Source organism: Sorex araneus, chromosome 7, assembly GCF_027595985.1.
Source record: "Sorex araneus isolate mSorAra2 chromosome 7, mSorAra2.pri, whole genome shotgun sequence".
NCBI lineage: Eukaryota > Metazoa > Chordata > Mammalia > Eulipotyphla > Soricidae > Sorex > Sorex araneus.
The window spans coordinates 42,892,916-43,017,658 of record NC_073308.1 but is presented as its reverse complement, the minus strand read 5'-3'; the positions used below and the strand labels follow the sequence as shown (position 1 = coordinate 43,017,658).

Sequence of the window (124,743 nt, the reverse complement as noted above, 5' to 3'; positions counted from 1 at the left end):
TTTGGTTTTTGGGTCATACCCAGCGATGCGCAGGGGTTACTCCTGGCTCATGCACTCAGGAATTACTCCTGGCGGGGCTCGGGGAACCATATGGGATGCTGGGAATCGAACCCGGGTCGGCTGCGTGCAAGGCAAATGCCCTACCCGCTGTGCTATTGCTCTAGCCCCCCTTGAGTGGTTTTATTCAGGGGGAGGCACACCTCACAGTGTGATGGGTGGCAAGGGTCTGTCCTGGCACTGTCTGTACTCAGGGGTCCATGTGGTGCTGGGGACGCCAGGGCTTCCACGTGGGAAGCCTACCCTTGAGTCATCTCCCCAGCCTTGAAGAGGTGCTTTATTTGGGGTCTCAGGGCGCCTCTTCTTCCTCCCAGCGGGACTGAGCATGGAGGGGCAGATCGGGTGCCCCCATGGCGAGCAGCGGACCCAAAGCCCATCCACTGTGGCAGCAGAGTCCCCACCACGCTGGCCCCTGGGTTCCCTTCTCCTTAGTGGAGCTCACGAGGACACCGAGGCTGCTTTGGGGAGAACTGGACTGGAGGAACCTTCTAGTTCTCAGGAAAGCAGAGGGCCTCCTACGCAGTGAGCCCGGCTGGCGCCCTTGTGTCAATATTTGGCCCACGGGGCGGGCGGTTCAATGCAGGGGGTGCCCAGGGATGCATTGCTGCTCAAGCCCTGCTGTGCCAGGGACCACCAGAGTCATCTTGGCAGGGTCCCCTCCCCACCCCCAGGGCCTCCAGGGCCACTCCAGTGATGTTTGAAGCCCTCTGGGGGCTGCACCTAATGAGGCCTGGGAGGCCACGTGGTGCCTGTCCGGCGTATGCCTGCCCTAGCCCAGTGGTGATCTGCTTTGTAGGAAGCAACAGATATGGGCAGGGGAAGGAATGACCTCAGCGGGAACCCAACCCAGTCACCTCAGCCCAGGCAGGAGCTGGGAAACTAGGTCTGCAGTCGCCTCCTGCCCCGGCTCAGATAAGGGGCTGTTAGAAGGCAGATAAGGGGTCCGGCCTCAAGGCCAGTGGACACTGGGATCGCTCTGGCCTTCTAACAAAGAGCCCCTTTGTGTTCCCACCTCCTTGATGTCTATGCCGTGGCCCAACTTTGACTACTGTGGCCTAGAGAGATGGCTTCACTTCCCAGCGAGTTACTGGCCCATTGGATCCAAGTCACATCTGTCTAATCCCCCCACGGATCCATGACAGGAACCAAAAAGGATTTCGGTCACATATGTAAAGACAGGGAACTGTCGGGGCCAGAGTGACAGCATGCAGTGGAGGGAGAGATCTCCAGCACCCCACAGGGTCCCCTGAGCACTGTCAGGAGTGATTCCCGAGTGCAGAGCTGGGAGTAATCCTTGAGTATTGCTGCTGTTCGACCACCCCCGCCCCCCCAAGGTAACTGTACACCAAGACTATAAATGGCAATACTATTGTAAACACATTACCTTAACTATAATACTTTTTTTTATTGAGGAAAAAAATAATTCGCTTTGAGATCTTTTTAGGTTTTAAAACTTTTTTTCACAATTTTAGAAATAAAGACATCAAATGCCTCATCTTATGGAAGTTATCAGAAGATCTTAACTGAGTTAGAAGGATATTGCTAAGTCAGAACATCACTTGGGTTAATAGTAATGGCAAAAAGCACATGCAGGGGCTGGAGCGATAGCACAGCGGGGAGGGCGATTGTCTTGCACGCAGCCAACCTGGGTTTGATTTCCAGCATCCCATATGCTCCCCTGAGCATCACCAGGAGCGATTCCTGAGTGCAGAGCCAGGAGTAACCCTGTGCATCGCCGGGTGTGACCCAAAAAGAAAAAAAGAAAAAAAAGCAAACTCAGCTTGTTGGAAATGAGAACTTTGGCTCCTTTCGAATCTGTGCTATGGCCAACAAGCGGCTTTAGGCAGGCCTGCCAGGGCTGGCTTTAAACTCTCCACAGCCGCAACCAAAGGCATCCCCGCTTGGATGCAGTTTCCTCTCCAAGGGTCCTGAGAATGGCCTATTCCCAACTCCCCCTCTGCCCACAGGAGGCTGTTTCCTTGGCATATCCACAGCACCTCGGATTCCTCTTATCAGAGGACTCTAAGGCTGGGTTGGAACTTCCTTTTCCTGGGAGTTCAGCTCTATGTTCCACTCCCTCTCCTCTCTGGCCTCACTCAAGTTGCAGTTCCTCCAGGGCTATGGCTAGGGTCACAAGCAGCGTTATTAATTACTATCATAAAAATTATCTCGTCTTTGTAAAGACTTTGCTGAGATTCTGTCTTCCTTTTCTTTAAGTAGATGCCTCTGCCAGAGAAGCCCCAGGCCTGCTCATGAGTTAGAGGTAGGCAAAGTGCCAGGCAGGCAATGAATTCTGAGCGGGAGAAATCGAAACACATGTGGCAGTCGCCAAAACCAGTTCAAACTGAAATGCTGAAAATGACAGAAAGAACAAGTTTTCTCTTTTCTCTCTTTCTCTCTCTCTCTCATTCTTTTTTTTTTTTTTGGTTTTTGGTTTTTGGGTCACACCCGGCGATGCACAGGGGTTACTCCTGGCTCTTCACTCAGGAATTACCCCTGGCGGTTCTCAGGGGACCATATGGGATGCTGGGATTAGAACCCGGGTCGGCCGCGTGCAAGGCAAACGCCCTACCCGCTGTGCTATCGCTCCAGCCCCCCTCTCTCTCATTCTTTTTGAGTAATGATGGAGCTGTCCCCTTGATGTTATCAGAAACAAGAGCAGATATCAAACAGCAGCTTTCCCTTGACTTCTGGGATTAAAAATGGGCATGCACCAAAATGACAGTGCCTCCACCAGAAAATAAAGGAAATAAAGACACAGGGAGACAATAAAGGACAATAAAGTTTCAAAAGCATGTCCCTTTAAAAAAAATCTTAAGAGATGACTTCCAATCTACAGTTAGAAAGTTTCAAATTAATTTCTCGTGCATAAAAAGTCCCATTGGACCCAGGCTGTCCCTCCCTGGGTGCCTGCCCGCCCAGCAAACTGGCTGTCACACCCATAATTTGCCTCCTGGCACCGTCTTGGTGCACCAACAGCCCTGGCCCAGAGACACAGCAGCAAGTCCCGGAAGACACCACAGTGCCGGAGATCTCTCGGGGCCCCATACCAAGCCAATATCACTGGGGCACCCCAGATGGAGCAGGTACAGTCTCCCCGTCAACTTCAGATGGAATCCTGGCGACCAAGAGCTTCCACAAGCAAGGCCCAGGTATTCGGCTTATAGGATTAAATCTCCAGGCCTAATGGCGGCAGAGGACCCAGGCTATCCCTCCCCAGGTCCCCGCCCGCCCAGTAGATTGGCTGTCACACCCACAATTTGCCTCCAACACCATCTTAGCGCACCAACAGCCCTGGCCCAGAGACTCCCAATTGAATCCCAAAATGGGTTAGTGCCATATAGAGATGTCTCTGGAACGCAACCACTTACAATCTAGAAATTTACATTTATAATCATGGCTATGTGAGCTCTAATGATATTCAAAATGAGCAATGGAAGATAAAGTATCTAGCATCTGTCCCTGGCAGGTAGGCTTGAATGGTGGTGGGAAATTTCGAGCAAAACATAATGCCTGGGCTGGAGCAATAGCACAGCAGGTAGGGCATTTGCCTTGCAGGCGGCTGACCCGGGTTCGACTCTCAGCATCCTATATGGTCCCCTGAGCACCACCAGGGGTGATTCCTGAGTGCAGAGCCAGGAGTAACCCCTATGCATTGCCAGGTGTGACCCAACCCCCTCCCCCAAAATAAAACATAATGCCCAAAATTAGAGAGAGTCTTGGGGAAATTGTCTGCCATAGAGGCACGGTGTGGACTGGGATGTGGGTGGTGGATGGTGTGCACTGGTGGAGGGGTGGGTGTTCCATCATTGTATGGCTGAATCTCAAACATGGAAGCTTTGTAACTCTATCTCACGGTGATACAATTAAAAAAAATTAAAAGTAATGTGGAGCTCATGCCCAATTCAATCAGCTTAATCAATGGCTGAACAAATAGCAGTACTCCTACATTATTTAAAAAAAATAACAAAATAAAGTTAAAAGGCCCGTTAAATGATTTCTGTCAATTAATAATATTCCCATCATTTTCTTTAACATAACTGCAGGCCATAAAGAGCATATAATCACATACAAGGAAATAACATATGGTTTTTTTTTTTTTTTGCTTTTTTTTGGGTCACACCCAGCGATGCTCAGGGGTTACTCCTGGCTTTGCACTCAGGAATTGCTCCTGGCAGTGCTTGGGGGACCGTATGGGATGCCGGGGATCGAACCCAGGTCGGCCGCGTGCAAGGCAAACGCCCTGCCCGCTGTGCTATCACTCCGGCCCCCAGGAAATAACATATGGATCAGAAAAAAAGCTTGAAAACATTATATCTGGTTTAGTGTTTTAAATGAGATGGTCAAATATAATCTCATAGATTTGACCACCTCATTCAGGAAGCAAACCAGGATCCTTCCTCAGAGAATATCTGCTGCCATTTCCACATGGACAAACAGCTGCTGGGCTCAGTATGCCAATAAAGGGTAGACCAGACATCTTCAGAAAGGCTCCTGATGGACAAAAATCCACCTTTATTGTCCCAGATAGAACCTAGGGTAGTGCCCTTCCTTACTAATTTAATGTGCAAAAGAGTAAGTGATTTGGGCCGGGCACGTCCGGGGGTCACTTACAGGGAGGCAGAGTTCATGGCCTTACTCGCACTGCTCGGAGGGCTGGTCTGTGTCCATATCCACGCTTCTCGATTTTGAGCCTTGACTCGTCATGAGGGTCTGGTCGGGGAGAAGATGTCCCGGGGAAAGGTGTTATTTAACAAGTCTTGCCAAGGTTGCTGGGGCTTGAGGCCAAGGCCTTCTGGAGGGAATATCCCAGGATCATCTTTTCCTTTGTGACTGCATAGATGAAGCTTACCCTGACCCCATTGGGCTGGCTGGCCACGGGCAGGTCAGGTCCCGGTCTCAGGTAATATAGGCTCCCTCCGTCACCCCGTCAGGGGCACAAAGCCACATTGTTCGTACAGTTTTCCGCTTGACTCAAGACTAACAACCCAGCGTGTTTGCTTTTAGCTTGGTTTCTTTCCACACAACTTTCTTCCTTCCTCTGTGAACCTTTGCTTTCTCTTCAAGCTCTTCCACAAGCATTTGGTCCCAAGCAGTGCTGAGGAGGGCCTGTGGGCAAGAAGACACTTCCCAACCGTCCTCCAGGTAAGCCAGAGCCGCTCCTGGCTAATGCCGCGGCTGTTGACTCATCTTAGAGGAGTTTCCCTGGAGATGTGCGAGAGGTGCCAGGCCAGGTGGAATGCAGGGTTATAACTGCAGGTGATTTAGACGCTGGATCCTCAGCCCCACGGTTGGGGTTACAGGCTCACTCTTCCTCTGAAATCTTTTCTGCCTCGGTTTGGGAAAGTTAATATGTTTTGGGGGTGAAAACACTTGGGTTCCACTGTTACTAAAACAACTATAATTAATATTAGGGATTCTAGAATAACAGCTCAACAAAGTTTCTATGACTTCAGAAATAATTTTCAGGGCTGGAGCGATAGCACAGCGGGTAGGGCGTTTGCCTTGTACGTGGCCTACCTGGGTTCAATTTCCAGTATCCCATATGATCCCCTGAGCACCGCCAGGAGTGAGTCCTGAGTGCAGAGCCAGGAGTAACCTCTGAGCATCACCGGGTGTGACCAAAAAAAAAAAAACCCAAAACAACAAAACAAAAGAAGAAAGAATTTTCAAAACAAAAGCCAGGGAGAAAAGCCTGAGAATGAATCCAATGAAAAATTAAGGATCAGTCACTCTGAATAAGTTCTTCCTAAACCATTTGAACCAGTCACCCAGAATGAACTTAAGTCTCAAGAACTTGAGTTTCATATTTAAATATATGATACTGTCAAAAATTCTAGAGCTTAGCAACTATTTATGTAAAAAAGGGCAGGAAGAGGAACCAATGTCAGCCTTACTCATACCAAGAGGCTGGAGAAAGTTTGGTTTTTGGGGCCACACCCAGCGTTACTCAGGGGTCTCTCCTGGCTTTGGCTCTGATCACTCCTGGTAGGGCTCAGGGACCTTATGGGATGCCAGGGATCAACCCTGGGCCGGCTGCTTGCAAGGCTACCTGTGTACTACCACTCCAGCCTCCTAGAAACTGGATTTCAAAACTCTTGAGTCATAACCATTAGCAACAAGCCCAATCACAACCCAGAGGCCCACTTCACCCACTCATAAGAGTAGGTGCCTCAAACTTGGTGTTTAAAATGGACTCAGAGGAGGGGCTTTGAGACAGTGCCAACCATAGAAGAGCCCAACACTGTCTAGTTTGAAGAAATCCCACACATGTCGTTCATGATATTCAAGAATTCTTGTCTTTTTAAAATTTTTTTCAAATTGAATCACCATGAGAGACCATTCCAAAACTGCTCTTGATTGGCTTTCAGTCATATTCCCACCCCTCTACTAGTGTTCATTTCCCACCACCAATATCCTACATTTCCCTCCCACCATCCCCAACACCCCTCCCCTGTCCCCTGCAGCTGCCTCTATGGCAGACACTTTTCTTCTTTCTCTCTCTCTCCTTTGTGCATTATGGTTTGCAATACGGGTACTAAGAGGTCATCATGTTTGTTCAGGGTATCCAGTACTTTTATTGCGAAGGTAAGGCTATCAGGAAGGTAGCTTTTCTTAACTGGGTGGCAGATTTGGGGTATGGACATGACTGCCAAGGCTTCTGGAAGTACAGAGAGGTGGGGGGAGGTGGCCCATCCCAACCCCAAGAAAGTCTGAAGATTTCAGTCACCAAACCCACACACCCAAACCATCAGCAGATTATATCTCAGTGAGGTTCATCTCAAGACAGTGGAGTCCGGTCCAGAGCATGGTATCAATTTTGGATTGTAGAAGCAAGAGGCTGCAGGAGGCACTCTTTGGGTGAGCACCAGGCTGATCCACGCCCCTCCAATTTACTCTGGTCTGTTCAACCTTGCGTGGGTCTTAACTGTGGCTTTTGATCTCTTTCAAAATTTATTTATGGGTCTCTGAAGCAAGGGTGGTAGGAAAGCTTACATGGTGGTGCTAGAGTTGGTTTGCGGTGGGGGGGTGACTGCCATTGCTTCCAGGAGTATAGGGAAGTGGGGGGAGGTAGCCCACCCCAACTCCGAGAAAGCTTGGAGATTTCAGTCAGAAAACTCACATATATCCAAATTTTCAACAGGTTAACATATTGGTGAGGTCCATTCTGAGATGGTGGAGTCCGCCCAGGGGCATGGTGGCGATTTTGGATCGTGGGAGCAAGCAGCTGCTGGGGGTTCTGCTTGGGCAGGCACCAGGTTAACTCACCCCCCTCAGATTTACCCTAGTCTGTTCAGCGGGTCTGAGATTAACTACGACTTCTGATGTCTTTCAAGATTTATTTATGGGTCTCTGAAGCAAGACCAATAAATGAGCTTGCATAGCTGAGCCAGAGGTGGTTTGTAGGCATGGCTCCCACATACCTAACTTTTGGGCGTTTAGCTTCTCGGGAAACTTTGTCCCAAGTTGTTAGGGTCTGGCCAAAGGCACGGCAGCAATTTTGGGGTATCAAGAAGACTGAAGGCACCATCAGGCTGCTGATGCACTTGCCCCACGGGTACAGGTTGATCTGCTGGTGGCACTGCACCCCCTTAATTATTTTCTTGACAAGACTTTTACTTTTCCTATTTTGGAAGTGTCAGAAAATAGAACCTAAGATAATCAGGATAAGAAAGTAAATCTGCTATAGAGAAAAAACATCACTAAATAACAACTATTTATAGAGAAACAAAATATAAATGGGTATAAAAATATAAATGGGCATAAAAATACTTTTCCCAGACAATCTCATTCTTCCATAATTTAGGCAAGAAATCAGAGTAAGCCCAACTAGAAGGTTTCACAACCTTCACTTGTGGGTCAATATTTAGACCCGTCCCCCCAAATCAAAGATTCAGTAATGACTGCACATATAACAGCACATATAAGGTGCTGTCACCTCGAGCTTTTTTGAAAAGTTGTGGGATTTTGTTGTTTTTTCATTTTTCCTGACTCTGTGCTCAGGGATCACTCCTGGTGGTGCTTGAGGGACCAGATGTGGTATCAGGGATCCAAGCTAAGTGGGCTTCACGCAAGGCGAGTACCTTACCCATTATGCTGTCTCCAGCCCCAAGAAAAGGTTTAAGGAAACCTGAGGCTGCTTTTATTAAACATACATACATGCACAAACTCTTGGCTTATTGTTTTAATTTTGTTGTAAAAGTTTAAAATGCAGAATTTAAAAGGCTGTCTATCTTGAGATTATATTATATGACGTTTTTAGTATTTAAAAAAAGTCATCTTGGGGCTGGAGTGATAGCTCAGCAGGTAGGGCGTTTGCCTTGCACACGGCCGACCCGGGCTCGAATCCCAGCATCCTGTATGTTCCCCTGAGCAGCGCCAGGGGTAATTCCTGAGTGCAGAGCCAGGAGTGACCCCTGTGCATCACCAGGTGTGACCCAAAAAGCAACAAAACAAAACAAAACAAAAAAGTCATCTAGGGGCTGGAGTGATCATACAGCAGGTAGCGTGCTCGCCTGGCATGTGGCTGATATATGGCCATCCCTGCATCCCACATGTTCCCCTAAGCATTGACAGAAGTAACTCCCAAGTAGAGAGCCGCAGTAATCCTCAGCATCACTGTATGTGTGACCCCCAAAACAAAAAAAGACAAAGTCATCTAATCAACCCGAAATGTTACATGAGGTGGATGTAAACCAAAGTGGCAAAAATGACCCAGTTATTTTCAAAAGTTTACAAAAAGGCTCTCCAACACATCTAAGATCTGCTGAAGTCAGTGGTTTTCTTTCCCCTCAGATGAGAGATGCTGAAAGTGCATGTGGACATTAATGTAAGAGAGAACAAGAGAAAATTATTTCTGTAGTTTGCAGAAATGCTGGGGGTTAGTTGAATAAAATGAAGAAGTGCCTCTGCGAATGTGTCCTGGCAAAGTTCTGTCAGGAACTAAGATGTCTGGAAGGGCAACCGGGCGAGACAGTCCAACAGCAAACCCAGAGACATAGACAGCATCTTGGCAGCAGCTACTGGATTACTCTTGGCAGTGCTCAGGGTTCACTCCTGGCAGGGCTTGGGGAACCATATGAGGTGCCAGGATTGAACCCAGGTCGGCATGCAAGGCAAATACCCTGTCCACTGTGCTAGCTATCCAACCCCGATTAAAATATTTTTTTTAAAAAACTGCAAACTAGGGGCCAGAGAGATAGTGCAGTGGGTAGGGTGCTTACCTTGAATGGTGATGTCCCAGATTCAATCCCCGGAACCCCATTTTGTCCCCTAAGCCACACCAGGAGTAGTCCCTGAGTGCAGAGTAATCCCTAGGCACCACCATGTGTGGCCCCAAAACAAAACACTTGAAAACTTGCAGTGACGTCTCAAGTGAAGAACAAGAACAGAACAAGTTATCTGCAGTACAACATGGCCCTTAGGTCATGCCTTCCACGTGGTGTCCCAGTTCAGACACACGTTCAGGGGGACAGAGTGCCATCTGACACTCACCACATGACTTTCGACACTGTTGGCGTACACATCCCAGCAGCCTACAGAACATGACAACCACCTTTACCTCAGGCTTCCAGGGTTTTCAGAGCTAACCTTTTCCAATTTGTGGCTGTTCTGTAAAGTCACTGGTTTTATGGACTCATGCCATCTTGCCCTTCTCTCCGGACTAAACCTTCCATAGCTCAGAGACTTCCTGTTTTGTTATTGCTTCCGTCAAGGAAACTTGCTTTATCATATGTTTAGAGAATTTAAGACAATTAGGATAGTCCTAAAAATATATATCCCTTTTCTATCAAAATACTATCTTGTTTATAAGGACTTATAATATATCTATTCTACTGGCCTGCTGACTGGAGCCTTTAAGAGTGGATTCTATCTGTAGATCTTTTATGCAATGGCCTCAATAATAAGGGGATAAGGAACCATCATCTCCCAAATTAGTCTGATTTGTGGACTGATTTAGATAAAACTCCCAAGGACAGCATTCTTCACTAAGACTGCGCCTGAGAAGGGGAGGCAATGAAGGTGTCCTGGGGGGTCCATTTAGTTCTTTTCTTTTGGTCACATCTGGCAGTGCTCAGGGGTTACTCCTGGCTCTGTACTCAGGGATCACTCTTGGTGGGGCTTGGGGGACCGTATGGGATGCTGGGAATCAAACCTAGGTGGGCTGTGTGCAAGGCAAGTGCCCTACCCACTGGACTTCTGCTCCAGCTCTGATTCATTTGCTCTTGAGCCATGATGATTAGTAAATGCAATTCAAGACTTTTTCTCTCTTCTTTTACAAGGTTTTACTCATGTCTTGGTAAGAGGTAATTTATCTTCTTTTCAAATATTCCTTAATGTTTTTAAGTAACAGCAAACCCATGCCACCCATATCAGTCCCTAAAATGCTTCAATCTGTTATAAATTGCTAGCAAAAGGTGCAGGGAAGCAGAGATATGCTAAATCCTCATTCTTCTAATGAAATTATTGTTTTGGAAAAGGTTTCTGGTGTCCTTTATACTCCCAAAATAAAAGTCCTATTTCATGAGGTACACGCTTCACTACTGGGATTCCCACATCCCAAAAGACGGTCAAGAATGTCACACATGCCTTTCCATACTTTGATAGTGTTACCCAGACATGTACATTTGCCGCCAAGATAACCATTGAATATTATAACACGCTACCTATCATAATACTCATTCATTCTGGTGAAACCATAAATGGGAGCTAAAGATTCCCAAAATTTCATGAATGACTTGAAAACTTAAGGGAAGATGATTCAAACATTTTATCTGACCATTTATTTTTGGATTCCAAAACATGCGTATAGGGTAATTTGTAATTCAACCTCATAGAGTGTTGAAGGACAGAGAAACATCCTAGTAATGGATACAAAGGAAGAATTCCTCACCCTTCCAGTGCCCCTTAGCATGAGGTTCAGTTCCACCTACGAAAAAAGACCCTGGGCAATTTCCATTACCCCAGTGGTTGGGGAAAAAATAGCAATGGAAGATGGTATGTGTGTGTGTGTGTGTGTGTGTGTGTGTGTGTGTGTGTGTGTGTGTGTGTGTGTGTATTGGGGGGTGGGGGGAAGGAAGGAGGTGTTAGATGATATTGTTGTAATAGCTTACAAGGCATACACTTCTTACTGTTGAACATTAACAGAGACATTTATTGATTAGAAATGTAGCTTCCTCTGCACATGGGGTAGATCACGTGCCGCTCCAAAATGAAAGCAAAAGGAACTTGCAAGAGTGAAAGCTTTTTGAAAATCTTTTTTATCCTTTTTCCTCAAAGTAAAAAGGAAACTGTAACCAATCATGTTATGGTCAGAAATCATTTGTTTTTGTTTGTTTTTGGACCACAGCCATCTGTGCTCAGGGCTTACTCCTGGCTCTGTGCTCAGTGGCCACTCCTGGTGGGTTCGGGGACTATAGAAGGTGCCGAGGGATTGAACCCAGTCTGGATGTGTGCAAGGAAAATGCCCTATCTGCTACACTACCTTTCAAACCCCCAGAGAAGTGCAGTTTGAGTCACTCTAATAAATATCCCCTATTACTTGGCATTTTGCTTTACCAAAACACAGTAAAAGCAATTCTGAGTCTAGAAGAAAGCAGGTTATTATGGAAAACATTCCTCTGGATCCCAAAAAACATTACTGGGTCTAGGTTTTTAGTACAACTTCTAAGTGCTTAGGGTATTCACTTCGAGGTTGTACTATAATCAGCTTTTCCTCGAGAATAGTTTTAATCACGGAAATCTCAGAGATAATAATACTTCAATGGCACCCTAAAGAAAAAAATAAAAGATGAAAGTGTCTTGTAATTAGCCTGAAATGAGAGCTTTTTTTTTTGTTTGTTTGTTTTTAGGCCACACCTGGCAGTGCTCTGGGGACCATACGGAGGTGCCAGCGATTGAACAAGCACCTACTCACTCTGGCCCCCAAAATGAAAGCGTTTATCTTCTGCAAATAAGAGAACAGTTGGCTAGTTCAAGTCAGAAACCCAAGGTGAATGCTTGCAAGGCCCTTTTATTAGGGGAAGCCCCCTTCATAGCACAACACTTCACAAATGTATTGACAATTAAATCAGTTCCTAAAAATTAGGGAGGGGGAAGGAAAAGCAAAACGGATGCACTTTTCATTTCTATTGAACATAAATTAAAAGAATTTATAAAATGGTTCTGAATAAATGCAGAGTGTATTATGAATGCACCTCCAGGTTTAAGTTGTTTTGTTTCCCCGATAATAAATAAATAGATTTGTTCATCAGTTTTAGCTCCACTTCTTCGGCAACGGGGCTCTTGGGACATCACTGGCTTTTCTTGCCCGGTTCGCTGTTGTACGCAGTGTTTGGATGTCCCGGTTTCCCCGGCCTATCGGGGTACTGGCCATCTTTTCGGGGTGGCATCCGCTCATTGATTCGATCTAGACCTCGAGCTTCTTCAAAACTTCGGATCCTGTGTAGACGTGAAAACCCTCTGATGGCTACATGAAAACAGGAAAGGGAGAAATCAGTTAGACAGCAAAGCAACCAGCGCACGGCAACAGGAGGAAAAAGCACAGAGCTCGGCCATGGAGCACATGTCTGGCGAGAGTTACGGGCAAGACCTGATTGGAATTGGTCTGGTCTGGACCAATTCTTTAAGGCTCAAAGGGCAACAAAACTGTGAAAGTAATTTTCCTAACAGCTCAGCAATTAATCACAGCAAACTGTACCTGACAAAAAGCAAACAAGTTCTTACTGAGTCTGAATATACGAAAAAGTGCCTCATTTGAATTATTGTGAACAACTTTATAAAAATAAAATTAAATTAAAAAAAAAGAAAAAGCTTCTCATGAACCAGAAACGTGCTCAATGTAAGGAAAATAAAGGCAACAATAAAAGAGAACAAGTTTAAGAGAGTAGTAAGTTTAGCACAAATATTACATTGAACACACACACACACACACAATGAGAGAGTCAATCCTTTGTTTGGAAGAACATTTTAATAAAATGTTCTTATACAACCAAGGGCTGAAGTTAAAGTCAGAAATCATTAGAATTGCTTTTAGATATTTTCTTTTCTGATAGAACTTTTGTATTGTTGAGAAAACATAGTCTCATTTTGAACCACTATTTAAAACAAATTCATAACACATCAATCCCAATGATTTTCTTCTAGATTCACTGATAATTTGTGGGCAGGGGTAAGGAACCTCTTTTTCTGCCAAAGGTCATTTGGACATTTAAAACATCATTCCTTCTTGTACAATACAGGCAGACACAAGACTTTTCTCCATGGCATGATTTGTAGGCCCTTATGCTGGTGGGCTTAAAGTTCCCCACGCTTGTTTTAGGGCAACCTCAGGAAGGAGGTAAACTACACTCCTGTCTACTTAGGCCTCTGCTTGATATCCTTTATAATCATCGCAAAGAGGCAGGTATTTTGTATCTTCGTAATCACACGGATGTCTCTTGCATATGGAAGGGACATGGGATTAAATTGCTCGACCCACTCCTCACCAACTGCAGAAACCTCAGCCGTTCCATCCAAAACTGACAGAACCCAGAAAGGCCTTGAGCTGTGGACAGGATCATTTCAGTGAACACACATACCCATAACAAAGGAGACATTTGTGAACATGCCTAGAAACATCTATTTTTTTTTCTCACTATGACATTTCTGGTGATGCAACAACAATGCTTCAAATGCTGGCAAAGCGTTTTCACACTAGTCGACAGACAAATGATCACATCTATCATAGGAACAGGCCATACCTTCCTGGGCCTCTACGGCTTCTACTGTGGCTGTAAGGGGCAGGAGCAGTAGCATGCAAAAATGAAGACAGAGAAAGAGTGAGTAACAACAGCACTGCCGACCAGAACCCCCGAGGTCCCACCTTACAGCCTAGTAACATCCGTTACACAGTCCACTAGTCAGAGAAGCAAGAGGATTATTGCGAAAACTAAACTGGGAGAAATATGAGTTGGGGAGGGTTCTACTATTTTCTTTTCCCTGCTATTTTCAATATTTCAGGTGGCCTGGGAATCTTTTTGTATTTGGTTTCTGGGCCACACCTAGCAGTGCTCAGGGCTTACTCCTTACTCCTGGCTCTGCACTTAGGGATCACTCTTGGCGGGCTAAGGGGGTCACATGGGGTGCTTAGGAATTGAATCCAGGTCAGCAGTATGCAAGCAAGCACCCTACCCACTGGCCTCAAGATTTATCAAAATTTCCATTCCCCCTTTTTTCTTCTTTTTTTTTGTTTGTTTTTGTTTTGTTTTAGGGGATATACCTGGCAGAGCTCAGGGCTTACTCTGTGCTCAGTGATCACTCCTGGAGAGCTCAGGGGACCATATGGGGTTCCAGGGATCAAACCCAGGTCACCATAATATCTCCTGACCCAGACCTGGCAATGTTTTTAAACAATGGCATCTATCTAAGACAAATGGTGATCAGCTAAGCTGATTATAGAGACCAAGAGTCATGTTATTTTTCTCATTTGAAATAACAAGCTGCAAATTTACATCTTGAATTCAGATATAAAAATAATTGAGTGAAATAATACAGCATTCAAGTATGTGTGTATGTGTGTGTGTGTGTGTGTGTGTGTGTGTGTGTGTGTGTGTGTGTGTGTGTGTGAGTGAGTGAGAGAGAGAGAATGAGAGAGAGACAGCTGTGCTCAGGGCTTACTCCTGGCTCTATGATCAGGGATCATTCATGGAGGGTTCAGAAGACCTTATAAGGGTGTTGGCGATTGAACCTGGGTCCAATAGGTGCAAGGCCTTACCTGCTGCACTATCTCTCTGGCCCCTTCAACCATTCTTAATCTTGCTAACAGCTCATGACATTAAGTGAGCTGCCCCTGGGGCTTACTCTAAAAACTTACCTAAAAAACAACCAGTTACTGCTCTGAGCAACTTGTATTGTATCCCACTGTCCTTTTATAAATATTTAATAACACAAGTGACTCGAGTAGAAGCCTGGCATTGAGGAGAAGAGAAAAATGGGCTCAAAGTGAGGGGCTATTTCTTTGCTGGAGGTGAAGTAACCAAAGCAGGCAAAGGCATAAAACAATTGAATCCTGAATACAAATGCTTGTGCCATCTGGGACGGAGGTACAGCAGACAGAGGCTGACATTTCCAGCCCAGATGGCTTCCATTCTCCATGTGACACAGCCGGCCAGTTGCTACGGTAGCTCTCTTCTCCTTCAGATATGGGAAAGAAAGAATTTAAGAACTGCCTTCCATCTTTATAAGACAGTGAAAGCCCTAAAAACCGAAAAGGTTGCAGGTTGTAACAAAAAACGATCCTAGCAGAACCCTGTCATTTCTTCCAATACCCCTTTTTAAGAGAAGATGAGAACAAAATGGGATGAAAGTGTCAATTTATGGTTCCTGAGACTTTGTGTATTGATAAGGGAAACTGGAAGAACTGGAAATTATCATTTCCCAATGGAATGAAGAAAAGGAAAACCTGGAATCAACTTAGACCCTTACATCTGTTGACACACATTTGTCAACCACGTAGGAAAATGTTAAAGCAATACCCCACACCTACTCTCAAGTTCAACAAGTAACAGATAAGAAAACTTTAAAGAGTTTTCACAAGGAAACTCTGGTTTCTTCTGAGCCTACTGGACAGACAATGTTAGGAACTGGAAGAACTGAGCTTGTCTGAAATTTGATACTAAGTGTTGGTCACGGTGTTTAAAGGCACCCATGGTCCCCCAGTGACAGGCCCCAGCACAGAGCTGGGAGGGGCCTCTGAGCATCACCAGGTGTGGCCCAAACACCTTGCCCCTCAAAATTCCCTCAACCCCCATATAAAATATACATATAAGTCTTTGTTCCTTATCCCAGATTTGCAGGTATGCTCTTTCAAGTTCTATTTGAATTAATGCTTCAGATCAAAGCAACAACTTTGCAATTTTGCACATTTTTAAAACTTCTGAAGTCAGGATGCTTTGGGACAATCCTTTTTTCCCCCAACCCATGTTAGTGTACAGTGTAGTGTCTTGCATGCAGCTGACCCAGCTTTGATCCTCAACACCATATAGTGTTCCCCAAGCAATGCCCAAGCACCCCCCAAAATATTTTACTTGCAAGGAACTGCATATTTATTTTAGAGGGGAAAAATTTAATCTGATCTGTTTGATTATCTTTTCTTGAAACCACAGAAATTGACATATACTTTAGGGTTAAAATGTTCACTCTCCCGGGGCTGGAGCGATAGCACAGCGGGTAGGGCGTTTGCCTTGCACGCAGCCAACCCGGGTTCGATTCCCAGCATCCCATATGGTCCCCTGAGCACAGCCAGGAGTAATTCTTGAGTGCAGAGCCAGGAGTATCCCCTGTGCATTGCCAGGTGTGACCCCCCCCAAAAAAAGTTCACTTTCCCAAGCTGGAAAGATAGTACATGGGGGAAGATGCTTGCCCTTGGTTAACAGGGTTTGACCCCCAGGAGTGATCTCTGGGTAAAGAGCGAGGAGCAGGCCCTAAGCACTGCTGGGTATGACCCCCCCAAAAAAAATGTTCACTCTCTTTCCTACATAGTGACACTCCAATATTCCAATATTCGATTTGAAAAAATGAATTGTTCCACTTGCCATTCCCTTAAGGTTTTGTTGTTGTTTAATTGGATCACCATAAATTACAAGGTTATGAAGATGTTTATGATTGAGTTTCAGGTGTACATTGTTCCAACACCAATCCCTTCACCAGTGCCCACTACCCACTCCTGGAGGGGCGCAGGGGGACCAGAAATGGTGCTGGGAAGTGAACCAGGGTCTGCTTTGTGCAAGATGAGCATTGTAACCCCTATCCTAGCTCTCTGGCCCCAGGTGAGCATACTTACGCAATCTTTGGCTGAACATAAACGTTCACTTTGATGAAAGAAACTGATGGAAGTATGAAACTGATGAACTACAGGAGACACATGTTTTGCTTTACTGAACAATAGTTTTCCACAGAGGTTAGACCAATTGATGAATCTAAAAGTAATAATTCTCATTGCCTGCCCACAAACTCAACAACACGTAGTATTAAGTAGTATTCTCAGACACCTTTAAGTCTAACTTAATGCAGGAGGCTGGGGGCTGGGCCACAGACAACAAGTACTGTGCTCAAGTCAGTTCTGGCTCTGTGCCAGCAGTGACTCTTGGCTGTACTCAGGGAGCCATCTGTGGTTCTAGAGATTGAACCTGAGTTGGCAAGATGCCAAGGTCCTTAAGCCCTTTACTATCTCTGGTCCTTTGAAATTTGTTTTTGGTTTGAGGGCCACACCCAACAGTGCTCAGGGACACTCATGCCTGGTGCTCAAGGCACCAAATGTAAACTGGGGACACTGGTGGAGGGAAGTGGACACTGGTGGAGGGACTGGTGTTAGAACACTGTACTCTTGAAACTTTGTGATTCATGGTGATTCAATTTAAAAAAAACTTTAAAAGGGATCCTAGGTGGTAACCAGGATTCAGATCAGTGTCACAGTCACATTTAGGCAAACACCTTAACTTTTGTATTATTTCTCTGGCCCAAGACCTTTCCATTTTAATCATGAATATGTCATGGTGTGATTTCAATATCCTCTTCCAGATGATTAAGCATCTTTTCTTACACATATCGACCATTTTTAATAATTTCTTTTATTTTTTTCTGCTTTGAGGCCACTCCTCAAGTTGTCAGGACTTACTTCTGGCTCTGCACTCAGGGATCACTCCTGACATGCAATTGTTTTCCTCTTACTATGATCTCTCAGCATTCATGAAGATGTTTTTAAAAGTTACTTTTGGGGACTGGAGTGATAGTACAGTGGGTAGGGCATTTGCCTTCCTTGTGGCCAACCCAGGTTCAATCCCCGGCATCCCATATGGTCCCCCAAGCGCCGCCAGGAGTAATTCCTGAGTGCAGGGCCAAGAGTAATCCCTGAGCATCACTGGGTGTGACCCAAAAAGAAAAATAAATAACTTTTGTTTTTCTTTTTGAGCTGAATTATCATGTATTCTGAATATAAATCCTGTATCAAACATATTTTGCAAAAATCTTCTGCTTCTATCACCTACTTTCTTAATCACACAGTTATGCGAATGTAAGTTCTTTGTTTTAGTGAAAAAATGTTATTTTTTAATGTCCATTATTGTTTATGTCCTACTTGAGAATTCATGTCTACCCAACGTTTTACTCTTCACACCTACTTCTGGGATTTTTGCATTTACGGGACAACTCATTTAAAATTAGTTTGTGTATGCAAGAGAAGTTAAGGGTCAACATTTCCCCCCCTCAAAGGAATCTCCAATCGCTGCTCCAGTTCTTTTACTGAAAGAAGCTCTGATATTTAAATTCCCCACTGACTGTGGGGGAACAGGGGCGTGTTCCCCTACTCACCTGTCTCAATGGTCTGCTTGCCTCCGGAGAGGACGCCCAGAGGGAGTGTCCCAGAGGGAGTGAGGCCCTTGAGAGTCAGCACGCTTTCGCTCTCTTCCCTGCGAAGGAAGATCAAGGCACTGGGTTACTTCGAGGGTGTCTACCAGTCAGCAAGCGATCCGGACACATGGGGGAGGTAGGGAGTGATGTGGAGACAGTGGACAGCTTCTCCTACTCCCTACCCTTCCCTGACCCCCAAAGTATAATCTTCTATAATATTCCGATTTTAAACAATCAGCCACGTCTTACTTTTCAATTCCGGGCACTTATTAGTTCCAGTGCTCTTTAAGTCTCTTTAAATGTCTCTCATATGTCATCCCATTTAATCCTCCTAATAAGTACATAGGGTAGGTCTTGTTATTATTACTCCTTTACAGGCAAGAAAAATGGGCACATTTTTTCCTAGTTAAGAAGAACAGATGTGAATGCTGGGAGGTGAATGCGGGGAACCCAGGGTCCATACAGTCTCTGCCAGTGCAAAGTCAATGTTTGCTGGGACAGTTCTAAACATTTACACATGCACATCTTTTTAATCTGCACTCAGCCCACAGCCTTTCCGTTCTAATCCCAAATTCCAACTGTTGTTTTTTTTTTTTAACAAACAAACAAACCCAAAACTATCCTGAGGTCAGCATTCCATTTACTCTCCCACATCGTCAACAACAGACTGTCCTTACCGAAGAACTGAAAACACCCGGGCCATCTTCCCAATGGCTCTGATTTTATTCTTGATGACCTCCTTTCGAACCGAAGTGCCTCCTTAGAGAATACAGAGAATAAGCGAGTTAGAGGAGTCTGTTAACAGGTTGGCTTAAAAACACATTAGGATTACCTTTCTAAATTAGAAACCAAGGCCTAAGTGTGCTGAAACAAAGAAAAATTCCAGAAAGTTTTAAAAAGAGGAAAAAAATGACCTAGAAGAATAAAAGATGGAGTATATATATATATATACATACATACATATATATATAAAGATGGAGTATATATATACATATATATATAAAGACATACTGGACAGATGTACAAGAAGTAGACACTTAGGTGGGGTTCTGAGGATAGGAAACAGTGAAGGAGGAGACACACACACACACACACACACACACAGAGGCAGTTGTGTCAACAAAGATCTCCGGAGAGAATGCTGTGATGAGGCTTGGCAGGCAAGTGGCAAGTGATGAGCTGAATGGAGGGAGGGCTGCTTCTACCCACAGCCCTCACTCACAAACCAGTGACTTTCTTCCTACCACACACAACTGTGCAGGGCGAGTCAAGACCACGGGGAAGGTACTTTGTAAAGCAACACCAACAGAGTTAATTGATACTTTTGGGAGTATCATCTGGGAGTCAGGAAAGAGTTCGCACTGGAGAAGCCAGCCCCAGGCAGGCGTGCACCCGGTGACTGCGTCCCAAACTCGGGAAGGGACGAGGCTTCTCCTGCAGGCTCGAGAGCAGGATGCAGGAACACAGACATTTAAAATGGGAAGGGAGGGCTGATAGCCTGAAATAACTCTGCCACGGAGAGAGCAGAGCTAACAGTGATGGGCCAGAGGGCAGACTAAGCTCTCAGGATACACTGCTACTGGATACCTTTCTGATAGCTGGAAACGGAGAAAGAAGACACCACAAAACAAATGGGTGAAGATAAAAACATAAGAAGAGAATTTAAGTTTACATCAAAGAGGGGGGGGGAAAATCAAAGTTAGATGTAATGTGGAGAGGCAGGCTCTCAATCAATTCAGAAGAGTTGCTCCTGATGCCAAGACAATGTTCAATCACACATTTCTTATCAGTGATTTCTCCATGACTTAGTATTATATTTGTTGCTACTATTTTTGTCTTGGTTTGCTTTTGGGCCATACCCAGAGATGCTCTGGGGTTCTCCTGGTTCTGCACTCAAGAATTACTTCTGATGGGGCTCAGGGGAACCAGATGGGGTGCCGGGATCAAATCCAGGTTGGCTGTGGGCAAGGCAAGTGCCTATATGTCATGTTATTGCTCTAGCCCCTTACTGCTTACTATCAAAACATGTGCTATGACCACAGAGCATAAAAGTAAAACCAGACCAATAAGAGACATTATTTGTGGCACAAATAATGCTACAATTAGGGAACAAACCCAAAGCAGAATCTCATAAACCTCCTGGAAAGATCATCGGTATCTTCCCATATCCTCTGGAAATATTATAGTTTTTCCCTTCTTTTTTGTGCTCGTGGAACCATATAGGATGCTGGGAATCGAACCTGGGTTGGTTGTGTGTAAGGCAAATGCCCTACCTGCTGTGCTATTGCTCCAACCCTTATAGTTTTTCCTTTTTTAAGTTTTTTATTTCTGTCAGAATCGCAGGTCTGATTTGTACTGTTTTTGTTGCTGTTTCTCACTTTGAAACTTTCCTTAGTTGTCTGCCTTTATGGTTAAAGAGTAAGAGGTGAAAGGCTTTTAGAGCATCTGTGTGTGTGTGTGTGTGTGTGTGTGTGTGTGTGTGTGTCAGGAGGGGTGGGGATAGCTTTACAGGATGATCCACCCGGGTGGGCCTTTTTTGGGGATGTCTATGTCAACTGTCAGTTCTCGGTGTCCAGATGGTAAATCAGTTCACCCTGGTGCTCTGGTTGTGGGGTTTGCACACTCCTTTAGCTGTGGTCCTGCACCCTCTTTTAGTCGACTAGGCGGCAGCTTGTCTGAAAGGCAGGTCAAGTCCCTCTCGCTGGACGGGGTCACTGCAAGTGTTCACACACATACTTCCCAGGGGTCACACATCTTGGTTGTTGCTCTTTATTTTGTCATTTTTGTTTGTTTGGGGGCCACACCCCTCGGTGCCCAGGGCTCACTGCTGACTCTGTGCTCAGGGATTAATCCCGGAGGGGCTACGGAGATCATACACAGTACCAGGGATGAAACCCAGCTCAGCTGCAAGCAAGGCAAGCTCCCCACCCACTGTGCTATCTCTCAGGCCCCGACCATGAAGTTTCCCATATCCTCCGGGTGCTCACCCGGAGTTGGGCCCCATTTTGTGGTGCACACCCACACCTGGTTGTGCCATGGCCAGAAATTGTCCATCTCCCTGGGAGGGCAGCAGGCTCCAGCCACAGAGCCCCTGGGGTCACCCCCGGTGTATATGGAACAGCAGGGACTCGGGCTCCTGCCCGTTTCACCATAAGGCAGGACTCTCGGTCACTCAGAAGTCCTTGGTTTGCGCATCCTTGAGATTAGTCTCAGACCTGAAGGGGCAGTTGCCCAAGGGCTGGAGCTGCCTTTCACAAAAGCCACCACCCAGGTCCCTTGTCTGGGCTCAGTGCCTGCTCCCTCCCCACCCCGCCCACAGCTCCCAATTCTAATGTGCTCCCACTTTCTTTGTTTGCGATGGTGGAATTCAGACTTCCTCCTGCTAGCCCTGCTAGCCCACTGTCCATTGTTGAGAGGGTTTTAGCCTTCTTGAATCAGCTAAATCCCTAATAGTGATCCAATTGTTCTCCAGCTTCAAAAAGGACCCGCAGAAACCATCCTTTTTTTTTTTTTTAATAGGTCTACAACTTTTAAAACTTTTTCTTTTTGTTTTGGAGCCATATGTTGCCCCTGGCAACACTCAGGGGTTCCTTTTAACTCTGCACTCAGGAATTACTCCTGGCGGTGCTCGGGGGAGTCATCTGGGGTGCAGGGGACCAAACCCAGGTCAGTCGTGTGCAAGGCAAGTGCCTTACCTATATCTCCAGCCCCCTGAAAATTTTAAAACATTTAAATTATGAAATACGATAAAGAAAAGTACACAAAATATGTGGCTCAGTAATAAATTTAAAAGCAAATAACTGGGCCAGAGGGAAAGCTCAAAGGGCTGAAGTGTACACTCTGATTGCTGGGGGTGCAGATTTGCTTCCAGGCACTGTATGGTCCCCCAGCACCACCAAGAGTGACCCCCACCATAGTGAAGTCTGGAGAGCCCCTCCCCCATCCGGGAGTGGTCCCAAATATAAAAAGTAAATAACCACCTCACAAGCCAATAAGCAGAATCTTTCATTGGGGGGGGGCGGGCTCCACACTTGGTGGTGCTCAGGGGTTACTCCTGGCTCTTTGTTCAGAAATTACTCCTGGCAATGCTTGGGGAACATATGGGATGCCGAGGATCGAACCCAGGTCAGCTGCTTGCAAGGCAAATGCACTACCCACTGTACTACCACTCCAACCCCCAATAAACAGAATCTTGCCAGTACCCCAGATACCCTATCTTGAACCCATCCTAAGACTAATCTTTCTTTATTAAAGGAAAGTTTTCTCTTGACTTTTATTGTAACCACTTTCTTGCTGTTTTCTGAAGTTTTACCAGGTCAGGTGTGCATGCACAAGCACTACCGGTATTTTAATTTATTTTTGAACTTTACATAACTGGACCAATCATACTTGTATATTTTGGCCCCTTTTTTGCTCAGTTATAATTTAGATCTTCCCTGTTGCTGTAGTTTGCAGTTACTGCCATATAAACTCCACTATAGGGGTATGGCACAACTGATTGATCCTTTTTACCATCAGTGGTCAATCAGGGTGATTCCAGAGTTTTCCATGAGGCCACCAGGAATATACCTGTGTGCTTCTCTTTGCTGCACATCTACTCTGGATAAACCGTGTGGCAGGTGGGCTACCATGCTATATGGGCCAATACATGCTGGCATCTTTCATTTGAGTCAAATATGGCAGGTGTGCAGCAGCCTCCACGGTAGTTTTAATGTGCATTTTCACGATTATCAATGTAACTGCACCTTTCTTCACAGTTTTCTGGCCATCTGGGTATCTTGTGACATGCTTCTTCAGTTATCCTCTTGGTCTGGAGTTCTTTCTATATTCTGAGTGTGTCTTTGTGCTTGGATTGCAAACCTTCCCTCACACTTTGTGGCTCCCATTTTCACACTATTAGTAGGGTCTTTTGATAAACACAAACTCCTATCTTTGATGTAGCCTAACTTATTAATAATTTCCTGTGTGACTAGCATGTTTGTGTGTTTTGCTTAAAGCATGTTTATGTGTTTTGCTTAAAGGAAACTTTCTCTACCCCGAGTTTGTGCAGGTATATCTTGTTACCATAAATACTAGAAACTTTATCATGGTTTGGCCTTTAAATTTTACTTATTCATTCATTCATGTCGGGCTTTGGAGCTACTTCTGGCTTTGTGCTCAGATGATGCCACACCTTGAGGTGTCGTGGGGACACTGTGGTACCAGGGATCAAACCCAGGTCCTCCACATGCTTCACACATGCACTCTAGCCCTCTGAGCTAACTCTGCGTCCCTGTCCAGGGCCTGGGGGATCAATGCTGGGAGCAGAACCTGGTCACGGATCTGCCTTCTATTTTTAGTTGCATACTTCCCTCTGGGAATTATTTTTGTGTTTGGAGTAATGATAGAGGTGACGTTAATTTTTTTTTTTTGTCTACCAGAAAACCCCAAACCACTTCTTAAAATTAACTTTTCTCCTACTCTATGGTGCCAGCTCTGGTGTTCACACGTTTGCAGATCTATTTTTGAATTTTCTATTCTGTTCCGTCACTTGCCTGCTTGCACTGATAATCCTGATTAACAGCAGCTTTGCAGTAAATCCTGACATCCAACCAGACAAGTCCTTCCACCTTTCCTTTAGAAGTAAGCTATTTCCACAGGAATTTAACAAGCTATCCTTAGCATTTACATGTAAATTTTACCATCAAATTGGCCATAAAGGTAACTTTATTTCAATCCACAGTTTGGAATAACTTGTATCTATATTGTATTAACTGTTGTGGCGCCAGGGATTGAACACAGGTTTTACACAAGCAAAGCATGTCCCTGGCCTCTGCAAAATGCTCCCAGGATTCTCCTTTTATTGTGCTACTGGGGATCAAACCCAGGACCTCACACAGGGAAAGAGTTTTCTCTACCACTGCTCTTTATTATTACACATTGTTAGATTTCTTTTCAGGAATGATATTACAAATGGCATCTTCAAAACTTTTTTTCATTTTGTTTGTTCTGAACACATAGGAAATATAAATAATTTTTGTGTTATTGTCTTTGTATTTTGCTACACGCACTTACTGATTCTAATCTATAGACTCAAGCTCTCTCTCTCTCTAACCATGCTGTCTATATAATGGTGTGTTCTGACTTCCTTTCTGATGTTCGTATCTCACTCTTTTTCTTGCCTTTTGATGTTGGATATGACTCCTATTTTTATTTACTGTTGGGGCAGGGGCTCCCGAGTGGATCCTCCCAAGCAGTGCTCTGTCCCTCCTGGCAATTCTTGGCCAATCGTGCCAGCAGTTTAAACTAGGGTAGGCATGTGTCTGAAGCCTTGTGCAAGATCTTCAGCCCCTATTATTTCTAATACTTATCGCTTACCTGTTGAGTGCCAGCATACTGTGCTTACTGAACTGTAAGATACAGATGAGCAAAATCTTGTTTGTTTGTTTCGGGGCCACACCTGGCAGTGCTCAGAGCTTACTCCTGGCTCTGCACCCAGGGATCACTCCTGGCAGTGCTCAAGAGACCACATGGGGTGCCGGGGATTGAACCCAGTTTGGCTGCATCCAAGGCAAGCGCCCTACCTGCTGTACTCTCTCTCCAGCTCCTGAGCAAAAACATTTTGTCCTAGCACTCAGGCGATTTTCAGTTAAGTGGAGGTCAAATGTCAGAGCAATACAAATGGATGCAAACCGCGAACTACTGCATGCTGATGGGGAGGAAGGACAGAAGTGAGAGAGAAAGACCAGGCTCTCTCTCGAGTCTCAGAAAAATAGTCGGTGAAGAAGTTACCAAAAGCTGAACAGGCCAGAAAGGAGGCCTGCAAGAAGGAAGGAATGTTCCATGCAGAGACTCCCACTGAGGAATACTCAGGTTGTTTTGAATCTACGACAGACAACAATTAAATAAGCATTTCTACATAGAATAATTGAAGATAATTTTGTAAGTATTGATTATCCTTTTAATAACCAAGAATCTTTCTCTGGACCAGGAATGTGGCACAGGCCTAGGTGAAAAATCCAAGTAAAAAATCCAAAAACCACAACCAAAGAATCCTCTCCTAATGCAATCTACAGAGTTCACAATAATTCCCACTACTACTGAGACTGAAACATACATTTTTTCACTCGGTTTACGTTTCTATCTTCCTCTAACTTAATTTCCACATCTTAGCTTTCGCCTGGCTGCACGATTCCTGAGATATGGCTCCCTTTCAGTGCTCCAGGCCCACAGAAGGTGCTCTCCACCTTCTTGGCACTTTCAACATAAAATTGGGAACAGACATATGTAGGACATTCCTCAAAGGTAGTTTACTTTTTTCACCATGGGAACTATCAATACTAACAGTTGCGTCAAACATCTTACCACTGTGCTTAGAAATAATGAGACAGGTACCACCATCTTGCCAGAATCATTTACCTTTAAAATCATACTTCAGAGATAGAAACGGCCCTGGACTCTTTGCAATAGGACATTTCCACCGGGCTGCTCCAGACGGGGGTAGGTGCCGTCACCCCACCTACCCCCTAGGAACTCTGGCGGGCGCCACTGTCTAGAAGCCAGCGATAAGCTCCAGGTACGAGTGACGGTGGCGCTGAACACCAGGCCTCATGGGACGGGGAAGGAATGGGCACTCCTCCATCCTCCCGCCCCGGGACTCTGAGAAGATGCCACACCCGGCCACCGTCTACTTAAGCTTCCACACGGCCAGGATCCAGAGACACACAAATGAACCTCGGTCCCAAACAACTTGCTGCAGCGACCTCTTCAGACCCTAATTATTAAAATCTTAGAATTCCTAAAGCGCTTGGCTGCTCTTGCGATGGTACAACATTATACTGCATCCATAAGAAATAATAGTACTGTACCACTGTCGTCCCGTTGTTCATCGATTTGCTTGAGCGGGCACCAGTAATATCTCCGTTGTGAGACTTGTTACTGTTTTTGGCATATCGAATATGCCCCGGGTAGCTTGCCAGGCTCTGCCATGCAGGTGGGATACTATCGGACTGGAGCTATTTTGTCACAAATAACATAGTATACTCTTAAATTCTATAAGACTAGTACATAATTGGACTGGAGCGATAGCACAGCGGGTAGGGCGTTTGCCTTGCATGTAGCCGACCCACATTTGATTCCTCCGTCCCTCTCAGAGAGCCCAGCAAGCTACCGAGAGTATCTCACCTGCACGGCAGAGCCTGGCAAGCTACCCATGGCCTATTCGATATGCCAAAAACAGTAACAACAAGTTTCACAATGGAGATGTTACTGGTGCCCACTCGAGCAAATCAGTGAGCAACGGGATGACAGTGCTACAGTGCTATTTATATCTGCTTTAGAATTGTAAATACTTGATACAGCTATTTAATTTCTTAAATTTTATCCTGAGGATAAAACTGGAGAAAATGTTATCCTTTATTTCCTCCCATTGCTTTCCATTCTGTCATACTATGTATCACTATTGACATACTATTTCTTGTCTTCCACTGTTAGAATACAAGCTTTCTGGGAGCAAGGAACCTAAACGTGCTTGACATATATTAGGAGATGAAATAGGCACCGGCTGTTAACAGAGTGCATAAAGATTTATCGGTAGGAATCCAAGTCTTTAAAGTCTTAAAAGGAAAACTGGGGTGTGGGGCACAGAGAAATCCAATATCCAACAGCAGGGTAGACAGTGAAATGTAACAATATCTTTATATGACATCAATAGTGCTGAAAGAAAAAAAAAAGACATTCGAAGACAGAAGAGAACTAAAAGAATACATCAAGATATTAACAGTAGGCATTTATACAATGACACTCAAGGGGGACTTCTCTTCCATGATCCAATTTTTCAACTGTATTCCAATTTCCCCCCCACAATGAACCCAATCATCTTTTAATGACAACTGAGAAAATGATTCAAATGAAACTCAAACCAAATTTCATTTTTAGTTCTAGTGAGGAAAAAGTCAGATTTACCTTCATTTTCTTCATCAGAAATCAATTCGTCATCAGAGCATATGTTGAGAATGTTAACCAGCATCTCTGTGACTAGATACAAAGACAAAATTACCAAAAAATTACCCACACACACACAAAACCATGTGATGAATAAAGTACTATTTCTCCAATAATATAGCTACCTAAATAAACATACCTATCAAACAGACAAAAAATAATTTGTTGTTAACGCTCTTAAAATTTTGTTTTGGTGGGGTGGGAGACTGAATCGGGGCCTCCCCTGTGCAAGGCCTGTGCTCTCCTGCCCCACCCCAATCCCGGCCCCGGCATTTCATGAGTGAGAGTAACTATAAAGAGTCCCATAAGTGCTTGTACAGAATTTGGAGAGATGAATTGCTGCAGTCAAAATCAGCAGCGTTTGGAGACTCCATTGCATAACGGCTCGATTTCCTTAGATGGCTGCCCAGAGCCTTTTCTTCACTGATAAATGTAGGAAGACATTTCTTCCCACTCCCCCAACACATTAAACCACCAGGCTTATATTCACCTGAATTCACCTATACTTGCACCGCTTATCTGGATGGGGACACAAACAAAGTCCCAACGTTGATATTTCCTACTTAAATATCTTAATCACTGAAGAAGCCAATGAAGAAATAGTGTAGTGATGCTATTTTCACATAATTAAAGCTTTTAGCATACTTAGGACAGAAAAGGACCATCAGCTAAAACTATAATTTTTTTAAAAAACAAGTATATTAAACATCCTCAGTCATCCTCAGTAGAGAACCAATATGAGAAAGCATAACTTGGAGAAAAATAAATACAAAGGTCGCTTGTGAAGACCACAGATGGGCCAGCTGCCCCATTTACACTCTTACCTTTTTCCCCGACAAAAGGCAAAGACCACGTGAAAACATCCATAAAGTTGGGAAGCCAGTAGGGGTGCGGAGAACAGTTAAACTGCCTGATGTTCATGACGTTGTTTTCGTACTTTAACACAGCAGCTAAAAAGGAAAGAGAGAGCAGGACAGTCTGGCATGAAGGCACATGAACGGGCACCAAGGTTGCTCTGTGATCACTGTGTCGAGCTATGCAGCATTCAAGAAATCTACTTGCTGTTTGCGGTGCAGAATGCAGTGCTTAAGACGAAAAATCTTAAAGTGTTCTAAGCAGTCCTCTCCTTTAAGAATTCTCCCAAGGAGCTGGTGAGATAGTGCAGAGATTAAGGTGCCTGCCTTGAATCCTGCTAGCCCAAATGGGTTTTTTTATTTTCTGAGGTGGGGGCTGCATCTGGCTGTGCTCCGCTTACTACTGCTCTGCACTCAGGGATCACTCTTGAGTGCTCAGGGGACCATATGGGATGCCAAGACCAAACCCGGGTCGGCTTGAGTGCAAGGCGAGTGCCCTGCCCGCTGTACTATGGCTCCAGCCTCCAGCCAACCCAGATTCTATCCCTATCACCAGATAATGACCCCTCGGCCATGGCCAGGAACACTCCCTGTGATCCCCCCCAACACCAAATAAACTGAATTAAATAACATAAAACAGGATAAAATTTTTAGTAATCACTTAAAAAAAATTATTATCCTAAAGAACAGTCAACGGAAGTGCTCCTCTAACAGTACCAGAAAAAAACTAGGCCATCAGCCTTCACGGGGGTCACTGCACAGGCAGTGACCCACAGAAATTCAGGTCCCCCGTGAGAAAATTTCTGTTATGTATCTTCCTTTCCAGGACAAATGGTGACAATCTTCTTTGAAGCAAACATTAAATAGACACCACCTGTCTTGTTCGTCCTTAGGCAGAGCCGAATATTTCATAAACTTTTATGCAGTCTGTCACATAGCTGGCACAATTCATTTAGGGGAGACGCAAATGTCAAACCTGGAGCAATTTATAACCAGGTTCAAAAGTAGATGAAATCATTTGCAGGGAATATAGTGGATTTTAAAATGCCCTTTTCTCCTCTACACAGTGTATTGCTAATACTCTACAAATGTCTACTGTTAATCAGTGCATGTATTTGTGCACATGCTTCAGTAGCAAATGATTTTTCCGTGTATTTTTAAAGCCTTAATATCAATTCCTAGGCCAGGGATGTGGCTCCATGCTAGATCACCTGCCTAAGATTTCCCAGCCCTGAGGCAGATCCCTGGTACCGCAAGGACCCCACGCACCATCATGTGTGCCCTGCAGGGTCCTCAACACCACCATGAAGCCCACGTTCCTCCGAGCCTGCACTGGGCCTGAGCACAGCCAGCAGTGCCTAGGGCCCCTGAGTACTGCCAATGTGGCCCCCACTCATAAAACTTCAGTCTGGGTCTGGGTCTGCCACACAGTGCCTTCCCCTGGCCTTGTGTATGTGACACCCTGGGTTCAATCCCCGGCATCACCACCAAAAGGGAAAAAAAGTAAAAAAAAAAAAAAAAAGGACAATTCCTTAGTCGTCATTAGCAGCAAGACAACATTGTTTGCATTATTGTCTTATTTATTTTTACCGTGATCATAAATAGAATTGGGTATAGCAGCTGCGATCTTAGAAATGACGGATACAGATCATCACTTAGTTCTCGTGTTTTTGCTTTTTATAGGGCAGCCTTCTGTTCTCAAATTCTAAGCTATTAATTGAAAAAAAAAACCCTATAGATTAAATATACAAAAATAGGATCTTCAGTCCTTAAACCAACACTGGCTACTATATACGTATTGCATTATTTCATGTGTATTTTATTCATCTAACCAGCTGAATATGGAATTATTCAACAACTTCTTCAATATACACAGGAAAAGGAGGAGGAAGGTCTAACTAGTGGATAGTTAGAAACAAGAACTTTAAAAACTGTTTTTAGGGAGCTGGAGTGATAATACAGTGGGTACGGCATTTGTCTTGCATGCAGCTGGGCAGGGTTTGATCCTGGGTTCCTATATGGACCTCTGAGCGCAATCAGGAGTGATCTCTGAGCACAGAGCCAGGAGTAACCCCTGAGTACTGCAGGTGTGGCCCAAAACAAAACCGGCTTTTGGGCAAGTTCCCAGTGAAGAGAATAGGACAGAAATCTCAGGGGCTAGGAAATGGCGCTCAGCCTGAGTGGCTGCCTAGCAAACATGGGTCTGGGGGTTCTCTCCCTGGTGCACCAAGCATGACCCGGCTGCTCTGCCCCCCGAGGCCCCCTATGCCACAGGTGATGTCCAGCAGCTCCCCCACACCAGTGGAAGCAGCACGTGACACTGAGGTGCAAGTGAGCATCGCAGCCCAGAGCGAGGACCGTACTGAGCACGTGTGTGAGCGACCACGGTCACCCCAGCAGGAACCACGAGCAGAATGTGTGTGAGCCCCACTCACAGCGTGGATGCTAGCACGGCCGCCTGAGGGGCAGCCCGGTGAGCACTGCAACTCAATGTGTGGACACCATGACCAAGCCTAGGTCACACAACATCGATGCAGGGTGGGGGAGGGAGGGAGGGAGAAGGTGGGGAGAGGAGGGAGAGGAGATCAGTAAGGATCACGGATTTCAGTTGCTTTATATAACCTGTGGGACACCTGCCAGAACCAATAGGATTAAGTAGTATGCAAGGAAGAGAAACAGGAGTAGAAGACAGAGAAGGGAAAAGGACAGAAATGTCTTTTCCAAGAAAAAGATATGTGTATAGGGAGAAATTGAATATTACCAGAGATTGTTTGGGTATGTCTTATCTTCTGCCTTTTTTCTTTGAAAAAAAAAAAAAAGGTCTAAGAAACCACCAACAAGAAACACATATATTTTTTTCTTTTGGAGAGGAGTGGTTGGGGCCATCCACAGCAATGTTCAGGGGACCATGTGGTACCAGGGATGGAACCAGGGTCAGCTGCATGCAAGGCAAGTGCCTCAATACATCTGACTCCAGAGAAGATTCTCTTCAAGAAGTTATCAGAGCCTACAGGAAACTCAGATGAACAGTGACTTCAAAGCCTGCTAAGGGGATAATTCAGCACAAAACAAGAGCAGAGGGGCAGGAGCGAGAGTATAGCAGTTAGGGCCTTGCACACTGCTAACCAGGGTTCAATCCCTAGATCCTGACATGCCATCCCAGAGCACGGCCAGGAGTGACCTCTGAGTGCAGAGCCAGGAGTCAGCCCTGAGCACAGCGGGGTGTGGACCCCAAACAAACAAAATCAGAGTAGAACAGGGCCAAAAAGAAAAGAGCTGGCAGGGGCTGGAGCAATAGCATAGTGGGTAGGGCGTTTGCTTTGCACGCGGTTGACCTGGGTTCGATTCCCAGCATCCCATATGGTCCCCCGAGCACTGCCAGGAGTAATTCCAGAGTGCAGAGCCAGAAATAAGCCCTGTGCACTGCTGGGTGTGACCCAAAAAGCCAAAAAAAAAAAAAAAGAGCTAAGAGCTGGCCCTAAGTCAGTGAAGTGACTGATGCGGTGAGACATGACAGATTAGCTCACTGAAAACCCACCGGGCAAGTGCCTGGGTGGGGTTGAAAAGAGCGAGAAGGTGAAGTCCTCAGGACAAACCTGAGAACTAGGGTCCCTAAATGTCCTCCAAGAAGGTTAATGGTGCGTGCAGCACAGACCTCTCCTGCGTGTTGGAAATGTTAGGAAAAACGAAAGAACGGGATCAAGGAGACGTGGAGCAGGACAGGAGAGCTGTGACTCAGGAAAGAGGGATGGGAAGGGAGAAGGGAAGCCTGGGGAGAACTTCCGGCAGAGAAGCGCTGTTGGAAAGGAGCAGCAGGTCAGAGAGCATGAGGAGGAGACTGGGGGTCCCAACGGGCCACGTCCTGTCACAGTTTACTCTGGTTTGTGCCACATCCCTCGGAGCTCAGGGCTTCCCCCTGCCTCTGCTCAGTGATCATTTCCGGCAGTGCCCAGGGGATCAAACATGATGCTGGGGATTCAAACCCGGACCAGCGACAGGCAGGGCAGGTACCTACCCCGCTGGGCTATCTCTCTCTGGCCTTATTTCTACTACTTCCCCCCCCTTTTCTTCTTTTAAAAAAATCTACCATTTTATTTTTAGGGGCACCTTGGTCACACCCAGTGGTTCTCAGGGGCTATTCCCAATCTGTGCTGAGCATTGAACCCGGGCGCAGCTGCACTGCAAGGAAAGAGCCTTACCTCCTGCACTCTGCCTCTGTCTCTGACCCCAGCCCTGTCCCCCAAGGTTTACTTTTATTTATTTATTTATTTAATTTTCCTTTTTGGGTCACACCCGGTGATGCACAGGGGTTACTCCTGGCTCTGCACTCAGGAATTACCCCTGGCGGTGCTCAGGGGACCACATGGGATGCTGGGAATTGAACCCGGGTCAGCTGCGTGCAAGGCAAATGCCCTACCCGCTGTGCTATTGCTCTAGCCCCCCCCCCCCCATGGTTTACTTTTAAATAGAATAAAAAGCGCATTGAGAGAAAACTTCCTTCGTTTTGCTGTTACAGGGGCCACACCCGGCGGTGCTCAGGGAACAGGGGCGCCTCCACCAACACAGCCTCTGTGGGGCTTCGTAGTCCGGTGCCCGACCTGGGCAGAGGATTTGGCAGTGCTCAAGGGCCTCCAGGCCGGCATCAGGCAGTGCTGGGGAGGGCCTGGGGCAAGGGGTAGCTCTGAGTAACCAGTGCTGAGCTCACGGCTGCATACAGGTAGGCGCGTCCTTGAGCACCCGAGCTAGCTCCCTGGGTGCCGTGGAGCTCTTCCAAAGTGCTCTCCCCGATGGCGCAGACGAGGTATGACTATAAAGTAATGAGACTGGAGAAACCACCAACTACCAACACACCAGACCTCGCATTTCAAATGAGTGTGGTCCCACACATAACCACAGCATGCGCAACAACAGTAAAATAGTACAGTATTATTAGAGCAGTTAACCAATGCTTTCCGTGTTGATTTTTATTATCCCAACTCATCTTCCGCAACCCTACGTAACATGTATTTTGAAGATAAAATGAGGCATAGAAAGTTACGGATCTTATTAAATGGGGAATTAACTGAAGCTGTCAGCCATGCAATTGTCCTGTGAACTGTAAATTTAAAGGGGAAGGAGGGTGAGGCCAGGATTTCTCTTTTTTTTTTTTTTTTTTTTTGTTTTTGGGTCACACCCGGCAATGCACAGGGGTTACTCCTGGCTCTACACTTAGGAATCACCCCTGGCGGTGCTCAGGGGACCATATGGGATGCTGGGAATCGAATCCGGGTCGGCCACGTGCAAGGCAAACGCCCTACCCGCTGTGCTATCACTCTAACCCCGAGGCCAGGATTTCTGACTTGTAGCTAGGTGCTCTTTTCAACACACCTTACTGTTTTACTGTGGATTTAATTTCAAGGTGTTGCCATGATTCCACATGTGTTCGGAACTCCTCCTCCAGAAGTGCCTCAGAGCCGTTTGGATAAGCAACACGAGGCGTGTCCAGTGTCATTACCTTATTCCCACACCTTGTGTCTGGTTCCAAAGGGCATCACCTAGCTTGACCACTCACCTTAGTCATCAGTCTTGATGCCAAATGATTTTTGGCTGTTCCAAAAATCAAATCCACCCTCAAAGGACGAAGATTTCCCATCAATGAGGATAATCAAAAGAATGTGCCGAAGACGGAGGGCAATGCCAAAAGAGGAGTTCCAAAAAAGTTTTGAACAATGGCATCAAGCGCATAGCCTCCAAGGTAATGACTTTGATGGGGTAATATTCACGAGTACATTCTGGCATGTGTGCTAAAAGTCTGATTATTTTATAGTCATATTTTATAAATTACAAAATGTTACAGAGACATTAATTTTTTTAGGTAGATTACTTCTCTGATAGAAAACCTATGAATTAAGAATTATAAAAGCTATAAAATAATAGACTAGTCCTAAAAATCCTGGCTAAAAAGAAATGTGCATATCTAAACTTCTTTTTTAAGTATGGAATTCAATTTAAAAAGATTATGTGATTTACCTAAAGCCACATTCATTATTTCCCTGGTAGTGTTTGGACTAAAATGAAGATTTTTTTCTGGCCTTTACACAATATTTATTCTACATGTACCATTCCTCAAGAAGACTGAAATAGTTTAATACACAAACCTTCAAACACTAGTATTTCACTCAGATACTGTTAAACAAATTAGTAAAATTCACCAAAACAGTCATAACCTGAACTTAAGTAACTGATTCTTCTTATATTTTGATTCAGTTGCACGACTCACCCTAACTACGGTCATTATGTATACTTACAATGAACCCAATCAATAGTCCCTTAGGAGATAAAAGCCAAATAGTTGTACAAATTCTAAATGTCCTGACCTTTCTTTCAATTAAGACTTCCTTTATTCTTTTTTTTTTTTGCTTTTTGGGTCACAGCTGTGGATGCACAGGGATCACTCCTGGCTCTGCACTCAGGAATTACCCCTGGTGGTGCTCAGGGGACCATATGGGATGTTGGGAATCGAACCTGGGTCAGCCGAGTGCAAGGCAAACGCTCTACCTGCTGTGCTATCTCTCCAGCCCCCAAGACTTTCTTTATTATTACTTAAATATATATATTAAATATTTATCATTAAATTAGATCTTATTATTCACAAATTCAAAGTAAATGCTGCTGGACTCTTTCACCTTTATTGTTGTAGACATCTAGGTAATTGGGAGCAGAGAAAATCGTGATGAGTGACGGGAAGCCTGTTGTCTGGCTCTTCCTGTACATTCGATACCTGGAAGAGAGAGAGAAGACGGCCGGTCAGCCTGGCCCTCGGGACAGATGCCCCAGAGTAACACCCCGTACAGTTTTACTAGCACTTACCCGGCATCTTGGGCCTCGTGGGCTCTGATTATTGATAACAAACTATTGTTCTGCAAAAATTCACAAACTGCAGGGTAACTGAAAAAGAAAATTGGGAAAAAAACCTTGTAACTTAAATAATAGGGTTTTTTTTTTTTGGGGGGGGGGAGGTAGGTACACGGGCAGTGCTTGCACCATTCCTGGCTCTGTGCTTAGAAGGAAATAATTGGTTTTTAACAAAAAGAAGTGGCAAAGTCAAGATGACATGAGTGAGTTTTGTTTTAAGAGCACAGGTTTTGGGATCACTAAGAAAATGATGGTTGGAAGGATCGGTCAGGATGGGAAATGTGTGCTGAAAGTAGATAAAGGACCAAGAGTGATGGTCTTTCAGTATCTGTTGCAAACCATAATGCCCAAAAGTAGAGAAAGAGTATGTGAGAAATGGTCTGCTAGGGAGGCGGGGGTGGGGGGTGGGGTGGAAAGGGGGGGGTATACTGGGGAGATTGGTGGTGGGGAACATGCACTGTTGGAGGGATGGGTGTTTGAACATTGTATGACTGTAACTCAAACATGAAAGCCTTTAACTGTGTCTCACGGTGATTCAATAAAATAAAATTAAAAACAAAAAGCATAGGTTTTACATACTACAAGATTGACTCTCGGTAGTAATCACTTTTTCCACTGCTGACCTCATTCCAGCTCAAATAAGTGAATAATAAGCAACACAAAGAACACAGAGTTCCCCCATAAAAACTCTTATTCATCTTCACCATAACAACACTTAATACTTTTGTGGTTATCTTGGATATTAAAAAGGGTTTTTGATGTTGCCATTATTGTTTGGGGGCCACACCTCTCTGTGCTCAGGGCTTACTCCTGACTCCAAATTCAGAGATCAGCCCTGGAAAGACTGAGGGACCATATGTGGCACCAGACGGAATATGAGATCGAGTATGCGGTATGCAAGGCAAGCACCCTACCCCTCTATCCACTGTACTATTGCTCCAACCCTTGACATTAAAAAAGTACCACAGAAGCATGCATATGTGTGTTGTGTGTGTATTAAATAATATATACACACATACACACACATAGTGGGTGCAAAAACTTTAATTTTTTTTTCTTTTTGAGTCACAGCCAGTGATGCACAGGGGTTACTCCTGGCTTAACACTCAGGAATCACTCCTGGTGGTGCTCGGGGGACCATATGGGATGCTGGGAATCGAACCCTGGTCAGCCACATGCAAGGTAAATGCCCTACCTGCTATACTATCACTCCAACTCCTTTAAAACAATTTTTAATTTCCAACTGTTTCAAAAAAAAAAAAAGAAGGCAGGGAAAGAGCATCAAAGGCTATTTCTTTGCAATCAGGAGGCCTGGGTTGGAGCCCAGCACCACATGGTCCCCCAAATCAGCATCGCTAGGATTAATTCCTAGGCACAGAGCTGGAAAGAATCCCCAAGCACCACTGAGTATGGTCCCAAAAACAATAAAAAGAAATGTTATGAAAAATAATTTAAAAAGCTGGGCCAGAGAGATTGTAGAGTGGGAAAGGTGCCTGCCAGATTCAATCCCCAGCATAGTATGTGGTCTCCTGAGCACTGTCAGGAGTGACACCTAAGTGCAGAGCCAGGAGGAAGCCCTGCGCACTGCTGTAAGAGCACCCCCATCAAAAAAAGCTAAAGAACCCACCTAATCTTTATTGGTAATATCAACACCATGTTGATATTATTTATGCAGGGGTGTTTTAGAAATAAATGTAAACATATTCCACCTTATTCTAAATATAAATATGACATTTGTGTCTGTTCTTAAAATAGTCTTTTATTACTATTATCTTGTTTGAATAACAAATGACTGAAAGGAAGTAGAGAATCCAAAATTAACCTGGGGTTATTCAAGAGTTAATAATTTAGTTTAGGGGCTGGAGTGAAAGTACAGCAGGTAGGGCACTTGCCTTGCATACCGTCAACCTGGGTTCAATCCCTGACACCCCCATATGATCATTCCCCCGAGCCCACCGGGAGTAATACCTGCCCACCAAACCAAGAGTAACCCCTGGGTGTGGCCCCCAAACAAAAGAAACCAAAATTTTAGTTTATATTTGCCTTACACTCATTAGAAAAAAAAATTTGGAAATCATTTCTATATTTACTTGGCATAAAACTTAAAATTGCAAAAGGACACACTGTGAAATGTCTCTCCTTTATCTCCAGCTGGCAGCCACTCTGGAAGCAGCCAATGTTCTTAGGATAGGGTTCAAATACATTCTATCTCATCTCTAGTAATCGCACAAGGACAAACACATCCCTCCCCTCCCTTTCACCGAGGGAAATAGGGAAATACTCAGCGATTGAGGAAATACTCGGCTATCTCTGTTTCACTTCACATCAGTGATTGTTACATATAAACATATCCACAGTTTTCTTTCTTGCATTTGGGCCACACCTGGCAGTGCTCAGGAGACTACATGCCAGTGCCTTACCTCCTATACTAGCTCCCTAGACATGGAGATGTCCCAGAACATTTAACTTCTAGCAGACATTTTTTTTTTTTTTTTTTATTGAGTCACCATGTGGAAAGTTACAAAGTTTTCAGGTTTAAATCTCAGTTATACAATGCTCGAATACCCATCCCTTCACCAGTGCTCATATTCCACCACCAAGAATCCCAGTATAGCTCCACCCCGCCCCCTCACACCCCAACCCCCCCCACGCCCCTAGCCCCCCCACCCTAAGCCCCCCCCACCTGTGTAACTAATAAATTTCACTTTACTTTCACTTTGATTGCATACAATATTTCAACAAAACTCACTATTATTGTTTGGAGAGTCTCTCTCTAGCAGACATTTAGATTTTTTACCTTTTATTTTTTTTTTTCTAAATAGCAATGAATGACCTGGACACACATTTTATACAGTTGTGTGTATGATCAATTTTCATTATTTGCGGTATCAGTGTTTTGTAAAATTGCTTCCAAAGCCTGAATTAAGAGTCCAGAGGGCTAAGCTAAGTCCAGAGGGTTAACCCGTAGCGGGGTTAAGACACTTGCTCTGTAAGTGTGAACCCCAGTTCAATCTTTGTAAGATTCAACCCCAGTTCAATCTCTGGCCACCTAATGTGGTCCCTGGAGCTCCACCAGAAGTGACCCCTGAGCACAGAAGTAGGAAGGAGCCCTGAGCACCACAGGGCGTGGCCCCCCAACTAACCAAACAAACAAACCAATCTGCATTATCAGCACCCACCATGGGGTTGCGGGAGGGGGTCTCAGAAGAAGTGGAGTTGCAACCTCCTGAGGAAACTCAGTCAGGACATGCGGGCTGGCATGAAGTGTCTCGGGGCTGTGGGACAACTCCCAAGGAAGGCTCCTCATCAGGATTCCCTGGGGGCCTCAGGGCCTGGGCACAGACAGAGCCGTGACTTCCTGAAGAAACTAAACTTTGAAGATCCCGCCTGGGGGCCTCAGGGGCACCAGGACAGGTATGACCTCATCCCTGAGGTGACACTGCTTGTCAAGATCCACCTGGTAGCCCAAGAGGCCTGGGCTCAAAAATAGATGTTCTCAGTCAGGAACTACCTGGGAACGTCAAGGAACTGAGAACAAGTGAGGGGAACATTCCTCGGGAAAACGCTCCCTGTCAGAACCCAGCTCGGGGAGTCAGAGGCAAAGTGCATGCATGGGTACTGCTCTGAGGGGGAAACCCATGGGTGGGGCCCCTTTAGTCTCCGGTCACATTTCCATCAACTAATCAATATACAACCTTGCTTTGAATATTCCTGTGCCAAAAACATGAATGCTGATTCATGAATGTGGCATTCGAACCGATAATGTCTAACGCTTTTCTAACAAGGATTTTCTGCCAAGGGCTCACACACAGGAACTGGGCATACTGCCTTAGGGGTGGGGGCTACTCCCAGTGGTGCTGGGACTGAACTCAGGACTTCGGCACACAAGGAAGGCATGCACCTGGCTCTTGGAGCTATCTCTTTGGCTCCTGAGGCCATTTTTAAACAATAAAATCAATTTTGGGAAAAGAAAAAGGAAAGAAAGAAGGAGAGGGAAGGGGAGAGGAGAGAGGGAGGGGAGAAAAGAGGGAGGGGGAGAGAGGGGGGAGGCAAGAGGGAGGAGAAGGGGCGGGAAAGGGGAGGCGAAGGGAGGAGAGGAAAACAAATGCATTAAACACACCACAGAAAGTTGCTTACAGAGCAAGAGCTGGAACACAAAGTCAAAGCAATGCCTTGTTCAGTATTCGGCTGGTTGGGGAATGACTCAGTTCTGCACTGACATGAATTATCAATTCTATGTACATGCCTAAGAATGACCTTGAAAGTGCCATGGGTATTGATCTGGGATCAAAAAGACATCTTCAAGGGCCAAAGAGATTGCACAGCAGGTAGGGTACTTGCCAAGCATGCAGGCAACCTGGGGTTGGTCTCAACACCCCCATAAGGTCCCCCGAGTCTGCCAGGAGTGATCCCTCAGAGCCAAGAGTCGGCCCTGAGCACCACTGGGTGTGGCCCAAACCCCACCCCTCTAAATAAAGTTGTACCACCTTACACGGAGCTAACAAAGTATCAGGCTTTTGGTTTTAGGTACCAGAGCTCCACTTCATTACAGTGGGCACCACCAAGGTTGGCAGAAAGGGCTGGGGAAAGGTTGCTTGTCAGAGTGAGTATGGCAATACTGAGGGGTCTGTTTGTTGTAGATTTCACCCAGTGAATGCATGATCTTAAGAATAAACGGAGGAGTGAGGGAACTAAGTATGGATTATTTGTCACAAAATACACTGGAACAAAATAATTAGACCCTGGGGCAGAGAGACAGTCCAGGAGTCGAGGCCCCTGCCCTGTCGGCTGCTGTTGTGAGAGTCCCTGCACCACACTGCATGATGCTCCCCGACCCCAGCCCCATTAGGCGTGACCCTTGAGCACAGAGCCATGAGTAAGTAAGCCCTGAGCACTGCGGGGTGGGACCCCAAACAACAAAAAAATTAAAATACAAAGTTTCATCTCCAACATTCCTGTATCTCCGTTTTCTGAGTGGCAAAGCACAGTTCATGTATGAGATGCAAGGCGACAGTCAACTTCCAGGAAATGTCCTTGGCTTAGTTCACGATGTCCTGATCTTTTTATATCTTTGCCTATTCCAGTCGTTCCAAAAGTGGGAGAGCTTAAAAAAAAAAAACCACACAGGATTCCCCTGTCTCAGACCGATGAATCAGAAACTCTGGGGAAAGTGCCAAGAAACCTTTATTTTAAAAACAGTCTATAGATGAGACTTGGGAACACACAATCTAGATCATCTGGAGGCAGGCGGTGCCGAAACACGGCAATATGTTTCCTCCCGTCCGCGCCAGACTGACACCGACTCTTGAGGAGAACATACCTCGATTAAAATGTGGAGAGCCAAAGCAGCAATTCCCATCTCCTCCTAAAATCTCCTGCCCTCTGTTAGTCAGAGACTAATACACGCATACTTGAAGTAAAATACTTTTAAATTCTAGATTCCTTTAGCTCACCTGTAGAAATAAGAGCACCCGCGGACCGTGTTGTGCGTATAATGTTCCATGGTCTTTTCGTTGCCATAATCCTCTGAGGGGTCAGACCAGAGCAGATCACACACGGGTCCAAAGGCTGGAGGTTCTCTAAACCTGTCTAACTAGAGGACACACAAAAGCCCAAAGGAGAAAAATGATGAAATCTAAAGAGCTTTGGGAAACCGATATGCATCAAAACCCAAAAACTTTCCACCCACAAAAAAAGTACTAGGACAGACAGAGAGGGGGGGGGAGAGAGAGACAGAGACAGAGACAGAGAGACAGAGAGAGAGAAAGAGGGAATGAGGGAGAGGGAGAGGGAGAAGAAGAGAAAGAGGGAGGGAGAAAGAGAGAGAGGGAGAGAGAGAGAAACCAAATGTATTAGGAAAGAAGATGATAAGCCCCTAAAGAAAATAAACATTGAAAAAAATTAGATCTACAATTGTTTTTCTGCTGTAGACTCGTCAACATTCCAAGCACACTGTAGAAGGCCCCTCACCCATGAGGGGCTCTTTCGGCTCAAAGGAGAAATCAAGCCCTGAGGAGAAAGACGAGCTAAAGTTCACTTGAATTGCTCCAGGCAGCCAACGTGACCCTGAGATCAGGAAGGGCTTGACAATGGTCCTATTCATTGTTTACCTCATTCCAATGGAGATTTCTTTATTTTACCGAGTTTTATTTTGTAAAGGGCTTTCATGTTTTGCCTTCCATGCAGTGGAGCTATTTCAAGAAGTATTTATCCACTTAAGCCCCGAGTTGCTGTTGCCTGAGTGAAAGCATGTAACAACCAGGAGAAAACAAGTGACTTAGAGTTAGCTCAGTGCCAAGAACACTTCCGAAGTGAAAGGGGAAATTTTCATTAACACAGTTTCAGGATGTAACATCTGAGAATTTGTAGGTAAAGAAGAAATGTGAAAAGACAATGAAAGCATCGTGCAAATAGGCAGACCCATTCCTCCAGAGGACAGTGACTGTCATTTTTGAGAAAACAGTTTTTGCAAACAGAAAAACCTTTAAAAAAAAAATAGACCCACAAACTCTTTTTCAATCATGAGCGTAATAAAATCTTAGTGATTATCCTAAATCAGGCAAGTATAACAAACTGTCCCGCTTAAAATGCCAAAATCAGGGGCCGGAGAGATAGTACAGTGGGTACAGTGCTTGCCTTCCATGTGGGGAACCCGGGTTTGCTCCCACATGGTCCCCCGAGCCCTGCCAGGAGTGATCCCTGAGCACTGCTGGGCGTGGCCCCAGAACCAAAGTAAAAAAATAAAATATAAAATGCCAAAGTTAAGACGTTTCAGGGTGGGAAGAATCTTCAAATCATCCATTCCAACTTTCTCATTTCATAGAGAAAATATGACTTAAGGGGCTGAATGACTTGGTCCAGGTTACATAACTAATGGCAGGCCAGAGATTAGAACTCTGGCTTCCTTCCTTATTGCTACATAGTTTTCAAAGTTTCAGCCCACACTTAACGTTTGTTTCTACTGGGGAAAAACACAAGACACTGAGCCTGCACGATGGCTCCAAGGGATGGAGTCCATGCTTGGCCCCTGCGGCCCCGGCTGGGCAGCCCCGTGCGATCCCCCAAGCACCACCAGAAGTGGCCCACACATACCAAAACATTAAAGAAAATTTCTGGATAAAATATACAGGAAAACCTGTAATCTCATCACTGACCAAAAAAAAAACCCATTATTTTTACTTTATATTATCTTTATTGAAATGTTTTTAGGGGCCACTGGGATAGCACAGAGAGTTGGGCGCTGGCCTTTCACATGGCCAACCTCGCTCCAGCACCACATATGATCTGAGCCCGGTCAGGAGAGACCCCCGAGTACAGCCCCAGAAGGAAGTCCTGAGAACCGCCAAGTGTGGCACCAAAAAAAATAATAATAATAAATTCAAATATATAATTTTCAGGGCTAGGGATGTGGTTCCAGTGGCAAGCACATGCTTTGCATGTATGAAGCCCTGGTCCAGCCCCCAGCAACACATGGCTACTGAGCTCTCCGGGTGAGGCCTTGACCTTCCTGTCCAGCTGTGGCCCGTGGAACAACGGTAACAGTAACAAAAACAAAAATGTCCATAGTATAATTCGCTCACTAGGAAAAAAAAACCACAACGAAGCGTATTCCAGGAGAATAATAAAAGTTTACTTACATTCCTAATATCATCTAAAGAAGTAATTTCAGGCGACATTCCTCCATGGACACACAAAAACTGCTGGTTTAGGAGGGCAGCAAGAGGAAGGCAGTCAAACGTTTCCATACAGGCATCATACACCTCTTCAGAATATTTGATTCGACCTAGCAAACAAGGAGAGCAGTCGTGAGGAGAAAAGCTAAAATGTACCATACATATACACACAGGAGGGCTGGAGCCCAGCATCCAAGCACATAAGGAAACAATCATCTCTGGGAAGACACTGTGGAAAAGTTATGGATAACGAGTTAACAATCCTCTACAGACTCCTCTACGGACAAGCGTGATCTTGGGTTAACTTGCTGGCTCTGCCGTCCTGGAGACCCACAAGGTGAATGTCAGCTGTGTTATTAGCCACCTTGCTTATGGTCAAAGTTACCCATTTAGCTGGTGGAAAACTATAGCGTTGGGCCTCTCTCAGTGACATAAGGTATATCCCATATGGGGCTCTCGCAGCTATACCTGTAAAGAGCTTACAAAGACGTCGGAGCTCTCAAGCCAGATCGTGGACGCTGCTTCCTCGCTGTGAATGAGACTCGAGGTTGGGGTATGGGTGAGGGAAGCAAAACCACCTCCAGGCTCCCCTGAGATGCTGTGCCACACCCCTGAAAGGGGTGTGTGTGTGTGTGTGTGTGTGTGTGTGTGTGTGTGTGTGTGTGTGTGGCATTGTCCTTCCCAGCCCGTATCTTTCTAAGGAAAGGATGTTAAAACGGCCCAACTGATTTTCTTGGGTCTAAAATACAGCACCCACCTTGCAAAGGTGGAAGGCTTTTGTTTGTTTGTTTGTTTGTTTGTTTAGGATTTGTGACTTCTTTAAACATCATCTGGTTCTATTTCTCAAGAAGGGTTCAGTTTAATGAGTTGTATTCCCGTGGCATCATTGTGGGGCTTTAGAACCAGGAAAAGTTCCAGTGGGGGAGAGGGTGGGGCCGGCACGATTATCCACACCTCATGGAGGAACAGCTGGGAAAGTGAAGCTGGATTCACTTTAAAGAGAAAGGGAGTGTTTGCTTCCCTGGCCTTGGACTTCAAATAGCCAAGTCATGCTCGGAGGCACGCTCGGGTGGCAGCCAGGAACTGAGCAGGCAGGAAGCCCGCGGGCCTGCAGCTCCTCTTGGCAAGACTCGGGGCACGAGGCAGGGCCTGGCAACAGCGAAGCCGCACAGCCACTGGGCCAGATTATCTAGCTGGGAAACATTTCTACATTTGTTTCCTTCTTATAATCACTAAGATTTTTCTTTCTTTCTTTTTTTTTTTTTAAAGACGTATTGGGGCCGGAGCGATAGCACAGCAGGGAGGGCGTTTGCCTTGCACGTAGCTGACCCGGGTTTGATCCCCGGCATCCCAGATGGTCCCCCAAGCACCGCCAGGAGTAATTCCTGAGTGCAGAGCCAGGAGTAACCCCTGAGCATTGCCAGGTGTGAGTGAAAACAGCTAAAATTAAAATAAAATAAAAGACGTGTCTAAGCATCAGAACTTGATCTTGGCAAGGCTTTGGGGAGTGAAGAAGAAAATGGGCCCAGACTTGTGTCTGAGGAGAAAACCTGGGAGGCAGGAGTGGCTGGAAGGGGCTTGCGGGAGCATCACTCAGTTCCCCAGACCCGAACACCACGCTGCCCGTCATTAACCACTGGGCAACCAGGCCAGAGGGCTTTAACGGGGTCAGCAGGCTCCTCCTGAAGCTTCCGGGACCACTCTCCACTACCTCTAGAGCAATGAAGATCATCTACTCCCAACAGTCGCTGAGTCCATTATGACATTCACGTGAATGAGTCAGGTTCTCGTGCACCCCTTTTATCTCCTTATATTCTGCTTTATATTTAGATATGATACATTTGGGGGGGCACACACATCAATGCTCAGGGGTTACTCCTGGTGATGCTTGAGGGACCAGATGGGATGCCAGGGCTTGAATCTGGGTTGGTCACGTGGTGCAAAGCAAACAAATGTCCTACTCGCTGTGCTCCGGCTCCAAATACGATACATTTTTTAAAAAATATTCCCAGGGGCCGGAGTGATAGTACAGCAGGAAGGGCGTTTGCCTTGCACGCACGCGACCGACAGGGGTTGGACCCCTTCCATAGAGTCCCCCGAGCCCAACCAGGAGTAATTCCTGAGTGCAGAGCCAGGAGTAACCCCTGAGCACCGCCGGGTGTGACCCAAAAAGTCAAACAATAAAAAATAAAGAATAGTAAAAATAAAATTAAAAAAATTCCTAAAATGACCATAAAATCTGCTGAAAAAAAAAAATCAAACCCAGGATCAGGGATGTGGCTCAAATGGGGCTCCAGGACTGATCCCCAGCACAGCCTGGTCTTCAGACTCAGGCAGGAGAGGCCCGGGGCACACAGAACCACTGAGCAGGGTTCCTACAGTAATGTCAAGAAGGAAAAAAAAATAATTGTACCCCCCAAAAAACCTTGTGTTGGTAAATACTAACAATCCAGTAAATCACGGAATTGACTTTTTCCTGTTCCCTGCCATGCCAATGTCGAGGATGTCTTTGTACACTACGCTGTTAGAAAGAATTCAAGTTACTTATTAATTCATGCTGTGTAACAGCACTTCACATGTAAAAATAAACAAACAAACACAAAAACCCACGCTTTTCAACCCCAACCCCAAAATGACCCACAAGGAGTCCTGTGTCTACTTCCCAAGGGCTGCCAAATCCAGAGGGCGAGGCCCAGTGTGTTAATCCATCTTGTAAACTGGAACAGATCACAAGCCAACAAGAGACTCAAGTTCTCTTAACAGGTGACTGAAAAGTTACAAAATGTTACCACTTTTATCTTCTCAAAGCATATGGATATAAAAATCAGAATGTTTTCTGAGGCATCCGATAGAGGATGATATCTATATTAACTCCTTTTTGCTCTGCTTTTGGGCCACACCCAGAGGTGCTCAGGAGTTATTCCTGGCAGTGCTCAGGGGACCATATGGGATGCCAGGGATCAAACTTGGGTCGGCCGTGTGCAAGGCGAGTGCCTTATCAGTTATGCTGTGGCTCTGGTCCCTTATTAACTATTGTCTATGATGAATATGTAGTGTCTACATAGGAGTATTATCATTCTATCACCTTTATCATTATCATTCATCAAACACTGCCTGGGTGCCTATCCTGTTAGTGAGCTAATTAGTCAATACAGTGTGGCTGTCAAGAGAATGGAGCCTGCATTGATTTATCCATTTATTTATTTGGGGGTCTGGGGCCACACCTGGCTATGCTCTGGGGTTACTCCTAGCTCGGCATTCAGGAATCACGACCGGCGGTTATCAGGGAGTTATATGGGATGCTGGGGATCAAATCTGGGATTGGCCGCAATTAAGTCAAGAGCCCTACTGGCTGTATTACTCTCCAGCCCCCTGGAGTCTGCATTCAAAGGAATGCCTGGATTTAAACCTCAGCTACACCTTTTGCGAGCCGTGATACTTCACTCTCTTTAACTGATTTTCTCAGTTTTATAAATGGATCTCCAAATAATACCTACTTCAATTGCAAGTCTGTTCTGAAGGTAAATAAATTTATATCTATCTCTATATAAATATATGATGCTTTGGACAGTGTCTGGCTTCAGTAGTACTATCAAAGTGCTAACAATAAAATTTCTGCACTTAATCCTCACAGAAATCCTGTGAAGCCAGTACTGACTATCTTCCCTGGAAGCCCGAGAAAGGCTGGTGAGGGCTCAGAGGGCGGGGGCCCACGCCTCGTGTGTGGGAGCTCTGGGTTTATTCCCCATCATTGCATGATTTCCTAGGCAGCACCAGGCGTCACCCCAAGCACCACAGAAGCGATCCAAAACAAAATAAAAACCCTGAGGTTGGGGCTGGAGAGACAGGACAGCAGGTAAGGTGCTTGCCTTGTACCTTCCCTGGAGACCTACTCGGGTTTGACCCCTGCATTCCTTATGGCCCCCTGGGCCCCGCCAGGAGTGACCCCTGCGTGCAGAGCCAGGAGGAAGCCCTGAAAACCTCTGGGTTGGCTGTCGCAGTTCTAACCAGAATCAGTAATACATTAGCAAGATACAGACCATTTGGAAGAAACAATAATCTGGCACTAACCATTAACTAGAGTTTAAATATTCTTCAAGCAAGTGCAAAACAATACAAAAATATACAGATACACAGTACCCTGTCCTTACTATAAACAAGTAAAATCTTGTTTTGACAAAGATATCATTCAATATCTTGCAGGTAGATAGTTTATTTCACTTTGGCAGTGTCCTTTTCTTTTTTTGCACCTGTAGAGCATATGTATGTACAATTTTGCACTTGCTTAAAGAGATCATGCCATCTTTATATGAAGATGTGCAATTATTTTTTAAAAAATCTACAAAATATTTAACTTTATTAATACTTTATACATTACCTGTCTTTGTTACCACCATAATAATGTAAGAAACAACAAGCAATTTTAAACTGAAAAAATCAGCCTACCGTAACTATACTGTTTTCTATTTTTGTTTGGTTTTGGTTTTGGACCATGTTCTGCTATGCTCAGGACTTACTCTTTTTTTTTTTTAATTATTTTTCTTTCTTTCTTTTTTGTTTTGGCTTTTGAGTCACACCCTGTGATGCTCAGAGATTACCCCTCCCTCTGCACTCAAGAATTACTCCTGGTGGAGCTTGGGGGACTATATGAGATGCCAGGGATCCAATCCTGGTTGGCCGTGTGCAAGACAAAAGCCCTTCCTGCTGTACAATCTCTCCACCCCCATGCTGTTTTCATTAGCAATATTACAGAAGTTTCTAGACCCTGTCTTAAGTCAACAGCAATTGTTAAAAAAAAACACAACAGTTTGTGGAAACAGGAATAAATTAACTCTTGAGATCTGGATTTAGAGCTTTGAAATGAAATTTTTTAAAGTGCTAGGCTATCTTGCTTTCCAAGCACATTAGAATAAGTTATTTTGTAAAGATAAAATATGTCAAAAAGAACAAAAGGGAATGCCCTGCCGCAGAGGCAGGGTGGGGTGGTGGGGGATGGGGTGGGGGTGGTGGGAGGGATACTGGGAACATTGGTGGAGGAGAATGGGCAATGGTGGAGGGATGGGTAAAGGATCACTGTATGACTGAAATGCAAACACAAGAGTTCATAAGTTTGTAACTGTACCTCATGACGATTTACTAATAAAATTTTTTTTTTTTTTTGGTTTTTGGGTCACACCCGGCGATGCTCAGGGGTTACTCCTGGCTCATGCACTCAGGAATGACTCCTGGCAGTGCTCAGGGGACCATATGGGATGCTGGGAATCAAACCTGGGTCAGCTGCATGCAAGGAAAACGCCCTACCTGCTGTGCTATCGCTCCAGCCTCCTAATAAAAATTTTTTTTAAAATTGGTTTTTTAAAAATTCTTTAAAAAAGAAAAGTAACTTAATATTTTGTCACAATCCCTAGACTTGAAAATTATCAGGGAAAAAATACAACCTCTATAATATAAAGAAAAAGAATGTAAGAATGGCTATTAGAACAATAAGCCTCCACCTGCCCCTTAGGACTATTAACAGGACTGCAGCTGCACACTGGAAGGAGCTTCCCGGGCAGTAATTATAAGGTGCTGATTCTAAAAACCCGCTAAGACAGACCAGCTTATCAGCAAAAATACCCATGCAAAGATACCCATACAAAAGCGCTTTTTTTCATACAGCAATAAAATTTAAAGTAGTGCTTGAATTTGTGTGCTTGCTCCAAACTTTATTTACATTTCAGATGCAGCTTTAGAATAAAACAGGACTGTCTTGGTGGCTAAGGGAAAAAGAAACTGGTGTAAGTGTGCACTAATGGGGCCGGAAAGAGAGAGAGAGAGAATACAGTGGGTAAGGCGCTTGTCTTGCATGTGGCCAATCTGGGCTCAGACCCCCACCCCACCACCACACGAGTCCCCCAAGTCCCACTTGGAGTGGTCCCTGAGCACAGCGTCAGGAGCAAGTCCTGAGTACAGCTGTGTCGGGCCCCAAAACAAAAAAAAATACCCAACAGAAGAAATTTTGCCAAAATGAGACACTTAAACTATTCCCCAAACCTGCTGTTTCATTTTCTAAAACTGATTAAACTTAAGAAAACACACACACACACACACACACACACACACAAATTAAAAAAATCTAAAACACAGTAAGAAATACATAAATGTTACCTTAAAACCAAACAAAAACTGTACCAAGGAGATACGGCTCAATGGCAAGACCCTGAGTTCAATCTGGCAGCATATGGCACCCCAGAACCTCTGGGAAGTGGGGGCCAGTGCCCCCTGAGCACTGCCAGACCGGATACTGCACTGTCGGGCCTACACGATCCCAAGCATTGCCGGGTGTGGCCCCTATAAAAAACAAAACTGAGGGGGGCCGGAGCGATAGCACAGTGGGTAGGGCGTTTGCCTTGCACGCGGCCCACCCGGGTTCGATCCCCGGCATCCCATATGGTCCCCCAAGCACCCCCAGGAGTAATTCCTGAGTGCAAAGCCAGGAGTAACCCCTGAGCATCGCTGGGTGTGACCCAAAAAGCAAAAAAAAAAAAAAAAAAAAACAAAACTGAGGGGCCAGAGTGAAGGTGCAACAGGTTGAGCATTTGCTTTGCCTCTGAGAGGCCCCAGTTTGATCCCCAGGGCTGCATGGTCCCCCTGGCACCTGGGCACAGCCCCTCAACACTGCCACCTGCAGTCCCAACCCCCTCCCCAACAACCAGTTAATGTTTATAATAGTGTCACGGGGGTGTCGGAAAGGTACTCAAACAGTCCTACAGAAAACACAGAATGAAAAGTGCAAGTATCTCCACTTCACTCCCCATAGTAATCAGGTTACTGATTTTCTCCTGCACGTCATTTGTCATTCGGTTTTAACTTACAAAGGAGATAACACACTAAACACATTCTGCAAGTGATTTCTTCCACCTGCAAATAAACTGGAACATCTCACTGTATCAGAACATCCAGACCCACCCTGAGCTTCCAACTCACGCTTAGCATTCCATTTTGTTTGTTTGTGTATTATCAATCATTCCCTTTAGCAATCCCGAGAATCAACATCTAGAAGTCTAGATTTTTCTTTCTTTTTTGGCTACAATGCACATTCCTAAAAATGTCATTTCTCATCGTCTTTCTGTGAGCGTATCTCTGCGGTGGCAGGATTCTCAGACGACCTGCAGAGGCTCCACCTCTATACTGAAAGGGGCTTATGAATCATTATGCTTTGTCAAAAAAAAAAAAAGTGGGGGGGAGTCTCCTGGGTAAGTCCAACTGATCTGAGAGTCAGCACTATTTTGAGAAATAATAATCTGAATTCTCTGAAACAGAGTTTTATATAATTTAATAGAATTGTTTCTCAGGCCACACCTAACACCCAACCTACTGTACTACAGCTCTGGCCCCCAACATTTTAGAAGCAGGAAATATAATTTTTTTCAGTATTTTATTTTCGCTATAAAAACACAAAAATTCTTTAGAGTACAAAATGATACTTAATGGGGATGGAGCAATAGTACAGGAGGGTATTTGCTTTGTGCACAGCCCACCCAGGTTCAATCCCCGGCATCCTATGTGGTTCCCTGAGCACCCCCAGGGGTGATTCCTGAATCCATAGCCAGGAGTAAACCCTGAGCATCACTGGGTGTGGCCCCCCCCCACAAAACCAAAACTAAACAAAAACATAATTAAATGTTTTCTTTTCTGAGGGTCATTTAGAGTATGCATCAGAAGTCTTACAGTATATATCAAAAACTAGTAATTCTCTTCTAAGAGTTTGTCCTAAAGATAAAAATCATATGATCATTCATTCAACAAATTAATTAAATCAATGTATTATTAGGTAATGTTCTGGGAAAATAACAATGAACAAACATACCCCTGGCAACTCACAACTTAAATTTGGTAACAGAAAGATAATAAACAAATATAGGAAAAACCATGTAAATTTGATATATTAAATATGTTTCAAAATTAGGTGTCAACAGAGACTATAAAAAATATGAGGGTTGAAAAGATGAGACTTTAATTTTGAGAAAGCAATCCAGGAAGAAAAGTTCTGAAGGAAACATTCTGAAGTAAGGATGTATACAACTTATAACAGCTTATAAATAAACATAGCTGGAAAAGCTAGAAACAAATGCAAAGGCTCTGGGGCAAGTTCTCCCAAATATTCCAAATAGTCCTCATACTGTATTGCATATTATATTAATAATTCCTCACAAAATTACTTGTAATTAGAAGCAACCTTGTTATATATATAATGGCACATTCATCAAGTGGTGTATTTTATGAAAAGCACGTGCTCCAGCCCTTTGAAATCATCTCCTTCACCCTCGGGAGAATAATGCAAAACAACCCCCTGCAGTAATGTTTCAGGGTCAGAGAGCTAATACAATGGGTAGGGTTCCGTCCAGGTTTGGCTCCAGCGTTCTGTATGGTCCCACGAACTTGGCCAGGAGTGATGCCTGAGCACGGAGGCAGTAGGAAGCCCTGAACACCTCCGGGTGTGCTCCTCTCTGCCCTCCACAAAAGCACTGCACTGCAGCACTGTTGTTCATCGATTTGCCCTAGCGGGCACCAGTAACATCTCCATTGTGAGACTTGTTGTTACTGCTTTTGGCATATCAAATACTCCACGGGTAGCTTGCCAGGCTCTGCCATGTGGAATGGGATACTCTTGGTAGCTTGCTGGGCTCTCCGAGAGGGATGGAGGAATCGAACCCGAGTTAGCTTTGTGCAAGGCAAACGCCCGACCCGCTGTGCTATCACTCCAATCCACCCTCCACAAAAAATAAATAAAATTTATTTTAATTTTATTCATTATTAATTATTTTATTATAAAATTAAAATATTTTATTAATTTATGTTTAATTAATTATAAATTTAGAATTAATAAATTTAAATGTAATTTATTTTAAATCACGTTTAAAAATATTTAATTTTTACTTATTTATTTGGAATCATACTCTACAATGCTCAGGGGCTGCTCTTGGCTTTCATCACTTCTGCTGGTGTTCAGGGGACCATCTGTGGTGCCGGGGACAGAACTGAGGTCAGCAGCACACCAGACAAGCGCCCCACCTCCTGGACTATCACTCCAGCCCTCAGAAATACTAAATGACTTGGAAAATTTTACTATGTAAAGTAAGAATGCATTAAACAGCCCATATGATTCCAATTATATTTTAAATATACACACATCTATGAACTATTTCATTATATAAACAGAAAAGAGCAAACTCTATCCAAAGTAGTCAGTAAAAGTTATTATCTTTGGGTGGTATGCTTGTGGAGAATTTTAAAAATCTCTTTTTAGATATCCCTGTCTGGTTTGTTTTGGGGCCACACCCAGCGGGGCTCAGGCTTTAACTCCTGGCTCTGTGCTCAGGGATCATTCCTGACAGGCTCGGGGGGACCATATGGAACGCAGGGGATTGAATCCAAGTTGACTTGCGTGTAAGGCAAATCGCCCTAACCACTCTACTATCCGCCCTCATCCCAAGATGTATTAGCTTATAAGCATGGGGGAACCTCCAAACATTCACTTTCAAGTTACATGTTTTAAAAGGTAGAATCCTGGTTTTTACCAGGAAAAAGGAAAAAACATTAGGGCCACAGATGTGGGCCATGTGTGAGACCCTCGGGTCAGTCCCCAACACTATAACAAAAACAAAGGCACAGGAAACATTTGAATCCCATTAGTGTCCTTTTTGCGTGATTCACTTTGGCTCTGGCTGAACAGTAATTGAAAGGGCACTGGGCAAGCAGTCATACTTACATTCTTGCTTGAAGGTGAAATATTCTGTTAGATGCCTGCATTCATGATTTCCTCGAAGCAGAAACAATGTTTTGGGATAATTAATCTTTAAACTCCATAAGTAGAGCACACACTACAAGACAAATACAAAGATAACATTTTATCTGTGACTATAATCATGCATGAAAGTCATTTTCTGTAAAAATCTGATGACTCATCATAATGGCCATGTCCCTGTTACTGCCAAGTTGAAACATGAACCCTTCCAACTTTTGAATGTCCCCTAGAATCTCACAGGCATACAAAGCAGCCTGTATAGCAATCTTCCCTCAATTTTTATGATCCATATTCTATGCAAATATTTAGAACTCTGTAACAAAGAAGCCCAGTCTTTTTGTTTGTTTGTTTGTTTTTTGGGTCACACCTGGTGATGCACAGGGGTTACTCCTGGCCCTGCACTCAGGAATTACTCCTGGCGGTGCTCAGAGGACCATATGGGATGCTGGGAATCGAACCTGGGTTGGCTGCGTGCAAGGCAAATGCCCTCCCCGCTGTGCTATTGCTCCAGCCCCAGAAGTCCAGTCTTTAAGCCCATATTTTATTTAGCAGAGAAATACTTGAGATCATTCTACTACATCAGGAATCAGGCAAATACACCCCCTATCTCCACTAGTGTTCAACACTCTACTAAGTGCATTAGCCAAGGAATTAGATGAATAGTTAGAGACTGAAGAATAATAAAAGAAAAATATATTTGCAGAGAGAATACCTAAGAACCTCTAGGGAAAAAAAAAGGGATAAAACAAACACATGAGCCAGACAGATAGTACAAAGGTTAAGACACTTGCCTCACACATAGCTGCAGCTTCAACACTGGTTCAAATCCTGGCACGCCATATAGTCCCCTGAGTACCCCCAAGCATGGCCCCCGAGCCTAAATGCCAGCATGTTCCCTGAGCACTAAGTCAGGAATGCCTCACTTAATTCCCCCCCAAAACCCACTCAAGTAAGAACAGTCTTCAGTATGATGACGGGATATAAAATTAATAGCAAAATCAATAACCTGCATACCCACAGATAATAAATAGGACAAGATCAGTGACAGAGAAAACTGTCTTAATAGTGATCAAGAAAAGAGTAAGCACATATGAATAAATTTAATAAGAAATGTACAAAAACTCATTTTTTTTTTGCAGGAAAAATGCCAGGAAACATTTTGAACACTCTTGGAAAGACAGCAGTAGACAAAAATTGGAAAGCTATTCCCTACTCTTGGGAGGATGACTCAACATCAAAATATTACAGTTCTTCCTAATTTAATTTATAAACATCAAATCCAATAAAAATACTAACAAACTCCATTAGGGAATTAGGCAAGTTGATGCTAAAATACATATAAAAAATGAACATTCAGGAACAGTCAGAAAAGACACTGAAAAAACAAAAATTATGAGGGCACTATCCCTACCAAATATTACAACATATAATAAAAGATTCTATGGGGCTAGAGCAATAGTACAATGCGTAGGCCAACCAGGATTCAACCCCTGGCATCCCATGTGGCCACCCAAGCTGGCCAGGAGTAATTCCTGAGTGCAGAGCCAGGAGTAACCCCTGAATACTGCTGGGTGTAGCCCCAAATGCAAAATAACAATAATAATAATAATAGAAGTTAATACAAGAACTGTTTTCTTTACTCTCCTTGGATGCACTGCCTTTTTCTCTGCCAATTTGAAAATGATGCATTTTTATTTTAATTTTTGATAAATTATACATATCACAACTGGTATTTGTATTTCTTACGATCTTTAAGAGTCATATCTTTTTACACACACATACACACATACAATACATGCACCTCAATACTCTATCATTTAGTGTTGCTGGTCCCCCCCATCTTGTTCATGTCAACTCAACTTTTAATTTTGCTGGTGAGACAGCGAAGACTCCTACTTTTGTTGCTGTTGAGTTTTGGGGAAACACCTGGTGATGCTTAGGGACTACTCTCAGATTAGTGCTCAAGTTTGGTCCAGGTGGTACTTGGAGGTTGGGGGGCTATGTCATGTTGAGAATGGGACCTGGGGCTCCTGCATACTCTCCGGCCTAAAGGTGGACGCCTGCAAGCCTCTGGAAACAACATTAATGTCAACTGAAAAGTACAAAAGCTTGTGTTCCTACTTAAAGAACCTTATTTAATACAGACTGTTGATAACATTAACATTGGGTCAAAGCCAACACTAACATAATTCATACCTTAGAAAACTTATCTAACATGTGTACTTTTGCCTTAGACATACCACAGCCTTCCTGCATTTAGAAACACCAGATAAATATCATCACTATGCTTAGGACCCATTTTAAATAGTGAAAAATCACTAAAAAGAAAAAAAAATGTGAGGAGAGACAAAAAAAAAAAGGTGAGAGGAGTTAGGAAAGGGTCCTTGTTTACAGTATGAGAGCTGCAACGAGAAGGTAGAATACTGGGGAGATAGCTCAAAGGACTAGAGTGCAAAGCCTCAAGTTTGATCCCTGGCACTGCATGCTGTGGCCCCGGTGGCCCCTGGACCCTGCTGGGCCTGAGCAGCACAGCATCTGGCCCAGGTAGCCAATATAACTGGAACCCTTGGACCCGGAGCACTGCCTACAGGGACCCTTAGCAGAAAAGAAAAATGGAATTGTCTCTCCGCTGAGAACAAGCACATCCAATGACTCAGAGTTTCCACTGCCCCGGGCACACCCAGGAAACACTGTGGACACTGATTTGGGAGTGACAAGTAACTTTCAGCAACATGCACATAAGCAAATACAGAATCTACAACTAATGAAGATCAGCTCTATAGACTAACCTTAAAATATAGATATCTCACATGAAGTCTCAAAAAAAAAATAACAACCCACAAGCAACAACCGCTGGGATGAGAAACAAGTAAGGAAATAATCATAGCGGAGAGCTCATACAAAGCAGAAAGTAACCCATAGCTCAAGCAAATAAAAATAATCAAAATTAGAGAATGCAATTCAACAAATGGCGAGTGCATCCTTTCAAGTACATATGGGATAGTCACCAAAGTCTGCTAGGTAACTGCATGGAAGTTTTCATAAATTCCAAAGCGCTGACCTCCTGCTGACTGCGCCCCCATCCCACAGGTGAGGCATGCCTCCTGCTGACATCAAGGGGCCTACTCCAGGAACTGGAGGCTGAGCCCCTCCCAGCAGCCTACAAACCTGACCTGCACCGTCTTAAGGGTCTAAACCACAGCTCCTGCGGTGACAGACCTACTCAGCAAATTACATGCTGCGCACAGTTACGCTTCCTGCCATTCTGTGAGGACAGGCAGAGAAGAAAGACAGCAACCTTCTGGCTAATCCCTCAGTATCTTTCCAGGGATTAGCCTTTCAGGACTCACCCCAACACAGCAAGAACACTAGAAAAACAATAGGGAAAACATGTAGAAGCCCACCAAGTTCAAAGAGCAAAAGTATCATCGAAGAAGTAAACAAGGTCGAGCAGCTCAGTAAATCCTCAGGCAGTGTCTTTAGTGACACCATACCGAGGAAGACCAAGGAGCTCAGAGAAATAGCACACACAGGTCGCAAAGCACAGGAAAATATGAGTTGAAATGAAAAAAAATTATAATCAGAAGGAACAGAGATGAAGAGCATGACAGGTGGTATTTAAAAACTCCATCGCAGCTCTGAGTAGCAGGATAACAGCAGCTGAGCAGAAGATCAAAGTGCTCCAAGGGGAGAAGGAAGAAACAACTAGGAAAGGGCAGAAGGTGGAAGATAGCCTGAGAAGAAATGAACAGCACAGCAGAGACCTGCAGGGTGAGTTCAAGAGGAATCATCAGGGTCCCTGAAGAACAGGAAAGGAAACGTTAGGGAGAAACAATAGCTACAGAAATCAGTAAGAATTGCCCAGAGCTGAGGATTACAGGCACCGAGATCCAAAAGTCTGAAGAGTCCCAGTGAAAACAGACTCAATTAGGAAAAATCCAAGACATATTTTATTCAAAACGACAAAAGGCAAAGATAAAGACAGAATATGAAAGCAGCAAGGTCAAAGAAGGGAAGCCCACAGGATGTACGGCAGGTCCATCAAATGAGACTGTATAGAGCCAGGAGAGTATGGGAGAATATCGCACAAAAACTCATCGAAATGAATGCCACGAATGCTCTATTCAGATCTGGAGGTACCATACAGAGCCTCAAGGACAGACAAAAGCTTGGGGAAGTCACAGCCTTGAAACCGGTTTTGCAAGTGCTAAGAGAGCTCCTTTAAAGGACAAGAGAAACTTGCCCTCGTGTGGCATTGAGCACTAAAGGTGCACATGGGTGTCCTCTCCTAGGTGAAGAAAGATTAAAAACATATCAACCAGTCATCACAAATTGACTTGTATTGATTTATTTTCTGGTAATTCAATTTGCTTTTCCTTTAAGTTATTGCAGCAGGTAATCTGAAATAAACTTGTTAAATGCCTGCCAAGGGCAAGGGAGCCGGCTGGAAGGTGAGAGGGAACCTGGGCACACTGGTGGAGTGAATGGGACACTGGTGGTGGGATTGGTGCTGGAACACGGCATGCCTGAAACAGTTCTATTATGAACAACTTTGTAAATCACAGTGTCTTAATAAAAAAAATTAAACAAATTCCAAAGAATTAGTATTATTCAGATCATGTTCTCTGATCAAAGGACATTTTAACTCTAAAATTCACACACACACACACACACACACACACACACACACACACGACCACAAAAAAATTCCTTCACTATCCTAGCATTAAACAAAATTTCTGCTTGCTCGTTTTTGTTTTAGGGTCACATCTGGTGGTGCTCAGGGCTTACTCCTTGCTCTGTGCTCAGTGATCACCCCTGGGAGTGCTCAGGAGTCATAATGTGTGTTGGGGATTGAATGAGGGTCAGCCACAGGAAAGGCAAGTGTACCTGCTGTACTATCTTGCTGGACCCTGAAAGAGGATCTTTTAAATGTAAAATGCTGAATGATATTGGAAACAAGACATGTTAAATTCCGTGGCGTTCAGATAAAGCAGAGCTCATAGGGCAATGCACAGTGACAAGCACACTTATTTCATAAAGCTAAATGTACATGCTTGAGGAGCTGGAGCAACAGCACAGGGGGTAGGACGTTTGCCTTGCATACGGCCGACCCGGGTTCGATTCCCAGCATCCCAGATGGTCCCCTGAGCACCGCCACGAGTAATTCCTGAGTGCATGAGCCAGGAGTAACCCCTGTGCATAGCTGGGTGTGATCCAAAAATCAAAATAAATAAATAAATGTATATGCTTGCTTATGTTTAACCTATTTTGGAAGGTCATGGTAGAAATTCTTTCTTTTTTTTTTTTTTTTTTGCTTTTTGGGTCACACCGGCGATGCACAGGGGTTACTCCTGGTTCTACACTCAGGAATTACTCTTGGCGGTGCTCAGGGGACCATATGGGATACTGGGATTTGAACCCGGGTCGGCCGCGTGCAAGGCAAACGCCCTACCCACTGTGCTATCACTCCAGCCCCTAAATACAATGTCTTTTTTTTTCTTTTTGGGTCACACCCGACGATGCACAGGGGTTACTCCTGGCTCTGCACTCAGGAATTACCCCTGGTGGTGCTCAGGGGACCATATGGGATGCTGGGATTCGAACCTGGGTCGGCCTCATTCAAGGCAAACGCCCTACCCGCTGTGCTATCGCTCCAGCCTCGGTCATGGTAGAAATTCTTAGGCTGTTTTGCTTTGTTTTGTTTTGGGGCCACATCTGGCATTGCTCAGGGCATACTCCTGGCTCTGTATTCAGGAATTATTTCTGGTGGGGCTCGGGGGACCATTTGGGTTGCCAGGGATCAAACCTTGGTTGGCCATGTAAAAGACAGGTGCCCTCCCCGCTGTACTATAGCGCTGGTCCCCAGAGTAGAAGTTCTTAAATATGACTGCAGACTAGAACAGCTACATAGAATAGCTACATACATGCAGACTAGAATAGACTGCAGACTAGAACAGCTACATAGAATAGCTACATACATGCAGACTAGAATAGACTGCAGACTAGAATAGCTACATAGAATAGCTACTAGAATAGGGAGAATGAAGAGGTTCTCCCTCCCTCCCTTCTTTCTTCCTTTCTTTTCCTTCCTTTCCTTCTTCCTTTCTTTTCCTTCCTTCCTTTCCTCCTTCCTTCCTTCCTTCCTTCCTTCCTTCCTTCCTTCCTTCCTCCCTTCCTTCCTTCCTTCCTTCCTTCCTTCCTTCCTTCCTTCCTTTCTTTCAGGCCTGGACTTAATCCTGGCTCTGCACTCAGGAATTATGCCTGGCAGTGCTCAGGGGCCATATGGGATGCCAGGGATCAAACCTGGGTTGGCTGTGTGCAAGGGAAGTGCCCTATCCACTGTACTATCACCCCAACACCAAGTAATTAGAGAAATATTCACTAAAACCCGAGTAAGATACTAGAAAGTAGTAGGAACCCGGCGGCTTCCTGAAACTCAGGCTCCTTCTGAGGCCTGAGCCGCCCGAGACCGGCCTGTCCCTGGCGTCACCCGCACCTTCCCCTTCTCACGGTTCTCCAGTCTTGTTTGGCTGGACTGCCTGATCTGCTCCTGTCTCAGAGCATCTACTCTCTGTCCCCTCTACCTGGAAAGGGCCCCCCCCCCCCCACTGCCCCCAGTTCCGAGGTGGCTCATTCCTTCAAGTCACTGAAGTCCCTGTTCAAATGTCACCTTCTAAGACAGGCCCTCCCCAGCCACTCTGTCTAAATCAGAACTCACAGACCCATCCACACGATTAGCCCACTTCGGTTTTCAGCCAGTAACAAATATATCATCATTTCCTCTCACTGGAGACCACAGCAAGGGACTTGGCTTTGTTTATTCATCTCGACTCCCACAGAACTTAACACTATTTCTCAACACAGGTACTATATTTTGTTTGTATGTTTCTTTTTTTTTTCTTTTTGGGTCACACCCGGCGGTGCACAGGGGTTACTCCTGACTCTGTACTCAGGAATTACTCCTGGCGGTGCTCGGGGGATCATATGGGATGCTGGAAATCAAACCCAGTTCGGCCGCGTGCAAGGCAAATCCTACCCGCTGTGCTATTGCTCCAGCCCTCTGTTTCATTTTTGAGCCACCCCCCCAGCTGGTGCTCAGGGTCTACTCTATGCCCTGTACTGGGGGTGCTCCTAACAGCGCTCAAGGGTCACTCCCAGCAGGGCTCAAGAGACCTGGGACAAAACCTGAGCCTCCTGCACACAAAACATGTGCCCTTTGGGGTGGGCCCCTCAAAACAGGATGGGCTGCATCCCTGAACCCTTCTCAACTACCATGTGGGTATTCATTTATATATCATTGTCCATAATTACCAGTACATCTGTGGTGGAATTTCTCAAAAAGAAATTGCTCGCTCTGAATATATGTATATTTTTAGAGAGATGATACAAAGTAAAATTTTAAAACTTAAATCATAAACACATATATAAATAAACTTAGGAGTTTTTTTCTTCTATTTTTGGTTGACATTCATTTTCAACATATTGGTTTGCACAAAGTATCCCCAAATCACATTAAGTTTATATATTAACCACTTTCTCTTTCTCTACTTTTCCAACCAAGACCATGATATTTATTTTCATTTTTTTTTTTGTTTTTGGGTCACACCCGGCGATGCACAGGGGTTACTCCTGGCTCTGCACTCAGGAATTACCCCTGGCCATGCTCAGGGGACCATATGGGACGCTGGGATTCGAACCCGGGTTGGCCGCGTGCAAGGCAAACGCCCCACCTGCTGTGCTACTGCTCCAGCCCCTTCTTTTCATTTTTCTGTCTTTATTTCTGCCTCCTAAAGACTGGCTCACCCTTTTTAGACCACAAATGGCAGTGCTCAGGGCTTACTCCTGGTTCTGAGCTCAGGGATCACTTCTAGCAGGGCCCTATGGGGGTACAGGGATCAAATCTGGGTTGGCTATGTGTAAGGTCCTACCTGCTAGTATATCTACCTCTCCAGCCCCTAGCTAACCATTTTTCAACAAATGAGAATAAGAAAGGTAAAAACCATACTCATCCCACAATATAATTTGGTTTATATACCTCTTAGTCTTACAAGTTTTATTTATATTATATATCAGTACATAATTATTCAATAATCTTGCATAATTTCAAGTCCATGATCAGCAGAACTGTTCATACACTGAATTACTTCTCCATTTCTATGTGAATTGATTTCTAACCCTGCCTCAAAAATAATTTTTGTATATCAAAAAACTGTTTTATCAGATAATATGGACACTTCTCCAAAAACTAGAAATTCAGCTTCATATGACCCAGCAATTCTAATTCTTGGCATCTATCCCAAGGGCCCAAAATGTATTTAGAAAAGACATTTGCATTCTATGTTCACTGCAGCCCTATTCACAATAGCCAAAATTTGGAAATAACCCAAGTGCCCAAGAACAGATGTCTAGATAAAGAAATTGTGGTATGTAAACACAATGGAATACTACTTGACTGTAAGGAAAGATGAAATCATGCTATTTGCTGCTGGATGGGTGGATCTGGAGAGTATCATGCTGAGTGGAGTTAGACGGTGGAGACAGACCCAGAATGATCTCATCTGTGGGATATAACAAAAACAGTAGCAGAATAATAATTACCCAAAGACAACAGAAACAGAACTCCAGTAGGATGCAGACCACAGGGGAGGGAAGGGAGGGTTGTATGGAGAGGACGGTGCTAAGACAGAGGTGGAGGGATATTCAAGGTCAGGGAAAAGGGGCCAGGAGGACTGGTCAATGGCTGGAGATTACCACAAGGGTGTGGGGGACAAGAGGGTAGTCAGGACAGAAGAGGGTCCTTTATGACAACAGTAGTTGGAAATAATCACTCTGGACAAGAACTGAGTGCTGAAAGCAGGTAAAGGGATATACAGGATAACCTTTCAGATCTATATTGCAAGCCATAATGTCTAAAATGAGAGAGAACAAAAAGAGGAGAGAGAGAGAGAGAGAGAGAGAGAGAGAGAGAGAGAGAGAGGAAAGGTGCCTGCCATAGAGACAGGAGGGGGTTGGGGTGGCCTGGAGGGGCAGGAGGGAAACTGGGGACACTGGTGCTGGGAAGTTACACTGGTGGAAGGATGAGTGCTGGAGCACGAGCACTGCATCACTAAAATCCAGTCGTGAACAGCTTTGTAGTGCTCTATCTCACAGCGAGTCAAGTAAAAATGAAAAAGCAGTGGAGGAAGGTGGTCACTCTGGGGGGAGTGCCGAGCTGGAAACCTTATAAATAACAGTAATGTGAATGACACTGCCAAAATAAAACTGGCTGTCAGTTTTAAAACTGGAGACAGGTGGGGTGGGAGGAAAACTAGGACCACTGGTGGAAGGAAGTTGACAATGGGACTCGGTTGCTATTGGACACTCGATTATGAATAACTCTGTAAATCACAGTGCCTTGAAAACAATTTAAATTGATATGTTAACATGGATATCAACTGACATCAGATAATAAATATTTTCCTGTACTGGCTCTTATTCTATGTTGAAAATACTCCTCTTTTTGTTCGTGTTTTGGGCAGCACCTGGCTCTGCACTCAGGAATCAAGTGGGGCTTGTGGTATCACATGGGTGCCAGGGACTGAACCCGGGTCAGCTGCACGCAAGGAAAGAGCTTTGCCTGCTGCCGTGTGTCTCTGGCCCCCAAAGTATTCCCTCTTAAATTTTTATCTTAATGAAAAAATCAATGAATGGAAATGAAACTGTAATTCACCCTAACAGATAAAATACATTGCAATAGGTGAAAATGAAGCAGAAATCTCATCAGGTTCAAAGAAAGGTGAAACTTTAATATTCTGTTTTATCAGTATACTTGGATTAGCCCTCGAGTGCTGATCAAAGCATACACTACTTCAGAAAAATCAATGCCAATGTTTGCTCAGGTCATGTGAAAAAGCATCATACCTTAAATTTTAACACAGGCTCTCAGACAGGGGCCAGAGATGTGGTTCAGTGGAGAGTAGGTGCCTCACACATGCTTGAGGGTTAGTCCCTGATACTACAAAGAAACTCGTGCATTTGTTGAGAAATTATTAAGTATGGAAAGAAACTAAAATGAAACAGGGTTCCACAAAGATAACGTGGTAATTTGTACCAAAAGTCTTAAAAATGCTCACCCTGGGGGAAGACAAACATGTGATTTCATGCGATTTCACTTATATGTAGTGAACTAGATAAACTTGGACTACAAGACCAATTGAAAGGGAAGGAAGAAGAGAACTGGGTAAGTCAATACAAGGGGAAACGTTAGAAAAATGACTGAACTAGACTTTCCGTGGTCAACTTTAACATAGTATATTTATACATACTGATTTTCAATAACACCACTTAAAACGTATGTGATGTTACAATGCAATGTTACAGTGGTTTTTAAAAAACTTCCATGATCATAGGGGCCGAAGCAAAAGCACAGAGGGTAGGGCGCTTGCCTTGCATGCAGCTGACCCGGAGTCAATCTCTGGCATCCCGTGCGGTCCCCCACGCCTGCCAGGAGTGATCTCTGGGTGCAGAGCCACAACTGAGCGCTGAACATCATTGGGTTTGCCTCCTTACCCTCCGAAATAACATGTCCTTGGCCAGAGAGAGATCCCAAGGCTGGAGCACATGCTTTGCATGCGGGAGCCTGAGTTTGACCTCTGGCACTGCCTGGTCCTTTGAGAACCACAGGCATGATCCTGAGCACAGAGCTGTGAGCAGCGCCCAGCACAGTCAGGTCAGGTCTGGCCCAAGCAACAACAAAAATAGTTGAGACCCTTACCCAGTCATTTCATCAAGAATCTGATGTGGGGGCTGGAGCAATAGCACAGCAGGTAGGGCGTTTGCCTTAAATGCGGCCGACCTGGGTTCGATTCCCAGCATCCCATATGGTCCCCTGAGCACCGCCAGGAGTAATTCCTGAGTGTAGAACCAGGAGTAACACCTGTGCATTGCCGGGTGTGACCCAAAAAAGCAAAAAAAAGAAAAGAATCTGATGTGAAGAGATACAGTAATGTTATCCAAGACAGATTTAAAAGGATGTTACTCGGGAGACATGGCTGAGTGGGAGAATATAGGCCATCCTCAGCACCGAACAGTAGCTGCAACAATAAGCAGAATAAAAATGTCTGGAAATTATTTTGTTTATTATTCTTATTCTTATTCTTATTATTATTGCAATAGTTGTGGAAGCCACACACAATGCATAAGCTTGGGTGCCAGGAATCAAACCCAGGGCCTCACATATGTAGTTCTATGCTCTATCACTTAAGTTTCATCCCCAGTCCTAGAAAATAAGCGTGAATCAGTACAGTGATGTTACATCCAATAAGCTTTCACTTAAGGGGTAAAGACACTGAAATATCTCATGTACAAAGATGTCCAGAAGCCGAGATCTACTGTAACCAGCTCAACAACCAATGTGTAAACAAACTATGGTACGTCTACACAATGGAATACTATGCAGCTGTCAGAGAAGATGAAGTCATGAAATTTGCTTGTAAGTGGATAGACATAGACAGTATCATGCTAAGTGAAATGAGTCAGAAAGAGAGGGACAGACATAGAATTACTCACTCATTTGTGGAGTATACAATAACGTAATATGAAACTAACACCCAAGGACAGTAGAGACAAAGCCAGGAAGATTGCTCCATGGTTGGAAGCCTGCCTCATGAGCTGGGCATTTGCAATACATTATCTGTATTGAAAACCATGATGTCCATAAGTAGAGAGAGAGTAAGAGGGAAACTGTCTGTCACAGAGGCAGGGGTGGGATGGGGGTGGCAGGAGGTATGCTGGGAACATGGGTGGAAAATGTGCAAAGGTGGAGGGACGGGTGTTCAATCATTGTATGGCTGAAACTCAATCATGAAAACTTTGTAACTGTATCTCCCGGTGATTCAATGATTAAAAAAACAACAATCAGTGTCACTTAGCAGCAAGCAGGGTCAGCTTTCTTACAGTGCCTCCTCATGGGTACAACATCATGTGACAGTATCCCATCCCCCATCTCAAGGACTGGGGCTCCAAAAGCTTTACTTCAGGGACAGAGAAATAGGACAGGGGGTGAGGTGCTTGCCAGGCTTGTAGCCAGCTCCTGTTTTGGTCCCCAGCACTGTACTCGGTCCCCTGAGCATCACCAGGAGCGATTCCTGGGCACAGAGTCAGCAGGAGTCCCTGAGCAATGCCATCTATGGCCCAAAAGCGAACTTTTGCTAAAAAATTTTTTTTTTTCACTCTGACAGTCTTTCACCTAGAAATAAAATATTTCCAAATACACAAAAACAACAAAGCAAATACATGCCGCAGAGTTTCCTCTGTGTATTATGAACCAACCAGAAGCCCGTTTATCTCTAGAACAATCACTGGTGACGGGGAATGAATGCTGTGCCTAGCTCAGACTGTCCAGAATCCACTCCCTGGGGCTGAGGGAAGGGTCTCCTTTCACTATAATCAAAGATTCTCTCTGAACCGTCAATCCCATTGATCAAAACAAAATTGGGGTTGGGATAAGGAAGATTAAAAAAAAGGTAAACAATACTCTCTACACACCCAATTATGTAACAATATTGGAATAGTAAATTCTATAATTTATTTGTACCATTAGCCATAACCTTGGAGAAATTTTAATTATAGTGAAAAATACTTTCAATACATTGTTGAGTGTGGGAGGAACTCCAAAAAGGAATATACAAAATTATTTCAACTTTTAAATTATATATGTATATATACATGGACATATGTACACATACACACATATGGGCTGGAGTGAAATACAGTCCAAAACTCCCCCCAAAATAATGATAAGAATTCCATTACCTTACTTTCATCCATTTGACAAAAAGCATATTCATGGTTATCAAAAATGATGATGAAAAATTGTTATTCTAGCACACACTCGTGTCAAAACCAAGTTTTATGGTCTATAGAAGCTTATCATCTAAGTGGTTCATCGGTAAATGACTGGGAAGAGTCACGTGTATGGCTGAATCATTGGACATTAAAGGAAGTTACATGCTGTAGTAAGCTGGAGAGACAGCACAGCGTGTAGAGTGTTTGCCTTGCATGCAGCCGACCTGGGTTTGATTCCTACATCCCTCTCGGAGAGCCTGGCAAGCTACCGAGAGCATACTGCCCATATGGCAGAGTCAGGCAAGCTCCGTGTGGTGAATTCGATATGCCAAAAACAGTAACCACAAGTCTCACAATGGAGACGTTACTGGTGCCCGCTCGAGCAAATCGACAAACAATGGAACGACAATGTTACAGTGCTGCATGCTATGGTTGTGATTTTTGCATTAGGCTTTCACATAATTTTATCTTTCTTAGATAGAAGCTTGGACTCTGGGCTGGGGAAATGGTCGCAGGGGCTAGAGTATAGGCTGCGCATGCAAGAGCCCCAGGTCCCATCTCTGGCACATTATTCCCCAAGCACCAGGAGCACAGTCAGGAGTAGCCCTTGAGCACGACCCAAAAAAACAACTAAAAAAAAAAAACTTAGACTTCAAATCTAATCATTTTTTCTTGCCAAAATTCAAAACATGTAAAACTTAAGTAGTGGGTTTTCATCAGCTTTACTAACTAGAATCATTCTTTCCCCTTCGATGAAGGAAGGTACCACGAGCAGTAGCATCAGGACTCAGCCCCACGACAAGCTAAGTGGCTCCTGGCTCTCTGTATGAGAATGATCCAGCCCAGCTGCTTATGGCCTTAAAATTAAAGAACCCAAACCCTGTTTAGGGAGAAGAGCAACTTATGTCATTCATGTTCAGCCAATACACTTTCCTCAAGGAGGAAAGGTTAGGAGACACTGGGCTTATCTGCATGACTCAGTTAATAAAGCCTTCCATAGAATCCTAGAGAACACCGTTTACAAAGGAATGTCAGGTTTTGTACTGGCTAAAATTGGGAAGAAATTTTAATATCAATGAAAGCATTTACTGCTTTAATTATGAAAAGGAACGAAGTTAATAAACTCAGGGTTCTCATTTCCATTTCTTCTACTAAACAATGGGAAGCATTTCCAACAATAATTGGACCGACCCAGAACACTCGGTTGGGTCTTTACCTCTATACTGAAATAGCCCCTGTCCACGTAGTCGCCCAGGAAGAGGTAGCGTGTGTTATTTGGTGACCCTCCGACTTCAAACAACTTCATCAGGTCAAAGAACTGTCCATGAATGTCACCACACACTAGAAGAAAGAGAAATTAGAGTGAGGTAAAAATTTTGTCTCAAAGGGGCCTGAGCGATAATACAGTGGGTTGGGTGCTTGCCTCGCACACAGCTGACCCGGGTTCCAGACCCTGCATCCCATTATGGTTCCCCAAGTCCACCAGGAGTAACCCCTGAGCACAGAGCCAGGAGTAAGCCCTGAGCACAGCTGAGTACACTCCTTCCCCCCAAAAGATTATGCCTTCAGGACACTTCGCCCACCCAGAAGGATCACAGTGTCACTTCTCACTGTGGCCACTTTGCCCTTTGGCTGAAATGCCCCATAACTGGAGTTAATTTATCAACCCAGGGTATAGCCCCGCTCAAGACATTACACGTTTCTTCAATGACCAACAAGCATCTCACACAATCCTGACTGTCTCAGAATTCCTAAAAAACGATTAGACGCCTTAGTCTGGCTGTGATCTTTTCTCACCATGCAAAGACTCCCCGTACCTGTGACCGGCGCGTCCACCTCTATCATCGTATTCTCCTCTCTCAGGATGGCAGCTCCATCATTGATAATCTTTAAGGCCACCTCCTCTTCCAAGCGCCCCTCCTTCACCAAATGGTTTTTCAAAACATCAATTTTAGGTTTCCCATTCTCAAACACTTCCTTCAAAGTCAGCCGCTGAGTTGGAGGAAAGGGCACAGCTAGAAAGAGAAAGAAAAATTAATTTAAGATATTTACATGTTTATTTAAAAAAACAACTATAAACATCTTTTAGGTAACAAACTGAACCTAGCAAGTGACCACCCTCACGGCACACTCAGAGCGCCAGAATTACCGGGGGAAACACTCAAAGCTGGTCTGGATTACACATGAACAATTCTCATTTTTATTTCACTGGGGTGGGGGCCCTCCCGCAGGGCACGCAGGAGGCCCAGAGCCCCTCCTGGCAGTTACCAGCCAACCAGAGCAGCAGTTCAAAGTGAAGGGCTGAGGGGCTGGAGCAATAGCACAGTGGGTAGTGCATTTGCTTGGCACGCAGCTGACCCGGGTTCGATTCCCAGCACCCCATAGGGTCCCCTGAGCACTGCCAGGGGTAATTCCTGAGTGCAGAGCCAGGAGTAACCCCTGTGCATCACCGGGTGTGACCCAAAAAGCAAAATGATGATGATGATGATGATGATGATAATAATAATAATAATAAGTGAGGGTCTGAGGACACTGAGCTGGTGGTGGTACTTGAGGGGGCTCCCGGGCTACACCTGGGCAATGCTCCGGGGGCCATGTGGTGCTAGGGGTGGCGCCAGTGTTGGCTGCCCAAGGCACGTCCCTTAATCCTTGTACTATCCACCCGCTCAATTCTAATATTTTTTAAAGTCACAGTCACAATGACTGAAAAAAGATGCATATTTAAATATGAATGCACTTTCATATGGACATTTGGAAAAGGCTTGGAGAAACTGACCTGGCAAATAAACGAACAATGATACAGGGGCTAGAAAGATTTGAATATATCTACAGAAAAGGTATGGAAAATGAAACCTTGGTTAAATAAAATGAAGGGTTAAGTGGCACTTATTTCTTCCAAAGAACTGACTGAAAGAAACCACGTGCTGGGCAAGAGAAACAGTACAGCAGGTAAAGTGCTTGCTTTGCACACAGTGGGCCTGGGTTCTATCCCTGGCACCACCAGGAGTGATCCCGAAGCACAGAGCAAGGAGTGAAAGAGGGAGGAAGAGGAAGAGGAGAAGGAAGAGATGGAGAAGGAGAAGAAAGGAAGAGGAGGAGGAGGAGGAGAAGGTGTAATAGGAGGAGGAGGAGGACAACAACCCCAAAATAAAACACCCCCCAAAACCAAAACGTCTCCTATGTCAGGGTCTTACGTGGAATGACGGTACAGAGGGTGGGGTGCCTGCCTCACACATGGCCCACCAGGACTCAATACTGGCACCTTATATGGTCCCCGGAGCTCCTCAGGAGTGATCACTGAGCACAGAGCTAGGAGTAACCCCTGAGTAACACCAGGTATGACCCCAAAACCAAAATAAATAAATAAATAAATATAAAAGTAAAGCTTTATGGGAAGCCTTGTGATTCTCAAGCTGTGGCTTGACTTATTTTGACAACTGAAACCTTATTGAAGGGGGAGAAGTGGCTCAGGAGCACACTTGCCGTGTGCACACAGCCACAGCTTCAAGCCCCAGCACATCATAGAACATTAAAAACCTTATTTTGAAAGTGGTACTAGCTATCCAACTACTAACTGGAAGCCAGTTTACCCAAGACAGGCCTAGCCTTCACTGATGCACCTAACATGGTTCAGCGTCTCTAGTCACTCTCAAAGGTGCCCCAAACAGGGGCCAGGGATAGTGGCTTAAGACAGAGCACGTGGCAGCACAGAGCAGGAGTAAGCCCTGAGCATCCCCGGGAGAGGTGGGAGGGACGGAGGAAGGAAGGAAGGAAGGAAGGAAGGAAGGAAGGAAGGAAGGAAGGAAGGAAGGAAGGGAGGGAGGGAGGGAGGGAGGGAGGGAGGGAGGGAGGGAGGGAGGGAGGGAGGGAGGGAGGGAAGGAGGGAAAGTGAGGGAGGTTGTGAGGGAGGCAGGGATGGAGGGAGGGAGGGAGGGAGGGAGGGAGGGAGGATGGAAGGAAGGAAGGAAGGAAGGAAGGAAGGAAGGGAGGGAGGGAGGGAGGGAAGGAGGGAGGGAGCGAGGGAAGGAGGGAAGGAGGGAAGGAGGGAAAGTGAGGGAGGTTGTGAGGGAGGCAGGGATGGAGGGAGGGATGGAGGCGGTTGGAAGGCAGTTCAAAGGCTGGTGTGCACGCTGGAGCTGTGGGTTTAATGGGTCTAATCTGGGCACCGCATGATCCCCAAGTACTACTGAGAGTGACCCCTGAGCACAAAGCCTGGAATAGCCCTCCCCCCTCCCCCCATGCCCCTCACCCTGCTTCCTGCCCTACTGGGTGTGATCCATCAAAAGAAGACAAAGAGCAGTAGTACCACAGATAGGGAGCTGGCCTTGTACGCAGCCAGCCTGGGTCTGATCCCAGCGCCCCACATGATCCTGAGTCCTGCCAGGAAGGATCCCTGAGCGCAGAGCCAGGAGTAGTAAGCCCTGAGCACGGCCAGGTCTGGCCCAATACCAAAAAACAAAAGAAAGAGAAAGAGAACCTACTCTGCAGACATATTGTCGAATGACCACAAAAATGATTTGATTTCTAGTTAACTTCATTACTCACTTCATAGATGACGATAACCTTTGTCAAAGAAGCGAAATCTCTGACAAGTCTGTTCCCAGCTGCCTTTACCGGTGCCCAGGATCTCACACTCATAACCTACAGGCAGATGGAAACTATAGTTTTAACTTCTAGAATCTTCCCTCGCTCCTTGAAGTGAGTGAACTGTGATAAGCAGCTTCAGTTCCTGCATCCTTCCACAGTCCAGACAGTTACTCACTGCCACACACAGACATTTCCTTTCTTCACCTGAACCATCCCATTCCTTGGGGCCGAAGTGATAGCACAGTAGGTAGGGTTCCGTCCCCAGCACCCCGTATGCCACCCCGAGCACCACCAAGGAGCAATTCCTGAGTGCAGAGCCAGGAGGAAGCCCAGGAGGAAGCCCTGAGCACTGCAGGGTGTAGTCCCCGAAAAAAAAAACAAAACAAAAAATAAGTAGCCCATTTATAAAGCTGCCACCATGCCAAACAATGTTTCATTTTTTTAGAAAAGACATCACTTCCTTTTGCTTTCTTTTTATTGAATCACAGTGCAGAGTTACAAGGTTGTTCATGATTGGGTTTCAGTCATATAATATTCCAACACCCGTGCCTTTACCAGCATACATTTCCCACCACCTCTGTCCCCAGTTTCCCTCCCACCCCTTCTCCTTCACCTGCCTCTGTGGCACTTTTCTTCTCTGTCTCTCTGTTTCTGTCTCTGATATCATTTTCAAGGTTAAGAAATAACTCAAATTAATTCCATTCAGAAATTTAAACTAATCTGGGACCACGCACAGCAGGTGAGGCATTTGCCCTCATGTGGCTGGATAGCCCCCCAGAGTACCACCAGGAACGGTCCCTGAGTGCAGGGCAAGAAGGACCCTTGGAGTGATAGTACAGCAGGTAGGGCATTTGCCTTGCATGCCGCCAACCCGGTTCAATTCCCGGCATCTCATATGGTCTCTCAAACACCAAAATTGTCGGGTGTGACCCAAAAAGCAAAAAAAGAAAAAAAATGCCCTTTGAGCATTGCCAGATGTGGCCCAAAAACCAAAATCAAATATATATATATGTATATATATTTATTAAATAATCATAATGTCTTTAAAAAAGAGTAAAAGAGTCAAACATAATTTGATAGATTTTTTCTGTGGTTGTAAAAAAATGCCACAGTTTGGGTAGCTTATAAACAGCAATATTCATTTCTCACAGTGTGAGTTGTTGAAAAGTCAAAGACAAAGGCACTGAGTGTTAGAGTGGTCACAACATGATAAGTTGTGACTAACATCTCCTTCTAGTTCATCTCTAGAACTTTTATTTATTAAAAGCATTATTTTTATAGCACAGTGAGTAAGGTGTTTGCCTTGCACACGGCCAACCCGGATTCAATTCCTCTGTCCCTCTTGGAGAGCCCGGCAAGCTACCGAGAGTATCCCGCCCACATGGCAGAGCCTGGCAAGCTACCTTTGGCGCATTTGATATGCCACAAACAGTAACAAGAAGTCTCACAATGGAGACGTTACTAGTGCCCACTCGAGCAAATAGATGAGCAACGGGATGATGGTGCTACATGTATTTAAGGTTTTTAAAATTATACAATATTTAAGTTTAAAGCATACCACATATTGACTTGGGACATTATATGTTACAAAATGATTGCCACACTACGTATCAGGTAACACCTTCATTCATGGTACACAAATGTCATTTCTTTTTTTTTTAAATTTAAGATCAGCTTTCAACATGTCAGACAATCTTATTAAAAACAATCACTATGCGATGCCATTAGAGCCCCTTAATATATTCATTTTATACCTGCAAGTTTGAACACTCTGACGACCTCCTCCCATTCTCTCCACTGTACCCCAGCTCCTGGAAAACCAACACTTGACTGTTTCTGAGTGTGGCTGTTATAAGACACTTATCTTATTTATTTATTTATTTATTTATTTTTAATTGTCACTCCGTTGTTCATCAATTTGTTCGAGCAACAATAAGTCTCACAATGGAGACGTTAATGGTGCCCACTTGAGCAAATCGATGAAACAACCGGACGACAGTGCTACAGTGTTACCATTTTATCAACTGGATGTACAGGGATAGCTTGTCTGGGTGTAATTTGCATTTCCTTGGACATCACTGTCATTGAGTGCTTTTCATACATCAGTTGGTTGTGAATGTTAATGTTTGTCTATTTTTAGAAGAATGTCTATTCAGTGCCACTGTCTACTTTTTTTTTTCTTTTTGGGTCACACCTGGCGATGCACAGGGGTCACTCCTGGCTCTGCACTCAGGAATTACCCCTGGCCGTGCTCAGGGGACCACATGGGATGCTGGGATTTGAACCCGGGTCGGCCGCGTGCAAGGCAAACGCCCTACCCGCTGTGCTATCTCTCCAGCCCCCACTGTCTACTTTTTGAGTTAAATGACAATTATCAGATATTTTGGAGATTAACCCTCCCTACCAGATGGATCGCAAGCACATATTTTCTCCCTTTTACAAGATTCCTTTTCCTTATATTATTATATCTTTCGCTGTGCAGAGCTTTTTAGTTTGGTGTTGTCCCACTTTTGCTTTTGTTGTTCTTATTTTTAAAAAATATATTGGGCCTGGGTCTACAGCACGGTGGGCAGGATGTTTGCCTGGCACGCAGCTGACCCGGGTCAATCCCTGGCCCCTACATGGTCTCCTGAGCCTGCCAAGAGTGATCTTGAGGGCGGAGACAGGAGTAAGCCCCGAGCACCACCACTTTCGGTGTGGCCCCAAAACAAAAATTAAACGGGCTCTGATTTTATTTTTTGAGGGGACCACACCCAGTGGTGCTCAGGGCTTATTCCACTCTCTGCTCAGGAATCACTCCTGGCAGTGCTCAGGGGACTATACGTGGTTCCAGAGGTTGAGCCCAGGTCAGCTACATACAAAGCAAGTGCCGTCCCCAGGGTACTACTGAGTCTAGAAAATGGGCTCTGATTTCAAAGTGTGTTTAGAGGCAGTGGTAGTTTGCTTTCCCCCTTTAAATTGAGAATGTGTGACAGATTCTATTTTCAAGAAGTGGCTCTTGCAATATTTAGAGTCTCATATGCTCTCACAGAATTCTGATCTTCTCCTGCAGAGAACACTTTCTCCTATACTTTAAACATGGGCAGACTTGTGACCACTCCAGTGAAATGACCTTTCACATCTATGGTCAACTCATTTGACAAGGAACCCAATAGTACTCAGCAGAGAACAGGATAATTTCCTCAGTAAATGGGGCTGAATATATCGAATATATCTGAATATTTCCAGAAAAATGAAGTTAGACACCATTCAACCCGGGTCAGCTTCATGCAAGGCAAACGCCCTACCAGCTCTGCTATCACTCCAGCCCTGGGGACGGGGGTTGTTTTGGGGCCACACCTGGTGATGCTCAGGTGCTACTCCTGGCTCTGCACTCAGGGGTTACTCCTGGTGATGCTTGGGGGACCAGATGGGATGCTGAGGACTGAACCATGGTCAGATGCGTACAAAGGTGCCCTTCCCACTCTACTGTGGCTCTGGCCCCTCAGAGCCCATTTTAAATGAGCCAGCCTATATATTCCTAAGCTATTACCAAGTAAGTATACCTACTGATTTTGACAAAAGATTCTCAAATGTTTCAAAGTAATTAAGGAGTCCATATTAGAAACTATAAATTAAACATGCAAGCATTTTCTGAGTTTCCAGCTATTGAAAAAAAAAAGGATTTTTTTTTTTGCTTTCTTTGCTTTTTGGGTCACACCCAGCGATGCACAGGGTACACAGGGGTTACTTCCGGCTCTGCACTCAGGAATTACTCCTGGAGGTGCTGGGGGACCATATGAGATGCTGGGAATCGAACCTGGGTCGGCCGCATACAAGGCAAACGCCCTACTTGCTGTACTATCACTCCAGCCCCAAGGATTTTTTTCATGATAAATAAACAGAAGAGGTAAAATTATAAATTAAGCTATTAAAGAAAAGGACAAATTTCCAAAAAAAATACTTGAATACAAATAAAACATTCAGTTTTCATTTAAGATAACCAGTAAAGGCTGGGAGATAGCTCAAAGGCAAAGGAGCATGTGCCTTAAATTCTCTCTCTCTCTCTCTCTCTCTCTCTCTCTCTCTCTCTCTCTTTTTGGCTTTTTGGGTCATACCCGGCGATGCACAGGGGTTAATCCTGACTTTGCACTCAGGAATTACTCCTGGCAGTGCTCGGGGGACCCTATGGGATGCTGGGAATTGAGCCCAGGTCGGCTGTGTGCAAGGCAAACGCCCTCCCTACCCGCTGTGCTATGGCTCCAGCCCCATGTGTCTTAAATTCTCAAGGGCCCCAAATTCAATCCGCACTATGGTATAGTTCCCCCAAGCACTGGGAGGTGCAGGCCAGCCCTGCTGCTCCCCGCACCATTGGCAAGTATCCTAGAGTAAGAGAAATGCACAGGGACTGGGGGGGTCTGACCCCGGAACCATATGCCTCCCCCGCAAGTGTAGCTCTGGAGGCCTCAAGCATCACTGGGTACAGTTCTGATGGCCTCCAGGCACTGATGCCTGCGTCACCCCAGCACTAGGTCCCGAGCAGCACCACGTCCCGTGGCTCTGGCAGTGGACCGCTGGCTTGGTCAGCAGAGAACTGCTGGGAGTAAATGACCCCCAAACTCCAAGCACTCCTTGGGAGTCCCCAAATATTAATGACAAGAATGAAACGACTAGTAACTTCTGATGGAATATCTTAACTGCTAAGTCCAATGCAAAGGAAAGGAAGGTACAGGACCAAAAAAGAAAAAGACAATTATGGGGAAAAGATGATGATGGAGGTCTGGGTCTGATCGCCAGCACCACCCGGTCCAGGGCTGTCCCTCGGGGATAGAGCAGATGCCTCAGGTGTATTGGGCCCTGGGTTTGATCCCCAAACAAAGCACGAGTCTGGCATGCACAGGGCCCTGGGCCTGAGCCCCAGCACCACACACCTGGCTTTGGTACCACGCAGTGCCAAGTCCCAGAGGAGCCTTGGCAGCCCCACTGTGGAGGTTTCTCCTTCCACGAAGGAAACAACCTCCTCAAAACAAAAATACCCAGTGAGCCAGGCTTTGAGGGACCTCAGTCCAGAAGATCATTTCATGGAACTCACTGACAAAAGAAAAGAAAAGAAAAACCTCACTCCGGGGGCTGGAGAGAAAGTACAGCAGGTAAGGCGCTTGCTTGCACACGGCCAACTGGGGTTCAATCCCTGGAGGCTCATATGGTCCCCGAGAGCCACCAGGAGTGACTTTGAGTGCAGAGCCCTGAGCTTCGCTGGGTGTGGCCCAAAAACCAAAGCCAAAAATCTCACTCACTCTGTTTAAGTTTCAATTAAAGACTTCAAATATTTATAGGACACTTGCTGTGTATAGAAAGAAAGGGGAAAAAAAAGAGAAAGAGAAAAACAGAGGGAGGGAGGACAAAATGGCCTCTGAGAAGTAGGAAGAGATGAAAGAGAAGAGATAAGGAAGAACTGTTATGGAAACTAAACCACATTAGCAGAATTTTGAACCATATGGAGAGAGCAAAGCAGAAAGCAAACTGCCAAAAACAATGCAGCATGGAAGGCAAACTAGGGCTTTCAGAATGCAAAGAACAAATATGAAAATGACACACTAGGAAAGAAGATAAAAAAAGATATCAATATTTCTGAAGGAAAAAAATGAGAAGTATCTTAGACTTTAGTTTTTATAGGATATGAAATGTCTAATAACACTGGAATAATTGCATAGGATTCAAAGGGGGGGGAAGTTGCGAGCTGTAAATTTTGCACAAATAATTGAGGGTCATAGAAAGACAGAATCAAAGAGATTCGACGGTGCGTTTCTGAATATACCATCTACAAAGAGCCTTCTTGAAAGAAAATGACCTCAACACTTGCTTTAGGTAATGTTCTACTTCCTGATTTGGATGCTGGTTACATAAGGATGCTCTGCTTAACATTTTGTCAAGGGGTCCCAAGGACGAGAAACCCGAATCCCACTCCCCACAGCAGCCGACCTGCCACTGGGGGTCCCTGGTGCTCCGACACAGTGCACACTGCAGCGATGGAGAGCCAGTACGGAAGCAGCCAATGCCAGCACCTCTGGGTGTGAGTCAAGCCCAAAGAGACAGCAACAAGAGACAGGAGGAGGGAGGACATATGTAAGACATGTGAAAATTCAAACTAGAGCCGGAGAGATCGTACAGCGGGTAAGGCACTTGCCTTGCATGCGGCTGACCCAGGTTCGATCCCCATCATCCCCGAGCACTGCCAGGAGTGAGTTCTACGTGCAGAGCCAGGAGTAACCCCTGGGAACCTCTGGGTATGACCCAGAAACAAAAAGAAAATTGCTTAAAAATAAATTTTTTTTATCAAGCTGTCCACTTAGAATTAGCATACTTTTGTACATTATACTTAAATTAAATTGAGGGGGACATACACAGGAGTGCTTAGCAGTTACATTATTTCACAACAAAATTGGAACAGATTTTATGACAAATGTTTAAAATATGTATGAACATGATGTGAAGTTTTCTGTTTTGTTTTTTTTTTTTAAAGTTTAGGGACTAGAGCCATAGTACAGTGGGCATGGCATTTGCCTTAAATGCAGCCAACCCGGGTTCAATTCCTAGCATCCCATCATTACATATGGTCCCCTGAGCACCACCAGGAGTAATTCCTGAGTCAAAGCCAGAAGTAACCACTGTGCAGTGCTGCATGTAACCCAAAAAAAAGCAAAAAATAAAGTTTAATTAAGCTGGTATTACTTTAAAAACAGGGTGCACTGACCATTCAGTAAAATGTAGTGCCCTGGCTCAGAGCTTGGGATGGCTACAATAATGTGTCCTATCTGGCTTGGATCAAACTGGGGCTCCGACACCCAAAGCATATGGCCCAGACCTAGGCCGAAAATAACTTTTTAGTACCAAACACTTAACTGCAGCTGACCCGAAAGCTGAATTAAAGGGGGAAAATGCAGAAACCATGGGATCAAAGACTGGGAGGTCCACTTTTATTGATGACTTACTCCTGGTTTGGGGGCCACCTCCAGCAGTGCTGAGGGGCCAGCTCTGTGACCCGGGGATCACTCCTGTCCTGAGGATGCTCAGGGCACCACAAGCTCTCAGGGACAGAGCCCGGGCCTCTGGCCCGCAGAACATGGACCCAGTTTTCAGCCTCAGGTCCGGGTGTATTTACTTCACACCCCAAACCCAGACGTCCACGTTGACTTTAAGATCCTGGAACTGAGAGCACAGACTTCTTCTCCTATGCGCATCTTCTATTCCTGTTCCCTCCCTACCCCAGATAAAGTATTCCTAGAGTCATTTCTCCCAGCCTACTGCTCCAAGCAGACACTCCCAACGGGATGGATCAACAGAGCCACGTCACCCTGTGAGCACATTGCAAGGAAAGAAATCACTCAATAAAACATTTGACTTTACTTGTCCTCTCTTCTCAAAAGCAAACGTGCCATAAAGCAAATGCTTTTCATTAGCAAGAGACTCAAGTAATGATTTTCTGTCTTTAAAAAAATTCACCTAGCAGGGCCGGAGCTATAGCACATCAGGGGTAGGGCGTTTGTTTGCCTTGCTCGCAGCCAAGCAGGGTTCGATCTGTGGCATCCCACACGGTCCCCCAAGCACCACCAGGATAATTCCTGAGCTCAGAGCCAGGAGTAACCCCTGGGCACCACCAGGTGTGGCCTCCCCCCAAAACAAACCAACAAAAAGTCCCTGTAGTGCTCGAGAGTCTGTCCCCCGGCGTCCCAGCTGGGAATGCGGCTCCCGTGTCAGGACCCGGCTCAGTCTCCAGCTAAGACATTAGGGCTTGTCAGCCAGCACGAGAGGCTGAGAGGACTGAGGGTACCTACGCTCGTTCACTCGTTGCTCTCGGAGCTTTAGGTGGGGGTGGGGCAGTGCTAGGGGGCTACTCAGGACTTACTCCTGGCTCTGTGCTCAGGAATCGTTTCTGCCAGGGTATGGAGCCTGAGTGGGCTGTATGCTGTATGTTGTATGTTGTATGCACAAGCACCTCAACCCCCATCCTAGCCCCCTCCCCCCGCCCTCTCCAGAATCTCCTTTCAGCCCTCTTTGTAAAGGCTTTTCTTCTGAACTGCTCTGAGCGTCTTGTCTCAAGGAACAAGCGTGAGGATGAGCAGACAGGAACTCAGAGCCAGGGCCCCTGAAGACGGTTACATACCGGCGAGGGCGAGCACTGCTGGGGAGGCTGCCCGGGGGAAACAGGGTGGAAATGCAGACACACAGGAGTCACTGCCGTCCACTTACTGTTTCATTCACTACTGATTATGTGCGCATGCCAGAAATTTTGAATATCAAGTTCATTAATGTAAACTACATTAATGTAAACATTAATGTAAAACTACAGGCGCATGGATAGCACAGCGGGTAGGGCGTTTGCCTTGCATGCGGCCAACCAACCCAGGTTCAATTCCTTCGTCCCTCTCGGAGAACCCGGCAAGCTACTGAGAGTATCCCGCCTGCATGGCAGAGCCTGGCAAGCTCCCCATGGCGTATTTGATATGTCAAAAATAGTAACAAAAAGTCACAATGCAGACGTTACTGGTGCCCACTCAAGCAAATCAATAAACAACGGGATGACAGTGCTACAGTGCTATTAATGTAAAAAATTCACACAGAAGCAAACAGGGGTAGCCCCCTGTGTGCATAAATAACACTGAAAGATGGACGCAGGCCCCCTGGGACTGACGGCCCACCCATATACACTTCCTCTCCAAGTTACTCCAGCAAGCACTCACCCAGGCGCTGCTGTGAAGCAAGTCACAAGCATAACTAAGGCCCCTGAGAGCTGGCCTTCACATACGGTGACCCCAGCGGAGCCCATCTATGACTCACTCGTAACCTTCGCATCTGGAGGTCGGAGTTCTGAGATTTGAAGCCTGAGATATTTAAAGCGCGAGTTCTCCACTGCTGACGTACAGACAGAGGGAAGCCCTCGGCAAGAGACTCTGACGGTCTCTACAGCACTGTCTCCCAATGCCTCGGGGAGTGCTGGGCCAATGAAAGGGGCTCAGGTCCAACTGGAGGGTGGGCGTGTCGGGCCAGGCTTTCTAGTTGCTGCCTTGAAGAAGGTTTTGTTTTTCAGTTTGCCTTCTGTAAAGTGGGTGGGCCAAGTACGTTTGAGCATCTCTGCTCCACAGAGGCTTGGACGGCTGTTGGTCTCAGCCAAAACAGAGACTCCGCCCAGAGAGACAGAACAGCCGGGAGGGTGCTTGCCTTGCACACGGCCGACCCGGGTTCGATTCCCAGCATCCCGTATGATCCGCTAAGCAATGCCAGGTGTGATTCCTGAGCGCAGAGCCAGGAGTAACCCCTGCGCACACCCACTGTGCCCCCAAACAAAACAAACAGCAACGACAAAAAATGCAAGAAACTGAATTCATCTTCCAACCTGAAGGAGCCCAATCAGATTCTTCCCCAGAGAATCCGCAGTAGATGCTTCCCCAGAGCCTCCACGTGAAACTGACCCCGACAGGCCCTCGGTGGCCCTAGGCAGAGGACCCCAGAGCTGTGCTGAATGACAGCTGTTGTCTTGAAAACCTACGGCTTATCACAATCAGAACAAGCGCGGGCTTGTCTGAGGCTGGGACGCGGCTCCCTTGTAGAGCTCCGGCCTCGCCTCTGTGAAGTCTCAGATTCTCCCCAGCTCCGCCCCCAGTCTCCAAGGACAATCCCGGGGGGCACAGTGGCGTGACCCTGGCACCGGTGGGCCCCCCGGCACAATGCCGCCAAGTGGAAGCGAGCACCACATCTAAGAGTGTGCGATCTCTTGGAAACAGCAACAATGACAAGAACAAACGGGAGGGGAATTTTTTTTTCTTTAAAGCCGCAACTTGTACGTGTACTCTGTCTGACTCACAGATAAACGGAACCAAACCAAACCACAACATGCATCACAAGCTCAAGCTCTTTTTAATATCAGATCCTTAAAGACAAGATCTCAGGCACACTAATTTAACCAACTGCATAGACGCCAGGTATCGGCTCATCTCGCTGATACGCTGTAACTCCGCCTTGCCCAGATTCCACACTTCCGCACTAAAAATCGAACGCCCCTAATCTAAGAACATCATTCACCGCGGTTCCTCCCTGCTCCCCGCTGGTCTCTCTGCGTGCTGCAGCATGAACAGGCATCCTGGGGCCAGGGAGCTAGCTCGGGGGCAGGGGTGCAAGCCTTGCGTGTGCGGGGCCCTGTCTGACCCCAGTATGATATCACCCTGACCCCCTCAGCACTACCAGGTGGCCACTCGGCGCTGCTGGGCGTGAGCACAGGACCGGCAGCACCCAGCCTGAGCACTGGATTGTTTCTGCTGGTTTGGCCATGTGAAATCAGGAATGACTGTGGAGAGAGGGAGAGAGGGAGAGAGGGAGGGAGGGAGGGAGAAGAGGGATGGAGGGAGGGAAGGGGAGGAAGGAAGGAAGGAAGGAAGGAAGGAAGGAAGGAAGGAAGGAAGGAAGGAAGGAAGGAAGGAAGGAAGGAAGGAAGGAAGGGAGGGAGGGAGAAGAGGGATGGAGGGAGGGAAGGGGAGGAAGGAAGGAAGGAAGGAAGGAAGGAAGGAAGGAAGGAAGGAAGGAAGGAAGGAAGGAAGGAAGGAAGGAAGGAAGGGAGGGAGGGAGAAGAGGGATGGAGGGAGGGAAGGGGAGGAAGGAAGGAAGGAAGGAAGGAAGGAAGGAAGGAAGGAAGGGAGGGAGGGAGGGAGGGAGGGAGGGAGGGAGGGAAGGGGAGGAAGGAAGGAAGGAAGGAAGGAAGGAAGGAAGGAAGGAAGGAAGGAAGGAAGGAAGGAAGGAAGGAAGGAAGGAAGGAAGGAAGGGAGGAAGGGAGGGAGGGAGGGAGGGAGAAGAGGGATGGAGGGAGGGAAGGGAAGGAAGGAAGGAAGGAAGGAAGGAAGGAAGGAAGGAAGGAAGGAAGGAAGGAAGGAAGGAAGGAAGGAAGGAAGGAAGGGAGGGAGGAAGGGAGGGAGGGAGGGAGGGAGGAAGAAAGGAAGGGAGGGAGGGAGGAAGGAAGGGAGGAACGAACGAACATAGACATCTATTTTCATATCTCTATTTCTGTTTATATAAGTCTGTATTGGTGAGGTTCATGATACATTTTCCAAGTAGTGTTCCGGGGGGCAATCAGGATCCCCTGGCAGTTCTAAGAATGAAGCCCAGGGATCCACCCCCCACTTCCCCGGGGGGTGAGCTCCAGCCCTTTGAGCTATCACCCCAACCCTCATAATACATTTTCAGGATAAATCAAAGGCGGCAAGATGTCATGTCCTCTATGTGCAAACACAATCTTCCACGGTAATCAGTGACTAATTCCTTCTAGACCTGATTATGTACTTTACCTTAACAGAAGAGTCCACACTCTTCCGTTCTGATAAAACTGGCAAATATAATAAAGTCTACAGTGCAAGCAGAGGATTCTGCTTCTTTAAACATCAGGAATTGAGTCTTGCAGAGACATATCAAAAGAGTTCTGGAAAGGCATAGATCATTCTCATCATTAGAGTTACTACAGAGGATAAATTAATTATGCATATTGCTGACGTCTTGGACAGGCATTGTGGCCGCGTGAGCATTTCCGGAGCTGTTTCGGTAGAAAAGCAGAAGACAGTGCGAGTGCGTGCAGGGTGGTTAGAACAGAACCTCGCAGAGCCACTGACAACCACGCCCTTCACATGGTTTCGCCTTTTATTCTCCTGGCTACTTTCTCCTCTTTCTGCTGGTTCAATATTCTGGACCATTTGGCAACACCACCCCCTGCTGGGTGAGGGTGCTGGAAGGACCCGGGAGAGGCAGCAGCGGTCTCGGGTACAACTGAGAGGGGCTCTCTGTTCTCTTAAAGAAGGTTTATTTCCGGGGGCATCAGAGACAGACGGGGCTCAAGTCTTTTTACGCCTCAGCCTCATCAAGTCCCGATACCATAAATAAACTTAACAGTACACATGTGTTATACAGAAGTAAACTTCTCGTGTGTGCTAAGGACAAAAGCCTCAGACTTCTCGAGCAACTAGCCTAAACTACATAGTCAAGTCAGGCTACTAAATTCCAGTCTAAAGTGAGATTGCTCTCAGCCCCTAAAACTCTGCAGATTCAATTCTATATCTTTGTTTTTATATCTTTGGGACACATCTGGTGGTGCTCAGGAGTCACTCCTGGCAGTGCTTAGGCGGGGGCCATACATGGTGCTGGGGGTGGAACTGGGGTCTGCTGCATCAAGTGTACCCCTCTCGCTCTGTCTCCCTGTCTCTCTCTCCCTTCTCTCTGCCTCTGTCTGTCTCTGTCCCTCCCTCCATCCCCCCCTCTCTTTTTCTCTCTCTCCCCCCATATTCTTTATTCTAATTCCTGTATTCTGAGATGTCCTACAGTTATTCTAGTATGTGCTATCCTCACAGAAGAAAGCTAACTACATGTAGCTGATTATTATTATTACTATTATTATTGTGATCCTGGAGAGCGTTACAGCAGCCTCAGTGCCTCAACAGGGAATTGGAAATGGGAGGGAGGCATCTGGGGGGAAACCTGGGGGTGCTCAGGGACTACATGGAGACCTGTGCTTGGGGTGATGCCAGGAGTGCTGCGGGGCCCAGGCAGTACAGGGACGAAACGCCAGTCTCCCACATGCAAAGCAAGTACTCTGCCCTTCGAGCTACCTCTCTGGCCCCAACTCCTTTAGTTTTTCTTTGGGGGGTGGACAAATCCTGCAGTACTCGGGGCTGATACCTTGGGTCTGTATCCAGGGATCACTCCTGGTGGGCTCAGGAGACCATGTGGGGTGCCAGGAATCAAACTCAGGTATGCCGCGTGCAAGGGAAATGCACTACCCACTGTACAATCTCTCTGGCCCTCCTTTAAAATTTTTATACCATGCTATTTTATTACTATTGGTAAAAATGAAATTAGAATTTAGAAATATATATAACTATTATAAATTAACTAATAAACAGTAATACCATATCCAATCTGACTGCTGGATGTCAGCAGACTGGAAATTTGCTATTTATTTCTACAAGACTAGAAATTAATAGAACATTGGTGTGGCATTAAAAAAATTGTGTCAGGGCTGGAGCGATAGCACAGCGGGTAGGGCGTTTGCCTTGCATGTGGCCGACCCGGGTTCGATTCCCAGCATCCCATATGGTCCCCTGAGCACCGCCAGGGGCAATTCCTGAGTGCAGAGCCAGGAGTAACCCCTGTGCATCACTAGGTGTGACCCAAAAAGCAAAAAAAATAAAATTAAAATTAAAAAAATTGTGTCAAAACTCAAAATGGGGGCTGGAGAGATAGCACAGTGGGTACAGCACTTGCCATACAGTCCCCTAAGCACCACCAGGAGTAACTCCTAAGCATTGCCAGGTATGACCCAAAAATTGAAAAAAGAAACTCAAATGTCTTCCTATTTGGTAACTAAATCTGATTTAGTTGTCAAATAATACTTAGCTTTATCTTTATCTCTAATGCAAACAAATTTTTACTTTACTATGACTACATGCTTATTAAAGAGAATTTTGGTTTTTTTCTGGGGCCACACCAGGCTGTGCTCAGGGCTTGCTCCTAACCCTGTCCTCAGGGATCACTCCTGGTGGATCAAGGGACCATTTGGGGTGCTGAGGGTCCAATCCAGGATGGCAAACACCCTCCTGAGCCGATGTACTATTTCTCTGGCCCCTAAATTAGGGAGCCGAAAATCTGAAAGGAGCAAAGAAAGAGCTCAAAGGCTGGAATGCATGCTTTGCGTGTGGGTGCCCGGGCATCACGCCCTTGCATGGGTCGGTCCCCAAGCACCACCAGGAGCACCAAGTCCAGAGTACTGCCAGATACAGCCCCAAAACAAAAAACCAAATTTAAAGACCTCTTAAGCCGTCATTAACCCCTAAGTGGAGTTCAGCATGATAGACACAACTCACACAGTGCTGTAACTGACACCGTAAGGCCAAAGTTTTGAAGTATTCAAATCTTTTTTTTTTTTTTGAGGGGTTCTGAGCCACACGTAGCAGTGCTCAGGATTTACTCCTCTCTTTGCTCAACGCTCTCTCTTGGCCACGTTCAGGAGACCGTATGCCCTGCCCAGGATTGAGCCAGACCAGCTGCATGCAAGGAAAGCACCTTCTCCCCTGTACTAGCGCTCTGGACCGAAGCATTTATTTAAATCTTTTTGAGCACTGGTTGAACTCTACAAGAAGAAAACATCCAACCCCATCAAAAAATGGGGCGAAGAAATGAACAGAAACTTTACCAAGGAAGAAATACGAATGGCCAAAAGGCACATGAAAAAGTGCTCTGCATCACTAATCATCAGAGAGATGCAGATCAAAACAACTTTGAGATACCACCTCACACCACAGAGACTAGCACACATCCAAAAGAACAAAAGCAACCGCTGTTGGAGAGGATGTGGGGAGAAAGGGACCCTTCTTCACTGCTGGTGGGAATGCCGACTGGTTCAGCCCTTCTGGAAAACAATTTGGACGACTCTCAAAAAATTAGATATTGAATTCCCATTTGACCCAGCAATACCACTGCTGGGAATATATCCCAGAGAGGCAAAAAAGTACAATCGAAACAACATCTGCACATGTATGTTCATCGCAGCACTGTTTACAATAGCCAGAATCTGGAAAAAACCCGAATGCCCCAGAACGGATGACTGGTTGAGGAAACTTTGGTACATCTATACAATGGAATACTATGCAGCTGTTAGAAAAAAGGAGGTCAAGAATTTTGTAGTCAAGTGGATGGGCATGAAAAGTTTCATGCTGAGTGAAATGAGTCAGAAAGAGAGAGACAGACATAGAAAGATTGCACTCATCTATGGTATATAGAATAACAGAGTGGGAGACTAACACCCAAGAACTGTAGAAATAAGTACCAGGAGGTTGACTCCATGGCTTCGAGGCTGGCCTCACGTTCCGGGGAAAGGTCAACTCAGAGAAGCGATCACCAACTACATTGTAGTCGAAGGCCATGTGGGGGAAGGGAGTTGCGGGCTGAATGAGGGCTAGAGACTGAGCACAGCGGCCACTCAACACCTTTATTGCAAACCACAACAGCTAATTAGAGAGAGAACAGAAGGGAATGCCTTGCCACAGTGGCAGGGTGGGGTGGGGGGGAGATGGGATTGGGGAGGGTGGGAGGGACACTGGGTTTACGGGTGGTGGAGAATGGGCACTGGTGAAGGGATGGGATCCAAACTTTGTATGAGGGAAGTATAAGCACAAAAGTGTATAAATCTGTAACTGTACCCTCACGGTGATTCTCTAATTAAAAATAAATAAATTTAAAAATAAAAAAATAAAAAAATAAAACTTGAAAACAGGGAAAAAAAAATAAATCTTTTTGAAACCCTCCCAACATTCATAAAAATAGAACAGCATAATTAGTGCCCAGGTATGTCAACTCTTAATCTTTGGCTAATTTTCCAACTTCCCTTCATTTAAAGATTTTTCTAAACCTATTCAATACAAATTTTAAAAAAACATTTTTTTAAGTGAAGTATCATTTACCCATGCAGAGCTTAACTGACTCTCTCAGGGTACGACTTCACGTATCTTCCAAGCCGTGTGACTGATCTCCGACCACTCCCAAGCCCAAGCCTTCCTGCCGGCTTCCTCCCTGGTCATCAATCAGCCCCGCTCAGCCCACAGGTCTGTCTTACTGGTTTGGTCTGTTCTGGGGCTTTGCTTTCTCAGTGAGATCATCCAAACGGCAAAATAATGTTTTCAAACTAGGGCCAGAAGAAGTGCTGAAAGGAGGTAAAGTGATATGCATGATACCCTTTCAATGACAGTATTGCAAACCACAGTGCCTAAAAGGAAAAGAGAGAGAGAGAGAAGAAACGCGTCTGCCATAGGGGCAGGCTGTGGGGGCGGGGAAGGGCACGTGGGAGGAAAACTGGACACGTTGGTCGGGGGAAATGTGCCCTGGTGAAGGGACGGGTGTTGGCTGGAATACCGTATGGCTGAAACGCGATCATAAGCATCTACTGAGTCTATGAGCTCTGTATCTCACGGTGATTCATTTAAAAACATTTTTTAACTAAAAACTAGGGCTAGGAGAGATATCACAGGAGTTACGTCACTGGCCTTGCATGAGGCCAACCCTGATTCTATCTCTGGCATCTTAGATTGTCCTCTGAGCACAGCCAGGAGTGATCCCTGAGCACAGAGCCAGGAAAAAAAGCCCTGAATAACATCAACCAGCCTCACCTGCCCTCACCTCCGGAAAATAAACAGAACGAGGGCCAGAGAGACAACTCAAGGAAGGGGCTGAACATGTGCTTCTCATGCAGGAGGCCTGGGTTCAGGGCCCAGCACCGGTGGTCCCCCAAGCACTGGAGCCAAAACAAAACAAAAAAACACCAAAACTGAAGAGAACAGAGCACCATAAAACCAGATCTCCGAAGGGGCCAGAGCAATAGTACAGCAGCGCTTGCCTTGCAAACAGCCGACCCGGGTTCGATTCCCCGGCATCCCATATGGTCCTCTAAGCATCGCCAGGAGTGATCCCTGAGCGCAGAGCCAGGAGTAAGCCCTGAGCATGCCAGGTGTGGTCCCCAGAACAAACGAACAAAAAAGTAACTTAGAAGGCCAAAAGCCAAACTGATCAAATTTTAGGCATGTAATTTTGGAATAAAACCCTGAGAAAGGGACCCTGGCTTCAGACCCCGGCAGCTGAGTGTGTGAGCTTGGCAACCATGCTGCCGGTGAGCCCCACTCCACATCACAGATGGGTGTGTATGAGCCACGTGAAGGGGTGCAACCTCCCTGAGGAACCACTGTTTAAACATAAATGAGGGGGGCTGGAGTGATAGCACAGCGGGTAGGGCATTTGCCTTGCACGCTGCTGACCCGGGTTCAATCCCCGGCATCCCATAGGGTCCCCCGAGCACTGCCAGGAGTGATTCCTGAGTGCAGAGCCAGGAGGGACCCCTGTGCATCGCTGGGTGTGACCCAAAAAATTAGAGAGATAGATGATAGATAGATTAGAGAGATAGAGAGATGATAGATAGATAGATAGATAGATAGATAGATAGATAGATAGATAGATAGATAGATAGATAGACAGATAGATAGATAGACAGATAGATAGATAGAGGCAGGGGCTGGAGCAGTAGTACTGGGGGCCTTGCACATGACTAACCCAGGTTCAATCACCGGCATCCCATATGATCCCCCGAGTACCATCAGGAATAATTCCTGAGTGCAGAGCCAGGAGTTTTAGAGGACCAGCCCAAACCATTTTATCTTGTCCTGAATTTTGTTCACAGGCTCCATAAAGACTCCTTCCCACCTTACCTCCAAGTTTCAAAGTGTCGGTGACCAAGAAACCAAGTACTAAGTCATTCACCTTTGTCGTGAAAAAACATGGCAGGAGATGCCAATATAACCCAGGGCCAGAGATAGGACACTGTTCAGGACAAGTCCTTGAACGTTGCCAGGTGTGGCCCCAAAAGCAAACAAAATAAAATAAAATAGAATAAAAATAAATGGGGCAGGGAGATAGCTCGACAGGCTGAGTTGAATGTTTTACATGCGGGAATCATGAGTTCAATTCACAGCACAACTTCAATACTGTTGGCTGGGCCAGAGAGACAGCACAGCTGTAAGCAGAGTGCTTGCCTTGCACGTGGCCAACCCTAGCTGGATTCCTGGCAATACATACGGTCCCCTGAGTATAGAGACAGGAGTAAGCCCTGAAATAGGTATGGTCCAAGCCCCCTCTCTCAACACACACACACACACACACACACACACACACACACACACACAAACACACACACACGATATAATTGAAATCTGCCTAGGCGCACTATTCTATTCCTTTCTCCATGTAACCAGTAGTCTTTAGATATTGCATATCTTTCCTGCGTGTGTGCAATTCTGTCACAAATAACATAGTATACTCTTAAATTTTACAAAACTAGTACATAATTATACTCATAGGTATCCTTTTGCAACTTGGATGTTTTTTGTCTTGTTTTGTTTTTTCCACACTTGGGAACACTCAGGGCTTACTCTGACTCTGCATTCAGGAATTTTACACCTGGTAGTGCTTGGAAGACCTTACGGGATGCCATGGATAGAACTCAGGTCAGCTGCATGCAAGGCTAACACCCACTGTACGATCTCTTCAGCCCTGGCAACTTGTACTTTTAAGGTTAATTTCCTTTCCATATTATCTGGAATTGGGTCAATGTAACTTCTTTTTTCCTTCTAACTTTATTTAAACACTGTGGTTTACCAAAGTATTCAAAGACAGTTGCTTTAGGCATTCAATGTTTCAACATCAATCCAACTACCAGTGTCCCTAGCTTCCCATCCACCCCCCCAGCCTGCCCCTTTAGCAGGCACAAAATAATTTATTTTATATTAGTTGTTACAACAAAATAGCCAACGGAATCATCAAAAATTAGTCCAGTTAAAGTAAATTTGTGAAAATTGTTATATCTCATTAAGGTATTACTAAAGTCACCGCCTGAGGATTTACTGACCCGAGTGTTGTTAGATAAGCTTTCTGGGTTATTATTTTTGCTCACTGAGCTTAGTGGGTTTCTGTGTTATTTTCCCATCAAATTTGCTGTGCTCCTCTAGGCTTGTTGGTATTGTGGAAATCGAAGGTGTCAGGCAGCGTTAGATGTGGCCCTGTGCTGCAGGGCTGGGACAGTTCTTTGGTCTCGTGAGACCAGCCCTGAAGCTGAGACACTGGGCCATTTATTCACTGTAGGACGCGGGTGTGAGTGTGGTCGCAAAGGCTTCCGGCAGAACTGGGGGAAGTTAGGGAGAGGCTCCCAGCCCCACTCCAAGAAGGCCCCAGAGTTTTTAGCCGGAAGACTGGTTCAAGGTACCTATTTTTTTTTCATGTGGTTTTTTTTTTTTTTGGTTGGTGTTTTAGTTCTGGGGACCTCACCTGTGTGTACTCAGGGCACGATGCAGTACCCACAAGAAACCCAGGGCCTCATCCCTGCAAGGCATGTGCTCTACACCTGAGTCACATCTCCAGTCCTCTTCATATTTTCTTTTGTTTTTGTTTTGTTTTTCCTTTTTTCCTTTTCTTTGCTTTTGCAGTGCCCGGGACTAAACCCTGGGTCTGACACATGCAAGGCTAGTGCTTTGCTGCTGAGTCACATCCCGATTTCACCTCTTCATGTTTTCAGTGGGTAAATTTTTCCTGATAACAGGAGCTGAAAATCATCTAAGTACACACACACACACACAGAAAAAAAAAAACCCAATGCTTTGAATGTTTCCAAATCGCTAACCCATGAGTGTCTGTTGCTGTTAGAACCTTTATTAAAAATGACTTTATAAGGCTTCCAACTAGCAAACAGAAACCCTAATCAAACTACTTTGCACATGATTTAAAAATCATAAAAATTATATGTGAGTTTCAGGTGGAGGAAGGAAACAGGTGTGGCTTAAAAATAACATGTAACAAGAATCCTGGACCAGAGCCATAGCACAGCAGGTAGGGCACTTGCCTTATAAGCAGCCAACCCGGGTTTGATCCCTGGCACCACATGTGGTCCCCCAAGCCCACCAGAAGTGATCCTGAGCTCAGAGCCAGGAGTAACCCCTGACCACCGCCAGTGTGGCCCTAAAACCAAAATAATAAATCAACAAAAATTAAATATATAATTATTTTAATTTTTAAATTCAAGTACACTAAAAACACCCTACAACTTTTTCAAGGTCAAATTCAATTCAGTGTCCTGCTGCATTTTATATCCACTACATAAATGATGCATACTTTTAGGTAAATATAACATCTAATGCAGATCTGCATAAGAGAAAAAAAGACACTTTAGTGATCTTTAATCTTTAAAGACCTCTTTCATCCTGCAATAAGTACAAAAGATAAACTTTAGAAGTTATCGGCCCATGAGCTATTATTTTTAGATTGCTGTGTGGTCTTCTCCTCATGAGGCACTAGGATTTACCTAAATAGTTGTCTCTATTTATAGTGAACTATTATGGTGAACCCTCTCTTTGATAGTGCACAGAGGTTCACTACAAATAACCCTGCTTTCATTCCTATTTTAAGCCAGCAGCCTGGCCTACTTTTGCAGACTTAGTTCCTGATCTACTCACCTGCCTGTCCAGCCCTAAGCCAGTTAGCATGGCTGAAGAGTTCATATTAACTATTATTACTGAAAGCCTCGTGTCCTTTACTGTTCCTATCACAACTTGTCAGAACAAGTAGTTTATTTCAATGATCTGATCTATCTCTTTGAACTTGCTCCTCTGTTCTTTTAACAGTCACAAAACTCACTTTCAAAGTATCATAAAGTGGCCCTCCGAGCACCAAGTAAGCAACAACCACAATCAGTGTGATAGTCTGACAGAAATAACAAATACTAGTCGGTTTCCAATAAAGAGTAGGTTTTCAATAAACAGTAGACAATATTAAAAATAGCCAACTTCCATTCATAATTAAACCCACAAGTTACCTTTACTATACTGGCCATTCAGCAAAATTATCCCAATTTATTTTTAAACCCCTCACAAAAGCTTTAGTATATAAGAATAAAATGTACCTAGGTATAGACACACACACACACAAATAAAAACAAATTATGTAATTTGTGGGCCACTGATCAACAAAGTTTAAATTTAAAAAGATTATCAATTTTGAGAGTGAGAAAGCAAACATCTTATATGCCCGATATAGTCTATAGTTAGTCATCTGCTCTCCCGATGTATTAGTCACAGGAAGCTCCAGAGTCCTAATTTTCTGTGACTTTTGGGAAGCTATTAGATGCTATATTAGGTACTTTGCAAGACAGTATTTAAGCTTTAAACATATATGTATTTAGATTTGAAGTATAACTAGAAATGTGCTGCTTGTAGTGGAAATTCATCAATTTTTAATACAGGTCACATTTTAGAAATACAGATTTCTAAATTCTTCCTATGCCATAAAAGAGAAAAATGAAATTATTACACTTTAGATGTAAGTTCTTTTAATAACCAAGAAAACTGTGGATCAGAGATATCGCTTAGCAGTAGAACTTGCAAGTGTGGGGCCCTGAGATTAATTCCTCGTACTGCAAATGTGCATGCAAACACACACACACACACACACACACACACACACACACACACATGCATACACACAGAAACAAAAAGACAAGACATGAAACGAGGAAATGGGGCTGGAAAGATACAGGGTTAAGGTACCTGTCTTGCAAGTGGCAGACCCCAGCAGACTCTGGTTGACTAAGGCTGGAAAAATGTAAAGTACAACACTCTTACACGCTTCATTTCATATAGGTCCATTTGAACTTAATCAGATCTGTCAAACCTCACCAAGACTCAACACAGATTCATTTAATAAAGAGAGCTAACTTGTTCTGTTTGTTTCTGGGCCTTACCTGGCAGTGCTCAGGGCTTACTCCTAGCTCTGTGCTCAATGATCACTCCTGGCGGGGCTTGGAGGACCATATGTGGTACCGGGGATCAAACCCGGGTTGTCTGAATGCAAGGCAAGTGCCCTAGCTAATCTTTATTAGGCATTCACTAGGCTAAGCACTTTCCACATAGTATGAAATGCAATGCAATTATTCCTCATTTTTAGTTAGAAGCAAGTTAGATAAATGATGAAAATCACATGGCTATCAGCAGGCTGAGCTCTTCCTCCATCAACCACAAGATCAGCTTCTCACGCTTTCGCTTTTGGCAACGATCACTAAACTCCTCACTTTAGGCCCTGTGTTCAGCATGAAGAACACACAGTCAGGTAGGAGAGATAATCCAGGGGGTTAGGTGCTCGCTTGGCATACGGCTGTGGTGGCCGTGACCCTGGTTCAAATCCCCCACGCCACATCTGGGCCCCTGGGCACTGCCAGGGTCACTTCTGAGCACAGAGCGAGAAATATCCCCTGAGTACCATCAGGTGTGTCGGTCCCCAGAAATAAAAAATATTAATACAGTTCAGAGCCAAGCAGAGAGGTCAAAGGGATGAGTGCATGCTTGGCGTGCCGAGCCCTGGGTTGGACCCCTGGCACCATCTGGGCCCCCAAGCACCAAGCTGTGAGTTTCTCCTCAGCTTCTCTCCCCTCAAGAAGGGAGGGGAGTGGAGGGGAGTGGAGGGGGTGGGGGGGGGCTGAGTTAGTTCTGGGCTGGAGAAAGAGTCAGAAAGGACGAGAATATGCCTTGCAGGTGGAGCCCCCTACCCCCCATGCACTGTCATGCGAGGCCAAAAGAATAAGAACACCGGGGCAGAGCAATAGTACAGTGGATAGGGTGTTTGTTTGCCTTGCATGCGGCCAACCCGGGTTTGATCCCCGGCATCCTGTATAGTCCCCCAAGCACTGCCAATTCCTGAATGCAGAACTAGGAGTAACCCCTGAGCACCGCTGGGTGTGTCCCAAAAAGCAAAAAAAAAAAAAAAAACAATAAAAACACAGAGCCAGAGAGATAGTACAGTGGGTAGGGCACTTGCCTTGAAGGCGGCAGGCCTGGGTTCAAGTGCAGGCACCTCAGATGGTTCCCAGAGCCCACCAGGAGTGATCCCTAAGCACAGCTGGGAATAGCTCTCCCCAAAAATAATTTTCTTATCTTTGTAAGAGTAGTCTGTAGTGAACAATGAATAGAAAAGCATTTAAAGATGTTTGCCTGGGAGCACAGGAGACATTTTTTAACTCTTCCTCAGAGACATTATTTTACTCTTCCTCTGAGGACAGCATTAACACGGAGAGAGTGCTGCAAGATACGTCATCATACCCTGTGAAGCTGATTTGGTCATTATAAATCCCAATATGCCAGACTGGATGACTGGATGATCCCTCGATCAGTTAAGGGCAATGAAGTCAAACAGGGCTGAGTGAGTGACTTGTCCAAGGTCATGCAACTACACGAAAGAGGCAGAATTGGAATCCAGGTGTGTCTGCTTATGTTCTCAACCCATTACACTATACAGCCTCCTAGGGAAACGGTCCTTTTGACTAAATCCTGAAAAGACAAATAAGCCGGGGTTATTCCCAGGACAATACTCAGCAGAATATCAAGGATGATATTTTATTCAGAAGTCATTCTACAGAGACCGCATTTACCAAAAAAAGCAGTAACAAGGCACTAATGTCACAATAATGTAGGTTTGGGGACGAGGGAACAGGAGAAAGCGTGTGAAATGAGGAGACAGGGGCAGAGGTTAGCGAGGCTTGGTCCAAAAGCTCTCCACCGAACCTCAGTAGGGTTTCCAAGGAAGGTCCAAACGCTTATGAAGAATGTCAAGCACAGAGATCTTGACAGCATCCGCAGATGCTGGTGCAGCCTGGAGGTTACACTCAGGCGTCCTGGGCGACGGCCCGGCCAGAGAGGGGGGGAGGGAGAGTGGGAGATGGAGTTGGCTCTGCGGAAACCCAGCGCCACAGAGCTTAATCTCAGAGAGGGCTCTCAAGCAGAAGGGAAACAACAGGACAGTCTGGTGTGACTCCTGGGCCTGTCATCTGAGCCAGTGACCCGTCGGGAAAGTGGTGTGATTAACAGGGATGGGACACAGGCCGCGAAAATCCCTTCCCTCTCCTCTCCTCGTTGGCGTGTATAAAATGCACTCATTTCTCTCTACCACCTTCCCGCCCATAAAATTAAAGACAGGGCTGTCTCCCTTTCCTTCCTTTGTGGAATGTTGGAATTTTCTACAACTCGGGATGATATTTATAAACCTATTAACACACACCCAGCGAGACCATCTTGCTGAAATCAGCGCCAGCTGCCCTGGCGAGCTTCCCTCTTCGCTCCTTCCTCGCTCTGGATCTCTGACCTTGCGGTTACCCGGTTCTCTCTAACTTTCCAGTCAACTACACTGCGCCTCTCTCATCTTTTAGGGTTTTCCAAGCCCTACCATAGACTTTTTTCCCTGCTAAACAAATTTCCCACCACTTACTATCAGCAAAAATAAACTTTAAAACCCATGTTTTTTTTCCCCTCTCACTAAGGCATTAATGAATTATCAAATCTGATGGCACCAGCCATTCTTTTTAAAATTTCACCTATTAATCTATTTTGTGGGGGACATGGGGACACAGATGATGGCACACAGGGAATAGTCTGGGCTCTGTAATCAGGAATGACCCCTGGTGATGCTCAGGGGAATACATGTGGTGCCCGGATTCAAACCCGGGCACATCGACGCGGCTCTAAGTGCCTTACCTCCTGATTTCTCTCTCTGGTCCCCACTTCAGGCATCCCTTTCCCTTCTTTTCTTTGTGTTTTGTTGGGGTGGGTCTCACCTGCCACTTATCCCTGGCTCTGTGCTCAGGGATCACCCCTGGCAGGACTCAGAGCTGGGTGCCTGGCCTTACCCACTGTACTCTCTCCGGCCCCAGGCAGATCTTAATTGTACTCTTTATTTTTCATCTCTACTACTTTACATTTTGAAAAGCTAAAATCCTATTTAAAAGTAATAGTAGAGGCTGGAATGATAGCACAGTGGGTAGTGCATTTGCCTTGCACGCGGCCGACCCGGGTTCGATTCCCAGCAACCCATATGGTCCCCTGAGCACCGCCAGGAGTAATTCCTGAGTACAGAGTCAGGAGTAATCCAGTGCATCGTCGGGTGTGACCCAAAAAGCAAAATAATAATAATAGTAAATAAAAGTAAGAGTAAAATGAACACAAGCACCCATTTGTTCACCTACCTTCTCATGATTGACATATTATTACTTTTGCTTTTCTCTCCATATGTTTTTGAAAATGAACTATTTGATAGCAAACTGCGGACCTCATGACATTTCAACCTAAGCACTTCAACAGGCTTGCCAGCATCAAGAACATTCTCCCCGGGGCCCAAGACATAGTATAGCAGATTGGGCATTTTTCTGGCACGTGGACAACTCAGGTTCAATACCTGGACCCCTATATGGGCCCCCAAGCACCACCGGGAGTAATTCTTGAGAGCAGTGCCAGGAGGAACCCCTGAACATCATTGGTGTGACTCAGACCGCTCCCCCCAAAAGAGATTTTTTGCAACCCAGATTTAGCATTGCATTTCACTGTTATTTCTCTTTCATCCCTCATTTTTCATCACTGACTTCTTTATTTGAAAGTATTTTGTGTTTTAGGAGCCGGAGCAATAGTACAGTATGTAGGGTATTTGCCTTGCATGTGGCCAATATAAGTTTAATCCCCAGCATCCCGGTATGGTCCCCAATCCCCACCAGGAGTTAATTCCTGAGCACAAACTCTGGAGCAAGTTCTGAGCATCACTGGATGTAACCGCCAAATATCAAAATAATCACTGTATCACTGTCATCCCGTTGCTCATCGATTTGCTCAAGCAGGCACCAGTAACGTCTCCATTGTGAGACTTGTTGTTACTGTTTTTGGCATATTGAATACGCCACGGGTAGCTTGCCAGGCTCTGCCATTCGGGCAAGATATTCTTGGTAGCTTGCCGAGCTCTCCAAGAGGAGCGGAGGAATCGAACCCGGGTCAACCGGGTCAACTGAGTGCAAGGCAAACACCCTACCCGGTAATAATAATAATAATAATAATAATAATATAATAATGAAGTATTTGTGTTTTATTTTTGTTTTGCTTCTTTTTGCTGAGTTTGTGTGTGTAGTGTGTGTGTCTGTGTGTCTGTGTATGTGCTGCCAGGGACTGAAAGTATATGCTTAGCCTGCGTTCCTACTTATCACTTAAATTACCTCCTTGGTCCTACTACTTGGACATTTTTTGTTTTTATGTTTCAGTTTTGGGGCCACACCAAGTGCTCAGGGATTACTCCCGTCTGTGCTCAGGGGACCATATACAGTGCTGGCTGGCATCAGCTGCCTATAAGAGAAATACCTTATTACCCCGTACTATATCTCTTTGGCCTTATTTTGACATTTTTGAATACTAAGGCCAGCTGTCATGGAGAAAATCCCACAAATTGGATTGTCAATAGCACAGCCAGTAGGGCGTTTGCCTTGCACGTGGCTGACCTGGGTTCGTTTCTTCTGTCCCTCTCAGGAGAGCCCAGCAAGCTACCAAGAGTATCCCACCAGCAAGGCAGAGCCTGGCAAGCTCCCTGTGGCATATTTGATATGCAAAAATAGTAACAACAAGTCTCACAATGGAGACTTTACTAGTTCCTGTTTGAGCAAATCAATGAACAATGGGACGGACAGTGTTACAGTGCTATGAAAAAAACTAGATTTGTTTTGGGGCCAGAGTAATAGTAAAGCACTTGCCTTACTCACAGTCAACCCAGGTTCAATTCCCGATCCCCTGAGCACTGCCAGGTGTGACCCCAAAATACAAAAATAAAAAAAACAAAAACTGGATTAGGTTACTCTAACCTAGATTTAAGCTAACAACTTTTAGTAAAAATTACATGGGTGATTCTTGAGTGAAAAATAAATTATCTCCAGTATTTATTTCACTTAGAATATCAATCTCTTGGGGCTGGAGCAATAGCACAGCGGGTAGGGCGTTTGCCTTGCACGCGGCCGACCCGGGTTCGATTCCCAGCATCCCATATGGTCCCCTGAGCACCGCCAGGAGTGATTCCTGAGTGCAGAGCTAGGAGTAATCCCTGCTCATCGCCAGGTGTGACCCAAAAAGCAAAAAAAAAAAAAAAAAAAGAATATCAATCTCTTGTGCTGATATTGTCTAACACTGCACAAAAAAACTCACAAATTGTTATAGTCAATAAATCTTATCATGACAATCAAAGATTAAAACTGCCTTGGACAGCTGATACAACATACCTTTCTTTGCCCAATATAAAAATCTAGGTTACCAGCTACAGCCTCTAATAACAAATTAAGACTCTAAAAGTTAAAAGATTTCATGATAAAAAATGATGGTTGACAATGAAACTGAACAGAGAATTAAAAGTTCTCTTTGCATGAATCTGAACAATTAGGTAGAGGTTTTTAAATCATACACAAGTTCAGGTTGAAATATTTAGATGTGTTTTGCAAATCAAATGTGCAGCTTATATTTAACTTTGGGGCACTTTTCTCTTTTTTTGAGGAGTGGGGGCCACACCCAAAGGTATTCAAGACTTATTCTTGACTCTGCACTCAGGAATTACTCCTGGCAGTGCTCGGGGGACCATATGGGATGCCGGGGATCAAATCCAGGTCGGTGGTATGCAAAGCAAATGTCCACGGTACTATCTCTCCAGCCCAGGACCTTTAATGTTTTCTTTTTTTTTTCTTTTTAGGTCAGACCTGGCGATGCACAGGGGTCACTCCTGGCTCTATACTCAGGAACCATCCCTGGCGGTGCTCAGGGGACCACATGGGATGCTGGCAATCGAACCCGGGTCGGCTGCGTGCAAGGCAAACGCCCTACCCGCTGTGCTATCACTCCAGCCCCCAACCTTTAATGTTTTCCTAAACCCACTTCAGTAATGCATCCTCAGACAATTTTTTTCAAACTAACTTGGGGCAGCAGTGGAGACTGAAGCTGGTTCCCACGTGCGTGAGTCCTGCACTTTGCCACTGAGTCCATCTCGACTAGCCGACCTCACCAACTGTTTGGCAGCGCCAGGAATGAAACTCAGGCAAGAGATCTTCACCCATAAAAGACGCAAGTGAAGGGAAGTGTTCTACTGCTGAGCCACATCCTCGCCTTACACTTTTTTTTTAACTTTATCATAAAATGTGATCATGTGGGGAGATGATCACATTTTATGATTTTATGATCATGTGAGAGATAATACAGGGGTATGGCACTTGCCTTGCATGCGGCCGAGCTGGTATGATCCCTGGCACCCTCAGGAGTTACCCCTAGACAGAGCCAGGGACAGCCGCCCCTCAGAGCTCACTGCCAGACATTTCCCCCAAGCCCCAAAGTGGTTGTTTCATTACAGGAGGAAAAAAAGCTTTATTACCAATGTTTGATATGCAGAATTTAAATTACAGTCATTAATATATGAGTGAAAAAATAGTATCTTACTCCTGATCAAAAAATAATTACAAATGTCTTAATTAAAATGCCCTTTCAGGGCTGGAGGAATAGCATAGCGGGTAGGGCGTTTGCCTTGCACGCAGCCGACCTGTGCTGGGTTCGAATCCCAGCATCCCATATGGTCCCCTGAGCATCACCAGGGGTGATTCCTGAGTACAGAGCCAGGATAAACCCTGTGCATCGCCGGGTGTGACCCAAAAAGCAAAAAAAATAAAAAATAAAATAAAATAAAATAAAATGCCCTTTCAGGGGCCAGAGCAATAGCACAGTAGGTAGGGCATTTGCCTTCTATGTGGCCATCTCGGGTTCGATCCGACATCCCAGATGATCCCCCAAGTACCACCAAGAGTAATTCCTGAGTGTGAACCAGAAGTAACCCCTGAGCACCGCTGGGTGTGGCCCCCAAACCAAATATATAATCAGACCTTAATGTGTCTGTGTTGCAAGCCATAATGCCCAAAAGTAGAGAGAGAGCATGGGGAATATTGTCTGCCATGTGCACTGGTGGAGGGATGGGTGTTTGATCATTGTGAGACTGTAACCCAAACATGAAAGCTTGTAACTATCTCATGGTGATTCAATAAAATTTTATAAAAATGATAATAAGATGCCTTTTCAAGGTTTTAGATTTCCACTTAGAGGTCTGACTTTCAAAAGGCAATGGTTTCCAACAACAGTCTGGCAATTTGTTAATTACAATAGTTAAACTAAGCAGAACTTAAAATATTGTTGACAAATTCAACAGATAAGCACCACTGTTCACATTGGAAACATATATTTTAAAATGCTTCTTCCAAATTTTTATTGTATAAAATGACTGAAAATACAGAGAACCAAATATGAATGTAAATACTTTAAAACTCATTTTATGCTTACTAAAACTATCATTATTTGTGTAAAATTCAAATATTTATTAAAATAACATGAAAAACACATGCACTTCAAGAGCTTTAATATATGTATCTGTCTTCCTTGAATTAAAAATATATAAGCAGTTGGAAATATGTAATAAATATTAAGTAAGAGCAGTTGTTCCAGGAGGGGAGAAATGTGAAGTCCCTTTCTTTCCTTCAAATTTTATAATTAGTGGAGTTAAGCGTAAATAAAAAAAAAATTAACCTCTTGTAAGCCCGTCCTATAGTAAGAAAAGGGGAGAGAAGGGGCAACAGCTGTGGAAATGAATAAAAGACAAATATTAGATTTTAAAACAAAGTTCAAGGATTTTGCAAAAATAACCACCATACTATCCTTGTTAAAAATCTTTAAAATTCTGGCACACCATTTCCAATATGAAATCAATGTGAAATATTAAATACACCAGCAACATACAATGTCTGCTGCTGTACACTGGTTGCACACTACCATACCACACTGACAGCACATTCTGTGTGTGTCCACAGCACCTGAATTCCACAACAGGAGGAGGGACTGGGCTGCATGTCCCTGACATGTGTGACAGACCTTAAGTCCCACCCAGCCTATGAACTGATTCTCCATACCTGTCACATAATTCCTACTAAATTTTCCTGTTTCCACTGAAAGGATTCAGCCTAGCAGAATAAATTTTTTTTGGGGGGCAAGGGGTGTCACACCCAGAGATATTCAGGACTCTGCACTCAGGAAATCACTCCCAGTGGCGCTTGGGGGACCATAAAGGTGCCAAGGATAGAACCCGGGTTGGCCCCATGCAAGGCAAATGCCCTCCCCGCTTGTGCTATTGCTCCAACTCCCCGGAATAAACTCGTTTTATAAAAATCATTGCCAAAGAAAAGAATTAATTTTCCTCAAGCAGAAAAAGAAAATTTAGGGGTCGGAGAGATAGTACAGTGGATAGAGTGCTTGCCTTGCACACAGACAACCAGGGTTCAATTCCTAGCAGCCCATACAGTCCCCTAGCTTATCAGAAGTGATCCCTGAGCGCAGAGCCAGGAGTAAGCTCTGAGTACCATAAGGGGTAGCCCTCCCAAATTTTTTTTTAATTTTTAAAGAAATTTTAAAGATGGGGGAGTTAGGCTCCAAGGTTCATTTGAGTTCCCGGTGGTGAATTCCCCATTCCACACCCTCTATTCTAGACACTCCCAGAAACTGTGCGTCAGCATACTTGAGCATCTTTAGCCCGCAGATGGCTCCCATCAATACTTCATGAGTGAACTCCTAAGTATTTCTATAGTTTTAAAGAAAAACTGAGTACCATCAATTGCTAAAGATACCAGCAGCTTAGGAAGTCTTGCATATCTAAGCTGTATCTGTCTCCTGCCACTATTATACCCAGGATTCCACTCAGACATCCTTTATGTCACACAAAATTTTCCTGAGAGAAAATAGCACCCTGATTTACATGATAGTTTTATGTCCTTCCTAATTCTGCTTTTCAAGTGTTAAGATGTGTCTGCTACTTATGTAAGAAGTGACCTATTATCAAACTACTATCGTGTTTCTAATCCAGCCTTGTCTTTTTCACATTTTGCAAAACTCAGGTGATTGGTCCAAGAAGGTATTAATTAACCCAACTGTATAGATGAGATTATTGAAACAAACAAAAGCATAGTAAAAAGACAAGGTTAAAAAAAAATTAAAAAAGAAAGAAAGGGCAAGGTCACAAGAATGTTCCAGAAGCAAGAGGACTGCCCAGTATTCTGATCACCAGTCAGTTCCTTCACTCTAGAAAAACTGGTGCGGACGCAAAAATACAAATCATCTCGCCACCCAATCCTCTGCAAAAGTTGCACACACCAAAAAATGTTGAAGCTAACAGGAAATGACAGAACCAAAAATAACTAGGGTGTGGTCTCACCTCTGAAAAAGATGTGGGCTGTGATTACATGCAGACAACTCTGGTCAGCCAAGACAATACAAGTCAGGAGTTAGTGCCCCATGCATGGACCTCAGTGAGAGATCCGTGACACCTTACTTTCTCAGAAGAAACTTTCACAATTTCAAAGTCTAGAAATCCCAGCAGTAAAAAAAGCAACAGAAGTCACCAAGAAGTGAAAGCTGCTATGGTCAACTTCTGTTTTCAAGTGTTTATGTGCAAAATAAACGGACACATTCTAAGGCCAGAAACCACTGACACCTCATTTACATGAGGGTGATCTTGAAGGTAGACAACATGCAGTCTTTTCTATTTCACTGACACATATGTGAGTCCTGCAGGCTCCTGAAGGGAGGGGGGTGCTCACGTAACTGAGAGCACGCCCAGCATAAAGCCGGCACTGCATTTTAGTCATGTTTCACTTTACTTATTCTATATTTTAAAATCTTTGGGGTCATTTAAACTTTTCCTTTACAACATGGCATGTGGCGGTAGAAGGGACATGTTAGAACAGTGATCAGGATTTGGGGTCTCCGATGGTCTAAGGACTTCCACTAAAGTTTCCCTAGAATGCTCTCAATTCTACTTTGACACACAATTCCTGTTTATCTGATTTCCCTGCCTACTTCTGCTTAGCCAGGGCAGATTAGAAGGCAGTAAAGGCATATTTTGACAGATAGAGAACAGTCCTAAAGGAGATAAACTAAAAGCAGACAAAAGCACTAAAGACGCTTAGCGGCAAGGAATTATTTTCGTCCAAGAGGAAATTGCCAACACCCTTATACAGCAGAATGCACCAGCCATGATAACAGCACAGGAGGGAAATTAATAATCATGTCCTTGATGTAGCCAAAAGAGGTTGTGTCATATATTGTGAAACTGGGTACTATAAAAGCTGGTATTAAAGGCTCAAATAATCTCGCAGTTAAGAGGATATCAATTATGTGAAATTCACTTAAATCTCTAATCATCACAGATAAATGCTGAGTAATTAGTCATAAAAAATCTATTAGGTAGTATAGAAATCAACATTTATGAGGCTTGATGTTTTAACAAGGGGGGAAAAAGGTACACAATATAATTCTCCCCCTTCGCTGAACACTAAACAGGCTTTTCCGCTTTAAAAAAAAAAAAAAAGAGTATGCTGGCAACCAACCTTGGTTTCCTTTCTCCTTCTACTTCGCAAAATGAAAAAAAGAAAAGTATTCTAACAGTTTCCCCCACTACGAGCTAACCCCTTCGATCCAAAAGTCGGGCAGGCAAGCGGGTCTAACGCGGGTCTATTCCCTTCTTAGAAAACAGTCCTTGCAACCCGATGGTTGGGAGTCCGAGGGGGTGTACTTCAGTTCAGGGCTGAATAAAAGGAGCGCACGCATTGGAGGTTACGGTTTAAACACGGGTGGCTGGTTTCAGGGTGGAAACTGCGACAGGGTGAAAGCCCCAACACCGGCTTCGCTCCTCTGCCGCTGGCCCTCGGAATCAATGGACCTCATCCCTCTCCAAGCCTCTGCGCCCACGAGAAAATACAGGCACCAGCCGCACACCCTGAGAGCTGTCATCCCAGCGCCCTGCAGACGGGGCTCGGGGCTCCGTGCTCCGTGCTCCGTGCTCCGTGCACCACACGGTCCCTTTCAGTAATCGGAACCTGTGACGGTGTGGAAAGTGGGCCAGAATTGGAAGGCGTCCTCAGAAGGCGGGGTGGGAGAAGGGGAGCATGGTCTGGCCGAAAGGTGGGGTGCGGCGGGCAGCTTGGACTTGCAGGAGAGTCTGCCAAACTCCTGGCCACGTCCCCCTCCCCAGCCGGCCTCCAGGATCAGAGACCTCGAAAGCGGAATTGCTCCCTTGCAACAGATGGAGGGGGTGGGGGGGGGGGCCGGGACGCGTGCCCAGCCCACCTGGCAGCCCCCGACCGCGGCAGGCCAGTTGGCAATGCCCAGCCCCGGCGGTGCAAGAGGGGGGGAAAAGCCGGGGTCCCGCGGGGATGCCCGCCTCGCTCTCCCGCACCCCGCGAGACCCTCCCGATGGACCCGTCCTCCCGCTCCTCGGCTCCCCCCGCAGCCTCGAGCCGTGGCCCGGCCGAGGGCCGTTCCCCGCGGCTCCGAGGGGGGCAGGCCCGCTCCGCTAAGGCACCTTTGATGACGCGGTCGATGGTGGAGGGGCGGGAGTGTTTCCCGGACATGGTCCCCCTCGGCCTCGTCCCGGCTGCCGGAGACGGTCCTCCCGCCGCGCCGCGGCCCCCGCACCAGCGGGCTCGGCCCCCGCCGACGCGATGAGGGCCCAGCGGCCGCTGCTCCGAACGCGCTGAGCCCGAGCGCCGGCCGCCGCGGCTTAAAGAGGCGACGCCGGTGGCCGCGGCTGCTCGCGGCCCCGACTCGCGTGCGCGCGCGCTCCCAACTTCCCGGCGGCGCGCGCGCTCCCGCTGCCGCTGCCGCTGCCGGCCCGGCCCGCGCGCTCCGCCCCGGCCCGCGCGCTCCCGCAGCTGCAGCCGTCCCAGCCCGCGCGCTCCCGCTCCCTCCGCGGCCCGCGCGCTCCCGCTGCCCCTCCCTCTCCCGCCCCGGCCCGCGCGCTCCCGCCCCCTCGGTCCGCGCGCTCCCGCTGCCGACCGGCCCGCGCTCTCCCGCCGCTCCTGCCACCCCGGCCGCGCGCTCCCGCTGCCGCCCGGGCCCGCTCCGCGCCGGTGAGCTCAGCCGGGGCCTCTGGGCACCGCGGCTCTGCTCCAGCTCGGGGTTGCCCTCGTGTCCTCCTTTTCCCGGCCAGCCGCAGCCATCTTACGGCCCTCGGGCCTCCCGGGGCCGCCCAGCCGAGCGCCCTGTGTCCCCGCCGAGGCCTCTCCCACCCTCCTCCGTGCGTCCTGGAGGCCTGGTCAGGGTGACCACACTCCCTGTCCCAGTGCATGGTCCTCCCCAATTCTCTGCACCCGCTCTTGGCCGAGTACAGTTAGGCGTCTGCCCCCCCCGGGCCCCCACACCAGCAGTGAGGGGGTGATGGGCCCCCCGCGGGCACGCCAGATCCCCGAGCTCCCCGCGCCCCCGCCCCGCGGACTGGGTCAAGCCCCTCTGGGAGTGAAGAGCGTCCCGCGCGCCGCCGGAAGCCGGGTGCCCACCGTCTGCAGGCTGGGTTTGGTTTTGACCCTGGAGGGCCTGTGGTTAGGGCCGCGTTAGGGTCTACGGTACCTACGCACAAAGTGACAGCACCCCACCTCCAAAGTGCCACGACCCTCCACCACCGACCCTGCGCGCCCCTCATCCCCCCAGCGCCTCCCCCTTCGGGGAAACTGTCCTGTAACCCAAGACCAGGGGCTCGGTCCTCGCTGTGCGTTCCCGCGTTTTGTCTCCATTCCGCAGCCGAGTGAGGTCATCTGGTATTTGTTCTCACTCTGGCTTATTTCCTGAACATGATACCCCGAGCCGGGAGCGTCTTCACACTCTAGCTCTAGGTTCAACACTGACCTTGGGGGCTGGAGGCAGAGCACGCACGGCTGGGCACCCCCCACCCACCGCAAGCACCCGACCGAGAACTGTGAGCGCCTTGGCCAGGAGCGGAGCAGAGCCAGCTCGTATGCGAGCACTAAACCAGATGCCTATGAGCAGCGGCGGGCAGGGCAGCAGGTGCCTGAGCACCAGCCCCGGGAGCTCCCTGGGTAACCCACCCCGCAACACAACCGAGGCTGTGCTTGGGCCGGAGCGATCAAACAGCGGGCAGGCTGGACCCAGTTTGCATCACCAGCATCCCATATGGTCCCCGGAGCACTGCCGGATGTGGCCCCAAACCGCCCCCAAAAAATGAAACGACTGTTCTGCCCCAGACAGGGTAACTGAAGCTACAGAGGGGAGGGAAGGGGTCCCTTCCTCTCCTTAAATATTTATAAACCTAGACAACAAACATTGTTACCACTTTCTCCCAGAACAAGCAGTGTTGATACCCAGAGGAAAGCAACTGGCACTGGAATGTCGAAACTAATCCTCCTGGAAGAGGATTGGGGGGGGGGGGGCGTAAATTATAGGCAAACTGGTCAACGGTAACTAGTGCCCCCAATAGAACTGCCACAAGAGGGTTATAGCTCACGTGGTAGCTCATATACTTAGCATCTGCGGGCACTGAGTTTGATCCCTAATACAGCCTGCACCATCACTGCTGGTGTGGGCATATTTAAAAAAATATTTTACATGTGCTACTTGTATTAAAATTAAATATAATTTAAATGTTAAACAATCCAGTTCTTGGGGTTGGAGATTATAGAGGATAGAGGATCAGGTCCTTGCCTCACATGCAGTCACCCCATATGGTCCGCCAAGCCCCACCTGGAGTGATCCCTGTTCACAGAGCCAGTTGGAAGCCCTGAGCACTGCTGGGTGTGGCACAGAAAAACAGAACAAAACTGAAAAAGTTACCCAGTTCCTCAAATGCAGCAGCCACATTACAAGCGCTCATTAACCACATGTGCTTCCTGGCCTAATGGCCACTTTATTGGACAGGATAGAACAAGTACCTTTTTAATTTATGATTCATTTAGGTTAAACATATCAACCTAAGATGTGCTATATTATTCATCCTATTAATTAGTATGCTAATTTATTATATGTGTAACCACAAACACATCAGACAGATAAGCATTTCATCATTTTTCTGCTAAGAAATAATCAGATAATAACATAATTGGAAGATTTGTTCTTTTTTTGTTTTGTTTTGTTTTTGGGTCACACCCAGCGATGCACAGGGCTTTACTCCTGGCTCATGCACTCAGGAATTACTCCCGGCGGTGCTCAGGGGACCATATGGGATGCTAGGAATCGAACCCGGGTCGGCCACGTGCAAGGCAAACGCCCTACCCGTTGTGCTATCGCTCCAGCCCCTTAAGCTCTTCTTTTAAAACAAGCTATTGGTTTTGTTTTGTTTTTGCTGGCCCAGCATTGGCTTCATTCAGCACCTTACTCTCCAGCCCTCTGGTTTTGCTGGTTTGTTTGTTTTTTTGTTTTTTAAATTTTCCCCCTTTCCTTCATCGTTGCAATGTCTGGGGATGTTAGTGTTACTGTCATTTTTGCCTCCTCTTACCGTTTATTGAGTGCATGCGAGAGTCCTTTCCCGGGAGCAGCGTCTCCTGCCAAGCCTCAGCAGCAGGATGGCCAGGAGGTGCCCCAGGAGTGAGGGTCAGGGCATAGGGGACCTTGTTCTGCCCTTTGTGGGCAGAAAACCCTAACAAAGATTCTCAAACTCTGCTTTTCCTCACCTATGGCCTGGGCAACCAAACCAGACTCTTCCAGCCTTTGCCCTAGTGGCACTGAGACGCACCTGCAGCTGAGCTTTGGGACCAGGGGGCTAGAAAATCCTGCCACAGGACTGGCTGCCTGGGACTCACCCGGCTGCCCTGCGGTCCAGTTTCTCCTGCTGGAATGTTCCCTTTGGCTCAGAGAAAATTAACTCGCTCCCTAGTGTCCAGTCCTGCTGGATGACTCTGTTCACACCGTGGGCAAGGCCCTACCCGTGGGGGGCATTTTCCTGCACCCTTGGCCTGGCGCTCATACACAGACCCACTGGGACTCGCACACTTTTAGCTATGGTGCTCACACATTTGGTTTAGGTGCATCTGAGGCCAGATTCTTCATGTGGCCCCAGGAGTACTGAAAAATGGAGTGCATCAAACTCTTGGCCCCGTGATTACAGTGTAGGAATTCGACCACTGAGCCAACAGGCACTTGTGTTCTCTCTCTCTCTCTCTCTCTCTCTCTCTCTCTCTCTCTCTCTCTCTCTCTCTCTCTCTCTCTCTCTCTCTCTCTCTCTCTCTCTCGGCTTTTGAGCCACACCTGGCAGTGCTCAGGGGTTACTCCTGGCTCTGCACTCAGAAGCTTGGTGGACCGTATGGGATTCTGGGAATCAAACTTGGGTTGGCCATGTGCAAGGCACGCAACCCTACCTGCTGTCCTATCGCTCCGCCCCCAGGCTCTCATTTCATCTAGAAGTCTCTGTATGGCAGCTGGGAGAGAAGCCGTTTCCACCTGAAGCAGATAAATCTGTTGCATAGTTCTCGGCTAACTGGTTAGAAGAGTTAAACCTAGGTCTCCTTTAATATATTCTCACATATCAGTAGGATGTCTGGGAATACACACTGAAGTCAGACCCTAAATTATGCCTTAGAGTTCTGACCAAGGAACAGTCACAGGACCCCAGCAGTGCACTTCAGGAGGTGAATGAAACCGGGTTCTAATTTCTTGAGAATTGATTTCAAGCTTCCATGTAGGAGAATTCAGTTATCACAAGAAAGTATTTCATTTAAGTGTAAGCCCTGAGTACTGATAGGTGTGACCCAAAGGTCAGAAGAGAAACAAAGTATTAAGAAGTACTATGGTCAGATGGGCCGGAATGATAGTACAATGTGGAGGGCGTTTGCCTTGCATGTGGCCAACCCGGTTTCAATACCCAGCATCCCAAGTCCCCTGAACACCACCAGGAATAACTCCTGAGTGCAGAGGCAGAAGTAACTCCTGAGTATCACCGGGTGTGACCCAAAAAGCAAAAGCAAAAACAAACTTTAAAAAAACAAAAAGAGGGGGCTGGAGCGATAGCACAGCGAGTAGGGCGTTTGCCTTGCACACGGTCGACCCGGGTTCGATTCCCAGCATCCCATATGGTCCCCTGAGCACCGCCAGGAGTGATTCCTGAGTGCAGAGCCAGGAGTGACCCCTGTGCATCGCCAGGTGTGACCCAAAAAACAACAACAAAAAAAGAAGTATTATGGTCAGAGTGATAATATAGCAGGTAGGGCCCTTGTCTCACACACAACTGACCAGGTACAATCCCTGACACCACATATCCTTAAGCAGAGCCAGGAGTGAGCCCTGAGCACCACCCGGTGTGACCGTACCCCCCACCCAACCAAAAAAAAAAAGAAAAGATTTTCTTCAAACAGAATAAACCTCTAAAGGTCAGAAATAAATTAATTCCTAAAGTATGATAGATGCTAAAATTTGTCAGAACAAACATCATCTAGAATACTGAAAAACAGAATATTTAAGAAAATATTGCAATCAGGGATCCAAGTAACAGCGAGCAGGTAGGGTATTTGCCTTACACTTGGCCAATCCTGCGCCCCTTATTCCAGAACACCGCCAGGAGCAATTCCTGAGTGCAGAGCCAGGAGTAAGCCCTGAGCATCGCCAGGTATGGCCCCAAAACAAAAACAAAAGAAGAGAGAGAGGGGCTTGAGCAATAATAGCACAGCGGGTAGGGTGTTTGCCTTGCATATGGGGTTCGATTCCCAGCATCCCATATGGTCCCCTGAGCACCGCCAGGAGTAATTCCTGAGTGCAGAGCTAGGAGTAACCCCTGTGTATCGCCGGGTGTGACCCAAAAAGCAAAAAAAAAAAAAAAAAGAAAAAATATTGCAATCAATGTGAAGAAACAGATTATCCAATAATAACAGTGGAAAAATTAACCAAGTATTAAGGTACTCAAGTTGGAGACATTTCATAACATCAAGTAAATTGAATGTATTTATTTGTTTGTTTGTTTAGGGGCCCTCCTGGGCTGTGCTCAGGACTCACTCCTGACTCTGATGTTCAAACCAGGGTTGGCTGTGTGCAAGGCGTGCACCTTACCCACTGTACCATCTCTCTGATCCCAAAGTGAATGTGATTAAAGAGTTGCATATAGTTTAAAAACCGTTTTTTAAAAACCATACAACTACAGAATCTTGTGTATACCTGAAATTAATATGTCATATGCAATTAAAAGAAAAATTTAAAAAAGAAAAAAAAGGACAGAGAGATAGCACAGTGAGTAGGGAGCAAGCCTTGTACACAATGGACCCAGGTTTGAGCCCCAGGACCCCATAAGGTCCTCAGAGGCCCACCAGGTGTGATCCCTGAGCACAGCCTGGTGGACTCCACCCTCCCCCCAGAGAATAAAACAATCTAGGAGAAAACAAAGAGGTTCTCTTACTTGGGTAACTAGTAATTCTCAGGCTAAACGATGTGGGCATGCCCTCTCTCCAGAGCTGCACTTGTCAAAGCAACACCAACTCGAGGAATTCACAGAAGGACTTTAAAAGCACAAAAGTAATGAAAGAACCCACATAAGATTGCTACATTTTTACTGTTTAAAAAAGATGAATGCAGGGATATCTGAGCAGGGTCAGTGGTTAAGTGTGTCTTTGTGTTAGCATGCACAATCCTTAGCACCGAAAAGCAAAACAAAAAAAATTAAAAGAATCAAAAGCAGGAAAATCTGTGCACCTCACAAATCATGGTAAAAAATCTTCTAGTATTAGCACTGTAGCACTGCACTGTCGTCCCGTTGTTCATTGATTTGCTCGAGCGGGCACCAGTAACGTCTCCACTGTGAGACTTGTTGTTACTGTTTTTGGCATGCTGAATATGCCACGGATAGCTTGCCAGGCTCTGCTGTGTGGGCGGGATAGTCTCGGTAGCTTGCTGGGCTCTCCGAGAGGGACAGAGGAATCGAACCCAGGTCGGCAGCGTGCAAGGCAAACGCCCTACCCGCTGTGCTATCTCTCCAGTCCTTCTAATATTAGAGTTCTACAAAAATGGCAAAGGACATCCACAAAATAATCATAAAAAACAATAAACACTTTTTATTTTTATTTTTTTGTTTTGGGGTCACACCTGGCAATGCTCAGGGGTTACCCCAGGCTTGCACTCAGGAATCACTCCTGGCAGTGCTCAGGGGCCCATATAAGAGGCTGGGGATCAAACCTAAATTGGCCGCATGTGGTTCCATGTTAGAGAACATGCAGTGGGTATGTGAGGCCTGGGATCCACCCCAGAGCCACAAAAGAAAAAGAAATAAAAGATGCTATTTTTCTCACATAGCAAATTGGAAAACAGAGTTTTTGGTTTGGGATCTTTTTGGTTTGTTTTTTTTTTTTTTTTTTTTTTTTTTTGCTTTTTGGGTCACACCTGGCGATGCACAAGGGTCACTCCTGGCTCTGCACTCAGGAATTACCCCTGGCGGTGCTCAGGGGACCATATGGGATGCTGGGAATCGAACCCGGGTCGGCCGCGTGCAAGGCAAACGCCCTACCCGCTGTGCTATCACTCCAGCCCCCCTTTGGTTTGTTTTAGCTTTGTTTTGTGGCCACACCTGGCAGTTCTCATAGCTTACTCCCAATTCTGTGCTCAAAGATTACTCCTGGCAGTGCTCTGGGGACCATATATGATGTCTGGTGTCATCCGAGCCAGCCACATGCAAGGCAAGGGCCCTCCCACTGTCCCGTCTCTCCAGCCTGGAAATCAGGTTGTGTGTTTTTGTTTGTTTGTTTGTTTGTTTGTTTGCTTTTAGGCCACACCCGCAATGCTCAGGAATTACTCCTGGCCGTGCTCAGGGTCCTGAATGGGGTGGTGAGGATTGAACTTCAGTCAGCCACATGCGAGGCGAATGCCCTACCACTATACTATCGATCCAGCCCCTGGAAATCAGTGCCCCCCCCCCCCCCGCCAACTCTCCCCCATTCACGGTACAACTGGGCAAAGGGCCTCGGTTGGGCTGTCTGAGAGGTGGGACCACTGGGTCTCCTCTTGCTATACAGTCGGTGTAACGGACTCAGCCTGGGAGGCCTGGAAATCCATTTTAAGGGGTGACAGAGTCTCTCTGCCATCTCAGCGTCGGGGGAGGCCTGTTGAACAGCAGATACACTTGGAAAGCTGGGGCCCAGCCGCGTCTCTGGAGCCAGAAGGAGCTCGGAGATCTGAACAGTGAAAGTGCTGATGTTCACGGGGAGACTGATGTCGAGCTGGGCAAGAGATGCACAAAGCAAAGGACAGCACAGGGGTTCCTAGCGGCAGACTGAGGACACCAGAGTGACCAGCACCGTGGATCCAGCCAAACTGTGAGAATCCAAGGAATGGCCTACCCCTGGAGGAAGTCACCCTACGGAAACACGGAGTGGAGGTGTTTGGTTTTGTTTTTTTTTTTTAAAGGGGATATTGAATTATACATTAGTACAACTTTTCAGGAAGGGGATTTGGCAGTATCAGGGAAGATAACGTAGGTCGGTAGCAGGGAGGTGATAGATTTCCAGTCACAAGACTCAACATCACTCATCACCAGGAAAATACAAATTAATCATACTGAATACCACCAAGGCACCCTGCCAGGAAAATTCAAATTAAATTTCCAGTCCCTCCTCCTGGTAAGGACTGGGCAAGCCGAGCTCTCCCGCATTATCTGGGGGGAAATTAAAGGCTACAACTACTTGGAGAAACAGTCACAAATTTTCTTTTCTTTCCTTTTATCTGGGGCAGGGCACCTGATTGTGCCAGGACTTACACCTGGGCCTGTGCTCAGAGATTACTTCTGGGGTGCTCAGAGGGACCATATGTGGTGCCGGGGATCAAACTGGGTCTACTGAGCATTTGAGAAGCATCAACTATAGTATTGTCCTAGTCCTAGTTTTTTTTAATATGTTGAGGGCCAAAGAGATAGCTCAGAGGTTAAGGCATTTGCCTTACATGTAGCTACGACTTCAACAATGGTTCAAATCCCTGCTCCCCAGAGCACTGCCAGGTGTGGCCTTCGAGCACAGAACCAAGCGATCATAGAGCCAGGAATGGTCCCTGAGTACAGGGTTGGGTGCGACCGTCAGCAATACCTGGTGTGCCCCCCAAGAAATGTTCAGGAAAAGTAGCAAGTCCGGGGTGCAGAGATAATACAGCACGTAAGGTGTTTGCTTCACATACACCCTACCCGGTTCAGTCCCTGACATTCCATATACTTTCCTGACCACCGCCAGGAGTGATTGCTGATGGCAGAGCCAGGAGTAACCCCTGAGCATTTCGGGTGTGACCCCAAAAACCAAAAGAAACAAGAAAAAGAAGCAAGACACATAGCAGTATGTAGTAAATGATTTCACTTACGTAGGAGGATGGTTTACACAATCATGCGGAAACACGGAGTGGAGGTGTTTGGTTTTTATAACTGCATAGATAGAACTATGCAGTTATAAAAAATCATTATATTTTTAAAAAATCCGTTTTGGAAGGACATACGTGGAGATGCTCAGGGTTCACGCCTGGCTCTGCACTCAGGGATACTCTTGGTGCTGGAATATGCGCAAAGGCTAGGCCCTACCATCTGTACTATCTCCTCAGTCCCAAATCATCGTATTTAGATTTAAAATATATTCAATATCATGAGGTTTTATTTGTTGGTTTGCTTTGTGAAGCAAAATAGTTTTGTTTGTCTGTTTGGGGACCACCCCCAGCAATGCTCAGGGTTTTCTCTTGGCTCTGTGCTCAGGGACCACTCCTGGTGGGGCTCAAAGGGCTGCAGAGATAGCACAGTGGGTAGGGCACTTGCTTTGCACATGGCCAAACTGGGTTCAATCTCCGGCATCCCATATGGTCCCCTGAACACTAGTATGAGTGATGTCTGATTGCAGAGCCAGGAGTAACCCCTGAGTACCTCCAGCTGTGTCCCCCCACCACCACCAAAGAAAAAGCAAGATAGCTTTTATTGATTAAAACTTAAAAAGATACCGTGGTGGGGTAGGGTGAGAAGGAAAGGAATATGTGTTCAAGAGAGAGCATGAGCTTGAAAGGCAAGCAGAGAGACCAGCCAGTGAGGGGCGTGGTCATGGGAAGACACTGGCTTGAAGACAAGCCAAGGGTTTTCTTTAGTAAGAACTAATGATAAGTGAAAATATCTAGAATGTACCATGGACAGTCTAGACCCCATTTTCCTAGCAAATAGCAAACACATGCAATGACTAGAAGAAAGGAAAAAATTGGGGGTGGTGTGGGATTGTAGCGATAACACAGTGGATAGGGAGTTTGCCTTGCACACAGCCAACCTGGGTTTGATTCCCAGCATCCCATATGGTCCCCCAAATATGCCAGGAGTAAGCCCTGAGCATCGCTGGGTGTGACCCAAAAAGCAAAAAAAAAAAAAAAAAAAAGTAGGGATGCTAGGGTTGAACCCACACATGCAAGGCGTGTGCTCTCTCAAAGGAAATCTTAATTTAGCAATAACTTATTCAATAAAGTCTACAAGTTTCAGAGTGTTCCGGGTTCCTACTTAATTGTGGCTTCTATTAATTAATTCAAATCTAGGTTTTTGTCTTGTAGGACTTATGAGCCTTGTTCTATTTCCTTATGGAACTCCCAAAATACTTCATAAACCTTAATTAATGGCCAATTCTTCTGGGAAGTCACTATGAATACCTTTAATTCAACAGAAAAACAGGTGATCCTAATTTCCAGTACTGAATAAAAGTTACCTGGCTTCCAGTTCTATTTGTATGAAACCATTAACTATTAAACTTCTGTGTTAGGGCTGAAGCGAGCACAGCAGGTTCAATCTCTGGCACCCGGCAAGAGAATTGTAAAACTTTTTTTAAGCAAGAGAAAAATGACCATTTTAAAAATAGCTATACATTCTGTTGTTTTGGGGCCACACCTGTGGGCTACTCCTGACTCCTGAAGGAGTAAATAGCACTGTTTGCTTTGAGCCATATGTCTATTGTGAGGTGGGGTGGGGTCTTACACCATATACTGTCAGCTGACTCTCCCAAGCCCATTTCCCACACTGCAGCTGCCTCCTCCGCTCCCCTTCCTCCTCCTCCCCTTTCCTTCTCCCCTCCCCCTTCTCTCTCCCTCCGTCCTTCCTTCCTTCCCTCCCTCTCTTCCTTCCTTCCTTCCTTCCTTCCTTCCTTCCTTCCTTCCTTCCTTCCTTCCTTCCTTCCTTCCTTCCTTCCTTCCTCCCTTTCTTCCTTTCTCCTTCCCTCCATCCCTCCTCCCTTTTTGCCCTTTATCTCTGTCATAGGCTTTAAAACAATTGGGCTGCTGTCCCTGAGTGTCCCTTAGCCCCTTTGGTAGTCACCTTAGCCCTTGTCTCTGTCTCCACTCAGCCTTTCACTGACCCTGGCATTTGCTGAAAGAATGAATATAATTTTACTCTTACCTGCAGCAGGAGCTCTTTTTGTTGTTGGGTTTTGGGGGGAAACAACCACCAGTACTCGGTTCACCCCCTGTGGAGCTGAAGGACCACATGGCACCAATGGTCACAGCACACACTTGAGCCTTTGAGTCATCTCCCTGGCCTCTGTATACACACACACATATAGACATCACAGTCACTATCACTGTCATCCATTGCTCATCAATTTGCTCGAGTGGGCACTAGTAACATCTCCACTGTGAGACTTGTTGTTACTGTTTTTGGTATATCGAATACACTATGGGGAGTTTGCCAGGCTCTGCCATGCGGGCTAGATACTTGCAGTAGCTTGCCAGGTTCTCCGAGAGGGGTGGAGGAATCAAACCCGGGTTAGCTGCGTGCAAGGCAAACATCCTACATATAGACATACATACATATATATGTATATGTATATATATACACATACATGCATACAGTCCTTTGGGGTCACACCCTATGTTACTCAGGGATTATTTCTGGCTCTGCACTCAGGAATTACTCCTGGCGGTGCTCAGGGAACCATATGGGATGCCAGGGATTGAACCCAGGTCGGCCATGTGCAAGGCAAATGCCTTTCCTGCTGTACTATGGGTCTAGCCCCTTTACCTGTAATTTTGCTTTATTTTGGTTTAATGCCACCCCTGGTTAGCGTGGCTCAGGGCATACATTGCAGTGGTGGGGGCAGTGGGCAGGCTGTGTGCAAAGCAAGGATCTTACACACTGTACTATCTCAAGCTCCTTTAGCTGTGGTTTTGAAGTTTCAAATCCTTCCCTTCCCAACCTGCTCTCAACTGTAAACAAAGTTCAGATTTTGAGTAAATTAAGTACTTAGCATCAGGTGTGTGTGTGAGAGAGAGAAATGTGTGGGGAAATATATATATTCAGACTCTCAAGGGAAATTAGACCATAAAATACTAATCAGCACTGTCATAGTTTTTGTTGTTGTTGTGATTGGTTGGTTGGTTTGGGGCCACACCTGGCAGTGCTCAGGGCTTACTCCCGGCTGTGTGCTCAGAGATGACTCCTAGAGGGGCTTGGGGACCATAGGCCATGTCAGGGATTGAACTGGGGTGAGCTGTGTGCAAGGCAAATGCTTTAATCCCTATATTTTCTCTCTGGCCCTTGGCATACAGATTAAATCTGGGGGAGTGGGAAGCTGACACTCTGGCAGTGCTCAGGGTTTACTCCTGGCTCTGCACTCAGGGATCACTCCTGCTAAGCTTGGGGGATCACACGTGGTCCTGAGGACGGAGCCCGGGGATCTGTTGTGTGTAAGGCAAGTGCCCTGCCTGCTGTCCTGTCTCTCTGGCTTCTAGAGTTGTGCTTCATAAAGCCCTTCTCACACGTCTGGTTCTCATTCTGTGTCTGGGGAGAGACAGTATAGAGATGATCGTTTCTATGTATTTGATTGTTTGGGGGCCACACCCAGTGGTACAAGGACTTATTCCTGACTCTGTGCTCAGAGATCACTCTTGGCAGGCTCATGAAACCACACTGGGGTGCTGGTGACTGCACCTGGTTTAGCTGCGTGCAAAGGCAGTGCCCTAGCCACTGTATAGCCGAGAATCTCTCCAACCTCAGAAATTATAATTTCTTTTCATTTTTTTTCTTTTTGGGTCACAAAGTAGTCTAGAGTAGTCCCTGGGCAATGCACAGGGGTTACTCCTGGCTCTGCACTCAGAAATGACTCCTGGCGGTGCTCAGGGGACCATATGGGATGCTGGGGATCGAACCTGAGTCAGCCACATGCAAGGCAAACACCCTACCTGATGTGCTATAGCTCCTGCCCCAGAAATGATCATTCCTAACACAAAGACACTGAGATGCGAAGAGGTAAGACACAACCAGCCACGCCTGGAATGGACACGGATCCATTCTTTCAGATCAGTGTTCTCTGGCTGAGGACAGACAGAACCCAAATCCCTGGACCTTAGTTGATTTACACTAGCACTTATTTTCATTTACTTCAAAACCTAGCAGATTTGCTTGGGGATATGCTCCTGTGGTAGAGCCCATGTCTTGCATGTGTGAGGACATGGGTTCAAACCCCAATACCACATAGCCAGCACTGCCAGGTTGTGACCCCCAAAATAAAAATGTTTCCAAGAAAAGAATAATCTAATGTTCTTTCCTTTCAGCTCACATCATTTAGAGAGAGAGAGAAAGAGGAGGAGGAAGAGGAGGAGGAGGGGGAGGAGGAGGAGGGGGAGGAGGAGGAGGGGGAGGAGGAGGAGGAGGGGGAGGAGAAGGAGGAGGAGGAGGAGGAGAAGAAGAAGAAGAGGAAGAGGAAGAGGAAGAAGAAGAAGAAGAAGAAGAAGAAGAAGAAGAAGAAGAAGAAGAAGAAGAAGAAGAAGAAGAAGAAGAAGAAGAAGAAGAGGAAGAAGAAGAGGAAGAAGAAGAAGAAGAAGAAGAAGAAGAAGAAGAAGAAGAAGAAGAAGAAGAAGAAGAAGAAGAAGAAGAGGAAGAAGAGGAAGAGGAAGAAGAAGAAGAAGAAGAGGAGGAGGAGGAGGAGGAGGAGGAGAGGAGACAACAACATAATTGGGAGAATGGTTACAAAATGTCTAAACCCTATGCATCAGGCAGTATCAAATATTTCTTGTCAAGGGCCATGCATATAGGAAATGCCCAGACCCTGACTTGAAAAGAGCTGAGGCCAAGAGGTGGCTCAAAGGGCCGGAGCATGTGCTTTGCATGCGGGAGGCCTGGGTCCTCTCCCCAGCACCACATGGTGCCTCAAACTCTGCTGGGTGTGGTCTCAAAATGATAGGGGGTCGGTGAGAGGGAGTGTGCTCCGGACCCACCCCTGTTCCCAGGGTCACCGTTGCTGGAGATCAGAGACACCTTGTAAACAGTAGAGGCCACATACCCACACTCTGCTGTGCTCCGTCACACCCAGCCGGGTCACACCCAGAGGTCCCGAACCCTCCCGGGTATGTTCAGTGGTACTCAGGGAGCCCCGTGTGTGTAGGGTTGGGGAGGCGGTGTTGAGTTTCATGACCTGGCACATGTTAGCCTCATGTGCCGCAGCGTGGACTACCCTCAGTCCCAATGATGCGTCTTCAGCCTTTGCGGGCATCTGATTAAAGTCCTGGTTCTTCCTAAAGATTGGGCCACACCTGGTGGTGCTTAGGCGCTCCTGGCCCCAGCTCCGAGGATGCTCCTGGCAATGCTCAGAGAGGCTCCAGCATACGAACAAGCAGGACGTCAGCCCTCAGACCATCTCCCCAGCCCAAAGGCCTGATTATGTGATGTTCTTCTATACTCCACAAATGAGTGCAGTCCCTCTATGTCTGTCCCTCTCTTTCTGACTCATTTCAGTTAGCAGGATACTCTCCCTGTTTAACCATTTACAAGAAAATTTCATGACTTCATCTCTCCTAACAGCTGCATAGTGTAGATGTACCAAAGTTTCTTTAACCAGTCTTCTGTTTTAGGGCACTCGGGTTGTTTCCAGATTTTGGCTATTGTGAATAGTGCTGCATTTAACAAAATTTCCAGATTTTGGCTATTGTGAATAGTGCTGCATTTAACTTCCCATAGCTGGAAGCCTGCTTCATGAGTGGAGGGGAGAAGGCAGATGGAATAGAGAAGGTACTGATGTCATTTCGACTGTGCTTTTTTGCATCCTCAGGATATATTCCCAGAAGTGGTATTGCAGGATCATATGGAAGCTCAATTTCTAGTTTTTGAAGAACTGTCCATATTGTTTTCCAGAAAGGCTGGACCAGTCGGCATCCCCACCAACAGTGAAGGAGCGTCCCTTTTTCCCCACATCCACGCCAGCACTGGTTGCTTTTGCTCTTTTGAATGTGTGTCAATCTCTGTGGTGTGAGATGATATCTCATTGTTGTTTTCATTTGCATCTCCCTGATGACTAGCAATGTGGAGCATTTTTTCATGTGCCTTTTGGCCATTTATATTTCTTTTTTGAGGAAACTCCTGTTCACTTCTTCTCCCCATTTTTTGATGCAGTTGGAGGTTTTTTCTTATACAATTCTACTAGTGTCTTGTATATCCTTGATATTAATCCCTTATCAGATGGGTATTGGGTAAACATTCTTTCCCATTCTGTGGGCTCTTTCTGTATTTTGGTCACTGTTTCTTTTGAAGTGCAAAAGCTTCACATGAGGCTGACACCCAAGGACAGTAGATACAAGGGCCAGGAGGATTGTCCCATAGCTTGAAGCCTGCTTCATGAGTGGAGGGGAGAAGGCAGATGGAATAGAGAAGGGGTCACTAAGAAAATGATGGCTGGAGGAACCAGTTGGGATGGGAGATGTGTGCCGAAAGTAGATAATGGACCAAACATGATGACTTCTCAGTGTCTGTGTTGCAAGCCATAATGCCCAAAAGTAGAAAGAGAGTATGGGGAATATTGTCTGCCATGGAAGCAGGGGGAGGGTAGGAAAGGGGGGGTATACCCGGGATATTGGTGGTGGGGAATGTGCACTGGTGGGGGAATGGGTGTTTGATCATTGTGTGATTGTATCCCAAATAAGAAAGCTTATAACTATCTCACGGTGATTCAATAAAATAAAAAAAAAACCCTGATTATGGATTCACTTACTTTTGGTGTTTTGAGTGACACGCAAGCAGTGCTCAGGACTTACTCAGAGTGCTCAGAGGTTACTCCTGGAAGGACCCTGTGGGGTGTGGGGGATTGAACTGAGTCAGCCTCCTGCAAGGCCAGCGCCCAGCCCACTGTGCTATTGTTCCAGCCCTAAGACCCATTTTTGTTTTTAAAGGAAAGTCTCCTATATTGAACTAGTTGTTTCTCTCCTGAAAACCCACAACTTAGTATTTTGGAAGGAGTTTCCACGATAGATGTTAGCCAGGTGTTCAGCATCCTGCAGAACTGCCAACTTCCTGGGCATCAAGTGCCCCGGCAGCACCCGAGCCATGGGTGGGGCTCAGCAACAAGTGTGGGGAGTGGGCACCTGCAGCCAGGCCCTCTGCGGGGCCTCAGCAGCTGCCCAGGCCTCCCTTCTGCAGGGGGCTGGGCTGGGCTGCTCGGGCTCTCTGCAGGCCTCACCTGAGAGCTGCAGGGCCCACAGGGAACTGTGGACACCCAGGGAGACTGCATGGGGGTGGAGGCCTTTCCAGTTGGCATCATTCTTTCTCCCTCGAAGACAAGCTCAAAATTAAAGCTGACTACCTCATGGGCTGACCACCTCACAGATTGACCATCTCACCGGCTGACCATTTCACAGACTGACCACCTCATGGGCTGGTCACCCCGTAGGCTGACCATCCCTCAGGCTGACAACCTCACAGCCTGACCTTGTCACAGGCTGACCATTTCATAGACTGACCGTTTCAGGGGCTGGCCACCAACACAGGCTGACCATCTTATGGTCTGACCATCTCACGGGCTGATCACCTTATGAGCTGACCATCTCATAGGTTGACCACCTCACAGGTGGTGCAGGGCTTCCCAGGCCCAAGAGTGGGGTCACTCACCGGATGGACAGGCCGGTCTGTATCCCGACTGATGCTGCTCTGTGGCTTCCACCCCGATGACAGGCTGGGGGTGGACCGGGCGCTGGGGACGCACTGACTGGCACTTGGCACGGCTGTGAACCAGAATGCAGTTTGGGGACGTTCTGGCACCAGCCCTTCCAGCTGGGCCCCCCTCCCAGCGGACACCTCTGCTCGACCCTGGCTGGGAGACGCGGACTCGGAGCACTACACTGGCCCCCTCGGCTTCCTGTTGGTCTCACGGGGCGGCCCTGGCCTCCGAGGCCCCGCGGTGGTGCTGACGCGGCGGACACTGCTCCAAGGACACTCGCCACTTCCGTGGGGCCCCGGGACACGGGTAGGGTGTGGTGGGGGTAGACAAGGCAGCACAGCTCCCGCCCCTGCCCAGCTCCACTGTGGCACTTCTCTTCTTGCTTTGGGGGCTGGCGGGGCGACCTGGACTCCAGCATGTGGGTGACCACCCCCTGCACACCTCCTCTCCTTCCTCTGCTCCCACCGGCCCTCCCGCCGCCCAGCGGAGCCCAGCGCAGCCCTAAGCAGCCTGTTGCCGGGAAAGCGACCCCTGGTGGCCACTGAGTGTCCTTCACGTCCTCCGGTTCCTAGTCAGGGCTCACTTACTTCTTCTTTTTTTTTTTTTCTTTTTGGGTCACACCCGGCGATGCACAAGGGTTAGTCCTGGCTCGGTGCTCAGGGGACCATATGGGATGCTGGGAATCAAACCCCGGTCGGCCGCGTGCAAGGCAATCGCCCTACCCGCTGTGATATTGCTCCAGTCCCTCACTTACTTATTCTTAATTTCACTTATTTTTAAATAAATCTCTAGGGGCTGGGGGGTTATGCAACATCCCATATGGTCCCCCGGGTCCACTAGGAGTGACCCCTGTGAGCCCTTAGCACTGCTGGGTGTTGCTCCCAAACAAAGCAACACGCGAAAGTCTAGCCAGGGCTCTCTTCTTTTTACTTTTATTTTTAGTGTATTCTTTTGTTTGTTTGTTTTTTAGCTTTTTGGGTCACATTCAGCGATGCATAGGGGTTACTTCTGGCTCTGTACTCAGGAATTACTCCTGGCGGTGCTTGGGGGACCATATGGGATGCTGGGAATCAAATCCGGGTCAGCTGTGTGCAAGGCAAACGGCCTACCCTGTGCTATTGCTCCAGCCCGATTTACAGTACTCTTAGTGGGGGTTTCCTGCATCAACCATTCCCGAAACACACCCTCCACCTCTGGCTCTGCGTCAGAAGCTGGTGACTGCTTCTCTTGTCTTCCCCTCCCCCGCCCGCCCCCGCCACCCCCCCTCCACCCCGACCTTGATGTCCATCCTGCACCGCATGGTACAGGCTACTTCTGCAGATCTGATCTCAGCTTCTGTTGCCTTTGGGCCTGCTACTCACATACTGTGATTCCCTGCACATGAGTGCACCCCTCCCCTTCTTAGCCTGGGTTTATCGAGCACTCTGTTACATGTGCACATGTATTTGTAAAAACCTAGGTGAGTCATTGGCTGGGTTTATTTGATTTCATTTGTTTGGGGAGCAGACCTGGTGGTGCTCAGGGATCACTCCTGAACTTGCGGGGTACAGGGGATTGAATCTGGGCCATCTACATGCAAGGCGCTTGCTGTACCATCACCTCTTGGGCCCAGTTTTTTCTTTTTTGTTGTTTTTTTTTTTTTGGGGGGGGGGAGATGGGATGGAGTTTGGGTCACACCCAGCAGTGCTCAGAGCTTACTCCTGGCTCTGTGCTCAGGGATCACTCCTGGTGGGGCTCAGGGGACCATACGGGATGCCGGGACTGAACTAAAGGCACGTCCAAGGCAAGCTCTAGGATAATCTTAAGCAATCTTAAAGTCCCACAGATTTGTAAGCCAAGCACAGAGAAGACAGCCAGGGTCTGGGAAAGGAGAGCTGCTTCTCGGCCAAGACTGGGAACCCTTGGGATTATTCCGTAATTACAGTTGATGCCACCACCTTGGAATCCGGAACTACTGCCAGGGTCAGACTCCCTGTCACACAGGATGAGCGTCTCTGCTCACTCCCTTCCTTTGTTTAAAGTGAGCTCGGAATAGACATCTGGCAGGGCCTTCTAATGCTGGAAAGAAAAATGTTTTTTTGGATAGAAGCTCTAAACATACTTAGCTGAAGGCTGATAAAAACCTGTGGATCTTTTCCAACCCCCCCCCTTTTTTTTTTCATTTAAAGAACCATCTTTCATGAATGGAAGGGAATCCAGTTTATTCTAGAGTGAGTACAGAAATCCATTTCTGCTGAGCCTCAAGACAGCTTTCTTCCGACACGGAGGCACTGACTCCATCTGTGTTTCTCAGCCTTTTCCCGACCCTGCCCTGGCCACCTCACCCTACCAGTGGGCCTCCCAATCTTGTGCAATGGCCCATTTACTCAGTTTCATCTGTGGAAAATCCGAGGGGCCACGTGGCTGCTGGCTGAGAAACACCATTAAATCACAGAGCATCAAGGTCTTCAAAGTAGAGGGACATCTTTTCACATAGATCAAAAACTCTGCTTTCATATTTGCTGTCTGTTATTCCTTGAATGGGTTTTGCTCAAATCAGACCTTGGCACCACAGAGTAGTAAAGAAAGATGTGTGGGAACAGCAGCATAGAATGGCATCCAGAAGATGATGCGGGCCCAATATAGACTAGAGACTGAACACAATGGCCACTCAACACCTTTATTGCAAACCACAACACCTAATCAGAGAGAGAGAACAAAAGGGAATACCCTGCCATGGTGGCAGTGTGGGGTGGGGGGAGACAGGACTGGGGAGGGGGGGAGGGATGTTGGGTTTACTGGTGGTGGAGAATGGGCACTGGTGAAGGGATGGGTTACCAAACTTTGTAAGGGAGAAACATGAGCACAAAAATGTATAAATCTGTAACTGTACCCTCACGTTGACTCACTAATTAAAAATAAACTATTAAAAAAAATAAAATAAATTAAAAATTGGAAAAAAAAAAAAGAATGGCATCCAGGCAGAATGTCCTGACCCTGCGCCAGGCTGCCCTCACGGGAACACCTCGGAGGGGGGCGGGTTGGGTTTCCCTCCCCGCCCCAAGCAGGATCCCAGCAGCCCAAAACCTCCAGAACCCAGCCACTGCCATGCTCAAGGCCACTCTCCACATGCTCAGAAGAGTCTCACCCAAGAGGGAACCAGCAGAAAAACCCAGGTATGCAGGACCCTTGACTGAGATCTTCAAGCCTGCTCGGATTGGGACTGGGCCTCCTCCCCCCAGGTCCCCAGTTTCCCAGTAGCTTGGCAGTCACACCCACAAACTGCCCCTGGCGCCATGTAATCTCATCAATGGCCAAGACCCAGAGACTATAAACTGAAGCTCCCAGAAGAGAACGACGCAGAATTTCCTGGAGCGTGAGGCTGCATTTGCGCCCCCGCAACCTCTGATACTCTAGCCCACTTATGCATCAAAAGTAGCACATATTTGCTTGGTCTTAACCTACTTGTTTGTATTCTCCTATATACCGGCTTCAATGGCTCCAGAATGAAATACAACAACTTTCACACACTTCCCTCTTACTATGGTGGTGGGATTGTGTTTGAATATTATCTGTAATGAACTATTGTGAGTACTTTATGAAAATATTTTCAATATAAAAATTGAAAAAAAAAGGGTGTCATTCACTCCTTCACCCTCCACCAAAAACGCCTGTACAGGTCTGAGGCCGCGGGTCACTCCCCTGCGCCTCCGCTAACGGCCAAAGCAAAGCAAACCCGAAGGGGAGCTGGGCTGGAGACAGTCCAGCGTGGAGGGCTTCCCACGTGTGGTCTTCCACACGGTCAACCCAGACTCAACCCCCTGGGCACTGTCAGAGGAGACCCTGGAAATAAAGCAGGATCACAGGGCCGGAGAGATGGCTCAAAAGGTTGGAACACGTTCTTTGAACATGTAGGGGCTCTAGGTTTAATCTCCATCACTACATGATCCCCCAAACACAGAGCGGTGTAAATCTCTCCTGAGCACCTATGGGTGTCCCCTCACCACTCCGAAATCTCTTACAAAAAAATGGCAAATATGTTTCAAATGTTTTATTTTTTATTTTTTGGTGGGGGGGGGTATCCGTGGCGGTACCCAGGGATTACTCCTTGTTCTGAACTTGGGAATTACTCCTGGCTGGCTTAGGGGACCCTATGAGGTGCCAGGGAAGTGATTCCGGGTCGGCCGCATGCAAGGTCACCTGCCCACTCGCTGTACTATTGCTCCAGACCCTCAGTTTTAGTATTTCAGACTTTCCTTCCTCCCTGTTCCTGCATAATTACATCAGGGGGTTGCACATGTTTGCTCACGTGTTTTTTTTTTTCTTTTTGGGTCACACCCGGCGATGCACAGGGGCTACTCCTGGCTCTGCACTCAGGAATTACCCCTGGCCGTGCTCAGGGGACCATATGGGATGCTGGGATTTGAACCCGGGTCGGCCGCGTGCAAGGCAAACGCCCTACCCGCTGTGCTATCGCTCCGGCCCCTTGCTCACGCTTTTTAAAACTTAGAATTTATATTTGATTCTTTTGGTTCTAGGGCCACACCCAGGGGTGCTCAGGGGACCTGTGGCACTCGGGAGCTAAGCCGGACTTCCTGTGGGCGGCCTGCCCTTCCCCTGCTGAGCAGCTCTCCAGCTAGTGCTCACACATTTCAGCCCACGCTCCGGGGGCTGCATCCTTGTGCTCCCTGAGGCTGCTTGCTGGGGCCACACTGTGGCTGAAGCACACGATGTCTGTGAGGTGACTCCATGCTGGGGCGCGTCCACCCTCTGCAATGCCCACACACGTCCAGCAGCAATGTGGCTAGAAACGCTCTCAGCACCAGGGCCCCAGAGACTGGGACTTGTGACCATCGGCTTGAACCCCTGTGCTAAAATTGAAATTTTTTTAAAAATTGGTTTTTTGTTTATTTCTGGACCAGATCTGGGGGTGCTCAGGGCTTACACCTGGCCCTGCACTGAAGAATTACTCCTCGTGGTGCTGGAGGGTCCATATGGGATTCTTGGAATCAAACCTGGGTTGGACATGTACGAGGCAAGCACCTACCCACTGACCGTGCTGGCCTCCCCGTCCTGCCAGTGGGCTTCCCGCCCTTGTGCCGCAGCCCTCAGGGCGCTGGGCATCAAACCTGTCTCTCGGCCCCTCAGGACTTTTTTAACTGATGAAACACTGGTTTCCAAAAGCAAAAATGTTATCAGCATAAATCTTATCAGTATTATTATCTTCACCACCTAACTGCTATCACCCCTCTGCCGCTGTCCACAGTCCCATCAGCCTTGGGTTTTTAAGTGACCTCTGGTGTGGGCCACAGGGTCACTTCTCCCAAACCTGCTCCTGAATTCAGGAGGAAAAGCAACAAGGCTGGAGCACAACTGACACTCGAGCAAGTCAGCAGAGGACTGCGGCCCTCGGGCGACCAGATTCTTTCTTTCATGGAGCCCGGCACAGCCCTGTCCCCCCCCTCCACCTGCCACACACACACACACACACACACACACACCACACACACACTCACACACACAGGGACCCCGGAGTGTGGGCAGCCACGGTCTGCTGGGGCGGGCAGGAGGCAGGATCTCCAGACGGGCAGACAC

The 124,743-nt window shown here is 46.2% G+C and overlaps 1 protein-coding gene across 1 annotated transcript; it reads right to left on the bottom strand.

Moving 5' to 3' along the window:
- Nucleotides 1-12,052: 12,052 nt before the first annotated feature.
- Nucleotides 12,053-103,156, bottom strand: PPP3CC (protein phosphatase 3 catalytic subunit gamma). Its single transcript, XM_004610196.3, has 14 exons — nucleotides 102,864-103,156; nucleotides 67,280-67,477; nucleotides 66,679-66,803; nucleotides 52,599-52,710; nucleotides 42,812-42,957; nucleotides 40,628-40,767; nucleotides 35,130-35,207; nucleotides 34,946-35,040; nucleotides 28,251-28,376; nucleotides 27,388-27,459; nucleotides 19,122-19,203; nucleotides 18,406-18,503; nucleotides 13,800-13,829; nucleotides 12,053-12,526 (listed from the first exon to the last, which is right to left on the bottom strand). Exons 1-14 carry the CDS (start codon nucleotides 102,910-102,912, stop codon nucleotides 12,351-12,353), a joined length of 1,527 nt encoding a protein of 508 aa, XP_004610253.1. The 5' UTR covers nucleotides 102,913-103,156; the 3' UTR covers nucleotides 12,053-12,350.
- Nucleotides 103,157-124,743: the final 21,587 nt, after the last annotated feature.

Excerpts from the sequence above, each read along its gene's own strand:
- PPP3CC (XM_004610196.3), bottom strand. The coding sequence starts at position 102,912 with ATGTCCGGGAAACACTCCCGCCCCTCCACCATCGACCGCGTCATCAAA. Across the intron at positions 52,711-66,678 it reads GGGGCTATTTCAGTATAGAG|TGTGTGCTCTACTTATGGAG; the intron begins GTAAAGACCCAA and ends TTTGTCTTGTAG. Across the intron at positions 35,041-35,129 it reads CACGAGGCCCAAGATGCCGG|GTATCGAATGTACAGGAAGA; the intron begins GTAAGTGCTAGT and ends TCTCTCTTCCAG.